Source organism: Scleropages formosus, chromosome 5, assembly GCF_900964775.1.
Source record: "Scleropages formosus chromosome 5, fSclFor1.1, whole genome shotgun sequence".
Taxonomy (NCBI): Eukaryota; Metazoa; Chordata; class Actinopteri; order Osteoglossiformes; family Osteoglossidae; genus Scleropages; species Scleropages formosus.
Genome location: NC_041810.1, coordinates 5,891,135 through 6,035,313, shown reverse-complemented (window position 1 = coordinate 6,035,313; position 144,179 = coordinate 5,891,135). Strand labels below are relative to the sequence as shown.

Here is a 144,179-nt window from a genome sequence, read left to right as displayed (position 1 = left end):
GTTGTATTTTTATTGACTATACCGAGACCTTGCCATACATTTTACACTTTAACTGGATTCCTTTGTGTATACTGTGAAAGCCACTACCTTGATTGAAAACTGACCATTTTAATAGGGCTGTAGAATTTAAAACCAGTGCATTTGCCAACTCATAAAATTTTTAAAGCATATCACAATCATGGAGTGTTTTCATAATGGACTTCACTTATAGGTAATTAAATTACCATAGTATGTCATCCAAATGAACAACCTATAAATGATTTCTGATGTATAACTGCGAAAAATGATGACATGTTTTTGAATTAATATTGGTCAGGTACATTTAACATAAACGTTTGCTGTACCTAGGGTGATAAAATTATTTAAACATAATGATTATTTCTTTGCGATCATTTTTTTATATTCTTCATTTCTCTGTATTCTTCATTTCTTTGCCCTTTTGCCTTTGTTCAGTGCTCCGTGTCACAGTGTGAGAAAAGCGCTCTATAAGAATGAATTGAGTTGAATTGAATAATGGAGCATCTATAATAAACAAAGCAGAACTGATTCGAAGAGATCCAAAAGTGTGGTGCTCAATATCAGTCTCTCCAGTATGAGTAATATCTCTGTGAGGCCCTCATATTCTCTGATGAAGTCTTCATGCAGCGCCACTAACGACTGCAGAAAGAGATGCATCCAGAAATGATGGCCTAAATCTGCCATAATAAATAGGAGGTGTCGGTGCTGCAGCCGGTACAACGTTTCATCTCCCCCTTTGTAATGACAGGCTGACATGTCTCTTATGACTTATTAATAGCTAGAAATAAAATGTTCAAAAATGCTGTATGCTTCAAAGATGGTTGCTACTCAAAGTGCCTGTAGGGGATAGCTCTTTGGGCCATTTACTCTTAAAAAAAAGAACGTTTCTCTAAACTCATGTTTACATCACTCCCAAAGTTGCTATCTTTTTTATGTGTTCCAGAATTAGTTTACGGAAAAAGGCAAAATGTTGTCGGGACGAAAGAAACCACATGTATTTGTTCGAAACAAAAGCACTTTCCAGTGTATTTTAATGAAACTATGCAATTTTTTATTTTCCATTCCCTTGCTATTTTTTCAAAGGAAGATGCCATAATGACAGGAATGAAAAGTAACGCATAAGTCGTGTTTTTTGACAAATCAAAAAGGACGTTGTTCTAAAATGGATTTGAATTGTAGAGACTGAATTTTCCCTGTAGGTTTAAGCTATTTTAACAAGAAGACTTTTTTATGATGAAAAAAATATCCACACCTTACTTTAGATGGTACTTAATAATTCTTCAGTGCTTTAAACTATATTTACACCTTGGGTACAAAAGGATCATTGTCCAATGATCAAAATACAGAGTAGATTTTGATATCATATAAAAAGTACTAAGACAAATTCCGTTTGGGTATTTGGAAGACACACACAGCTGTTATCCATAGTGGCAACACTAGTTTTGTTTAGTGAAACTGTATACTATTTATACCCTTTTCTTATCACTGTTAACTCTTTCACATAGTAAATTACACATTTCACATGGTTAAAAAAAAAAAATCATGCAGTAAGTTAGCTGGTCTTTGTTACTAGTGTTTGTATTTACTTGAACTTATGTCCAGCTGTATGTCAAAATGAATGTAATAGAAATAATGACCATTTCAAATCCATAACACTGTAATGTCTAAACAAAATTAGAATGTTGTGTCATTTTCTGCAACAGGAAATATAATATATTTCCCTCTGATTTATTTGTTCAGATGATGCTTTTCCCCAAAGCACCTTATTTACCCATTTAAAGAGCTGGGTAATTTTACTGGAGCAATTTAGGGTAAGTACTTTGCTCAGAGGTACTATACCTGGAGGTTTAAGTCTAAAAACAGCAGCTCTAAGCATTATGCTACTAGATACTTCTGGATCCAAATCATCAGTAGTGTTAAAAAAGTGATAAGTTCCTTTTAACAATTTTTTTCTCACACACACACATTTTCCGAACCGCTTGTCCCCATACGGGGTCATTTTTTTCTCATTTTATAAATTCTTTCTGAAAGGGTTAGAGCTGCTGCCTTTGGACCCAAAGGTCGCAGGTTAGAGCTGCATCTTCGGCTGTAGTACCCTTGAGCAAGGTACTTACCCTAAATTGCTCCAGTAGAATTACCCAGCTGTATAAATGGGTAAATAACTGTTGGCACCTTAACATTCTAAGTCGCTTTGGAGAAAAGTGTCAGCTAGAGGAATAAATGTAAATATTATAGGAAATTAAAATTTAAATTATCTTCTCAAAGGATTTTTTTTTTTTTTTTAAATTGGCAGGTTGGTAGGGGAACATTTGAAAATCAATTTGACTTTACAGCAGTGTCAAACAGGACAGGATAGAAACTTTAATAATCCCTGCAGGGAAACTCACACACACCATCTTAACACTCTGACATGTAACAATGAGGAGCACATAACAGGAGGGAAAACCCAGGTATATCAAAACAAAACAGAGAATTACAAATTGCAGTTACACTACATATTTAAACAAGGGCAATGACTTTAAGGTTGCAAGATATTTCCCTGCTCTCTGTGTGGAAGAGCCAATAGGTTTTTGGGAAGCATTAAGGAGGTGAATGGTTGTCGGTAAGAAGGACCCCAAAAGTCCTTCTTTGGTCACTATAGCTAAAAATTCTGGTGACTAAAGGAACTTTTAGGGATCATTTTATATGAGTCATTGTCCATAATGGACTCTAACTTCCTCCTCATCCTGGCTTCTGCTACTGCTTCCACTGAGTCTACGTGGTAGACTCCAAGTTCTTTACAGTTGTTACATCTGTTGGTCTCATCTGATAAAATATTTCACCAGCACACAACAGCATAAAAGATAACACTAGCAATTACAGTCTGGCAAAGCATGAAAAATTTTGCTACACACGTTAAAGGACTTAAGTATTCTAAGTACAGAATCTTCTGTTTTTTATACAGTAGACCATGAGACCAGGCCAGTTTGTTGTTGATATGGACCCCTTCAGGAAGCCTCTGCAAGTGACACAACCCAGACTTGTACTTCAAGTCAGAGGTGAAGAGGGTGATCAGGAATGGAGACGATTTTGTTCCTTGAGGGATGCTTGTGTTGCTCACCACTACATCAGAGACACAGTCCCAAAGCCTACCTGTGGTCTGCATGTTAGATACTTCAAAATCCAGGACACCACATCTGTGATCACAGACATTTGGATTAGTTTGTCCTTTAACTGATATGGCTGGATGATATTGAAGGAACTGGAAAAGTCAAAAAACAACCTCACTGTGCTGCCGGCTTCCTCCAGGTGGGAATAAGTCCCATGGAGCATGTAGAGGATGATAAAAATAGTGCTGATATGAAAACTGCAGGGGGTCCAGGGGGTTCCCTCACAAGAGGTCTGATGTAATCAAGCACCAACCTTTCAAGTGTCTCCATGCTATGGATGTGAAAGCCATTAGTCTCAAGTCGTTGAGACCACAGGCATCCCTTTTCTTTTGAACTGGGATGGGGCAGGATGTATTTCAAAGTAGTGCACTCTCTGCAGGCTGAAAGACAGGTTGAAAAGGTACATAAGGACACCAGACAGTTTGTTGGCACACGTTTTGAACAGCCTCAGACTGAATCCGTCAGGACCGTGCAGCTTTGCCAATGTGCAGTCTCCTCAGCCTTTCCTTCCCCTGGTCCTTAATGATGGTCAGTGATGGTTGGACAAGAGCAGACATCTCAATGTTGCCATCAGAAGCAAGAGTTGTGTTGGAGTGACATGAAGGGTGTTCATGAATGGGCTTGTTATCCTGCAAAAGAGGTGGTGGTCAACACTGATAGTGCTTTGGAGAGGAAGGAATGCAGAGGTTGGATGGGCACCAACTGAATCAAAACTGCTGTGAAAGCGGTTCACCTTATTGGCCCTATCCAGAATTCCTGCTATCACCTCCCCATTGACTGCTTCTGGCCCATGTTCTTCACTAACACACTCCATACCTCCTTCAAGTCATTGTGCTGGATCTTATATTCTAGCTGCTTCCTATAGGAACACTATCCCCCCGAATCCATCTCATCTTACTTATTTGCTTTTTTCCTTCTTATTCAGATTTTTGGTTTTCATGCTTTGTCTCTGCAGCAACTTACAGTGTTAATCTACCTACAGTTATTTACCAGTTTGTACAGCTGGGCAATTTAGAGTAAGTTTCTTGCTCAAGCTACACCCGGAGATAAAGTTTGAATCTGCAACCTTTGAGTCCAAAGGAAGTAGCTCTTACCACACGACCAGCTGTCATAGCTCTACAGCCCTATCCTCTCTCCAGATTTAAATTCCTCTTTCTTCATTTTCAAGAGATCCTTAAAGTCTTTCATGATCCATGGTTTATTATTGGGAAAGCAGCACACTGTTTTTGTTGAGACAGTGTTATGTCAGTATTATATTGGACACGACAAATCTGTAAACACCAGTTTGGACGCACATCATACAAACAAGGCCTTATTGGTGCAGCAACTCGTCGTAAGGAAAGGATAGAATATGATATCACTTTTATTGAGTAGTGCTCTACTGTGGTAGCTGGGACATGTTCAAGGGCATGATAAGTTTACCGTAATGGAAATGGATTTTGTTATAATAAGTTCTTAATGATAAGGATATGAGTCAATATTTAATACGTCTCTGAGTTATAATACAAATGTGAAGGACATTAACAAGCAACATCTTCGAGATTTTTATTAGCTGTATTGGAATCTTTTGATTGCGCACTTGCTTTATGTCTGAAAATTTCCAGTAACGGGATCACCTGCAGGTTCATCGATTTCACGCTCTCACTGGCTGATAATTGCAATATATGATTCTGGTCTAACTGCATTATATTAATCTCATGTAATGTATCTAATTCTGGATGACACCATAGTATAAGCTCGATAAGTTTAAAAATGAATAAATGTTGGTACCTCTTCTGTCCTCTAGGGTGCAGAGATCCAGGAATACAAACATATTCAGGAATTGCTAGGAGCATGTCCTTATTGCATATCACAAAGAATATCTCATCCACGACTTTTACTGGCAAACAAACTCTTCATTGATCTGAGGGTGTTGTTAACACTTCTCTCCTTGCACTAATTTGGCTTTTTAGCACAAAATTGTGTTTCCGCTGGCTAAGAGTCAGCTGGAATTTAAATATTTTTTTAACTGTCTTTTTTTCCTGGGGGGGGGGGGGGGGGGGGTACGGTGGCGCGGCAGGTTTGGCCGGGTCCTGCTCTCTGGCGGGTCTGGGGTTTGAGTCCTGCTTGGGGTGTCTTGCGACGGACTAGTGTTCCATCCTGGGTGTGTTCCCTACACCCCATGATGCCGAGCTAGGCTTTGGTTCACCGTGACCTCCTGCTTGGGACAAGCAGTTTCAGACAGTGTGTGTGTGTGTGTGTGTGTGTGTGTGTGTGTGTGTGTGTGTGTGTGGCATAGGATTGCTACAACATATAGGCAGAAAAGGTCCTCTGAAAAATTAGAAATACGTCCACGTACATAGAGCAAGGTGTTCAGTCATCCACATATTTTGTAGACCACTGCATTAACATAAACATTAACATTTCCGTTCCAAGTATGGAAGGTTAATCAGCCTGTGTTCAATGACAAGAAAATAGATAGGTAGCTCAAATCAAACTTTTCTGCATGTGCTAAAGTCTTCCCTACCTGCACCTCCTTATGCATCCAGTCACAAAATTTCATGCTCATTCACAGAATCTCTCTTCCTCCAGTGTGTCTTCATAGAATGCTGCCGTGACATCTCAGCTGTGCTTTAAATGCAAAGCTTTTTTTTTTTCTGAATGGCTGAGTGAGCCCCATTACTGTAAGCTTGTATCCTATCACATTCCTAGAATAAATGCATCAAAGTGCCTGGAAAGGCTTTGCATTTAAAACACAGCTGAGATGCCTTTCACACCTTGTGTTAACAGTATAGGGAAACGCTGAGACCCTGCATTTTATGAGCTATGATGAAAACACACTATACAATTTCATATTAATTATAAAATTTAAACATATACATATACACACACACACACACACACACATATATATATATATATTTTTTTTAATCCAAACCTGGCCAGTGACTAAATCGTGGGATTCAGCTGCACTATTAAGTTTTTCTTGAGTGTGACACAGTGGTTGGACCTATGAACAATACCAAGTTATGAACTGACTTCAGATCCCAATTTTGTTTTTAAGTTCAAGTAAAAGCATAATTTTTGAAGCTCAGAAAAATATTGACATTAACAGGGTTCAGTTCACATTGCCACTGACGTTGTGTTTATGGAGAGTATAGACTGGCAATGAAGGAGTATTTCCTGTGTTCAGTTTAGGTCGGTGTTGGTTTTTCGCCACCGCGGTCAAATCAGTGCCGTATGAAATTTGTCTGAACTGAATTCAAATGGAACAGAATCGATTTGCTTCCAGTGTTTTGGGAAAGTGTAGCTGGAATGGGCACTACCCATGTAAATGTGGAGGACAGCTGTTGCAACATAGCATAATTTCCCTTTGCATTATGTACTTTCAATTCAATGTAGAATATTGCTGTGTCACCACTGACCCACTTCTTGTCTCTTTCATGTTCTACATGAAATTTGTGTCATTGTTCTCTTGTTAACATGGAGGCTGGGTTTTCTGGAATAAGTTTTAAGAATGATTATGCTGATCTCTGCACTAGTGTTGAAGCTTATAGAATATCGTAAATGCTGAATAAACTGAAATTACACACAGTTGTTTATTACCAGGAAGAAATGAATGCAGTTGTGAATAGGCAACACCGGTTTACCGCTCCGCGAAACCCATCGTAAGTCAAAAATATCGTAAGTCGAAAATGCATTTAATACACCTAACCTACTGAACATCATCGCCTAGCTGCGATGGCCATTATGGGCTTGCCACCTTCATGCTGGGCAATTAGCTTGAGTTTCTCCTCAAGAGTAACTACCCTCTTCTTTTTTTTCCCAACAGTAGCAGGAGATATATATGGGTGTTTCTCTGACATTATGGATGCACGAAACACAACATAGATATGGGGGGTATCTGTATAGCGACTACGTGACAGACTGGGAGATGCAGATCGCTGCTGCTGCCCAGCATCGTGAGAGAGTATCGCTCCGCATATCGCTTGCCCGGGAAAAAAAATCAAATTTCAAAATCTGAAGTACGGTATCTGCTGAATGTCCATTGCCAGCTCACCATCGTAAAGTCGAAAAATTGTTAGTCGAACAATCCTAAGTCGAGGAGCATCTGTATACAAGCTACATTTTTGGTGTTGCCAGAAAGACATCTGATGATGTTCTGGAAAGCTGTGGAACATTTAAGGCTGGAAGGGCAGGTGGTTTTGGGGAGGGGCTCTTTTTGTTTTCACGCAAAATTCCCCATGTAGTCACCTGAGGCAACAACAGGAACCACTATCACCAGAGTTTAAACTCCAAGGGATTTTATTTGTATCTATCAACGTCTGTGTGTCTCTTTATTTATGCAGTGATTTGTCATTTGAACATGGTTGCAGTGCTCCATATATTCTAAATAGAAGGCTTAACGCTGACAGCAGGGGATTTTATTTCATCTTCATGTCAGTTTTCTTTTGCTCTAAACGGTCACTTAGTCACAATATGGCACTTCTGCTCAACGAGGACCATGCTAGTTTCTCTTCAGCCTGAATTCCTTACCTGGTGTCTCATTTGTAGTCATTTGCTAATTTAAAAAGCGAGGCTCAGAGAACTGCAGGGCCGCCTGCAGCCGCCTTTGGTGTTTTAGAGCAGTACATTTTTTTCCAGGCAGATTTTTCCTTCTCTAGTCTGTGTGCTGTTCTTCCGCTCACCAGGGAAGCCCTGCTTTTAAAAGAAAATGGGTTCTTGCAATTGCTGCACACTAACCAGAATGTGGTCCACCAATCCGTTGCCTTTCAGGGTTAATTTGTTTCATGAAATCACCCTGTTGGCTGAATTTCTGTTGTGAGACTGTTGATTTATGATTATTTCTTCTGGGAAAAGAGTTCCTGGACAGTAAAAAAAAAAAATATCACCATTCCAGGATAAAAGAGGAGCCCCTAAAATACATTTGTTCATTTAGCTGATGCTTTTCTCTAAAGTGACTTACAATGTTAAGGTTATAATTAACACAACAATTATTTACGCATTTATACAGCTGGGTCATTTTACTGGAGCAGTTCAGGGTAAGTACCTTGCTAAAGGGTACTACAGCTAGAGTGGGGATCCAGCCTGCAACCTTTGGATCCAAAGGGGGCAACTCACACACACTCACACACTGTTTTGTTAGAGGCGCTGCATAGTGTTACTAGCAAAAGTTTGATGCTAGATGATTTTCATTTGATCATCACACTAAAGTCATATATACATTACTGTGAAGGTATTCATGCTGTTAAAGTTGCTTTTAAATGTCGTGGTGCACATGCGCATGGATGTGCGATGGGTGGAGGGAGGAGGGAAGCGGGTGAATACCCCATCATCCTTTGTTTCAACCTTCGCTGGCAGGAGGAGGGGATACAACCTTGAGAAGGAGACCAACGAGCATCTCCACCTTCTAGACTGTTGGAATTTTTTATTTTTTTTTTTTAATTTTTAATTCCTAATTTTTCTTAAGACTCAATGATGAAGCACAATTAAACTTAAAAAAGGTTTTAAGGTATCCGCTCTGCAAAATTTAACCAGGTATTTTCCGTCAGTAATGCACACACAAAGTAACACTTCCAACAAACACACTTATAACTAGTTGCTTAATTGTAAGTGTCATTGTAAGGTGCTTTACAGAAAGGCATCAGCTAAGAAAATAACTAAAACAATGATGTGGTGAGAATACTCTTCAAAATTGTGAAAAAGAAAATATGATCTTTGGCTAAATGTGCGATATTATTCATAATCATTTGACACATCTTTGTCATGAGACAATTAATCTAACTCTTGTCCTTCGTGCTACATACAAGAACCTCATGACATCACTGAGAAGAGCAGACCTTCATCACAGTTTCAGGATGCCAAAAATATCACATATTAAGTAGTTCATATCTGGACTGAGAAATTGCTTTTCCTGCCTGTGATGAGATCCAGTGAATTGATGGATGTCTGGGGCCCCATAACCCTGTTCATGCTGAAGGAAGCTATTCACTCACTTTCGTTAACCGCTTGTCCTTGTCAGGGTCACGGCAGTCCAGAGCCTATCCTGGAATAACTGGGTGGTAGGCTAGGAGGGGCACACACACACACACACACACACACACACACGCACGTTCACGCATTTAGCTGATGCTTTTCTCCAAAGCGACTTCCAGTGAACTCTATGTAGTGTTATCAGCCCACACACCTTATTCACCGCGGTGACTTACACTGCTATATACACTACTTACACTGGGTCACTCATCCATACATCAGTGGAACACACACAAACACTCTCTGTGTCACTCACACACTACGGATGAACCTCAACAGCGTGCCTTTGGTGTGTGGGAGGAAATCAGAGCACCCCGAGGAAACCCACACAGACACAGGGAGAACATGTAAACTCCAGAGAGACTGCGTTGGAGTCAAGGAGCACAGGCACCACGAGGCGGTGGAGCCACCTGCTGTGCCACCCTAAAGCAGGCAACTGAGCCGTTGAAATGCCTCGCTGGCTGTGATGGCTCCTTGGTGGTTTCCTCTCCCATTTCATTTGCCTGGTGCACATGCAACCGTTTTGGCTGGAACAAACTCTCAGAAGAAGGAACACGATTGAATGAAAAGGAGCTGGAGACATACAGATTGAGTGGGCCTGGAACGAGGAAATTTATTTGGAGACTGAGATGGCAGTTTCTCCACAGCGAGAGGCGGGCTTTGGGGTGCTTTGAAACAGCATGTGGATATGTGATAGTTCTCAACCATCTCTAGCATGTGAGATTCAAATAAATAGCTCGTAAAGATATGGTTTGGGACAAACTGACCTATGCATTTAAATTTATTTAGGAGACACTTTTCTCCGAAGCAACTTCCAATGAACTCTATATGTAGTGTTATCAGCCCACACACCTTATTCACCGTGGTGACTTCCACTGCTAGATACGCTACTTACACTGGCTCACTCATCCATACATCAGTGGAACACGCACAAACACTCTCTGTCACTCACACTATGGGGAACCTGAACAGCAGGTCTTTGGAGTATGGGAGGAAACCAGAGCACCCAGAGGAAACCCACAGAGACACAGGGAGAGCATGCAAACTCCACACAGACCGAGCAGGGATCGAACCCACGTCCTCTCACACCACCCAGGTGCTGCGAGACAGCAGAGCTCCTTGCTGTGCCACCGTCCTGGTAAAAATGTGCTCTGTGTCCCGGGTCCCTCCGTCTCTGTCTCTTCGTTTACTTTCTCAGTCTTATCCATGTACTGCTAAATCAGCAACAAATTGTACCTCCAGGGGGGTTTTGCAAATGTGATTAAGTTACTGACCTATTGTGTAAAAGACCACATAGACGACTTCCACTACCTTGTACTCATACATTTAAAGTATCTGAAGGGAGTTGTCCTGACCGAGTCATTAGTGGAATAAAGGGAAATCTTTGAATTCTATATACAGAGCAACGCTGATGGACCACACATTCCTTCACTGCAAGAATCCTGCCTTGAGGTGTAAAAAAGGCTGTTTTTGTGCCAAGGGATTTCCTCTGATTCCAGTGAGCAGAATTATCTTGAGTGTTGCGTGTTCTATCTCTCACCTTGAGCAGCTGTAAAACTGGGTAGACAGGAAAGACTCAATTATTATGCATTATAATCCTGCTTCCAGAAATCCCCCAAAGTTGTTTTGAACCTAAGCCTCGAGGCGCTAATCACAGGGTAGGCATGAGTGAGCCGCCAAATGACTTTGTTTGATTCATTGTCTTTGTTCATATATTTCGATGATGTAATAATCTATTCCCTTGAGTTTGAAAGACACCTGTGACATTTAGAGAAAGTCTTTCAGAAGCTGCAAAAATACACACGATAATATACTTGTACGTTGTGTTACGAACGTTAGTTAAATTTCGAAATCCATACAGACTGGGCCTGTTAAATTTCGAAATTAGTTAAAATTTGAAATTGGCTCATTTTCGAACATCCAGATATTTCCCAGTTTATTTATTTTAAATTTCATTTTTTTCACCCTTGTGTGTTGTAAAACTGCTCTCTTCTGGAGCAAAAATGGACTGCGTTTCCATTAACTGGCAGCAAAACACATTGAGACAGAGTAGAAAAGGGGGTTGTGTGGGACAGATTTCACTCATTGCATTTTTTTATTTATTGTATTTACAGTGACAGCTAAAATATTGGCACCCTTGCATTTTTTTTTTTACATATAACTAACAATTTTCTCGAAAAATAAGATGAAAATGACAAAACTATTTGGATTCCACATTTCTTTATTTCACTGTTAATATTACAGACACTTTGCTTTCGATTCAAAACTTGAAATATCCCTTTCAATCAGAAAATAAGAAAATAAAAAGAAATGGCTTTGATTCGCTGTTTCGGTGTTAGGAAGGTTTTCTCATCTTTCAAGGCTTCACTTTATTTTCTGGAGAAATAAAGGTGGTGTTTTTACCAAAAATACCTATTCTGCTCTCATCTGTCCACAGGACATTTATCTCAAGGATTTTGGGATGTTCAGGTGTGTTTTTGTAAATTGCAATTGCATGTTCTTATGTTTCTCTCAGCAGTGAGGTTCTGCTGTGCCTACATTACAATTATTTCTCTAGCAGACATTTTCTCCGAAGTGACTTCCAACAAACTCTATGTAGTGTTATGAGCCCACGCACCTTATTCACCGTGGTGACTTACACTGCTAGATACACTACTCACACAGGGTCACTCATCCATACATTAGTGGAACACACACTCACACACTATGGGTGAACTTGAGCAGCATGCCTTTGGACTGCGGGAGGAAACCAGAGCACCTGAAGGAAAGCCACACAGACACGGGGAGAACATGCAAACTCCACACAGACTGAGCTGGGCTCGAACCCATGTCCTCTCACACCGTCCAGGCACTGTGACACCATGCCGCCCAATTTAAAAATGTCAAAATGTAAAATGTCGGTTTAATATTAGCGTTAAATTGTTTATATCTGGCTTCTGTCCGGAACACCAGATAGTTCAGAGAGCTCAGAGGGTTTTGCAGAAAGCACTGTATCCTCCAAGTGATGGATGTGAGTGCTCGGGGGGGGGGGGGGCGACCAGGGTTACGTTACCTCGAGACGACTCCAGAGATTATTGTAAAGACTATCCTTTGTTTTTTTAAGGAAAAGATATTCCTGAGAAAGTTGAGCACCTTCAACTTTAACGGTCGCTGGACGAAAGAGGCAGGATTCCAGCAGGGCGTTCGGAAAGCGCTTTCAGAAAAGGAGAGGCAAAAACGTGCGGCAGGATTAAATGCGGGGGGCGATTGCAGGGAACACGGTACGTGCAGCGGTGAAGTGGAGGCCCACCGTGGAGCAGCACCTGTCACGGCAGTCTGTTCAGGGACCCTAGCCTCAAACCCCGAGTTCCTCGTGCTCACCCCGGGACATCAGCCGCTAGGTGCGTACGGCGGAGTCGCCACAGTTCCCTCTTCTGCTCCGTATCGCTCTTCAACACTGAAAATACAGTGTTGCCGGGGTATTTTTTTAAATTACACTTCCGTTTCTCAAGAGGCAATTTTATTTAATTAAATACCAACAAACCAATCAATCTCTGCAACCGCTTGTCCCGAGCATGAAATAAATAATTAAATGAATTTAATTTAATTTAATTTAATTTCAAAGCCACTCAGCAATTTGATCATCTGTCCATTCATCTATTTTCAGCAACTGGTTGTCCAGCGTGGGGTCACGATACACCCTAGATGAGAACATCAGACCACAGGGGCACAAATTTACAATCGGTGATAAATGACATAGTCATTCATGTTATGTCACGTTACGTGTGGGGGCCTTCAGTTTACAAGCTCCGTACCCTTAACCACCATGATTTCTGTCAAGTCAATAGCAAACCTGCCACGTTAACTAGAACCAGTAAACAAATAAATTATGTCAAAAACTGAAGGAGTCATTCCGCAGAAATATTTATGAAGGGTCCTTACCAGCGATGACGCCGCCGAAGAATTTCAACGAGGATTTCAAGGACGACATAATTTAAGCCGTAATGCTGTAGCGGCGCAGAGCAGAAGTGCAATAACAATGTGTGATTGCTTTTGCCCACTGGCCCCTCCAAGAACATTTATATTAACCTCAGGTGCATCTGAGCATAGCGAAAGCCATGGCCAAGTACAACGTGGGTCGAGAAATAGGTCAAGAAAAAGAGAACAGATAAATTTGAACGTCCTTCTCTCATATGGCTCAAGTCTTTTTTTGTTTTTTTGCTCAAGCCCAGAAAACAACACGGCACTTTTTATAGTTGCAGGTATATAAAAAGCGATGAGGTCAAACTGTTCTTCTGACGGAGCTCTTGGTTTCATATTAAATCACCTAAAATACATCAGTCAGAGTCACAGAAACTCAACAGAGGTGTTATTTGAATGATGCCGCTCCCTCGTGGTCCCTCGGCTCCCTAATCACGCAGAGAACATCTAATGTATAGAAATCAACGGGAAGAGGGAAGCCCAGAGGCAACGCTGATGAACAGAAGACATCACAGACAGGATGACAGATCAAAAGGGAATGCATATATGAATCATACCTTTTTAGACATTTTTTGGTCCTCTGATGAGAACAGGAAGTAATAGGTCCCTGCATTTTTTGATTAAGCACATACTTTTCTCCAAAGCACCTTCCAAAGAACACCATGTACCGGTCTCAGCCTTAGGTGACTTACACTGCTCGATACACTACTTACCTTATGGGTCACTCATCCATATAACAGTGGGACACACACACACTCTCACACACTATGGGTGAACCTGAACAGCATTTGTTTGGACTGTGGGAGGAAACCAGAGCACCCGGAGGAAATCCCCGGAGACAAGGAGAGAACATACAAACTCTACACAGACTGAGTGAGAATCAAACCCAGGCCCTTTTGAACCGCCCAGGCACTGCACCACCAAGCTGTCCTTCCCATGCAGTGCAGAAATGAGTCCTTTTGAGAACTGCGGCAACAAGGTATTATTCAGTTTTTAATTTAAAGCTTCTTCATTATAAATTGCATTGCTGCCCTAATTCTTTTACGCAAATCTTCTTTTTTCACAGCAGAAATGATGGTGGATTCTTGAGTGCACGTTTGAGTCCAGCTCAGCGTGTGTGGAGTTTGCACGTTCCCCTGTTGCCTGGACAAGTTTTCTCCGGGTGCTCTGGTTTCCTCCCACACTCTGAAGATATGCCTTTCATGTGAATTTGCAAGTCAAAATAGCCTGTAGCGCATGTGTGTGGCTCCTCTGTGATAGAACGGCGCCGCAAACAGAGCGTACTCCTCTTAGCCTCATGCCAAGTGATTCCGGGAGAGGCTCCAAACTGCTGAGACCCCGACAAGGAGAATCGGATAACAACATTATGTGTGCGTTATGTCAGTACGAGCCTTGTATACCATTTTAAAATAGGTACGGCTTGATAGAAACACTTAAAGATATCTGAGATTCATGAGATGTCCTACTTCGACACAAGAAAGTTTAAAGTAATTTTCTAAACAAATATCTGCATTGCTCAGTAAAAATACTCCCAAGCCGCACATGAAATAGCTTTGTGTTGGCTGAAGGTGAGAAAAATGAATTTCCCAAAATTTAAACCTCGGTGCACAATCCTTCAGTAGCATTCGCAAATCGAAGGAATTTTGGTTGCTGTTACTGGGGGTGATCAATCAAATAATTGCTGAGAAGCATAGTAAATAACACTCACACACACACATACACACACACACAGAAAAAAAAAATAGCAAGTGAACTGTACTCCATATATGTTTGAAAAACAAATACATTTTAACTTTCTGTCCATACTTTCTATAATTTTGTTTACATGTTTAAATATACATATGTTTGCCCACTTTATGTACTTTATATACTTTCCCTGTGTTCTAGTTTTGCTCCTGCCAGTGTGATCTCGCTCTGCCGTCAGCGTCAGGTGATGTGGGATTAGCGCCATGTCCATCAATAAATGATGGGCTGCCCGGCTGCTGCCCGGTGGGGGCGCTGTGTCGGGGCCTCTTGAAAACCATACGCCGGCATGCTTCTCCTCCGAAGGATATCACACACTCTGCGGCAGGTCTCCCCTCGCCGCGCACGTTAATCTGAACCCTGGTCAAAGGGTCGGAACATTAAAACAAATTAAATTTAATTAAGTATCAGGGGTATGCCATCCAGCCTGGATGTCTTTTAATATTAAGAAACTTTAAATGTGCTTGCTTTACAGGAGAAGAGCTATTGTTTCATTAATTAAGAAAAACAAAAAGAAAGGAAATACAATGTCAAAACACGGCCTGTACAGGAATCGCTGGATGTCAGTTAGAAAGCAGTTATAATAACGTCCATAACTGCTGCCTTGTAAACATGGTGGCCTTACGTTCATTTCTGGGTCGTAGGGATCTCTGTACAGACTCGCTGAATGCCGCCCTCTTGGAAAATAAGCTGGATTGATAATTAAAATCTTTTTTTTTTTTTCTTCATTGTAACTGGGAGGGTTTGATTTATGTGCAGCCTTAAGCTTTTACAAACCCATCATGACAAATAAAAAAAAACAAAAAATTTTTAAAAAAATCATCAATCAAGACATACAGTAATAGTAGTGTAATCATAAAGAAATTAGTAAAATTTGGATTTGCAAGATTAGTAAAATCCTAAAGAAATTACACTGAACTCCCAAAGATGAATCTTTAGAGTTTGTGCAGCATAAAGGATGTATTTGTGCAAGTACGAAGTTATATCTATTGCAAAACATTATAACTGTTTTTATTTATTTATTTTATTAAAATAATAATTATCATTATTATTATTGTTGTTGTTAGGAAAATTGCAAACCATTTTGCTACTCATGTATCTGCATGTGTGTGTATGTTATAATGAAAAGTTTTAAAATTAAAATTTTGACTGAGAGAAACATTTAGACACAAGAACAGATTTATCGAAGATTATGTTTTGTAATACAGCAAATCGGAAGCAGTAAAATGTATCTTCTTGCATCGAAGGTATAACTTCAACGCATTTTCCTTGTTAAAGGGATGTGATTTTTAATTACTCTGAAACGTGTAAATTTATAGTAATGTATACAAACAGAAGTATGATTGTGGCTGTACATAAAATGTCAAGTAGAGTCCAATTTAAATTCTCATTTCCTGCATTAAATTGGAAACACTAATGTGAAATATTCAGTCAGAAGCAGGCTGGCAGAATTTGAATAAGAAGGACATAAATCTGCATATCGCAGATATTTCAATTACAGGTAACGTGCTGATTCATTGTGTGTTTCTGAATATGCGGGATCTCATTTTCTTGGAATAAATCCGGCTCCTCAAGACCCATTTGCAGAGCTGTCAAAGCGTTCGGCGAAGGATCAGAGGGCAGCTGCAGACAGGAACGCAAACACACAACACGCATGAGTGAACCGTGTGCGTAACGGCGCACTTTGAACGAAACACTCTGCTTTTGAGCCTAATATCACCTGTCGTCCCTTGGGAGACGCGGGAATGGGCAAAAACGTCAAGGTGTGCGTGTCTGTTAGAGCATCGTTCTGTGCCTTTAGATTTAGTTCTCATTTGTATTTTGTGTCAGTGTCAGAAAAATGATTGTTTGGTTACGTTTGCGTCTCGTCTCAAATAAAATGATATCACATTATGTTCTTCCTTTCAGTGAACCATGTGACAGGTTTGTTTTATTGAAAATAGTCCTCAGGGTAGTGGCAGTCTATAATATATATATATATGTGTGTGTGTGTGTGTGTGTGTATTAATTTGTTGTTATTATTATTATTATTATTGTTATTATTATCATTATTCACATACGCATACATGCAGACACATGAGTAACAAAATAACACATATATGTATATATACAGTATATATGTTGATAAGCATTAAATATTATATTGGCATTACACATCTCTATGTTCATAAAAGTTGCAACCCAGCTGAATAATACGAATTAGAGCAAAACACCAAGGGTTTCATGAATTCCCAGGTTAAGTGTGAAAACTGGTCTTAAAATTATCATTTTAAATCCAGTTTTCACACTTAACCTAGCATTTCACAAAGCCTTTAGTGTTTTGTTCTAATTCATATTCGGGTTCACCTTTCACCTGTGTTAATATTAAAATATGAAAATGTATTGCAGTGACACTCCCGCGCTGCAAACGAATGGATGGCTTTGGCCTAAGGGGCGGAGATGTCATATACATCATGATGCACAAGCTAAAAACACTTCGCACTGCCTCAAGGGTAAATTTGTAATGCTGATCAAGAGAGGTAAAGACAGGAAGCGGATTGTTCAACGCGAAGATCCTTCCTAAGGAACAGTTCCGGAAACATGGTGTCAGTAAGCAGTCGTTATTCAGGTAATACACTGAATTTGTGTATCTCTTCTCAGCTGGATGGGTTATGATTCCTCAAGTAGACCACAGTTTCACTGTATAAAAGGTTACCCCTTGTAGTCAGATATTGCCCAAGTCTCCTTACTGTCACTCACTACAGGTGTGATACTTCACTGGGCAGTGATGTTAAGGCTGAGATGCACTTGGATCATCTACAACTCAATCTCCTTTTTTGTAGTCCATCACTTCTTGCATTTATTCATCTAGCTGATGCTTTTGTCCAAAGCATCTTACAATGTTAAGGTTACAAGAGTTATTAATACAGTTACAAGCTTACAACTATCTACTCATTTATACAGCTGGTTTTTTTTTTTTTTTCCACTGGAGCTGTTCAGGGTAAGTACCTTACTCAAGGATATTACAGTCCAAGGTGGGGAAGGAACCTGCAACCTTTAGATCCCAAGGCAGTAGCGCTAAACACTATGCTACCAGCTGTCCCTTCTTCCTCTTATGCCTTCCACCCCTCCTGGGGCATCGGCCACCAGCAAGGGTTCTCCGGGCGTCTCTAAGAGCTGAGATGTCATGAAGTTTGCTTGCTGGCGTTTCTATGGCTGGCAAGGTTTTTATGGGGTGGGGTAGCTACCCGTTTGCCCAACCCTCCTTTCTCAGCTGGACTTGGAACCATCCATGGCAGAGTTAGTCTACCACTTGTAAGTTAAAATATTAAAAGCAAAATCATGGTTTAGCATAAACAAATGGACGTCATTTTACTCTGGAATCTGTAGAACGATTTAGCTCCTCTTTACGTCAAAGAGTCTTTATTGTATATATTTTAAGAATTGTCTTCGGGGCTCAGAAGTAATTTTGATTTCAACTACATTTGTGCCTTTTTCATCTTTTTCCAAATTCTAGGACAGGACCCATGAGTATTGTTAAGGCCAGTCTCCATTACATCTAAAAATACAGCCTTACCCTGTGGCTCAGACAGTTTTTACAGCTGATGAAAGGTGTAGCATTCATGGCTGGCCTTCCAAAACAGTACATTAGGATAATAAAGGAGTCAATGAAATTGATGTTCCTTGCTCAAGTGCACCGAGCTGCTGATTACATGATAAAACAAACAATAGACTTCAACTTTTTTGTAGCTGTGACAAATGATACAGTTTTGGGCTTAAATAAATTTGGCTTCTGACATAAATGACTCATATTTCACATTAATGATCAGAATATAAATTACATTACAGCAGCTGGGAGAGTTTAGTCAATGTTACCAGGTAAACAGCACCTTCCTCACTTTTTAGCAACTTGTCTTTATTTGTGTATTTTAACGCATTCATTTGACATTTATTTACCAGACGCTTTTCTCCAGAGTGACTTCCAATGAACTCTATGTAGTGTTACTATCAGCCCACACACCTTATTCACCGCGGTGACTTACACTGCTAGAAACACTTATTTACACTGGCTCACTCATCCATACATCAGTGGAACACACTCTCTCTGACTCACGCACTATGGGTGAACCTGAGCAGCACATCTTTGGAGTGTGGGAGGAAACCAGAGCACCCAGAGGAAACCCACACAGACATGGGGAGAACATGCAAACTCCACACAGACTGAATGGGGATCAAACCCACGCCCTCTCATACCACCCAGGTGCTGTGAGCCAGCAGCACCACTCGCTGTGCCACCGGTGTATTCAACAAAAATTCAGATATTTTCATGTCTGAATTGTACCACAGCACCGTTTCAATTATGTCACTTTAACGTATGAAATTTCTCATTTGCTGTTATCATTCCTTTCCTTCTCTGTGAGTCTGTTTACGCAAAGACTGGGAAATAAATATGTTTGTCTGCATTTGTACAGTATACTGCCGCAGGATGTAAGCGTAGCGTGTTTAGTAATTTCTGGTTTGTATTAAAGTTGATCAGAGTTTTCACTTATTGTACTTGTATTTCTGTTGTAAGATCCATTTTGTGCTACAATAAGACTACGACGTCAGTTTGACCTCAGAACTATATCCTATATTGACCTTGTCAGGAGTTACACATTATGGACTTACCTTGGGACAGAATGCCATGATTATTATTTATGACTTTCCTTGTTTGGCAGGGACACCTATTGTTTATCTCCTTAGAGAATTGGTTTTCTATCATTTTCATACAATTTGGACCGTGGAACCAACAACTGTGGTTGTGTAAACTGGAACACATTTATCCAATGCTTTTCTGGAAATATTTCTGTGGAACAGTTTAGGGTTCACGCCTTGCTCAACACCATGACTGTTAGAGGTTTGAGTTTAACCTGCAACCTTTGGATCCAAAGGCAACACCTCTAAGCCCTATGTTACCTGCTGCCCCGATAAGTTGGACCTGCAAGTTGCATTTCCACCTTGTTCTTTTCTTTACCTTTTCAAGTAAATGATCTTTTTTTTATGTTAAGCAGTGTTCAAAGATTGGGGGGGTAATACAAAGAATAAAATGAGAATTAGATATAAAATCGATGAAATTAAATATGGTAAAAAGATTCAGAGTCCACGTCAGATGCTCTGTAGACCTTGGATATGTATCTCCAGCGTACCAATTCGCTGGACTTTTCATTGGCATAATTACGTAAGAAATACAATATGCGGGCGGTTCATTTCAGGTTCAGTTCTGCAGTATAATATGTGCATGGTTTAAAATTATTTTCAAGTAATGTCTTAGGGTATAATGGAAATGCGACGATAAATTAATATTTAATCTGCGTAAAAATTAGAAAAAAGAAACAAACTGAATAGGCCAGAAATTAAACTGTCAATGAGAGAGATTGAGAAAATTGTCACGGGTGAGTTTTTACCCCACAATATATATCACTTTTGTCATTAATGAAATTTGCATAAAATCCTGTATCACGCTATTGTCAGAAGTCCATCAACTCGGTACTATTTGCGCAGATCATAGACACACTGGGTTCAGTAACCTGAGATGATCTGAGATCCTCACTTCAATTTATCGTATAAGGCAGTGAATAAAATATCAATTATTTTCCCTGTGCGGACACTCTATGCTCTCGCTGTGTGGTGAAACTCTGAGGGGTTCCTGAAAAAGTGCTGTACGGCTTGGATCCTGTAGAGAATTAACCAGTATGTCCCCCAAGATCTGAATTTGCTTCTCATGCAGAAAATGTCTTATGAAGAAGGACATATTCTGGTCTTTGAAAAGTTTTAACTGAGAGAGACTCCTTGAAGTGAAATTAGACCAATGTCTGCAACCCTTTTTTTGGGTGTGTGAGAAACTCTATTGTGATGTGCCAAGAAAAGGAAAGGAAAATGAAAGAGTGTCTGCTGAGTCTGGACGTACCGATGACCTCTTAGTCCCAGTTACCCTTAGGTTAAGGTGCCCAAGTTGGCGTCGGTCATTTTATTATGTTGCTTAGCCAGTGTTCAGGACCAGAGTGACTTGCAATTTCACATCACATTTATGTATTTAGCAAACACTTTTCTCCAGAGTGACTTCCAATGAACTCTATGTAGCGTTATCAGCCCAGACACCTTATTCACCGCAGTGACTTACACTGCTAAATACACTACTTACACTGGGTCACTCATCCATACATCAGTGGAACACACACACTCTCTCTGTCACTCACTCACACAGTATGGTTGGACCTGAACAGCATGTCTTTGGAGTGTGGGAGGAAACCAGAGCACCCAGAGGAAACCCACACAGACATGGTGAGAACATGCAAACTCCACACAAACCGAGCAGGGATCGAACCCACATCCTCTCTCACCACCCAGGCGCTGCGAGACAGCAGAGCTAGCTTACAGCACTTTTTACTTTGGTTTTCTGCAATTATGATAAATGAAGGTGGAGGTAATATTTTATAAATAACTGTAGAGATAACTTAAGCATGTGCAGGGGTATAGAGGAAATGGTATTAAAAAGAAACTGAAAAAGAGCAGCAATCACTGATTGTAATGCAAGACCCTCACAATATTCATTTCATATGCTTTTGCTTCATTCAACAAGTTCTTATTATAAAGTTCTTATGAAGTCTTACTCTATTCAAAAAAGAAAAAAAATAAATAAATACACATTGTCAGAACCGCTTGTCCCATACGGGGTCACGGGGAACCGGAGCCTACCCGGTAACACAGGGCGTAAGGCCAGAGGGGGAGGGGACACACCCAGGACGGGACGCCAGTCCGTCGCAAGGCACCCCAAGCGGGACTTGAACCCCAGACCCACCGGACAGCAGGACTGAGGTCCAACCCACTGCGCCACCGCACCCCCTAATAAATAAATAAAAAGAGGAAAATAAATGCTCTGTTATTTTCCTAGTGTTCCACTTGTTTCAGCTGGGAGTCTTTGGTAAATCTATACCAAGGACCATTAGTTGACACCAGTCTTTTCTGATGCTCTCTATTTCTGCACGTCTTCCCTCACGTTGCACATTCCCGTCATGAAGAAGTGACATAAATCCAAGGACGGGCATTAAAAAAGCTTTATTCAGGTGTACCGTTGCCATCAAATTACCCGCTGGACCATAATGTTACTATGTGGTCCTCAGACTGACACTCGACACTTTACCGCAATTGATTCACGTAGAAATCTGTCCAGCTGTCATCAGTAGTCAGGGCTGCAGTAATTTGGATCCTATCCTTCACACATAGGGCACGAGGCAAGGTACACACTGGATGGGACACCAGTCTGTCGCAGAGCAAAACCTACCTGCCGTACCTTGAAATCAGGGTCACAATAGTGCAGAAACACAGGGTACAGCGCACACCCTGGACAGGAAACCAGCACATTGCAGGGTAACAGCTCATACGCTGTCACTAGTTCAGAGTCACAAATCCACCCCAAACACATATTTGAACTGTGTGAGGAACCCCACTTGAGAACATCAGACTCCGCACAGACACAGCCAGGTTTGAACCTATGCCTTGGGAGCCCAACTGCCCTCATCAGAGAGCACAGTAAGTGTTGTTACTGTTTCACAGCACCCGGGTGGTGCAAGAGGATGTCGGATCAATCCTTGCTCATTCTTTGGGGAGCTTGCATGTTCTCACTGGGTCTGTGTGGGTTTGCTTTGGGTGCTCTGGTTTCCTCCCACACTCCAAAGTCATGCTGTTCAGGTTCACCCATAGTGTGTGAGTGACAGAAAGAGTGTGTTCCACTGGTGTATGGATGAGTGACCCAGTGTAAGTAGTGCATCTAGCAGTGTAAGTCACCACGGTGAATAAGGTGTGTGGGCTGCTAACACTACATGCAGTTCATTGGAAGTCACTTTGGATTAAAGTGTCTGCTAAACAAATAAACAAATGAAAAAAAGGCAGCTGGAAGATAATGTCCATTTTGCCATAGCGGCAGAATGGCATACAGCTCTATTTCAAATCCCTGGAATTACGCCATGTTCACGGGAATGTCTGGAAACATCCCAGTTTCCTGTTAATCGAATGCAGTGTCAGATCCTCGGTGTCTCAGAAGAATTATCACCTAGATTTTCCAGCCCTGTTGTACGTGGTCTAGGAAACTGCATCACTTCCAACTATAAATAAACCTCTGCGCCGTTGTTATGGAGACAAAAAAAAAAAAGATGTGCTACTGGGAGCAATGTAGCTTTCACACATACATCTTCCACTGCAGTATAAGGGTCGCATACACACACGCGCAGAATACACCTTATGCAAAAGACGCCATCAACTCGCTCTACAGATCGTTTAGATAAAATAAATTGCAGCGAGCTTGTAAGGAAATAGTTTAATAATTTACAGACTTGTCGTGGTATTTGTATATCTACATCTATTCTCACATTTTGAACGACTGCTATACCCTTCAGGGTAACAGAAAATGTGTGCTTGAAAGGCAATTTTAGACTGCCTTATGGAGGTTACATGAATATTTTAGCATGCATTCATAATGTGCAATAAAATATATTCAGAGCCGTTGTTTGGAGCTCTCGATACGAGAGAAAGACATTCTGCGGGACCTGCAAATGTGCTTCGAGAGGACGGCCTTGAAGGGTTGCTGCATGCGTACATGCATGTGTTTTAATTCTTTCATGCTTGGCCTCCCTGTTCTTGCGTAATTTCCTCTCATTCTAACACTTTCAATTCAACAGCGGCGAAAAAGAGGAATATATGGAACTGCAGTGGATTAGTCTACGACCGCCCACGCGTCTCCTTGAGAGCGATTCGAGATGTGGGAGGAGTAGGACCAGATGCCTCTGCAATAGTGCTGGTGTTCGCCATTCGTTCGTTGGGCTTTGTGGGGGGTCGGCATGGCACGGCTCCCTCTCCGTGGCCGGAGAGCAGACCTACTGGGTTGCCGTCAGTGGCAGGTGAGTCGTCGATGAGAACCTGGGGACTTTGAGGCCCGTCTGCCACTCTTCTGGCTTGCAGACTGGAAACGCTCCTCTGATCTCAGTCACAGCAGAGGGCGGTTGCCAGAGCCGTCTCCTTCGCATCTGCCGCCGCTTTCCGGAAGATGAGCGCCAGCTTTTATTTCCGTTGGCGAACCGGTCACGTTATGCAAACCGCTCCTAAATTGGAGGCTCTTCTGCGATTTCCTCCTTCCTCTAGTTAAAACTATATTCGAAAAAACACATAAGGAACACAGAAATAATTGTCAATAGGTCAGTAATACACCTTTTATAATACACTTAAAATAGTAAAAACAAAAATACACCATTTTGTTATTTTTCTAATACAGTTATGGTACACTTGATACTACTTTACTCTGAGAATGGTCATAAACTCATATGAAGAACATTTTGGAAGATGAACGCATGTGTCATAGTTTATTCCAGACTGCTGTGTACTGGAATAGCGGTAATAACGGTGACAGCTGGAACAGTAGTGGTTAGAGCCGCTGTCTTTGGATCCAAAGGTTGCAGCTTTGATTCCCACTGCTGGCTGCAGTACCCTTGAGCAAGATAATAACTGTAAATTGCTCCAGTAAAATTACCCAGCTGTCTGTATAGGTAAATAATTGTAAATAGATTAACAGCGTAAGTTGCTTTGCGGAAAAGCGTCGGCCAATTGAACAAATGCAGTGCTGTAGAAGAGACTATTCCTCCCAATAGTCAAAATATGATGTTATGAAGGTCTAAAGTTACCTTGAACCTGGGAGGTAGAGCAGTTTGTTGCTGCGTTTGACAGTTTGACAAAATTGGCTCACGATACGAGGCACACCGATTCAAATATTTGTGCACAGGTGCCAAGCGCTGATACACCGTGGGATCATCGTTGCAAATGAAGCCGCCTCTCAGAGGACTCGGCGAGAGCACCCAAACTCTAATTCCTCTACATGCCACATCAACGCCATTTTTATCCCATGTTTCCCTCAGCAATTATTCAGATCTCCACACAAAATGCAAATCCCACGGCTGCGATCTTTCACCTGTTCCGTCTGCCACGGAGTCGGGCGGAAAGGTGACGCCAGCGCCACGCCGGGTGCCCTCCCGGTTGCTTTTCTCCAAACACGCCCCATTTTTTTCATGTTTACAAGTCAACGTCGGACCAGATGCACACCTCGTTGCGAACAGAAAATGTATTAAAAGGGCAGCACAATGCAGTTAACAAAGCCTTTCTTTTCCCGCTTTGCCTCCCAGTTTAGTTCTCTCCGTTTTCATGTCATGCCCAGCAGCTGCCAGCATCCCCTGTGGGATCCAGGCGGCAGGGACCGATGGTAACGCGCTTGCTTCGCGCTCCCGACAACTCGTACTGTGGCTCCCGCGCTGCGAGTTGCGGGCCCTTCTCTCCCCGCTGGCATCCGGCCCCCCGCAAACACACGAAAACGTCGGTGCGAGGCGCTCGCAAGGCTCGGCTGCGCAGGCCAGGAGCGTTCACGTTCCGCCAGCGTGGGGCTGCTCCGCCGCCGTCACTGTCGGCATAAATCAAGCATTGTTCTGCATGATTTTTCTGCATAATCACATTTACATTTATTCTTCTGGGAACCTCCGCAAACCACACTATTGTACAGTTGTATTTACTTGAAGGCTGAAGCCAATTATTCACACAGAAACCCCTTTTGCCTCATACTTTTGAGTAACAACGTTCATATTTAACAAATGTCGAAGTATGAGCTTTGGCAGCTTATAGATAAGGTATACAGTAAAAACCATACTTTAGACATTGTAATATTGTAAAATTGGGGCAGTAATGTTAAAAAAAAGAAAAATAACTGCATTACCGAGCTTTCACAATATAAAAGATGCATTATAATGAGTTTCCAATTATAATGTTCAATGGCATGTGTACTTATACCTCGTGTTACTAACATACAAGCATGAATTTTTGTTGATTCCTTTTTCAGCTGGTTTTCTCACCGCCCTTTTTTTAAAAAAAAAAATTCTCTCCCGCGACACAACCTGCGTTTCCATTAACGGCCTTTAGATGGCAGCAAAACGCACCGGGAGAGGGGGCGCGATGCGGAGAAAGGGAGTGTTGCGAAGTCGTGCGAGAGCAATTTCATCCGGCGAATTTTTATTTAATTATGCTTGTAACTAGAATTTTAGAGAAAAATCTCTGCGAGTAAACGGAGGTGTGTGTCTGTTATTACGCTTTTGATAACTGAAATGTAACCAGGAAATATTTAATATGTATAATGTTTATGCCACTTATGATATGGCATAACTTAAGTCAGTTCCCATCCTCATGGCCGGTAAAGTAATACGCATTTTAAGTGTAAGAACGAAGTAAGTGAAACAAGTCAACGACTTTTATTAGTAACTGAGCATTCATGCTACATTTAGGATTTTGAAAAAACTAAAAAAAAAAAATAATAATAATTTTACTGACAAAAAGCAGTAGCCTATTACAAAAGTCAGGGTCATAAAGAAACCATGTCCAGATCCAAATGTTAGAACAAACAACAATGCCACACGGAATAAACAAAGAAAAGAACATTTATTAATTAATTAATAACTACACAAAAGAAATATATTAATTAAAAAGAAATATAAAAATACTAATGTACAGAAAAAGTAATAAAGACTTCATCACCAGTTGGGTAAGACGTCAGTAGAAGCACAGTTCTCACACCTTTGGGGTTTTTAGAAAGTAGAATAATGTTCTAATAATGTTTGACTTCTATTACAAATGGGGGAAAAACTAACTAAAACTCCCCCTGTCCAAGTGGGTCAGCCCTATTCCATTACCGTATTCCCCCATATATCACAACCACAAAAAAAAATGAGAAAAACCCGCCACAAAGCAAGCAATCGTTGGAGAAACCGAACACGGTGAAAAGTGATGACAATATTGACAATATTGAAACGGAGAGTACATTACTTCCTGACAAAAACTGCTCTAAATGTGGGCACCGCAAAATGGATCTCACATATAAAATATATGGGATTATGGCTGTATGCAAAAAATAAGGCCGTTTTAAAAACTGGCCACCAGGCTTTTGGCTTAAAGAACAAGGGGGAGCTGGTATCTCCAGGAAGGAAGGCAGTGGAGCGGGAATGTGGAACACATGCTCAGTAAACCCCTTGGTATCTTCATGAGATACATCAGCTGGCATATATCATGATCCATTATTCCATTCATTCATTAAAAAGTGTGAGCGAGGCTTCATATTCTTGGCTAAATACACAAATAACTAAGAATTTTTTTTTAGATCACTTAGATCCATCATCTTAGACCAAAGTAAGCCATCTGTCCATCTTGGAAGATCTCCATTTTAAGAATTTAATCCCATTATGAGTGTAAAACTTGGCAAGTGTTCTCGGAAACTACACCGCAAAATATTGCCGGTCCATAAAGGAGAAGACGACAATTCATCCGAGCAGCGAAACTAAATTCTGTCATTCAGGTGTCCATTTTGAAATACCTCCAAGAAATCCATGGCTCTAAACATCAGGAGATTATCGCTGATATAATAACTGCATTTTTTCTGTACATCCCAAATGAGATTACGGCGGCCAGAGCCATCACTTTTATTCCCCCTCTCCTTTTGTGTGCGAGAAGGACCATAGTTCTAAATCTCACAAAGCAAAGATCACAGGATTTATGTGCAGAAGGAAAATCCGCTGATATGTGAGGCAGGGTTTTGTATTGAGTTCCACTAAAAAAGAGGTCAGGATACAAAAAAAGTATCTGGGGGCTCCATCCCAAGGATAACAAAATGTGCCAGGATCATCCGCTGCCTCTGGCCTCGGCAAAGGGGGTAAGTCCGCTGATTGGAGAGGAATTACCCATCGGATCGGTTTCCTGCAAGCGTTGGCTGTTTGCATCTGCCGAGCTTATTAACCGGGCCTCCTGACCCGTTAGCAGCCCATTCTCGGTTCCTGCCTCTCTGTAGGATTGGGCCACAAATAAGGGAATTTAATCAGCACTATGTTCAAAGACTGTGGCTAAATCCATACTGACCTCTGTCCAGGGAGCCTTGGATTTGTGTGGACCCCAGAGCACCCCGGGAGACCTCAGTAGCTATTGCTCTTCATCAGTTCCACCACCCACCCCCCCTTTCCTAGTCGAGTGCCCGTGAAACCACCAGCCCACTGCCGGGCAAACTGGAGGAGCACTGACAACTAAAGACCAACCGAACCTGCGATTTTTACGCCTTCTCGGAACACCGGTAATTACCACTGCAAAGTTATGTAATCTTCACCTTATTTTGACAGCTCTTCATTTGTGTTAAGGGATAAACGCGGCAGTGAATTATCCTGACATGGTCGCTTTGGGCTGCTGTTCTTAACAGGTATGATTAAACACCTTTTTTTATTTTTTGATATTTTTACCCCAGCCTCCTTGGATTTACAGCTTAGTTTCTTCCGTGAGTAAACTGGGTTGTCTTTCAGAAATCACTGCACCTCCCTCAGCGTAATGAGTTTGTTTGTGTAACGTTAAGGTGTCCTTTCTTCTAGTCACACAGAACAAACTTACCCTTTGCGATTCAATGGATTATTTAAATACGGTCTTCGGTTTGGAAACATCTAGCAGCAAGCCGAATTGGGACTCTGTATCAAGCATTTTTCTCAGCCATTGATCAGAAATGTCAGAACCACACTCAGTGTAGCTAGAACCTCAGAATATACATGTACAGAATTCCTTTGTTTTCGCTCAGGAATAATGTTTTTTTTTTTTTTTTTTTTACTTTGTGTATTTTTAGGGAGATAGTTGTGTCTCACAGTGCCTGGGTGGTGCAACAGAACATGGGTTCAATTTCTACTGTGTCTGTGTTGAGTTTGCATGTTCTCCCCTTGTGTGCATGGGTTTCCTCCTACAGCCCAAAGACGTACAGTTTGGTAACACAAAATTGCCCTTGATGTCTTTGCCTGTAATGTGTGTGTGTGTGTGTGTGTGTGTGTGTGTGTGTGTGTGGATACCCAGTGATGGACTGGCATCCCATCCAGGCTATACCCCCCCGTCAGCCTTGAGCCCAATACTTCTGGTAAAGGCTCTGGATGACCACGACCTTGCTCAGGGACAAGTGGTTATTGAAATTGGATGGATGGACAAATGAATGGATGGATGGAGTGGTTCTGCTGGTTTTCAGTGATTCCTTATGTGAATTCTTGTTTCTGAGACCATTTTCCTGAACGATTTTTTTTTTTTTTCATATTCATCAGGAAATGATGGTAGTCACACTGCAACATGATTAAAAATTAAACTTTGTTACCACACATCTAACTCTTAATGTATACCATTAAAATCCTCAATTTTAAGATAATTTGCTCTCTTTTGTCTACAGTGGCAACATAATGATTTTGTGAACATGCATTGGTGTTTAATATCTTCTCATCAGTGAAACACAAACTCTTATACAAGGAATGTAAACAATTTAAGGGGTCTCGTCAGGCTGGCAGTTGTCCTGTACACCCCCATATACTGCTGTTCATTTACATTTGTTTAGCAGACGCTTTTCTCCAAAGCAACTTCCAATGAACTCTACGTAGTGTTATGAGCCCACACACCTTATTCACCGTGGTGACTTACACTACTAGATACGCTACTTACACTGGGTCACTCATCCATACATCAGTGGAACACACACATTCTCTCTGTCACTCACACGCTATGGTGGAACCTGAGCAGCATGTCTTTGGAGTGTGGGAGGAAACCAGAGCACCCAGAGGAAACCCACACAGACACAGGGAGAACATGCAAAATCCACACACGCTGAGCGGGGCTCGAACCCACATCCTCTCGCACCACCCAGGCGCTGGGAGACAGCAGCACTACTAGCTACGTTTCGCCAGCAACGAACGTAACCCTGTATATAACCATGCTGTCCTGAGATGCCAGCAATGATTTTAGGGCTGCATTCACACCATACACAATTTCATTGCATAGTGCTTCAAAGGAAGTATGCGTGGGTTGCACAAGGCCTTGGCATATCTCGTCATGGTGATGTCTTCATTCCACCTTGCCTTTTTCGTCTCCTGTACGTGTTAATCAGGGTATCTCTGATGACAGACACTCCACGTTAAGGAGGCTCTCTCCATGTTTCATGCCAAGTATATGAGCCCAGCGACCGAAAGGAGTGTGTATCACGTGTGGAACAACACTGTCCCCAAGTGGCAGAGTCCGAAACTCAACCCCCGGATGCATATTTACACATAAAAGGAACGTCTTGGATTTCCAGAGGAATTTATACAGGTGTGAAATTTGTCAGTTTGGAGTTTTGTTTGTTTATAACCTGTATATGAACTGACACCTGTGGCTATTAACACTAAATTTCAGCATTTTTTTTAGCTTGGCTGTTTTCAGGTAGGGTTGTGGTTTAAGTTGCTGCCTTTGGACTTTGCAGGTTTTCCCCGTGTCTGTGTGGGTTTCCTCCGGGTGCTCTGGTTTCCTCCCACAGTCCAAAGATGTGCTGTTCAGGTTCCCCCATAGTGTGTGAGTGACAGAGAGAGAGTGTGTGTGTTCCATTGATGTATGAATGAGTGACAAATTGTAAGTAGTGTATCTAGCAGTGTAAGTCACCGCGGTGAATAAGGTGTGTGGGCTGATAACACTACATAGAGCTCATTGGAAGTCGCTTTCGAGAAAAACGTCTGCTAAATATGTAATTGTAAATGTAGTAGTTCATATGGCTCATATTTACATCCTGGACATGGAAGCAAACATTACTGGTGAATGTAGAAGAAAAAGCACCAAAATTACCAGTGTTTAAAGGGACCATTTTAAGAAGTTACTCGGCAATAAGTGGGGCCAGCAGGTCGTATTCTAGTTACGGCTCTTCGTATTCAAACGACCCAGGTTTGAACGTCCACTCCTACTGCTGTACCCTTGACCAAAGTACTTACCCTACCCTACTTACCCCAGGTACTTGCTCATGTAAAAATTACCCTTCTGCATCAATAGGTACCGCTTGGGACAGCTGGTAGCATAGCGGTTTGCACTCTCACTCCCTGCTGTAGTACCTCTGAGCCATCTACTTTACCCTGAATTATTCCAGTAAGATTACCTAGACGTATGAATGGGTGAGTAACTGTAAGTCATTTTGGAGGAAAGCAGCAGCTTTATATGCAAATCCAACAGGATAGCATGTCTTTGACAACAGCACTGCTTAACTGATGGTTAATAATAAATCCACCTTAATCTTTCCACCACGCGTAGAATGTGTGCGTTTCGGGATTTTTGCCATTCAATTGAGACAAGGTCCTTCTCTCGCAAGGTCGTGTGAAAGTCAGCGCCTGGAGTGCGCCGGCGCCCCGAGGGCTGCGTCTCCCTGAAGCGGAGCGTTTTTGCAAGCAAAGCATCAGGCAGAATGAAGGAGGAAATTGTGGGCTGCCGTTGCTGTGCGAGCTCTGCTGAGCTGCTTCAAAGGGTGCAATTAAGAAGATCGGCTTTTTGCACGCAGGACGGAGAGGTTCTCCGAGCTCCTGTGCAACGGCAGTCATGCGCCAGTTCCCTCACGGGGCCGAAGGGCGCCTTCGTTCCGGAACAGGGGATAATCTGGCAAATCTCCTAATAAATCTGTTTTGAAAAAAATCTTGACTTTGGAAGTCGCTTATAGTGCCTGTTTCTGCAGCGTGAAAAGCAGCATTTTTATTCTTATGGACTTTTTTCTCATCAATTTGGAAAAGCATCTGCTATCCAAATATGACTAATTATAATTCATTATAACGATGCATATATTTTTTATTGTAAGAATGAGAGGTTGGCAGCAGCTGGCGATGTAATGTGGTGTTTAGAGCAGCTGCCTTCGGCCCCAAAGGTCACGGGTTCAAGTCTCACCTCCGGCTGTAATACTCTCGAGTAAAGTGTTTACCCTGAATTTGCTCCAGTAAAAATTACCCAGCTGTATAAATGGGTAAATAATTGTTAGTAGCTAAACACTGTAAGTCATTTTGGAGAAAAGCATCAATTAAATGAATAAATGAAATGTAAGATGAAGTGTCTTATCTGAGCATCCATAAGGCAATTTTGATGACTGTATATGACACTTGGTGGTGCCTGTGGAACAGGGTTGTCGCTAAACTGGTGTTAGTTACTAAAACGTACCCATTTATTCCCCTGTAGGGATATCCTGCCAGTAGGATTTTTGTTCCACTTAAATCCTCACTTCAGGCCAATACAGCTGTAATTGTACCAACCGAAGCTTCCTTTGCTTACACTCGTAGATATATATAGAGCTGGAAAATCCAAACCGTGGGCCTCCCAGATCCTGACTGGATGCCCTGGATTTTCAGGAAATGTGTTGAAACACACTGGGGTGTGGTGTAATAGTCACTTTACCGCCACTAGATTCTCCCTGCAGTTCCTTTCGCTCTCAGTATTTTTCTACATATGTTTTCTTTACATTTATATTTACGTGTATTCATTTATCAGACACTTTTCTCCGTGTCCATCTCAGCGAAAATACAACGTGTTCATTACATTAACAGAAGGAGACACTTACATACAGATGCGTGATTCTTAAGTGCAGTTAGTTACTTTCCACCATATGAACTAATGTTCATTACATTTACGTTTATTCACTTCGCAGATGCTTTTCTCCAATGTGACTTATAATAGATACTATGTAGCGTTAGTAGCCCACACACACCTTATTCACCAAGGTGACTTACACTGCTGGATAGATTAGATCACTCATCCATACATCAGTGGAACACACACACTATGTCTTCAGACCATGGGAGGAAACCAGAGCACACAGAAGAAACCCACAAAGACTGAGCAGGGATCAAACCCACACCCTCTCACACCACCCAGGTACTGTGAGACAGAAGCACTACTCACTGTACCACCATGCCACCCAAGTAGCTGTATAAAACTTTATCGGAATATCCATCTTCCTAGTTATAAACATTTCCGTTACATTAGAGGAGTAGCTGCGTAAAGGTTTATCCTACATGATCTTAAATTTATAGTGCATGAACATTTACTCCTTACATGAATTTAAGAGGTGATGGGCGAAGTGAGTCTGGAAGAGATGAGTTTTAAGAGCCTTTTTAAATGTGGACAGGGATTCAGCAGTTCTGAGTGAGAGGGGGAGGTCGTTCCACCGCAACGGAGCCAGAACCGAGAACCTCCGTGCTTTACCTTTCGTGCGTGGGATCAACCAGCGAGATTTTATATTTCATATCATATTCATTTTATATTTCAAATTATGAGAATGAATTAAACACAAGGGAAAAAATATCTTTAGTTTGCAAGATGGACCAATACACAAATATCATGCATATTAAGAATATGGAGAGAGATTGTTCACTTCTATCACACTGAATGTTGGGCTTGCGGAGGAGCTTAAAACCCTTGTAAAGTTGTGCCGTTGATGACAAAAGTCAGCGCAGTTATTCCGCGTATCCCCAAAGGTTGAGACGGTTTGTAACCTACTTTGCGCGGTCGAAATATTATTTCAACATATTTATCAGTGCAGACCGTTCAGCTGAGAAAATAAAGTGGACGGGTGGGGGGGCATGGCCGGACAGTGTAATTTTACTGGCTTTATCTGAAATTATTTCAGCCTTAAGTTACCTGGTTAAAAAAGCACCCAGGAAAATGAATGCACTTTCAATCCATGATTTTTAGAAGCCCTCCAAATACAAAGTGGCAATTTTAAATTAACCAAACAAACTGGGCAGTTTTGCATCCAAGAAAGCAAAGGGGAGAACTTTGGCGGTAAGGTTCGCTACGGCAGTTTTTAAGACCTTCAAGCCCCGAGCCAGAACGGAAAATTAATCAGAGGATGACGTTGGGGGCTATCGATCGAACCGGGGGTCATGCCGCGTGGAGGAGAGCGCCAGCCGGCAGTTTCTTCAACATTCATACAACTAAACGTTCCCAGCACATAGAATAAGGACAAATTGTACCAGCACATTCAATTAATGTGAAATATTCTCACGTATCACCAGTAACCAATGAAATAACATCATTACCAGCACTGTGTGTGCACTTCTGTCACACGTCCTTATAATGCTGGGATTATATTCAGCGTTAATTCATTTAGCGGACACTTTTCTCCAAAGTGACTTGCGGTGTTAAGGTTACAATTATTTACCCATTTATACAGCTGGGTCATTTTACTGGAGCAATTTAGGGTAAGTACCTTGCTCAAGGGTACTACAGCCGGAGGTGAGACTGGAACCTGCAACCTTTGGGTCGCTACCAGCTGTCCAGTGTTGTAATTTGGTGCACGTGCACTTTAATAATAAATCTGTTGAAAGTTTTGTTTATCTGTCACTGGAATCTTTAAACGATGCGTCAAAAAAGAACGCAGTTCACTTGTTTGGTTTCATCAACAAACACATTTTATAACTGGAAAACATGAGTCAGACTTTAAATCTTGGATTTAAAAGCAATATGCATTTGAAAGAAAGAATATTTATCTTGTCAGTTTGTCATTATTTTTTAATTCATTCTTTAAAGAATTAGATTTTCCTGAAAAATCACAGATGGACCTGATAGAGAAGATACATTGAACGCTTTTACTTTATTGTAGGTAAATAAACCTCCAAATTAATATAGAGTAAGCACCTTCGGGCTAAATTTCAATTCCACATATTTTGTTTTCTCTAAACCTTGCATCCTGAGCTAACCGGCAAACATACTGCGCTGAGCCGCTGTGATGACATCACCCCCTCACATCTCGGCGGTTGCCATAGAAACAGTCCCACAAGTGAAAGTGCCCTACCACTAAGAAGATTTACACTTGACAGGAGAGCTGAAAACAAGCTCCTTTTCTATTTTTATTCTCAATACATGAGCCTCTTTTTGCTGATGTATCACAGCAATAAAACACAAAATTAATAGTAAATATTTACAGCCAAACAACCAGATTTGAATTGCATACTTTTTAAAATGGACAGGAATAAGATGAAAGCAGATTGTTACTTGGAATGATAATATAATATGGGTGACACGGTGAGTAGTGCTGCTGTCTCACAGCACCTGGGTGGTGCGAGAGGACGGGGGTTCGATTCCCGCTCAGTCTATGTGGCGTTTGTATGTTCTCCTTGTGTCTGTGTGGATTTCCTCTGGGTGCTCTGGTTTCCTCCCACGGTCCAAACACATGCTGTTCAGGTTCCTCCATAGTGTGTGAGTGACAGAGAGAGAGAGAGTGTGTGTGTGTTCCACTGATGCATGGATGAGTGACCCAGTGTAAGTAGTGTATCCAGCAGTGTATATCTTCCAGTGCTCTGGTTTCCTCCCACAGTCCAAAGACATGTTGTTCAGGTTCACCCATAGTGTGTGAGTGACGGAGAGAGAGAGAGAGTGTGTTCCACTGATGTATGGATGAGTGACAAATTGTAAGTAGTGTATCTAGCAGTGTAAGTCTTTGGGTGCTCTGGTTTCCTCCCACACTCCAAAGGCATGCTGCTCAGGTTCACCCATAGTGTGTGAGTGACAGACAGAGTGTGTGTGTTCCACTGATGTGTGGATGAGTGACCCAGTGTAAGTAGTGTACCTAGCAGTGTAAGTCACCGCGTTGAATAAGGTGTGTGGGCTGATAGTAACACTACATAGAGTTCATTGGAAGTCGCTTTGGAGAAAAGTGTCAGCTGAATACACACACACACACACACACACACACACACACACACACACACACACACACACACACACACACACATTTTCAGAACCGCTTGTCCCATACAGGGTCACGGGGAACCGGAGCCTACCCGGCAACACAGGGCGTAAGGCCGGAGGGGGAAGGGGACACACCCAGGACGGGACGCCAGTCCGTCACAAGGTACCCCAAGCGGGACTCGAACCCCAGACCCACCGGACAGCAGGACTGCAGTCCAACCCACTGCGCCACCGCACCCCCCTGTTTGTCAGCTGAATAAATAAATGGAAATCTAATTTAATCTGGTGAGTTAAATGCCTGTAAACAACTATTGACAAATTGCTTTATTAGTTTTAAACCTTTTTTTATTCCTTTATTGTAGGTAACTAAATATGCATTGTTTTACATTGAATCTTTTTTGGGCAACTACTTTAAAGTCTGACAATTAGCGTAAATAATGAAATGGGAGTGGAATAACAGTGCCAGAATTCCAAAAAATTTGGCCTTCTTCCCTGCTGACACACCCAGTGTGTTGTAGAAAACCCAGTAAGGGGGGGCGACCGTTTCAAACACGCTGTCTATTTGTGTCGCATGCTGTTTATATGTCTGCGGAGTCACAGAGTAAAACTTTTTATCCTGGTGATTATGAAAAGCTCTGAATGAGGGCAACGCGTATTGTTGCTCTGTTGCTGTACTTTTTTAGGCAGACCGCAGCCTGCAGCCTCCAGCCTGCTTCCCGTCCGGGGCTCCCATTACGAAGGGCTCTTGGAATGGCGCTTGTTCTCGGCCAGCCTCGCTCATTTCCTCTTGCCCACTTGCCTATTTTGGCTCACCAGTCATTCCTGTTTATATTTCTCTAGGGAGAGGACATTCATGATGGGGAACAAAGTTTTCCTGGAAAAATGCCTGGGTTGCTGTTTTCGTCAGAATATTCATTTGATTTCTGAGGATGCATGAGAGCACGTTGCGTAAATGAACAAAATACGAAATGAAACGGAAAACGCGAAACGGTGACCTGTGTTTACCAATATTTTGCGGTTAAGAAAGTTATTTTAAAACATTGAAAGCTATTAATTGCATTCTATTTTAAGACTCTTGTTTGATGTGTGTGTGTGTGTGTGGGGGGGGTGCGGTGGTGCAGCGGGTTTGGCCTGTGCCTGTTTTCTGGCTGGTCTGGGGTTCGAGTCCCACTTGGGGTGTTTTGCAATGGACCGGCGTCCCATCCTGGGTGTGTCCTCCACCGCCCCCCCAGCCTTGCGCCCTGCGTTGCCGGCTTAGGCTCCGGCTCACCGCAACCCTGCCCGGGATGAGCGGATTCAGGCAGCGTGTGTGTTTATGCTGCGCTTCCTCTGTTTTGTGGAACCTTTTGGCTACATCTGTTTATTATATAACAAGCTCAGGATTTACTTTTCTTTCCTTCCATGGTTATTGAAAGACATTTTGCACACTAAACTTCTTTTTTTTTATATGAGCCAAGGGGTAGTGTACCCAGCAATTTGATCTCTTTGCATACTTTAAAAGTTTTCTAAATTTTTTGACATGACACTTTGCGCACAATAAATAAACACCTGACATGCTCTCCTTCTACATCTCTATAAATGCTACGCATCCTATCCTCCGGATGTTGTTATTTGTTTGTAGCCTTTTTTTTTCCTGCAGAAACTGTTTTACTGTTCACTTTTAATGGCTCCTGTCAGCCATAACTGTGCTCTAGAAATAAATTGTAGCCTTTAGGTTTGCATGCTGAACAAAAGCAGCAAAGGCTTTCCTTTATGAGCTGCTCTCTCGGCTGAAATAGCCGCGGCGTCTCTAGTGTCAAGGCTGCCCGTGAGTGCAGCTTTGTGCCGATGCAGGTTTAAAAAAGGAGGCGCTATTTTGATGAGCTCCATTATTCTGCCAGTTTCTTTGTTACCACTGCTACTGTGGTACAGAGGTGTGTAAAAATGAGTCCCGTTTACTGCGCTACCTGTACTCAAGTACATTTCTGGGGTAACTCGAGAACATTTGAAAAGGAAATTTCCCTCCCATTAAATTTAATTTTTGTCCGCATTTTTGTTAGTTACATATGCTGTATATATAAGGACAGTAAACAGAACGTCAATCTCCCTTAAACTAATTCAGACAGGATATATGTACACACACATTTTCTGAACCGCTTGTCCTATACGGGGTCACGGGGGGAGCCAAGCCTATGCCGGCAACACAGGGCATGAGGAGGAGGGGACACACCCTGGACGGGACACCAGTCCATCGCAAGGCACCCCAGGCGGGACTTGAACCCCAGACCCACCGGAGAGCAGGACCCGGTCCAACCCACTGCGCCACCGTGCCCCCCGTACACCTACATATATATATGTATGGGGTGTGCGGGGGGTTCAGCCATTGCCCACCGTGTGGCGGGTCTGGGACAAGCCCTACTTGTGGTGCCTTGTGATGGAATGGTGTCCCATCTTGGTTGTGTCCCCTCCCCCTTCTGCCTTGCACCCTGTGTTGCTGGTTAAGGCTCTGGCTCGCCGCGACCCCACTCGGGACAAGCGTCTGTTGCCGATGGATGGATATGTGGTATATATATATATATATATATATACAGGTGGTCTCCAATTTATGATGATTCGACTCACGATTTTTTCAACTTTACGATGGTGAGCTGGTGATAGACATTCGATAGAAACCGTACTTCTGAGTTTTCCCGGACAAGCGATACGCAGTTCAATACTCTCTCGCGATGCTGGGCAGCTGCAGCGATCCGCATCTCCCAGTCTGTCACGCAGAGGTGTCTATTAGGTGTATTAAATGCATTTTTGACTTATAATATTTTTCACTTGTGTTGGGTTTCGCGGAACCTAATCCCATCATAAATCAGGGACCATCTGTATTTATACTGCACATTTTGCAATGTCCCTGGATACATCATCGGTGATGTCATTGGGGTTATTGGGTGTTTCGGTCTTTCAACATTAGACACCCTCGCTTAGGCGGTGCAGTCACAGCGCAATGCTAACTTTAACCCACATAGCACCTCTGAGGAGTAACTTTCAGAGCCTTACATCTTCGGCCACTTGTGACACCCAACATGCTACAGGTTCTATCCAATAACACCCCTAGAAAACCCCTACAGCATACGTCAGTGGAGCACACCTTGCCCTCCAGCCTTCTGAGTAGCATTGCTCTATGCTCTACCAGTTGCTCATCCCTCCACATACATTTTTCAGCATCCTCTACCATCCAGTCTTCCCAAGGAGCTGCAAGCTCCTCCAAGATGATCTTCGCAGAAGCTTCAGACCGCACCACAATGTCTGACCCCAGCGACGTCTCCGCGATAGTGGCTGGAAACCTGAGCTGCCTTCCTCACTCAGCCATCAGTCGACAGTCTCACGCCACCACCAGGAGCCCTGCCGTGACTCATGTCGTGTATAATAAGAACTGAATTGAACCTGTCAGCTCCTCTTTGTTGATACTGCTGCCATCTTTAATTTAGAGCTTTTCTCTCTCCTGTCACAGGAGGGAGTATTTTTAGACAGTGACATAATAGCAGCGCAACTGTCCATTTGCCCTATATATCCCTGAGCAGATGTTTCAGATGCCTTTCAATGCCATAAACCCTTCATGCCTCTTTTATGGCCGGCCAAGCAAGATGCGTAAAGTTAATCCCTTAATGTGTGTCGCGCCTACGGCGCTCTGTGGTGGAGTTTAAAAAAAAAAAAAAAAAAGCAAAAAAACCAAATGAAGCACTGAACTCAGCCCCTGTTGCTTTATTTGACTTGTGATAATTCCAATAAACATACACGAGAGGCTAATTTTAGCCTTTTTTTTTTTTGCTTACATTCTGACCTGATGACCAAACGTGGTCCACTTTCCTTCAGCATAAACAGGATCTGTCAGTCTTGCTACCGCAAGGCCTGAGTCACTTATTCCTACTTGTTTTCATGTCTTCGCAATACCCCCAGGGTACTGAAAGGCAGAAAGACAACTCCATTGCTCTTAATCAGTGTACACAGTAAGTTCCTTTAACTTTAAGGGACGTGCGTTTGAGCTATTTTCCTTCTTGTGTGAAATGCCATTTATTGTGTCATTCTCTCCGGCTGCGCTGACAAGATGGTAAAAATTTATTTATAGTATATAACGCAAGGAGGGTGCAGTGGGTTGGACCGGGTCCTGCTCTCCTGTGGGTCTGCGGTTCGAGTCCCGCTTGGGGTGTCTTGCGATGGATTGGCGTCCCATCCTGGGTGTATCCCCCCACAACCTGTGTTACCGGGTTAGGCTCTGGCTCCCCGTGACCCCATATGGGACAAGCGGTTCAGACAGTGTGTGTGTGTGTGTGTGTGTGTGTGTGTGTGTGTGTGTGTGTGTGTGTGTGTGTGTGTGTGTGTGTGTGTGTGTGTGTGTGTGAAATGCAAGGGGGGGGGCATGGTGGTGCAGCGGGTTTGGCCAGGTCCTACTCGCTGCTGGATCTGGGGTTCGAGTCCTGCTTGAGGTGTCCTGTATTGCCAGGATACGCTCCGGCTCGCTGCGACCCCCCCCCCCCCCCCCCCCCGGCACATTCAGTTTCAGCCTGTGTGTGTGTAACACCGTATCTCTCAGCAGTGAATCTGGTAGTTGTGAGTCCAAAGTTTTTATACATAAATGACTTACAGTATATATTTGTTATCATTTTTTGTTGCTTTTAAATTATACTCAGTTAATGTTTTAACTTTGTCTTCCTAAAACCAATAAAGGCAGGATTTTTCTATATATATATATATATATATATATATATATGTATATAGGACAGCTGCTTTTAATCCATTTGGAGCAATTGTTGCATCAAAGATGTGAAATAAGAGAGAAAGGTCATCTGGCCTTGTGCCCAAGAAAGTTTCCAGATTTCTTTTTTCTTGTGCAAAACCAGCAATCTTCCCTTGTTTTCAGGCTCCATGTGATTCTTTTTATTCACTGTTGACATTAAGATGAGCAGCACAGCTTAATTATGCAACTGCACTCGGTGCTGAAAATGACATTTTGAAAATATTATAACCAATATGAAAGACTTCATTCCGGTTGTGGTTGTTCTTTCTTTCTTGACCTAAGAACGTCTTTTCAAATGTTTCTATGTGTTTTGAAATGCTTCATTTTTCAATCAGAAATAACCGGGTTCCCCTTTTCCCGTCTTTATCCCGAAACGAAGTCGGTTTGCTGTGCCCACTGCTGCCTGCAGTCCAATCATTTCGTCTTCTCCCATTTCCGAACGGATGTCACCCAGATGCGATCTTGTCGGGACGCTGCAGTGGGGAGCCTTGGTGACACGGAGGAATTCCGTCTATTCCATCTCGCTTCACTGCCAAGTGATGAGAACTGAGAGGCTACTGTGTAGCACCTCACTTGTTTTTCAGAGTGTTAGCAATGCACTTCCTGTGCTTACTGACCCAACAGCAACACCCATCGCAGCTCCGTCTCGGCATCTGCAGAAAGGATTTTGCACTTGGATACGAATCCGATTTTTATGTGTGGTAATGTTCCATAATATGAGCAACCGCTCACTGGCACTGCATTGCACTCAAACGTGCACAAAATAAGTTGCTGTTCCTAGGAAGATGAGGGCTGGTTAAGTATAGTCCCACACCCCAAATCGTGGCTAAAACGAAGGATCCCTTAGAGTGCAATTTACACTTTGTCCATAGAGGAGTGTGGGGGTCCAGAGTTCTGACAGTCAAGATCAAGATCCGAATCTTAAACTCCAACGTAAAGTCAGTCCTACTTTACGGAGCAGAGACCTGGAGGACCACCGTCACCACCACAAAAGAAGATACAGACATTCATCAACAACTGTTTGCGACAGATTCTCAGGATCCACTGGCCCGTGATCATCAGCAACCAAGAGCTATGGCGGAGATCAGGACAACAACCAGTAGAAGAAGATATCCTGCAAAGATGCCGGCGATGGATCGGCCATACCCTGCGGAAGCTAGCTTCAAACACTACAAGAGGAGCCCTCACGTGGAACCCCCAAGGCAAGAGGAAGCGAGGCCGGCCAAAAAACACATGGCGACGCTAAATGAGTAAATGAATGTGGTAATGTGATCTATATACCATGTGCTGCCCAATGCAGTGGGAACACGTGCAGCAAAAAACGCAAGGTCTTCGAAAGAAATTCTACATTTACGTGAGTAAAACCTCAGTACTGCAGAGCCAGTGTGTGGAACTTCCAAACTGCAGTGTCAGATTGATAATGTCAAAACCACCAATGGGAAGAGGGAGCTTCCATTCACCAAAAACACACAGTGTTTAGAAAAGAAGCTATTATGATACAAAAAAGACTAGTAATCCATCAACAAAGATCATCGCTACATATTTTGGAACATTGTGCTCATCACAGAACATATGTTCTATTAAAGTGACCATAAGAATTTGGAGCAATCGGATTAGTTTAAAGCTTCGGTATAAAGTCAGCATAAAGTCATTCTTTTTCCTAACTTGCCAAGGAACTAAACTTCACAGTCATTCACAGAATCTGCCTTTTTCTAGTGTGTTCATTCGACGTTCCCAAAGACATCTCTGCTTTTAAATGTAAGACCATTCTTGGCAAATCTACTCATACATTTATTTTGGGAATGTGACAGGATACAGATTTACAGGAATGGGGTTCAGTCAACCATTCAAAAAATGTTCATTAAAAAAAACTCGCCCATACTTGGCAAGGAAATGCATTTTAATGCTGTGGTCTACAACCAAAGTTTGCACAGTAAATATGTGGATGACCAAAATGTTTAATTTTTCTCTGCTTCAGAAACGAACAGAACATAACAATTCAAAGGAATTCTGGAATGTCGGAACACCCTTCTGGAACTTACTAGATAGCGCTACTCGATCATAATTGTGACATTTCAATCTTTTGACTTGCTCATGTTTTACATACATTGACATATTTTCAACTTCTGGTGTTCTGGTTTTGCCTCTATTTTACTGTCACCCACTACCATTCATAAAACTAATTTAAAAGTAATTCCTTGTATTTCCTTTCCTAGGTCCTCATTCTTCTCAACCTCGCTGCAGTTTCTGAGGTGCCACCCCAAGGACTTGCTGAATCTCTCACAGTCAGCATGGCTTTCCAAGAATTTCTATCCCTCCCGACTGTGACCAAGTTCTTGACCTTGGCTCCAAACTTCAGCTTCGTCCAGGAGCTCAGTTCTTTTCAACGACCAAAATCTCGACCTCGGCTCGAAACCTCAACCACAGTCACAACCTCAGTTCGGCTCAGCTCTTTGACTACGACCTTGACTTTGGTTTGGCTCCACGATCCCAGCTCGGCTCTTCAACCGCCTACAGCCGTGGCTCTGCTCCACGGCCACAACATCGGCCCCTACCTTGTCTGTATTTCCAGAAAACCCCAGATCAGCTCCTGGTGCACATCAAGCCCACTTGCACTTGCATTCAGGTCATAAGCCATTTCCAGGTAAAATGACAAATGTTTTCAAAAATTCTTGTTCTGACATGTCTTTCCTAATTGTATGTACCAACTAAATCAGAAGAATCACACAACTATTATATTGCACATCGAATTTTCACTTGAGCAAACAGGAATATTACAGCACATAAACATTGAATTCTATTAATATATGACCTTACAAAATCATCTTCGAGGTACTGAAAAAAACACTTAACCTTTACGTTAATCCCATACTCAGAAAAAAAATGTATTTTACTTAATAATTCAGACTGCTGCATTAAACATGACATTTTAATTCTTGTTGTAATCTCATCGAATTGATCTGAAAGACTTGAAACATCATCTCCGTGATTTTGCTTCAAGGAACATTTGGCCACATGTTGCTTTACATCACAAGCAACAAAAAACACATTAGCTGGATGTGGGCTTTCCAACATGTCAAGAATTCATTGGAACAATTTTAATACCGTGTGCATTGGTATATGTGAGGAGAACCTTGGCTCTCCTCTCAATGACATCTATGAGCTTCTCTATTCCCTGCCGACCTCCTTGGCTCTCCCAGTACACCCGGTCCAAGAAGAGTGACTGGAGGAGTCTTTCCCGAAGATGATGGCTTCTCAATATGCTCATCGCCTGCTCAGGTAACCTTGTGGAGAGAGACAGTGTTAGTGTGACAGTGCGAAAGAACAACAGAAAAGTGGGTGCCGCCTTTCATAATTCTTTACTAAACGATTCGTCATTTTGCAAATTTGCGTCTGAGTACGTCACGTGTGACGTGAGACGCTCTGCATTGTGAGAGTCAAAGAAAGCGGTAATTTGGAGATGAAACAAATAACGAATAAACATGATACAATAAAGCTGACAGTCTAACAGCAGAGTTGAAGCCAAAGCACTGTATATTTTGGTGAAAAACTTCAGCAACTATTGTGGCTCTCAAATGTGAGTATTAAATCCATCCTCCTTAAAAAGTCACTAAACTACTTACCCAGATTAAACAGAGACAGTTTGAGTTCAGGGATAAACCCCAAAAATTTCGAGCATAGCTTTTAAGCAAAGCCTTAGCATCCCAGGCCAAACATCGAATCTGCACTGAAACAGGAGAAAAGGTCTTTATGTATCAGAAAGCAATAAAATGCTTTGCTGACTTTTACAAAAATGTGTGCGGATCACAAGAAAATGCCGACCTTAATGCAACTGATACATTTTAATCACGTTTAAATTTTCCCATGTTGCACAGTGACGGAGTTGAGATATTAACAGCTGAAATCAGCGAAGGAAAAACAGAAGGTTACATCTCACCTACCCAAAAAGGCAGTCGTTCCTGACAACTTTAGTGCAGAATTCGACAGGAAGTTCAATAATTCACTTCGTCCTTTGATCTTTTAAACGATAACATGTTTGCGCCCTTTAGCTAAATGGTAGTGTAGTAGTTAGAGCTGCTGCCTTTAGACCCAGTGGTTGCAGATTCAATCCCCTTTATTTTTTAAATATTTAGCAGACACTTTTCTAAAACAACTTCTAATGAACTCTATGTAGTGTTATCAGCCCACATACATTGTTCAACATGGTGACCTACACTGCATCACTCATCCCATCCCTACATCAGTGGAACACACACACTCTTTCTGTCACTCAGACACTATGGGTGAACCTGAACAGCATATCTTTGGGAGGAAACCAGAGCACCCAGAGAAAACCCACAGAGACATGGGGAGAACACGCAAACCCCAAACAGACTAAGCAGGGATTGAACCCACATCCTCCCACGCTACCAGGCACTGGGAGACACCAGAACTACGCGCTGTGACACCAGGCCACTTGCCATAGCCCTGGGGCAACACATCAAGTGCACCTGGTAACATCCTGAGATACTGCAGCTGAGTAAAAGTTTCGAGAAGGCATGGAGACAGGGACACACGTGTATTAGACAAAGAGGCATGGTACATTCACGCATAAAATACATTACGCACAAATGGTCTAAACAAAGACGTGTCCATACAAGTATCCCTTTTTCCAATCCTGTCCATTTTTTAGTTTTTTGCCCCAGTATTACTTTCATCTACTAACATGCTCTCATTTTACTCAGTTTTGTCTTGTTATTTTGTTATTTGTACTATTTTTCTCATTATTTTCAATCTATATTAGATTTGCTGAGATTTTGTTTTTCATTTGGTTCTATGCACTGGAATGAATTGTTCAGTCATCCTGTTGCATGTTTTTCTGGTGGCTGTCATTTTAGCCGTCTTCGTGCCGCTTCCACAATTTTGTTATTGGCATTTTACATCGTTGGTCCATTGACGATGACATCATTTCCTACTTTATGACCTCAGAACTGTATTCCGTATCTGTCATCGTTTTCCCAACATACGTGGACGCTGTTGAAGGCTTCTTGTCAAAATGCTGAACGATAAAGGTATTTTGGCAAACTCATGCTTGCTCTCCCATCTTTGCATTGGTCTGCATAAATTGAGGGGTTCTGAGCAGCCAAGAACTTCCTTAATTATACCAAGTTCAGTGTCTTATTTTTTCTGTGTTTCCTTCTTTACCATTTTACAGTACACTATTAATTTCCTTTAAACTATTCACCTTTTTTCATAAAAACAGACTGAGACAGTTGGTAATGTAGTGGTTAGCGCTGCTGCCATTGGCCCTAAAGGTTGGGGGTTGGAATCTCATTTGTGGCTGTAGTACCATTGAGCAAGGTGCTTACCCTAAATTGCTCCAGTAGAATTACCCAGCTGTATAAATGGGTAAATATCTTCAGATTCTAAGTTCCTCTGGAGAGAAGTGTCAGATAAAGATGAAGTAGGTCTTTCTTTCAAAGTGCTTATTTATGGTTTTTTTAACATCATTGTTTAATGTTGTTTTCTTTAGTATAATTTACATATGTGTCCTGTATGCAAAAAACGTTTTAAAAAATTTGTTATATTTATTTTTTTTCTTATTTTAATTATATGGTGAAATGTAGAGGTTACCACATGTGAGAAAACGTAAGTGAAACCTTAGTAGAAGTAGAAACATAGAAAATGTGCATTATCCCACCTGTGGTGTATGCAGGAAAATGTTACATCTTTTCGAGGCAATTCAAATGGCATTCATGGTTGGGTTTTATTACAATTATTTGATTCATCTGCTCAAACACACAAAAAAAAAACCCAAGTGTGAGAAATATTTTGTGTGGTTATTGAGAAATGATACACACCGCAGGCTGAATTAATTATGAGTAGCATGAGAGGGCAGACAGATGGCACCACAGACATATGAAGACGGGCAGCAGATCGCCCTGACTTGGGCAGGGTGTGTTTCTATGAATAATTAACATTCCTGGGGTCATTTTTCCACAGCGAAAACCTCACTGACTTATTGTTCACTAGATCATAGACAGAATGTTGTTGTCATCTGCGACATGTTATATAACACATCATAATGAGCTCCCCAACTGAACGCTTGAAAAGTTGAGCAACCATAAAGTAAATAATATATTCTTATCATTATATTTTCTAATAATATATTTGTTCTAGGGGGGTGCGATGGCGCAGTGTATTGGACCAGGTCCTGCTCTCCAGTAGGTCTGGGGTTCGAGTCCCGCTTGGGGTGCCTTGCGACGGACTGGCGTCCCGTCCTGGGTGTGTCCCCTCCCCCTCCGGAAATCTCATGCACACACACACACACACTACGGTAATTCAGAGTCACCAATTTTCCCGAAACACGTTTTCACTGCCCAGAGCAACCTGAGGGAATCCACTGAAACGCGGGAAGAACATGCAAACTCTGCATAGAATTAGACGGATTCAAATGCAAAATCCTAGGGGCCCACAGCGCTATGGCCCCGCCCTCAAAATCCATATGTACCCACTACACATAAAGTTGTACTCACTCTTTTATTCCCTGCAGAAGTTTAAAATCCAGATTGTCTTCATCTCGGTCGAAGTATCCTTTGTTGTCTATAAACACCAAACGCCTTGGGTCGTGCTTCCGGTGCACTATATGGACCAGGCCAACGCTGTCCTGGTCCTCACACTCAAGGTGTTGTCCCAGTTTCACACAGATATCCTCTTTTCGGGGCTTGAACCCGCAGCAGTTTCTGTCCAGCCGATTATAGACCTAGTGGCAGCAATATTCATTTAAGGACCTTATTATTCAGACATTCACATTTTATAAGTAACACATGGTACAGCTGTTAGGGTTATACAGGTAGTCCTCAACCTACGATAGTTTGACTTACGATTTTTTCGACTTTATGATGGTGAGCTGGCGGTAGACATTCAGTAAAAACTGTACTTCGAATTTTGAATTTTTCCCGGGCAAGGGATATGCGGAGCGATACTCTCTTGCGATGCTGGGCAGCGGCAGAGATCCGCACCTCCCAGTCTGTCACGCAGAGGTGTGTATCAGGTGTATTAAATGCATTTTTGACTTTCGATATTTTCGATTTACGATGGGTTTCATGGAACGTAACCCCATCGTAAATCGGGAACCACTTGAATTAATACATTTGGTTTAATCCAATCAATTTTTGCAAAATGCAACTCAAATTTCATGACGCAAAGTCTCTGATAGCCTCCTTTGTTTATCATTTGTTGTCACCCACTGTCCCTTTAGGATTGCGGGGGAGCAGAAATAAAGATCAATCACTGTCATGCACTCACACATCTCCCGGAATTGAAAGGAAGCAAGGTGAGAGCGGACTAAGAATGTGCCAAGATCATTCCTATCTTTTTATGCATGTTTGATTTCTAAATGGCCTCAGCTGACCCCCTCACCAGACTCCGTGTGAGTTCACCTGCAGCAGGAAGTCAAAGAGCGCAAGCTTGCTCCACTCATAGTGGTGAATACTGGAGCACCCCCATTCTGGCCTGGGAGCGACTCCTTTGTGCCAACACTTGTGTTTGAGTGAGCGCTGGTAGGAGCCCCAGGTCAACTGGATGGAGGACTGAAGGTTGCTGTCAGCTGAAGCCAAGGACGAGTCCCACAGAACTGCTGGGTTGGGCTGGCTATCTGGAAGTCAAGTCAACCACACATGTGTGTCACTGGAATAGGGTCAGTATATTGAACAGAAAAAGAGAAATCCAGGGCATCCATAACTGATTCACACCACCTTCATAGTCCCAAAAACTTATACAGACACCCCTCTACTTACGTGAATTCGATTGACGTAAATCCGGATTTACGTAAAAAAATTCCCAACGTACACATTATTTAAAAATAGAGCTTTTATTTTACACAAAACATCTGAAATACAGACATCCCCCTACTTATGTAAATTTGACTTGCGTAAATCCGGTTTTACGTAAAAAAATTCCCGGCATAAACATTATTTACGGATAGCACTTTTATTTTACGGGAAAACACGTGAAATACGTTAAGCGCAAGTCGGCGTAAACAGACAAGACAGGAAGCCTCATCTTCCCAGTTCCTGTGTGTTTTGAGCCGTGAACCCATCTCCTTTCCTCAGTGTAGTGCTTTTTCCCCATATTTTCTACCCTTTTCACTATTCCCAATGCCTGGTGGTAAACGTGCACTTGAAGGAAAACGAGAACCGTCTCGCAAGCGTCCAGCAATCGATTTGGAGATGAAGCTGAAAATAAAAAAAAAGTATGAATGTGGAAAAAGATGATCGTCTATAGCACGGGAACCACGTTTAACCGTATCAACTATAAATACCATATTGAAGGATGCTGGACATATAAAGGAGCATTGAAAGGAACAGCTAGCATGAAAACAACAATATATAATATCGAAGAAATGTCAAGGCGCAATAAGACACACGCACACATTGTCTAAAGCCGCTGACCCCGGCGAATCGGAGCCTAACCCGGCAACACAGGACATAAGGCTGTAGGGGGAGGGGAAACACCAAGGACAGGACACCAGTCCGTCGCAAGGCGACCCAAGCGGGATTGGAACCCCAGACCCACTGGAGAGCAGGAACCAGACAAACCCATCACGCCACCTAGTGCAACAACTGAGATGAAAAAATCGCTAATGTTATTATGTTGAATGGTGGGGGAGGAGGGGGAATCTGACATACGAAACTTTCGACTAACGTAAGGGGTTGAAGAACGGTCTATTTGCGTAAGTAGAGGGGTGTCTGTATGACAAAAGATTGCATCTGAAACCCCTGAAACCCTGCTGTGTATGATGTCCAGATACAATTTGCCTGCTAAGGCCTTAAACTAAAAGAACAACTGAGGTTACATCTCTTTTAACAGCGTGCTGGTTTCGGCTTCATCCTCCCTGACACACTTCAGCCCAAAACACCCGACACTAACAAATAAGTTACACAAAAACATTAAATATCCCCCCTCTCACAGCATCAACATAACTACTGACCCAAACACAGAAATAAACGTACACTCTAAACAGCTAACCTGACCTCAGTCTCAGTTTTTTCTTGTGTCCCATTCCCCACCTATCATTTGTAAAAATATTAACATCATCATTTAATCAAACCTATGAGCATAATTCTTCACATTGTAACGAATCACTTCCTTGGATGGCTGGAAAACGCGGATTAAAATTCCCATCGTTCCTTAAATGTATCCATTATTTGATACAGCGATTGAGGAAGATGAAGTCATCAATGCACCCCAGCATCGTGTCCTGGGTAGGCAAAGATGAATTAGGCTTTTCCTCCATGACAAATCATTTACTTACCCATTTGTACAGGTGGGTAATTTTATTGGAGCAATTTAGGGTAAGTACCATGCTCAAGGGTACCACAACGGGCAGCGAGAATTATACCTGTGGGAGCAAAGGTAGTAGCTATAACCACTATGCCACCAGCTGTCCAAGGACAGTAGTGATCACTAGAAATCAGTGTAGAAGGCTAACTAGCAAAGCCAGTGATGCTGTTCAGCATCATAATAGTTATGGGCAGCCATGCGATCAAATACACGTATCCATTAACCGCTGAACATAGCAGCGCCTCGTGGGCAGGGATACCTCTGAGGAAGGTGAATTTCCTGCAGACTGCTGGGAGGCTCCTGTTGAGCCCCAGGATCCTGTCCAAATGAAAGGCGAACACTTCGCTCGTGTCCACGTGCCTTTTGATGATGCCGCAGCGTCCCGGACACGTGCGATCGCCCGCAATCGGGCCGCTTTCACCTCGGGCCTTTCGGGCCTCAGCTGTCACGCTCTCAAAGAGCAGTAAACGGCGGTTCGGGGAGGCGGACACGTGTCTGACAGCGGCGATGGAGCAGTCGGCCAGGAAGCGCAGCGCCTCCACATCCGCCGCGCTCAACCACGGCGGGGCCTCCGGGCTGTAAATCCTAATGGCGCTATAACTGCCAGCGGCGCCACCTCGCCCCTTTGGACTAACCGTCCAGCTCTGCTCCGTATCTCTGCCCCATATCCGGCCTGTCTCCTTATAAAACGCAGTTATCTGTCTCCACTCCTCTGTTTCCATTTGCTCAATGCCATGTGTCGCATTCCCGCCAATACGCGCGTTTTTGCGCGCCACGGGTTTCTTCCTAGATTTGGGTCTCACGGTTCCCCGCATTATTGCGGGCTTCTGCCGCTTGGACCTGAGCGTGATGTAGACCACGTTGTACTTGCTCGAGGCTCTTAAAGACCCTCTTTGCGCCGAATCATGTCCAATGTGCGCCGCGGGAGGGCCGTGCCGCGGGTCCTCGTGCAGCCCGGGACTCTTGAACCCGCCGCCGGTGCCGCTGGACTTGTTGTCCCGGGGCAGAACGCGTCCCGCGTGGAAAACAACAGAAAACAAGTACAGCAGACACGCGGAGGCGACCAGCAAAGCCCTCCTCGAAAGGGCCGATCTCGTGTTCTTGCGTATTCGCGCACAAGAGCGCGCGCAAAAGAAGGGAGCGCTGCTGACTTTTCCCGCTCCGAAAAAACGCATCGCGGTTCCACTTTACATTCCAGCGCGATGGAGTCAAAAGTCGCAGCTTCTGTCGCGGGAGGGCTTGTGTGTCTCCTTTCCATGCAGGGGACAGCCGGCAGGGACACCTCTTCACCGGTTCATCATGGAAAGGCAGGAGAGTCTCTGCCGTCATGCAGAATAAGTGTGTGTGTGTGTGTCGATCTGACACGAACTTCTCAGATCGGGACACATACAGAGAAGAGAGAGAGAGAGAGAGAGAGAGTGTGAGTATGATTATATTGGGACACACACAGACAGAGAGAAAATGGGACAGAGAGAGACTATGATTGTATTGGGACACACACACACACTACGATTGTATAGTCTCTGACATACCATTTTGTATGATATGTCAGATTAGGAGACACACAGACAAACTGTAGAGTATGATAGAAAATGTTGTCCATGTTTTATCTACACACATAGTATATATACCGCATTATTCTATTCTATGCTCATGTAGAATAAACAGTGTCGTTTCATCATAAACACTTTTTCGCCAAGTCTGACATCTGTTACAAAAATGTGTTAACACGGCAGGGAACCGCTGTTCTGAGATCTGTAAGATCTAGAAAGTTGAGATCTACATTTGCGTTTTTTTTGCGCCCCCTGCAGTCAGTGGTTGGTTACTGCAAGTGTAAAGTGTGTATTAGTGAGCAGTAGCGTGAATGTGTCCAAATGTGGTGAAGGAATGTAAAATAGAGCGCTGTGGCCGTTGTTGCTTTTGTTGCTGTGAATTGTGCCCGCGAATTTTTGTTCTTGCTCTTTTTTGTTCAATCCATTTTAGATACTGATGAGGGCAGAAATTAAAGACACAACCCCATGAGAAAAGATGTATGGAGACTGATGAATTCAACAAAATAAATCTGCAAAAAGGCTATGGAGGCCAGAAACAAAACAAAAAAATCCACAGGATTAGCATGTTCAATGTAGGACATAAGGAGAAAAAAAAAAAACCCAAGATGCCACCACAACTGACAGGATGCACCAGCCCTGCAGATTAAGTGAAAAGATCGGGCCTGGCAGCAGTGTACACATCCATTCAGGATGTCCTGGCAGGCACAGCTGGGGAATCCATCAGCAACGCTTCCTGCCAAGGTGTTTCGCCCTCCTTGCGCTTAAAAGACATTTTTCTCTTTGAGTCATCCGAAAGATTGTTGACACAAGGTGTGTTTGTGGTAAAGGACTGTATTATTCACATTGTCAGCAACCCCCCCCCCCATGCAAACGTACACAAACACTCATTTACTGGCATTGCTGATGACGGCACGGCACACTTAAAGCTGCTCAACAACTGACATTTTCATCCACTTTCAAAAGCTACAAAATACAAAACAATGAAATAATTTTGAAGTTTGATATGTAACAATCACATTTATTTCTCATATTGTTAATAATGAACATCAAACTTGGAAAGATTAAATATTTTGTCTCTAAGACCTGTGTGTTACACTCACTGGCTACTTTCTTAGGAAAACCTGTCAGTCATGTGGTAGCAGCGCAGTGCATAAAAATGTGCACATAGGTCAAGAGCTTAAGTTATTGTTCAGATCAAACATCAGAATGGGGAACAATTGTGATCTAAGTGACTTTCACAACAGATTGGTCGTTGATGCTAGATTGGGTTGTTTGAGTAGCTCAGAAACTGCAGACCTCCTGGCATTGCACAACAGCCTCCAGAGTTTGCGCAGAATGGTGCAAGCAAAAAAAAAAAAAAAAACATCCACTGAGGGGCACTTCTGTGGGTGGACATGCCTGGTTGATGAGAGAGGTCAGAGGACAACGGCCAGACTGGTTCAAGCCCTGCAGAAAAGCATCCCTGAATGCACAACATGTTCAGCCTTGATGTGGATAATCTACAATAGCAGAAGACCACATTGGGTTCCACTGGTTCCATGAAAATGAAGACCATCTTTTGGATGTGATAGAACAGAAGGTTCTAAACATGAATGTGCATCTGACAAATCTGCAGAAATTACATGATGTTATGTCAACATGGACCAGAATGTCTAAGGAATGCTTCCAGCACTTTGCTGAATCTGTTTCTTGAAAAATTCAGGCTGTTGAGAACAAAGAAGGGTCCTACTCACTATGAGACTGGTGTTCCTAATAAAGTGGCAAGTGAATGTATTTCGCTGTTTTTTTTTTTTATTAAACACTATAAAGCTCAGTTATGTTAAAACCAGATACAGAGGATAACAGTTTCTACAGCTATAATGCATGATTCAGTTTGATTAGTTAAATTTGATAATTTTGTTTTTCCACAAGTGGGGGGGGAAGAAAAAAAAAAAAAAAAAAGACAATTTCAGAAAACGAATGAAATTTCCCCCTCCAAGCAAAGATGTTCGGTTTTGCCCAGAAGGATCAGAGTCATTTTTAGCGGGTGGGTCAAATTACAGCCGGATATGAAACAACCTCCAACGTCTCACTTGTCTCATTATAAGAGGAGGAATGGCGTAGGAGAGAATGGTGCATTGTGTACGGAGAATGGAGGGAGACACTTGGACAATGGGGATGTCAACACTGAAAGGCTATTGTCTCAGGTCTGTCATCCCATGTGTTTTCGCTGCACAAACGGCTGCAGTCAGTTCAGCTGGGGACTCTCAACAGTTCATTACAAATATTTCACAACGAGATCTCTTCTGTGCAGCAGGGGAAATTGACACAGATATAGTGCACATTATATTCCAAGCGGTAATGAAAGCCCATGAGTTAAATAAGATAAAATGAGCCATTTCATAACATCAGTTATGAATTCCAATTTCTTGTTAATGAACAAACGCATATCTCTGGAGAGTGAAACATTTGCACCAGGCTGTGAAGGACTCAGATCTATAAAGTTCTATAGTATAATTCTGGAATGCATGCTTTCATTATTATTACAAAAATTGGGGACTGTAGCAGTACTCAAGGTTAATAAACTTATTTAATTAAAAAAAATGAAACAAAATAAAAGGCAAGACAGCAGCCACCACACTGTGCAGCACCTGTGAGGAGCAATCTAACTTAAAAGAACAAATTCAGACTCAGTCAGTCAAATAAAACTTACCGAAATTCAAAAGATGAGGATCGTTGTTACTTCGCGTAAAGGGGTCTTTGTGAGCACGGGTCAAAACTTCATTGTCACATATGCAAATTGTTACTTGAAAACAATCTGGATTCCATGGTGGAGAATGAAAGCTTTCATTTTAAACATGGTTCTTCTGACAATACCTGTTGTCATGTAAGAGAATGGAAGAGATTTAAGCTTGAATCCATAAGAAGTGTGAGGAATTATTATAATCAAGACAGCTGGTAGCATAGTGGCTCCAGCTACTGCCTTTAGATCCAAAGGGTGCAGGTTTGATCCCCACCTCCAGCTGTGGTACCCTTGAGCAAGGTACTTGCCCTCAATTGCTCCAATAAAAAAAATTACCCAGCTGTACAAAAGGGTAAATAATAGTAGCCTTAACACTCTAAGCTGCTTTGGAGAAAAGCATCAGCTAAATGAATAAATACAAATTATTGCAACACAAGCCTGGATATATTATGAATGCTGACTTTTACTTCCGATTTCAATGAGTTTATCTAGTTGCTTCCATTGGTACCACTTGTGATACAGAGAAAAACACACACACATTTTCGGAACCGCGGGTCCCATACGGGGTCACGGGAAACCAGAGCCTAACCTGGCAACTCAGGGCGTAAGGCTGGAGGGGTGGGGACACACCCAGGACGGGACGCTAGTCCATCGCAAGGCACTCCAAGCGGGACTCGAACCCCAGACCCACCAGAGAGCAGGACCGTGGTCCAACCCACTGCGCCACCGCACCCCCGCCAGAGAAAAACAAACATATGCAAAGTGACTGAACATGTATCAGGTTCAATTTTATACGTACAGCCAATCATAGCATTGAAATAACCTTGATTAATGTCTAGATAGTGAACTGAACTAATGAGTTCTACATAGTCCACCGTTTCATTAATTTAAAAAGTTTATACAAATATAAAGGAACAAAGGAATTTACAAAGCAATTAAACTGATATTTTTAATGTTTACTCACATTGTCTGTATAATAATTGCTATTATATGTATATAATTATATTGCATTTTATAATTTTAATTACATAATTATTGTAAGATTATTATTCAATGTCATATTGCCTGGATTCCAATCTCGAATTTTTTTTCCCTACAATCATTTGCTAAATTTAGAGGTCTGATTTGATTAGTTTAATCTATTGTTTATGATGAATGGCAGAAAGAAAGAGACACTGTTTCGGGACGGATTCATTCATTGTAGAAAAGTACGTTGTTGCTGGAATCGCCTTGGTGAGCTGTAGGCGAGCAGAACCAGGTGAAGGAAACCCACCCGAACTACACACAGACTGAGCTGGTTTCGGAAATATGCCAGAAAAAAGGCCAAAAAAGCGTTCAGAAGCAGCCGCTCCAGCTACACAGCGAACGTGAAATTAGCGTCATCCGAGCCTCCTAATGGTGTCGTTCCTCGGTTCGTACAGCAGGTGGCGCCAAACGCTGTTTGGCATTGAGTTGCGTAGCGTGCATGTATAATTTTTAATATATACTGTATATATGATTATTATTATATAACATATATACACACTGGGTGAAGCTGCTTGTGCCGAGCGGGGTCGCGGCGAACCGGAGACCGCAGGGCCTAGGGGGCACAACCAGGACGGGACGCCAGTTGCATCGCAGAGCACCTCAAGCGGGACTCGAACCCCAAGTAAGATAAAGAAATGTTTTTTTTTTTTTTAAAAAAAAAAAAAAAAAAAAAAAAAGTAGCGAAAACACACACAAACACCACACCTGCGGATCCGCATTCGAACCCACTCCCGCACAGCCTAGGCGTTGTTGCGAAGTAACAGCACTATCCTCGGTACCGCCTTACATTAAACGAAAGTCCAATAGAATAAAAAAAGCAAATAAATAAAGTCCTTTCTGGCGCCGTCCTGCTCTTTGGCGGATCTGGGGTTCGAGTCCCGCTTGGGGTGCCTTGTGACGGACTGGTGTCCCGTCCTGGGTGTGTCCCCTTCCCCCTCCGGCCTTACGCCCTGTGTTGCCGGGTTAGGCTCCGGCTCGCCGCGACCCAGCTCGGGAGCAGCGGCTTCGGCCAACGTGTGTGTGTGAGACGCCTTCTGTCATTTCGTGTCCATTGCCGCAATCTCGGCCTTCGTTTCCTGTCGTTCCCAGCTCCGTGCAGCAGGTGGCGCCAAACGCAGTTTCCCCGCTGCACCGTGCTGCCCTCGGTTGTGTGAAATGACACGGGGCGCCGAAGCTTCCCCCCCCAGTCACCATGGTGGTGGAGCGCCGCGAGCCTCGCTGACGTCCCCGGCAGCGTCCCATGGACAAGAAGCGCGTACCGGCCTTTCACCCCTCCCCATCCTCCCCGCGAAGAGAAGCGGACTTTCACACACCTTCATGGGAGTGTTTGTGGGCGCTGGATTTTAACCTGCGACCAGTGATTTCTCCTCCCGACCGAAACCTGGAACACGACGACTTTCCAATGGCCGGGATGGGGAGTAGATTTAGCTAGCGAAGCTAACTAGCTACATAAGCAGCCCTCCCCCCTGCAGCGGGGGCCATTTTTTACCGCAATTTAACTTGTTGGGCGCGAAGATAAAGTTTTAGCTGCACTTTCTCTGAGGAGAAGCGCTGCCTTCGCTTCGGCAGGACTCAGGAGCGGAGAACTCGGCGGCGGCTGTGGGACGAGGATCCCCGGGGGAGGAGGGAAGGAAGGTGGCGAAGGGGCTGAGCGTTGTTGGCTCGGCTCGGCTCGGCTCGGCCTGGACACACACCGCCGCGAGACGTCGAGAGCACGCGAGGGCACGAGACGGGCGGCGGGAGGGGGCCGCTTTGTCGTTGGGACCCCGCGTGAGCGGGAACGGTTTTTTTTTTTTTTTTTTTTTTTTCCTCTTCCCTTCTCCGCCTCGAGCTTCGGCCTCGCGCTTAGTTGTGTCACCGAGCGGCCGGAATGGCGTCCTACGTGGACAACCGCTTTCGACAGGCGGTCATGAAGAACCCGGCGGAGAGAACGCAACAGGTCGGTGGGCCAGCGCCGTTCAGCTTCGTTCTATCACTTAAATAATATATTCATATTTTAGAAAGCGAATGTAATCGTTGAGGCGTGGAAGAACTGTCGTTGAAACTGCACGGTCAGGTTCCAGGTGAGGTGTGACATGAGCGCCTCAGCGGATTTACCTCACCACGTCACGCGTACGACTTCTTCAGCACAGTTGATAGTTATTTCAAACTTAGAATTATTTGCCCATTTTTTCCACCTGGGTAATGTTACTAGAGCAATTAGAGTAAGTACGTTGCTTAGGTACAGCTGGAGGTGGGATTCGAACCTGCGACTTCAAGTTCTAGTCCCGAGCCAAGGCCGGACCTCTAACTACTACACCGCAGCTGTTCCATGATGTTATTAAAAAGGACACCTGGACTGAACTACTTAGTGTTCAGAACAGTCGTCTCATTCCAAATCAAATGTTACCTGTGGGGTTTGGTTGGGGGAAGATGAAAAGAAAAAAACAAAACAATCAACGTATCCATATCGGTGTAACTTCACTTCGTTGGCCCTAGTAGTATTACTAGATTCAGGTTAATTTCAGGACTACTCAGTACTGACTACAAACTGTAAACTCGACCGGTGAACGTTGATTAATGACTTGTCATTTTTCACTAACACTGTCATCGTGTCCTTGTGGTGTGTTGCACACAAAGTCCTCTTAGACTTAGTGGAATATAAACAGTTAATGATCAGTTTTCCCTCGATGGAGGTTTACATTTACATTTATTCACTTAGCAGACAGTTTTCTCCAAAGCGACTTTACAACGGATACTATAGTATGTAGAGTTAGCCCACACACTTTATTCACTGTGGTGACTATACTGCTAGATACACTACTTACAATGGGTCACTCATCCATACATCAGTGAAACACACACTCCCTCTGTGACACTCACACACAGGTTTATAGCAGGTAAGGTGATCAGGATTGATGGCGGGGGATGCGGAATGAGTTCTGAATCCTTGGCGTTTGGCAGCGGCTGTCGGACAGTGACGCTGCATTGACTGCTTCAAAGTAGCAAGAACAGAATGACTATAGTAAATGAATCAGCTGTCTGTATGTGCTGAAGTGGTCAGTTTGGGTAAAACAGTCAGCTAATGCTAATAACAGTAACTTAGCATGAGCTGTAACTTAATTCACGTTATAAATATGAACTTGTGTCCGCTGCAGTAGTGCTGACCTCAGCAATACAATGACAGCAGTGTCTTTAATATTGATGGTGTACAGACCACTGTACAGTATGTGAGTTGGTGGAGGAGTGAGGTGTCCCAGGTGGTTTCATGTTGCTCCTGTGTATAACTGTAACTGCATTCCTTTCTTGAAGATTCTTGAAAATGCTGTGGGACAGTTTCAGTGTTGTCATCATAGGTTTCCTTCATTCAAATGTCATGTTAAAACTTAATGATAGTTTGTGAATGGATTAGTTATTTACTCACTGCAGAGTACATTTACGTTACTTAATGTAGCAGACGCTTTTCTCCGAAGCAACTTCCAATGAACTCTATGCAGTGTTATCAGCCCACACACCTTATTCACCGTGGTGACTTACACTGCTAGATACCCTACTTACAATGGGTCACTCATCCATACGACAGTGGAACACACTCTCACTGTCACTCACACACCATGGGTGGTGACTTAGTCACCGATCCACCTGAACACCATGTCTTTGGATTGTGGGAGGAAACCAGAGCACCCAGAGGAAACTCACACAGACATAGGGAGATGTATACATATCAGGTATATTTCTGTTAGTGCTTGACATGTCACTTTGTCCACAGTAAGTTTAATGTTGATTAACAAGACATTGAAATCAGTCTCTCCATTGAGGGATCCCTGTGTTGTATTAGTGACTCCATTTATGTGGATTAAAAAAAGTGTGTGAGAAGTACAGTGACTGCAAAAATTGTAGATAATTGTGAAAAGTACCAGTCAAGTTCGATGTTTGTGTACAGATTTTTCCTTAAACTAGGAGGACACTCGTATTTTCATATCTTATGGTGGAGTATTCTTTTTTTTTTTTTTTTTCAATAAATGGTGGGCAGGGTGGTGGTGGTAATGGAAGTGCTCCAGAAAGAACTGCCGAACATGGAGGATGGCCCTGTGGTTTGCCCACATGCTGGTCTAAAAATCCTGCTGTTCCAGGTGGTGTAGCCCCACATCTACAGGGTAGAAGGATTCGGACCCTATCATCGCCCGACGTGGTAATGTGCTACGGGAGCGGTGCTTACTCTGGTGACTCGCACCGCTTTCCAACGGGGTGCTGCCGTTTCTCTTGCACCTCTTTTGTGTGGCAGATTATTGCTGAATGTGGTTTTGCTGTAAACAGCTTTTACCCAGTCACACCTGACACTTGCGTTCTGTTTGTTTCGCCTTTAGCTGTGATTAGCAACCAGAAATAGCTTTGACGTCTTTGCTCTACCGCTTTGCTGCGTGTGCAAAGTAAGCCTGGCATAGCACCGTGGGTGGAAAATGGTTTTATGGAATTGTCCTCTAACTGCTCCGGTGACGTCACCTACATAGTTGTAATGGGCTTTCTTTTTTTTGTTTTGTTTCTCTGGTTTTGAATTGAGGACCTTAAAATACTATGCAATACACAGACAAATGTCTTTCATTGCCTTTTATAATCAGTTGTATGCTGGTCACTCTATTACTCGTAATTTTTATGTATATACATATAGTTTTCTTTTCCCGAGGAGTGTTCTCATTAGATGAGAGGAATGACTGACGTGGTCACTATGACAATTGACCTTCTTATATTTGCATTGTGATACGTTCCTTATGTGTTTTGTTCCTTACCAAATAGCTGTGGTATTTAAGCCAGCTGACAGCATTCTCGGTCACCTTGAAGGCACCTGCGTATCCTTTCTGCAATCAGAATCGTGTCATATTTCTAGTTCCTTCTCTCAGGCTGACGGCAATGGTGCAGCATTTTCTTCGTAACAAAGCCTTAAAATGCCACCTGTTCTCCAATGCTGTGTCATTGTAGATCACTCTTTTGATTAAGATCAATGATGGGCTGCCCAGTCATTCCACTCGTGTAACGCTGTTACATGAAAGGTAAAATGGTAAGGCATATTAATACATTTGCTACCTTGGAGGTAGCAGTTGGTTAGTGGTTAAGGAAGTGACATTTTAACCTGGAGACTCCTCATTTGAGTCTCACTTTTACAACTAAGCAAAGTTCTTGCTCTGAATTGCACTCGTAAAATAGTTTACTCATAAATTTACTTATATAAGTTTACTCTGTTTTTCAAAGCAACTAATAAACGGTTTGCAATTGGAATAAGAATAATCTGTGGAATTTCGGAATAATTTCTGCAAAAGCCAGTTGTTTAGCTTGTAACTAGAATGTGTGAGAATTTAATGCAAATTTTTAAGAGATTTTTTTCCCCCCCTCGCGTTGCTTCGTTTGACTTACAAACTGAATTTGAGGAGAGTTTCTACCTCTGCTGAATGCTATCTGGATGCTTTGTAATGTGGCTTTTTGTCACCTGTGACTGGTTGTGGTTGCCGGGACCGCTCAAAGCGCTTGTCAGCAGAAAATGGTCATCATAGCCCTGCTTTCTACTGGTTGCGCAGTGCGAGTTGCTGTCAACATTTCCGCTAACTCAGCCCGTCGTCCCAAAGCTACGAAGATGCATATCCAGAGATCTGCCACTGATATTCAAATATTTGTTACGCTGCTGAACTCACTGGGGCTGCAGTGTCATTTTCGATCCTTGCACCGCTTCCCTCGAGCGTGAACTCCATCTCTTGAAGCACCTCAGTGGCCCTTTAATCCATGCTGAAATTGGCTCTGTAGGAAGTACCGATGTTTACTAACGGAATTTCTGCCGCACTTTGCACTGTGCCGATACAGTAGAGATGTGAATTCTTGGGGAAATTGCCACTTTTTAAGAATAGTTGCGAAACAGTGCTGTAGTCACACCGTTTGGTGAAATGTTTGTGCTTAGCTAGTGCAAAGTGCGCTCTTTTCTTAATTGGTGCTGTGTCTGTTTCAGTCAACAGATTTGTAGCGTTAGGGGCTAAACTGTGACCGATGATGTCTATGCATCTTTCCCGTCTGCTGTCCACTGAATCTTCAGATGCAGTTTTCCTTGGCTTTGTACTCTTGTGCATCTCGAACTGTGCCACTGTGTTGGGCTTTTTTACCTGGGATTTCATTTATTTTTTAATTTATTTATTTAACTTACAAGCTGCATACGTTTTAAAATGTGGCAGTTGTAGTTCTGTTTTGCCGAATAACATCTAAATCCCACATGACAACATACCTTATAAAGAACCAATTTCTTTGCCATTATGGGTGTAGTGCAGTAAATGTAAGTTATAGCGAGACCTCAACAAACACTTTCAGTTCAGTGTGTTTTCAGTTATTTATTTGTTGAACGGTTGCAGAAAGGCTAATTAGTTATTTTGAACAGAAACAGTCAAATGTTATTGTTAAAGCAATAACATTTCCGTATTTTATTCCTTGTGGGTTTCCATTAAAATTGAGAAATAAAATTCTCTGGTACATGTAATGACCCTGTAAGACTAGCAGTAAATATAGAAAAGATTTCTGCAGTTTCAGTGAAACGAGGAACTAACTCAAAAACACAAGCTGCAAGTCAGGAAAGGATGTGACTTAGATGTTTGTAAGGAGTTGAAATAGGAGGAAAGAAGATGCAGTTGTAAATGTGAGGGGCAAAGCGTGACATGGGCATTTTAAGGTGATGGTGTTGCTTTCAGGAACAGCCTGCCTGTTTCATACTTAGTCCAAAATGTAGTATTTTCTTTGTGGCGACCTTGTAGTCAGTGTGACGTGGACTGTGCATGTTGTTTCTGCTTTTACCACTTTATGCTGTTTTTCTGTGTTTGCAACTGGCTTCATGAAGATGTGACCGTGGCCGTGCACTGACACTCATAAAGTCTAGTTTGGCATACGGACACTCCTCGACTTGTGACGGGGGTCTGTTCCAACAACTTTGTAAGTCAAAAACCTCCTTATGCTGTATTGTTTAACAAAAAGGGTAAAGACACACAAATTCTGCATTGCATAATAATGCCGTGCTATATTTATCTGCTTGTTTGACACATTATTCATGTTAAAATAATACACAGTGCGCTATTGCAATTATGTTGTAATTCTGCCCTATTGTGCTTTCATTTCTAAATGTTTTCACTCAGTTTTCTTATATGCGACACCAGAATACTCAAGTTTTTTGTTTGCTAGCCGTTGTTTAAAAATAACGGAACTTGAATTGAATCAAAAAAGAAATGTCCTTTAAATTCTTAAATGAAACACGATTTCTAATACATTTACATATTTAGCAGACCCTTTAGTCCAAGAAAAGCGGCTTCCAATGAACTCTACGTAGTGTTATCAGCCTACACACCTTATTCACCATGGTGACTTACACTGCTAGATACACTACTTACATTGGGTCTCTCATCCATACATCAGTGGAACACACACTCTGTCTGTCACTCACACACTATGGGTGAACCTGACCAGCATGTCTTTGGACTGTGGGAGGAAACCCACACAGACACGGGGAGAACATGCAAACTCCACACAGACTGAGCGGGGATCGAACCCACGTTCTCTCGCACCACCCAGGCGCTGTGAGACAGCAGAGCTACTCGCTGTGCTGCCATGCTGCCCGTGGTATGTTTTGTTTACCAGTCGAGTGCTATTTTTGGTTTTACATTTTATATTTACAGCACATGTATTCATTTGAGAGGGGTGCGCTGGCACAGTAAGCTTGGCCAGGTCCCACTCTCTGGTGGGTCTGGGGTTCAAATCTTGCTTGGGGAGCTGCTACCCCGCTTGGGACAAGCGGTTTCAGACTGTGTGTGTGTATGTGTGTCTTCATTTAGCAGACACTTTTTTCCAAAGCGACGTATATCTCGTAGAAAATACAGTGTGTTCATTACATTAGCAGAAAGAAATACTTAGATGCAGATGCGTGATTCTATAGTGCAGCTAGTTTACTTTCCACCGTATGAACCAACGTACATCACATGAGTAGCTGCATAAAGGTTTATCCAGAGTTTTATGCTTTTCGGCATTATTTTCCTTTCAGTATTTTTGGCTGGCACTTTTGTCTGTAGTGATTACAGTTAATTTTTAATACCCATTGTGAAATACATGTGTGTGGCCACCATGTGATGGTGAATTACTGTAAAAGAAGGTGATAAAATATAAAATCAGCTTCCCTCTTCCCAGCATCACTTGATTGTCTTTCAGCTCTGCATCACAGAGGCACAAGAATGATGTGGCTCATTATTCGTTGATGTGGGATTTGGAAGTATTTTCAGCTAGGGGTGTGCAAGGAGTCCGTTTGGAATTCTTAGTGCATTTAAAAAGATTGAGTTATGATGCGTGTGCATGTGTGCATTATGGCTCTATAGAAGTTGCGGTGAAAAGGGCTTCGGATAATGAGCAGTTTCCGTTGGATCATCGGCCCGCATTGCATGGTGCTTCCATCGAGCAGCCTGCATCTCATTTGCATAATGATTGGCTTGCTGCCTGGTGACCCACATAACACTTTTCGTTATTATCGACCTTGTGAATGCATTCTGTGTATTTTCTTTAAACCCCTCTGCTGCCCATGATGTCATGTTCTGTTCCAGTGGAGAGCTTGGGTCTTCTTAGTTGCAGTGTGGGGTATTTACCAGTGCACCAGCCTACTGATTGCTAACCGTTGGGATGTGGGGTAGTATTTCAGGGCCAGCAAATGGCATTGCAGTTAGAGCAATTGTCTTGGAGGTGAAGGCCCTCGCTTCATCCTCGCTCCTTCTGTACCAGCCCCTGAATTAAATAAAAATGACCCAGTTTGTAGATTTCAAAGAAAGTCATCAAAAAAACAATAAAAGACAAATGGAGCACAATTAAGTGTCTCTGTGTCTCCAAGCCTTCAGAAACAGTGCACTTAGTATGGAGCATGATGTAGTTCATGGTGTGACAGAGTACCGAGGGGGAGGGTAAATCACTGTGTCGTCTGTGCCAAGGTGACATTGGGAGTACAGAAAAGCTGGCTGGCTGCACACGGAGTGGGGTGGAGGAATCGGAAAGACACAGACGAGAACAGTGGGGGCCACAAATATGTCGCTATGACAGGAATGTCCTTGGGTAGCCCCCACCCCACTCCACTTCACTTTGCTCTGCCACTGCATTTTGGCTACCCAGTTGAAACTATCCAAGCAGAAAACGGCAGAAACACAAACGATTAGTGGTGCTGGTCAGATGGGGGATAGCGTTACTCAGTTTGAGAGGTGGCAGTCATTTGTGTTTGGGGGGGGGGGGGCTGGTTTTACATTCATCAGTCAGATTGCATTTACATTTGTTCTTTTAGTTGACACTTTTCTCCAAAGTGACTAACAGTGTTAATTTACTTATTTATCCATTTATACATCTGTGTAGTTTTTTGGGTAAATACCTTGCTCAAGGGTACTACAGCTGGCAGTGGGATTCAAACTTGTGACCTTTGGGTCCAAATGCAGCAGCTCTAAACACCACGCTAGCAGCTGCCCCCTCTTAAAATGACAAATGTTTTGTGATATTAAGACAACTTTAAAGTTTAGGTATATGTCAGTCGATGAAAGATAAATCACCTCCCTTGCAGAAGCTGCACAGTTGGCCTCGCTGCTGGAGAGCCGCATGCGAAGGCACGGCAGGCGGTAATGGAGCAAGAAGGAATGCTGATCCCGAAGATTCCTAATGGTGCTCTGGCGGCTCCTGACAGCTGCCTCTATTGATTTTGCTCTAGTGCTGGGGGTGTTTCGGTTGGGCAAGGGACCGCAGAGGCTGGGCATCTCATCGCTTTAACAAAGGATGGCTTGAATCAGCATTTTGCCTGCTGTCTTTTTGACAGCTAGGATGTTTAGTCTCTTTCTGCTGCAGGCTCTCAATCGTTGGGGTTCAATCAGTTACGCAACGTTCAGAGCTGATGATGTGGCCAATAAATGAGCTAATTATTCATCGCTTTTGGTCCCCCCTGTGTGTCCAGGTTTTCGGTTGTAAATTGTATTTATTTATTTATTTATTTTTTTAATTGTGGCTTTCAATCAAAAACTGCTGTACTCCCTGGTTTTTGCACCAGAGGCTTAATTTTATATGATTAGTTTTGGTATGAGCTTAAGTATATGGTACATTTTAAGTGTAATTCTTTGCGCGCTGCTGTTATATAATTTCACTTTCGTGGAGCTGCACCACACTATGTTTTTCAGACATAAGAATATGTGTAAGTTTGAGGCATCTGTTTGTAATGTAATCAATATGGAAAACAAACTGAACAACTGTCTGCATGTCTTTTTTACAATTCCATCTTAGGTTGAGCGCATGAAAATTTGTGTTACTCATGACAATTTTTAGCGCAGTGCACAATGAATCTTACTCCGGTGTGCATCTGTCACTCACGTGATTGACAGTTTTTTAATAGATTATGCATTTCGTAATTCAAATTAGTGTTATTTCATTGAATGGATTGCAGTAACAAACTTTAATTTTCTGTTTTTCTTGAGTAGATAACCCAATTCAGGAAAGAAATAGAACGTCTACAATACAGTTGTTGCACATGCAGAATTCAGTTTTCTCAGTGTTGTAGGAATAAGATAAGACTTTGATGTAAGTATGTGAATGTGTTTGTGTTCATGTCTTTTTTTTTTTTTTTTTTATGTGATGTGGCATTTAGTCCTCAGATAATTTGTTGCGAATGCATGCCACAAAGTGGTTTAACATTGATGTGTTGTCTGTTTATGTAGCTCTTATTTGCTCGCAGAGAGACAAAGTGAATTTTCCATGGATGTAGCTTTTTCTTCAGTATGTTTTCCATGTGCTTTCACACCAGAGACTAACTGTATTGATGGGGGATCATTTGATTCCTGGCCAAAAGACAAAAAGAATCGGGCCTGTTTGAAGAAAGGGTTTTTTTCAGGTTGCCCCTTGCAGCAAGGCAGGATCAACTCATGTGTTGAGACCCAAGTGATTTACGTTTATTCATTTAGCTGATGCTTTTCTCCAAAGCGACTTAGTGTTAAAGTTACTATTATTACAGTTATAAGCTTACAGTCATTTACGCATTCATACAGCTGGGTAACATTACTGGAGCAATTTAGGGTAAGCCTCTTGCTCAAGGGTACTACAGCCAGAGGTGGGGATGGAACCTGCAGCCTTTGGAGCCAAAGGCAGTAACTAACTACTACCCTACCAGCTGTCGCTCGTTTGAAGAGGACTGACAGGGAGAAGCGGTAAATCACTGCGTTTCAGAAATGCTTTACAGCAGCATTGTGCTCTCTCTTGGGTGAACTCCTGGCTTTGGACTTGAATACCTTGTTTGACTCCACAGCTGTACCAGAGGTACGGGTTTTGGTCCAGCTCTGCAGTGCCAGGCAGTTCGAGATATCGCTGACCTTTCACAAGTACATTTTTATCCTGCTGGATTGAGATTAATCTTTGCGAACTGGGGAACTGGCCCCCGAAGAGCAGCCAGCAATGTTTTTAAAAGCATTTTATGACTTGTCAGTTTGCCGTCTGTAATTAAGGGAAGATTTTTATGACATTATACACACAGTTCTTGCCTTTTTTTTATTAAAAAAAAAAAATTTCCTGTTCAGAGTTATGAAACTGAATCTTGGTCATCTGACAACTTCTCAAGTGCCAGCAGCTGCAGTTTTAAGGACGGTGGATTCATCGCCTACCGGCCAAGACCTCTCTGCTATATGTAAATTCATCTGTGTTTTAAGAGCAATATTTGCTACTGACACTGATAATACACTAAAAAATTGCTTATTTAGGGGAAAATGGCCTCTGAAACAGTGATGCATGTTTTGTCCTCTTCTCCTCTCATTCACTTTCTTAGGGTCTAAAATACTGGTGGTTAGAAAAGCCAAAAGTTTTGAGGATGTAGGCTTGCATACTCAAGACAAGCAGGGGAGGCAAAGTGTTGTGAGAATTTTTGTACTGAGCAAATTCCACCATCTGGCTGAAATATGTTCCCTGAAGTACAAATATCAACATTTCTCAGGTTCTGCTTGCATCTGCTTTAATCCTGCTGCTTGATGCTCAGAAAGGCTGTCTTTATTTTCCTTTCATGAATATTACATTTAAGCGTGTTTGTAGAAACTGGCTGAATTTAATTTTAAGCGTTACAACATGGTTTAAGATGAGCTTGTTTTTTGTCCGTTCCCCCCCCAAGAATTTTAAAACGGCACACTAAATACTTCAGCGTATCCTCCGCTTTATAGTGTAATGCAGATATTTGTGAATTAATTTGTAGTGCAGGATTGTGGAGAGAGGTTTCATTTCTGACACCAGCTCCTTTGAGTGTTTGAGTGGGCAGAGCCTGGGCTGTAGTTTCTTTCTTTGAATACACTACTGTACATTTGATATGAGTTGAATATGTATAAGAGGGGGGGTGTGGTGGCGCAGCGGGTTTGGCCGGGTCCTGCTCTCTGGCGGGTCTGGAGTTCAAGTCCTGCTTGGGGTGCCTTGCGACGGACTGCCATCCCGTCCTGGGTGTGTCCCCCTCCAGCCCTACACCCTGTGCGGCTGGGCTAGGCTGTGGCTCGCTGCGGCTAGCCGCGACCCCACTCGGGACAAGTGGCTTCAGATTCTGTGTGTGTGTGTGTGTGTGTGTGTGTGTGTGTGTTTGAATATGTATATGCTTGTAAATGCTTGTTGGCTTCCCTGTACCCTCAGCAAGAGAGAGACATAGAAAGTATCATCACATAATATAAATGAGGAAATAAGACTAGCTTATGCTCAGAAGGAGTATTTGTGAGCCCCTCCCCCAGTGTTAAGAAACGTGTGCACACACACACACACACATTATGTTGTCAAATGCTGTAGGGAAACCATGGCCACCCACCACCCCCAACCCTGTTCACTTATCTGGAACGGAAGTTCTAGCCATGAAATCTGTAGACATCTGTGTACAGCATATTACACCAGAGGACAGCTGGTGGCATAGTCGTCAGAGCTGCTGCCTTTGGCCCCAAAGGTTCGAATCCCATCTCTGGCTACAGTACCCTTGAGCAAGGTACTTTCCCAGAACTGCTCCAGTAAAATGGCCCAGCTATACAAATGGTGAATAGTTGTTGATAGTTTAATATTGTAAGTCGCTCTGGAGAAAAGCTGAGTGAGAAAATGTGCTCTATATCACAGAATTATGTGAAATGTTTGGTCTCTGCTTGACACAGTTTTTGGCGGCAGTTAATCAGGTGTACATGTATTTATCAGTTACAATTACCTTTTATAGGAATAAGTTATTTGGGTATTATTTTAACAATTTAATGATTCTCAGTGTTAGGCACCTAGGAAAATGGTTGGTGGCGCAGAACATTGCTTCACGTTGCTGTTGAATGTACCTGACATCTGAATTAAAAGAATACAGAATGGTGTTGAATTTCCACAGTGAAGTCTTCGCCATTGCTCCTGTTCCTGGGAAACTGCGTGCATGCAGTTTACCTAATGTTTGGTGGACTCTGGGAAATCAGATGGCATGCAAAACCGGTTTAATTGAGGTGGGGATTACTGGAATCAGGTGACTCGGTATGGGGCTGGAACAGACGTAGGCAAGTACCATAGGCCCTCTGGGAAAAGTTAAACTGCGCTATAGATCTCCAGCTTCAGGTCATTCGTTACCTTAGTTACATGTTGGCACGGCTGAAGGATTCTCCATGCAGATTCTATGGTGGTGGTCAGAATGCTGCAGAGACCTGCTGTGATTCAATAAAAAGTCAGTCAACTTTTTTGTCATTCCCACAAATCTGTAGGACACACATGGGAGTGAAAGAGCGTTTCTCCTGGACCACAGTGTGAAAGTAGAATACAACAAATACTGTAACTACTACTGTAAATTACAAAAACAAGCTACAAAACTAAAAATACTCTGGGATAAAGTGCAGTGGTGTGTTCAGTTCAATAAATTGAAATATAAAGGGATTTTACTGGGGATAGTGCAAAAGTCCCCCCCTTGTGCAATAATTGTTTGTGGAAGTGAGCAGTAGTGTGACCTAATGTAGGTTGATGGGATGCATTTATATTTATTCACTTAGCAGATGCTTTTCTCCAAAGCAACTTACAATGGATACTATGTAGTGTTACTAGCCCACACACCTTATTCACCAAGGTGACTTCCACTGCTAGATACACTACTTACAATGGGTCACTCATCCATACATCAGTGAAACACACGCTCTCTGTGACACTCACACTCTAGGGGGGATCCTGACCAGCATGTGTTTGGAGTGTGGGAGGAAACAGAGCACCCAGAGGAAACCCACGCAGACATGGGAGAACATGCAAACTCCACACAGACTGAGCGGGGATTGAACCCACGTTCTCTCACACCACCCAGGCGCTGTGAGACAGCAGCACTACTTGCTGTGCCACCATGCCACAGCGAGTAGATAAGAAATACAGCAGTTGTACTTGGGATGGAGCTCAATTTAAGTGAGGTTTCGGCAGAAGCACTCGATGGCATTAAAGGAACATTCTGTACAGTCTGTATTGTAGTGGCTAGTGTCATTCTGGATGGGGAGTGTGGGTGTGAGGGTCAGAGTTCAAAAGTCAGGTATGGTAAAGGTGGTAGAGAGTGTTGAAGATACTTGCAGCTTGTGGGGGAAAAGCTGTTGCACAGGCTGGTGGAGCCAGCTCTTATGCTCCTGTATCTCTTCCTAGACAGCAGAGGGTCGGAGAGGCTGTGGGAGGGGTACATGGGGTCGCCCACAAGTTTGAAGACTTTGCGGACGCAGTGGGCATGGTAGATGTCCTGTAGGGAGGGGAGTGCATTCCTGGAGTCCAGTCTCCTGAGCTCTTCATTGGTAGAACCACCACTGACAGCAAGGCTAAGATGGGACACTACATTTTGCTTTAGGTGTTTATTTGGGGACAGTTATTAAGTACTGATCTTCATCATGTGCCTGTTAACAACACACATGCGTGACAGAGGTGCGCACAGAGGTAGCACAGGTGTGGTCACACAGGTCCAGTTGTAGATCTGAGCTTTGACGAATATGTTCTTGTGAGCGGTAACCTTTGCGCAGAATACTCCACCTGGCACTTTTGACACCAGCACCAAGAGCTAAGGTCACACACTTGGATGTACGCGCAGCTCTCTGAAGCTTGACTGAAGGTCGCGCAACTGACCAATGAGCTCATCTCCTCTTCAGTGCAGGCGTGTCTGTTGAACCTTTTGTCGTGTTGAGAGAATGCATGCATTGTTGACATGGAGTGCTTAGGAATGTGTGTTCTCACACAGACCCCTCTCTGTCTGTCTGACACACACAGACAGTGTGCACACACACGATCTAGCTGGCGATGATCTTGCATTTTTATGTATTTAATTGGATGCTTTTCTCCAAATCTACGCAGTGTTAAGCAGATACTTTTATCCAAGGTGACTTGTGCTGCTGGACATAGAATGGTAAATTTGTCATCTAACGTCAGATGTTGACAGATGCCCGTTCCACCTGAGCTTTGTGTGCATTTGTTTGATGCTTTTCCTGCCACCAGTTTGGTGGATCTGTTTGGCTGATTTTAGCGAATAAAATGTTATTCCAAGTTAAGTCAAGTTGTTCCAAGCCAGTGTTGAATGTTGTGATGGTGTCGTGTGTTGCTGGTTGCAGTGTCGTGCTCCAGTAAACATGCTAGTTTGTGCAGACAGAGTTATCAGTCCCACAATGTTGGATTGTAGGGTAGATGTGGTATTTATTTACAATACTGCAACGTGCTGTCATGTCTGTATTCATGCATGCACGTTTTGGCGCTTGAAACCATTAAGCTGGAATTTTCCATACATCTATGGCTTTAAGATCGTAAGGCTTATTCCGAAGCCAGAGGAAATGGCACTTAACATTACTGATTCTGCAAGCAGCGAGCACATAGCGTATGCAGGCTAGGTCCAGTTTTTTCCTTGCAAATGAATTTGACCTCATTGCTTAATCCCTGTGCTGAAAGATCATGTCTTGGATCCTCGGTTTCACTCAAACCCACGTGCAAACATGCACGTGTGGTGAGCCTCTTAGAGAAGAGTGTGAATTAATGCCACTGATTTTGTGTCATGCAGTTTATACTTTTAACGTGACTAAAGGTTGCAGTTAGAACTTTCGCCCCTGCTTATGGCTTTGGCTGCTTGCAGGCCCTTGTTCGGTTCTGTGGTGCGTCTACAAATCTGGAGCAGGTCACCTCACTTACACTGTGTGGTGAGGAATTAACTGGTCTGCAACTTTAAATTTATGATATTTATAGGTCTACTTTTTCCAGTATCCACTTGTTCCTCAGACTGTTTTGGATACCATTTTTTGCATAATGCATCCAGCTATCTGTAGAGTTCCGCCCGCATATTGTACTAATACCTCATACTGTGCAACAGTGCATGTTTCCAAGCTGGGAACCTTTCTGTATTCACGTGCTGAAGTCATGACTGTTTTTCTCTTCTCAAAATCCGTGATTGTGGCCAGTTTCCAGATCAGTAGTGCTCTTCTCTGCTGAGTGGTGCAGTGTTGCTTTTGAGTGCCGGTGACACATGAAGTATGAAAAGAAAACCAAAAGACGAAGATAAGTTTGCAGAGTGACAAAGCAAACCGACTGGCAGCAGAGGAGAGGAAAACAACTCCCAACCCAAAGGCAAGGGGCGGGCAATAAATCTCGGGGGTCTAAGCAGCAGCTGCTTCCCATCCCGATGGGCATTGTAGTGCGATACAATGGGCCTGTGTGGGATGTGTACTTAAGATGAGGAGCCATAATCGTTACTACAGAAATGAAACTAAAAACATGAGCACATATAACAGAAATGTCAAAGGCAGCCATATATGCCCAAAAAAAAAAAAACAGAAGTGCCGTTGTAGGTGCTCGTAATGCCTGGAGGTGCCTTGTATGTTGTCACACCCCCTCAACTGCTTTCGACTACTTTCAACTGCATTTGAATACTCATGGCTATATGCTATACTTAGGATTTTCAGATGTGTTTTGTAAAAGTTAATTACAGGATATTTATTTGGAGCGGCATGTAGGATGCACATTTAAATCCGACTCGGACTGTGTGGAATTTTGCGTCTTTTTCTTTTCCCATCTCTGGGTGCTTTGGTTTCCACCTGCAACCTAAAGACATGTCTTCAGAAATTTGACAATTCAGAATGATCTGTAGCAGGTGAATGTTTGTGTGTGTTTGCTGTATGATGACCTGGCATCCTATGTAGGACATGCCCTGCCCCGCTACCTATGCTTCTGAGGTTGGCTCCGGGGCACCGTGACTGTCTGAGATGAGTGATTGGTGAAACTGGAAAATGACATTTGTGGTAGGGCCACGTGGCAAGCAAATTGTCAGATAAAGAAATGTGAGATAGAGAGGATCCACTGTATGTACTTGACATGCAGTTGAGGATTAGTGGTTAGTGGTGGAAAGTGAGCAGTTGGAGATCTTTTTCCCTCCAGATTATGTAACTTTCCCAGTATCAGTTTATAAAATTTTTATCCTACTTCTACGTACCTTCTATACATGTCCACCTGAACATTTTACTTAGGTCATTGAGATATATCTCATGTCACAAATACTCCTTTCAGGGGACACAATATACAGGCATGTGCACGAGGTGTCCCGGCCCACCAGAGGTGATGTGCTCACTGGGAGAGAGTCTGCTGCTCTGTTCTTGTCCCAAAAAAAAAAAAAAAAAATTGCTCTGTTGCTTCCCTCCCCACAGAGCTGGCAGAGGGCAGAGTTGCTGACATTTACATTTATTCATTTAGCAGATGACATTCAACTTTTTTTCAGAAGTGGATTAACCAGCAGACGAGGAGATACAGATGGAGACACACGATTCCTGTAGCAGAGTCAGTTTGTCTCATATCACCATTTCTGCTGGCACACAACATGACCAGCTCCATGTAGAATAAATAAAAAAACCCCTGGCCTGCTACTGGTTACATTTGATAAACAAACCTTTTGAGTAGAAAACTGTATCAGTGCCAGTTAAGTTCATAAGCAGGGGACCAGCTATATCTCTTTAGACGTATTCTCATTTTTATACCAGAATTGGTACATCTTGGCTGCGCAGATATTCCGATGACCAGTGCAGATGAATGCAGTGGGACAAATGTGTGTGGTTGTGAACTGTTATAATCTCTAAAGCCTAACTATTGCTCAAAGACAACACCGAGCTTGTACAGGAATACCTTGACTGGGGATTAAAGGTATATACTTTAAACCGGGGCTTTAAATCTTTGTATGTGGCCGACTGTACAATCTGCAAAAGAACTTGGAATTATTAGTGTTGAGGCTAACCGCAAAGCAATAACGCCACACCTTCATACAACTGCCAGCTACAGGTGACCTGTGGGAATAGGCACGAAACAAAGCATACGATGGGATGAAGCCAGTGTTCTTTGCAGTGCGCTGGAAGCTCCAGAGGCCTGTGGAGAACTTAAAATGGGATGGAGGAGCTGAAAGAGGAGGGCATATCAGGTTACAGCAGAAATGTTTGAGAGCGCGATGACCGTGATAACAGCTTGTTAAAGTTGTTGTGCAATGTTTTTGAAGCATGGTACAATACGGACAGTGTTACTCGAGTGTAGGGCTCTAGCAGGTAGACACCGTGAAGACGTCATCAAAGTGGGAAGCTGACTAATTCATGACAGCTTTGGACAAACTATGACCTGATTAACATAAGCAAAGAGGCGGCACGATTATTGCGAAACCGCCCCCAAGTCACATGTTGCTCACGAAATGATCGGATCTCTGAACAGAAATGAACAATGTGCTTCAGCTGAATTTGTTCCTCCGAAGCATGCTGCAGTGGGACATTGGATGTGATTGCGTGTTGCTTTAGGAATGAAAAAATGTCACGTATAAAGCGGAAATAAAACTGGCTGATTAGAATGAGATGTGTAGCGGCTGCTAGTGTTGGGGCAGAAGTGGGGTGTGTAGTGTGCAGAAGTGGAGGGGTGCTTCAATGAGCAGCAGGCAGCAGTGGTTTTGCTTTACATGAGCTTGAAAGAAAATGCCAGAAGCAGTCTTTGTACATGTGCTCTGTTTCATGAGACCTCTAATTTCCAAGCTGTAACAGGCAAATTGCATTTATGCTCTGTAATTGATTGAAAACACACAGCACACACAGCTGCTCTGAACATGACATGGGTGTTTTCCCGGTTTTCTGCTCACGTTTAGTCCCCCACCCCCCCGAAAATCTGAGCTTTAACCTTTCTAGTCAGTCACATTTTTGCTCTTGATACAAGTTAAGTTTTCAACAGCATCTCAAAAGTATAACTGTGGGGGGGGGGATTGGACAACTGGTAGCATAGTGGTTAGAGCCACTGCCTTTGGGTCCAAAAGGCGCACATTAGATTCTCACCTCTGCTGTAATAACCTTAAGCAAGGTACTTACCCTAAATTGCTCCAGTAAAATGACCTAGCTGTATAAATGGGTAAATGATTGTAAAGTAACTTAACACTGTAAGCTGCTTTAGAGAAAAACATCAGCGAAATGAATAAATGTTTTAAAAAAAAAAAAAAAACACACACACACAGGACAGGTTCCCCGGGTATATTTCCATCGGATGTTGCTTTGTTTCCTTTGAGCGTTGCACTCCTACAGTGGTGTGTCACTTGTTCTTTTGGGAGATGATTGCTCATGGTAGTGGCGCTGGGAACGGGCCACCCTTCTACTCCTGCACGTTACCTCACTTGGGATGATGATGATGCCATTGGTATTTGACCTTCATATCTGATGTAAATTCCTCACCTAGTTTGACACGTCAATTTGTTAAAAGTGGCTGGAGCCACTCAAAAGTAAACAGGCGCTGTCAATAATCAGTTTGGCTTTTCACATTATTGTAAATGTAATGTAGTGAAGTGCATGACTTCTCCCGCAGTGAAAAGCAATGGTTCACGTATTATTTTTGTGGCAACGAGTATCCACATCAGATATGCAGAAAAGTATTTTTCAGAAGGCCAAGGAGACTGTGTCAGATGAAAAATGAGGGTTCCTTACATTCTTTCCGTGCTGAACACAGAGCCAGTTGAAATAACTGCATCTGAGAGGAAAATGGACATATTTCTGGTTTACGTAATGCAGACTTTGTCAGGCTAGGGCTGTGGCTGGGAACGGGCTGCTGGGAACGGGCTGCTGCCAAGACCCTCCCTGTACTCTTATCCCACACATGAAAGGGACCAAAGGGACATCTGGTGGTCAGTAGATTCACTGCAACAATTGCTGCTTTTGCTTTGTTTTAGTCATTTTTTGTTACTTCATATAGCAGAGGTTTTTCTCCAAAGTGACTTCCAACAAACTCTCTTGTTACTATCAGCCCACACCTTATTCACCAAGGTCACTTACCCTGCTAGATACACTGCTTACAATGGCTCACTCATCCATACATCAGTGGAACACAATTTCTCTGTCACTCATACTCTATGGGTGAACCTGAACCATATCTTTGGACTGTGGGAGGAAATCAAAGCACCCAGAGGAAACTTGTGTAGTCATGGGGCGAACATGCAAACTCCACAAGGTCTGATCTGGGGTTGTCCTCTTGCGTCATGTAGTAGTAGTATTTTAGTATTTGTGTGGTTCAGAGTGAATAAAAATGTTAAAATGAAAAGTATAGCAATATCCAAAATTTTTACATGATCCTGTCTGATTGATGGGTGTTGTTAAGCCTATATTCAGTATCAATAACAAAGATAAACTTGCCCAAGGGTGATAAACATTGGACAATCTTATGTGATGAATTGGTAAGAAATCTCTGCTGAATGGAAGGCTGTGAAAATGAGTTTCCCCCCCCTCAGTAACTGTAAACAATTTTAATGTAGTTTCAAGTTAATGAAAGATACAATTTGTTATGTTGCAGTGGACTAATGGATAAAAGTGCTGCGGTACTTTTTGTTGTGGCTTTGCCTGGCGTCTTAACAGAACCTTTTTCTTAAGTGGGGGGACTTATTTTATACTCAGCTTTTATCGAAAGGTGACATTGGGCCGACTTGACTGTTTTAAATCCAGTTATGAGCAAGCTTTCGATCCCACTTCTTCGGCGTTTTAAGACTCAGTACATGCATGTGGTGAAAGGGCTGTACCAAGCAAAAATATTGTACTGGGCAATAATCCTGTTGTACTTAAACAGAATACAGTCTCCCCTCAACTTACAAAGGTAATTTCTTCCTGAAATACATTTACATTTATTCATTTAGGTGACCCTCTTTTCCAACTTGACTTAGTACGTTAAGGTACTTACACTTATTTACCCATTTATACAACTGGGTAATTTTACCAGAGCAATTTAGCGTAAGTACCTTGCTCAAGGATACTACAGCCGGAGGTGAGATGCAAACCTGCGGCCTTTTTCCATGAACACCATGACTTACTGTGCTACAGAATGTCTGCCATTCCGAATCCCCAGTCCCTTGCTGTCAGACGCGACACACTCAGTGCCTCCAGCTTGTGCCATTTTGCTCCAACATAGCTCTTCTACTGGTGTGCTGTCACTCATTCAGTACTTCTGTGTTTACAACTTTTTTAAAATATACCAACAGCGGGGGACAAGGTAGTCCAGGGTATGACATACATAGTATGGCGTGTCACAGCACATTATAGGACAAGGTGAGCTGTAGAGACTAAAATGGCAAAACTGCACATGATTTTGGTGGTTTCTTACATGTGTTTATCGCACGCGACCTAGTGATGACCTCCTTACAGCAATTTACCCATTTTACACAGCTGGGTCACTTTCACTTTGTTGCACTTCAGGGCGAGTACCATACTCAAGGGTGCCACAGCAGGATGTGGGATCTGATCCTGGGAAGTTAAAGTGCAGAGTATCGGCAATAATCACTGTACCACCTGCTGTCCCTCATAGAATGGTACAAGTAAAAGCTATGGTAAATTAAGAGGGCAGAAGATGGTCAGCGCTATGCCATGTTTTCTTTGAGGGTCAAATAGTGTAGCTCCTGGTAGCAGTAAGCTGCTGTTGGATGTTTTTGCAACATTAGAGTGCCGGTTTGAGAGGGAACAGAGGCTCTTCAGGAGCATGTTCTCATGTTATGTTTTTTCCCCTTCTTTCCTCTAGCTGGCAGCCTTTCACACGTTATCGAGCTTCAAAGTTGTACCTGTTTGTTCGAATGTGTTTTCTGAAATGACACGCGCACACACACACACAGTGTGCTGTGGATCTTTTCGAACCGATGAACTGCACTGCTATTAATAGTAAACACGGGAACAATGTAACAGTGCATTACACTAGTAGGAGATAGGTTTGGATACAGACACATGATTCTTGAGTTCAGATTATTTCATGCAACCATGTAGACCAGTGTGCATTACATAAGTAGCTGCATATAGTTTTTTATTTATTAAACGGATGACATGCACGTTTATCGAGCACATAGGTGATCAGAGGAAAAGTGGGTCCAAAAGATTCAAGTTCCACTTTTTTGGACCTCGTGTCCAAGTGGGCAGAGGTGGAGCATAGCAGTCTGGTTAGGGTGTAGCGAGTTTACCTTTATGTCCACTGCAGTAATACTGACCTCAGCAATGCAATGATAGCAGTGTCTTTTAATATTGACAGTGTAAAGACCACGGTATGGTATGTGACCTGGTAGAGGAGCAAGGTGTCCCAGGTGGTTTCATGTTGCTCCTGCGTGTAACTGTAACAGCATTCCATTCCTGAAGATTCTTGAAAATACTGTGAGACAGTTTGTGTTGACGTCATCAGAGGCTTCCTTCACCTGGATGTCACGTTAAAACTTAGTAAAAGTTTGTGAATGGATTAGTTATTTACTCACTACAGAGTACATTTACGTTACTTCATGTAGCAAACGCTTTTCTCCGAAGCAACATCCAATGAACTCTATGTAGTGTTATCAGCCCACACACCTTATTCACCGTGGTGACTTACACTGCTAGATACACTACTTACAATGGGTCACTCATCCATACATCAGTGGAACACACACACTCTCTCTGTCACTCACACGCTATGGGGGAACCTGAACAGCATGTCTTTGGACTGTGGTAGGAAACCAGAGCACCTAGAGGAACCCCATGCAGACACAGGGAGAACATACAAACTCCACACAGACTGAGTGGGGATTGAACCCACATCTTCTCCTGTGCCACGGAGTGATCAGGTCTTGTAGATATCAGGGAGCCGATCCACTGATGGTTTTGTTGGCTACTAGACTTTTGAATTTGGTCTGGGCAGCTATAGGAAGTGATGGGGATAGATCAGGGGTGGGGTACTACTACTTTGGTAGGTGAAACTCAGCTTGTGCAGCAGTATTCTGTATCAGCTGGGAGGGTATAAGCTAATAAAAAAAAAAAAAAAATGTAGAATTTGCGCACAAATGTTTAGTTGCATGAGAAATGGCAAACTTATAAAATGGGATTTTTAAAGTACATTTTCTGGTGTAAAGGTTGCCCTGAAATGCATCTTGCATTCATTCTTGGAGGATCGTCGTAGTAAAAAACCTTCACACTGAGAGGGACTTGTCTGCTGCTGACTGTGGCTCTCTGTAGAGGGAGAGTGGGCCTCGCTATGTGGGCCGGAGCCACGTCACGTGACCTTGGGCAGCTTTGGCGCCACTTGGAGTACAGAGTTGCCCTTGTCCCTGGCACACGTGTCCATGCCTTGCAGTACAGAACACCCCCCCGTAGGCATTCAGTCCATTCAGTCTTTAATTTTGATGTCTTTATTGGCATGAAAAATTATACACACTTGTGTTGCTAAAGCATTGGTTGAACAATTTTAGGAAACAATACTTTGTAATGACATTTATATTTATTCATTTAACTCACACTTTTTCCCTAAAAGGGCTTACCTACTTACAGTTTTACCCATTTATACAGCTAGGTTATTTTACTGGAGTAATTCAGGGTCGGTACCTTGCTCAGCAGATCTACAGCTGGAGGTGAGATTCACACCTGCAACCTTTGGGTCCAAAGGCAGCAGCTCTGACCACTACACTATTAGCTGTACTGTTGAAAAGTAATCAGTAAATTATTAAATGGGGGGGGGTCAAAACTTACTTTCTTGAAGGTGTGAGCTCACCCTGTTGTGTGTGTTCGTTTGGAGTGTGTGCTTCGTCACAGCTGATGTGCTCCATGTTTTCTTGGCACGCAGCTCCTTTCTTTCACCTTGACTCTCTTGTTTCCTTCTCTGCTTCGACTCGTTTAGGTTGTGTTTCACAAGGACTGAAGAGTTCGTTGCACATGTGAATCGCCGCACACCAATGTTACGTCTTTGACTGCACAATGCGCCCTAAGTTGTCTGTCTTTTGTTTTTTTTTTTTTTTTTTTTTTTTTTTCTTTTAGGACCTGGAGATTGTGTATTCTTACCTCCACGGAATGGAGGCCCTGTCCAACTTACGAGAGCACCAGTTGAGGTGAGAGTCAAACTTTTGGGTAGTTGGCATAGAATCCATTTACTAACAGTGAGTTTCTTATCAGCGTCTCACTGCTTAATGTTACCCTGTGGTATCTGATTCACTCTACGCTTATTGGCAGACAGCTGTAATTAGTGTTGAATTCATGTACTATGCTACTATGATCAACAACATGCAGGTAATTGCCCTTAATTCCGAAAATTGATTTTATAACATTCCACTGGTTCTGTTCTGTTGGAGTGGTGGATTTCCAAAATCTATTCGACCTCTCCAAAGACTGCACAATAAATGTGTGTGTGTGTGTGTGTGTGTGTGTGTGTGTGTGTGTGTGTGTGTGTGTGTGTGTGTGTGTATATATATATATATATATATATATATATATATATGTATATGTATATGTATATATATATATATATGTATATATCAGTCCAGGCAACTGAAATAGTGCCCAATATGAAATACTTTGGCAATTTGGTTTAAGTTATGCATTAATCTAGGTATCAGTTAGTGTGTCTGGAAGGCCTGTTTCAAAGGTATGGTGGACATGGACCATATTTGAAGAGCTTTAATGGGCTGTGAAACTCTTGCTCAGGCTGTTCTGAGTTGATTGGGCGCCACATACCCAGCTCTGCACTCCAAAGTCCACGTGAGTTCCATGCTCCTACCCACAGGAAACCCGATTCCTCAGGTTGTGCATAGAGAACTCCATCCTGTTGGACCCAGTGCTGTTCCTAGACCCAGTAGAGCAGCAGAGATGCCATGTTTAGCGTTCATTCATTCATTCATTCATTCATTCGAGATCTTCTGAGACTAAATGCCTTTGTCCAGAGGCCAACGAAGACCGCTGTTCTGGCGCTTTACAGGACACACTTCATTACTCTGGGGAAAGTGGGTGTAGAGCTCCTAATTTGACAGCTGGTAGCGTTAGGGTTGGAGCTGCTGCCTTTGGACCCAAAGGTTGCAGGTTTGAGCCTCACCTCCTGTTGTAGTACCCTTGAGCAAGGTACTTGTCCTAAACAGCTCCAATAAAATTATCGAGCTGTATAAATGGAGAAATAGTTGTGAAGTACCTTAATATTGTAAGTTGCTTTGGAAAAAAGCATCAAACGTAAACTTATTCTTGCTTACACTCCTCCGAACAATGAACTGACCCAGGATGTTTTTTTTTTTTTTTTCTTCTTCCTTCCTTCCTTCAATAAACTGGACAGTTTAATTTTGCTGCCTGAAGGCTGCTGCATTCTGAGAAGGTCGGGTGCGCTGTCTCTGGGAATGCCTACGCACTGGCTGCACAATGCGTTCGTTTTCCTTGTCCCTCAGGCCATGGGACAGCCGTCCGGCCTCTATAAACTGTTTACTCTGGAGTCTGTTCCCAGCACACCGCATGTGAATGCATGTAGATTTGAGCAGAGGAAAGCATGGGATCACATGACCTTTGAGTCTAGAACATTCCTTTGCCTGACCTTTCCTGGGCCTTTCTTTTCCACTCAATTATGTAAGAATGTTGGTGGAAGGAACAGTTTCAGCCTCTTAAAATGCAGCCATCCAAACAAAATTTGAAGGGCGTCACTGGTTTTCAACTGATTTTGTAACTGTTTAAAGTGATTTACCGTATTCAACTTTGAGTTTTCATGCTGTAATTATTAAGTGGCAACAATGTTGCAAAGCTGTCTTTTAATAAGAATTGGCTGTGAGATATGAAAATGGGTGGAAATGTGGTGTTAAAATTTTCAGCTGGGGAGCTGATTGCAGTGGAATTGTACGGGATGTATGAGAATATGAAGCAGCACAATTTCAAGAATGAGAATAGAAGCGTAGCACAAAAAAGCTGTGTTCCATTGCACCTCTTTAGATTGTTTGTCTTCAGAGATTTATAAAGTTACTTTTAGAAATTGGGGACAGCTGGTAGTGTAATGGTTAGAGCTGCTACCTTTGACCCCAAAGGATCCAGGTTTGAATCCCACCTCTAGCTGTAGTACCCTTGAGCAAGGTACTTATCCTAAATTGCTCCACTGAAAATAGTCAGCTGTATAAATGAATAAATAATTGTAAATAGATTAATGTTGTAAGTCTCTTTGGGGGGTTGGAGTGTCAAATAATTAAATGTGAAGTTAGCTTCCTATTTCTCAGTTATTAGCAACATATTGTACAGGACAAACTGCTGGATATTCATGGCAAATATGTTGCTGAAATCTTTTTTTTGCCCTTTGTAGGTTGATGTGCGAAACAGTGCGGTATGAGAGGCATGAGGCGAATGAAGTGTTATACTAGTAAGTATGCCTTTTCCATGGTATCTTTTTATGATTATCACTGGAGGAAGCATTAATTTAATGTGCACAGTTTGACTTTTCTTCGTCCTAACAGCTGTCCTGAGAACATAATCGAGAAATGTGCACCACTTGTAAATGCTGAAGATGTGCTTTTAAATCCTTCGAGCCTTAGATCTAAATCATTCATCGTGATTCATCACCTCAGTGAAAATCTAATAAGGTGACCTCAAACACTCCAGCTGAACAAGTGCAGATGATGGTGTTGAAAGGTGGTATTTGCATAGTAAATTAACAGATGTGAGGGTGATTCACACTGACTCATGTTGTTGAAGTTGAGATTTGTATGCATTCCATGTCATCTCAGCTGGAGCGTTTGTTTACTTTTAAATCCTTTGTATACTTCAGTGACTGTAGCACAATACAAATATGGTAAATTCAGTATTAAATGATAGATTACATAATGTAAATTGACAGTGCACTTCAGTTTCCTGGTCATGTTGCAGCCTGGTGGTTACTTTTGATTCCCTTGACTGAGGCTGGTGGTAACAGTCTATAAAGGAATATTATACCATAATTTAAGCAAATACTATGTGGGCCTCTCTTTTTAGAGATGCCATGATATGCCTGAGATTGTTGCTTCTGAATTAAAGTATTTAATTTATTAATTTAACTGACACTTTTCTCCAAAGCAACTTAAGGTTAAGGTATTTACAACTATTTACTCGTTTATATAGCTAGATAATTTTACTGGAGCAATTTAGGATCAGTTCCTTGCTCAAGGATACTACAGCCAGAGGTGAGATTCAAACCTGTGACTTTTGGGTCCAAAGGCACTAATGCTAATTGCTGCACTGCAAGCTGTATCTCTTTGTCTATTATGTTTGAACGTCTTCCATGTGTCTGCACTGCAGTGACTCTTCAATGTGTCCCCACTACTGTAACCCACCCCCGCAGCTTGTACCCTCCAGGGCTGTCCCACCATTGTTCAGCATGGGACTTTCTGTTATCACTAGCGGGCTTGCTGTGCCCCCCCCCCCTTTTTCACTCCAGGCTCTCTAGATGGAATGTGGCACCTTGGCCATTGTGTCACACCCAATCATAGTCACGTTCATTTCACACTGTGATCGCGTACTAAAAACATGCAGATATGTTGTGGGTACAGAGCTCCTTGCGTCTATATACATATGAAAAACGAAACCTGCTATCACTTCTGTTATTGTGTATGAAGAAGGTGATGAGACTTTTTTGCGGCCCCCCTAGCCAGTATGAAGGACTAGTAGCAAAAATGTGCAACAAAAAAATTACTTGGGTTTGTCTGCTAATGTATTGATTGACTGCTGTTAGTGATGTGGGGTAATTGTGACAGGATAGAGAAGCACTGTGCAAAACTTAAGTTTATATCTATGTGTTGTGTATATGTGACTTCACACTGTGAATTGCACCATTTAGCAGAAGTATGAAATACGCTGTTGTTTTTGGCACATTGACTTGCTCTAGCAACTTCCCCATGTTGGTATTCAGAGTCATTAACCATAGATGTGATCTGTTGGATTTCTTTTTATTTTCATTCCTTTTTTTAATGCAGGCTAAGAGTGCATGAGATCCTGTTCCACTGACCGACCCCCCCCCCACCCCACCACCACCTCCCTAGCACTACACACAAAGAGAAATGCAGATTAAAGACCCTTCATGGGACATTCCCCCAGGGCACAGCATCTGCGAGGGTCACGAGGAGGAGCCCCCAGGGCCAAATGGTGGCACATACAACCTTGCTTGTTGGTGGACTGCAGCAGACAGAGAAGATCAGCCACACGGTTTCTTGGAGGCCCTTTCTGTTTGACATACTGCGTTTAACTGTTCATTTTCCACCTTTGTAAAATATTGTCATTTAGCTCTATGTTTCGCCGTGGATTCTAAAAACCCAAAGACAGAACTGATGTTCAAACAACGGAAACCATATGGGCATTCGCAACCCCCATGCTAAACAGGCAGTATCATATAGGCTACTGTTAATTTTCATAACTTAAGGGTAGTAATAATACGCAATGTTACATGGGACAGGAAAGCGATATATTGGAAACGTTGCACGTTTAGACTCCAAAAATGAGTGTGTTCTGAAGGAGTCTGAGAATGAATCTAGAGCTTGTCAATTTCCCAGCACATCCATTTGGGGTATTATTCCCATTTGAAAGTCTTTGCAAATCCAAATCAAGTCCAGGTCTTTCTCTGAGATGTACGTTGCTTTGGAGAGAAGCATCTGCTAAATGAATAAATGTAAATGTAAGTGATGTTGCAGTGTTACTGTAACCAATATGAATTGGGTAGGAAAGAGGAAATACACGGAAAACGACACAGTCAAGGGTTTTCAGACATCTTTTTTAAAAAATTTTTAATCCTCTGTCCACAGTAAGAACATCATGGGGAAAATGGTGTTGGCATTTTGTAGGGGGAGGATTTCACAGTTTCAGAACATGAGGGAATGAGAGGCACCTCCCCTTCTTACATCTTCTCCCGTCACCTTAGTGTGTCCACCATTACTGTGACACCCTTCGCCCTCTTCGTGTTCCTTCGCCTTTCTCGAACATTATGGCCTTGTCAAGAGAATGCTCACACACTCGCAATCCCTAAAAACCGAATAACAAGTGATGTCACTGATATTTGACAGTGTTTTTGATTACAGCTGTATCATCTGAGTGCTGCTTTTGTGAAGCCCCACATGGAGTCAAATGAGGTCTCCAGCATCTCACCGCTTCCAGTTCCCAATTTCTGTCGCTGTGTGAGAGCAAGTAGACGTAATGGTGTGATCTGGTGTGTTCTGCATACTGGGTCAAACTGGATTCATGTTTCCCTCTGGCATGTTGCAGTTTAGCAAATGACACATGAAATGGATTTTCAAAGCAATGCCCGTTTTAAGATTCCATTGGTTTCACCAGTGTTGGTGTTTTGAGTTGTCTCAGTAAAAGCAACCAATTTTGAATAATCATGGTTCGTACTTCTTGCTTAGTTGTTCTGTTTATGAACCTACGTATCTCCGAGCCGACATTCTTCTCAATAGCCTTTCGCATTTTTTTGATAAATAGTAGTTAACGGGAACACTAGGAAAGGGGGTTATTCATTATCCAGTACCCTTTCTTCTGCCTTCGTGTTGCCGTGCTCACACACATTCGTGCTGTGCCTTTGCTCTTATTGCCGGGCCTTGTCTCACGAGGCCCCAAGCTGCTGCACAAAGTCTGAGAAAAATTTTGAAAGGTTGTTGGAAGGCGAATGACCCAGTTCAGTCAAAGCTGCAACGAACGAGGGAACGTGGTGTTCCCCCCTCGTAAACCCCTCCCCAGCCCTTCATCTGAGCCGACGCTATGGAGGCAAGGCGCAAGAACGGCACAGCGGACGCTACAGAAGCACGCACTCCCATGGGCGTGCCGGCACAGGGAAGAGAGGAGCTTGCCTCATCAAGGCTTTGTCGCATTCAGCTTCACACACTCAGCTGAATCGCGTAAATGTTGAGCCACATAAAGGACTTTGGAGGTCACAGAACCATAGGAAGCTATAACGTTAACTTGTAAAAATGATTCTGTAGGCCGTTTACATTCATTTGGCTGATGCTTTTCTCCAAAACAACTTAGTGTTCAGGGAGTTACACTGATTTACTCATTTATAGAGCAGGGTAATTTTTATTTATTTTTTTTAACTGGAGCAATTCGGGGTAAGAACCTTGCTCAAGGCTACTGCCACTGGAGAAATTTCAGCCTTTTGATTCCAAAGTCTCAGCTCTAACCATGGTGCAACCTACTGCCCCATTGCTTTCATGAATTAATGTGCTTTTCTGTTGCTTTACCCTTAAAGTATTTGCCCTCAGCTGCTCAAGTAAAAAATACTGCGTAGATGGATATTTTAAGTTTTGAAACCAAACACTTTAAGTCACTGTGGAGAAGGAACAGAGCAAAATTATGTTAAAAATAGGGATGGGTTAGACCACTCAAAACAACATGTTTAACCATAGCTTTACTAAATGTGATAGCAATGCTGGTTTAGCCTAAATACATGACAAATACTATAGTAAGTTTAGGACTTTGACATTCATTTAGCAGAGACTTCTGTCCAAGTGACATCCAATGAACTCTGTGTAGTGTTATCAGCCCACACACCTCATTCAGCAAGTTGACTTACACTGCTAGATACACTTCTTACATTGGGTCACTCATCCATACATCAGTGAAATGCACTCTATGTCCCTCACACAATATGGGTGATTTTTGGAGTCACCAGTCCACCTGAACAGATTGTCTGTGGACTGTGGGAGGAAACCCACGCAGACTGAACAGGGATTGAACCCATGTCTTCCCGCACCAACCAGGTGCTGTGAGAGAGCAGTGGAATTCGCTGCGCTGCCAACTTCTCTCCAAAAGAAGTAACGACAACTTGAATGTCTCTAAACTTTACATAACGCTCACACTTTTAATCCGGTCGCATGTAAAATGTTGCCTTTTATTTTGTTCAGAATGCGTTGTAACATCAAGCTTTTCTTTAAGCATCAAAGCTTTTCTTATAGGTTCAAGCTTTTATCACCGGCGTTCTTCTTCGACACCATCACTTTACCCACATACAGAACATTCAGTGAAAAAAGCGCAAAATTTGCAGAAAATGCCAGTTAGCACTTGCGCAACAAAGGACATGGGATAACTGAATGTCGCATGCATTCCTCCATGGACCGCTGTGTTTCGAGTCAAAATGTCCACATATTAGGGATGAGTTTGCTTATAAAGGCAGTGGGTGTGGTGGCGCAGTGGGTTGGACCAGGGCCTGCTTTCCGGTGGGTCTGGGGTTCGAGTCCCGCTTGGGGTGCCTTGCGATGGACTGGCATCCCGTCCTGGGTGTGTCCCTTGTGCCCTGAGCTGTCGGGTAGACTCTGGTTCCCCGCGACCCTGTATGGGACAAGTGGCTCAGATGGCGTGTGTGTTGCTTATAAAGCAACACATATTTTACATTGTATAGATGTCTTCCCCTACTCACTGGTTCTGTTTGCCAGTTCTTCTGCTCATCAGTTCCCACTTTGGAAACTGGCATAATATAGAGATTATTCTACCATAATTTGCCTGCACAAAGTTAAAAATGTGCAGGGTTATGTAAGGGGTGTCTTAGCGATGGAGTCCACAGTGCCTTAGTCACTTTGAACTGATTGAAGTTAGAGAGCCTGGCACATACCTCACTCCTCAGAAGCTGCCGTTGCAAGTGGTTTCTGTGGCCTAAAAGAGATGATACTCTCATTCTTTTACTTTTTCTCTTACGTGGAAGCAGTGACAGTGCAACCTCTCATAATCCAGATTTGATTGATATGACTTATTACTGTAACCAGAAATAAAAAGGTTTTAAACTGCCATGACATACACCTCATCTTGTGGTTGTGACTTTCTTTTTTTAAATATTTCTCATTGCGTCATTTGCTCTGTTTACTTTTCAGAAGGTGTGAACGTGGGGGACTTTACATGGAAATTTACATTTTCCCTATGTTTGCAGTTGACGTACAGTACATGTGTACTTAAAACCAACGTTTGTTTCATAGCTCTTGTCATTCTGTTTTTCAGCCCCGACAACATCGGTACCTGCTGGTACATCCTCCTGTCTGGCTCTGTGTTCATCAAAGAGTCTATGTTCTTACCAAGAAGCAGGTACGTCAAAATAGCAAAGCATTCGTTGAACATATCAACAATGAGAACTGAACCTGAGCAATTGCACCTAGATGAAATTATCAGTATTAAGTTATTTACTGTCTAATGGAACTGGAGTGTAATCTGTGTGTTTCAGTTTCTGTTTTCTGAACATTCCATACAAGATTTATTATTATTATTTATTTATTGTTGCACCATTGTGTCAGATGCATTGGGTTCCTTGCAAAGTTAAAGATCTCTGGTCCTGCTTAAGGCACCAGCTACTTCCCAGAAGTTCGTATTTACGGGCATGATTAAACTCTGAATTAAGGAATGCCAAGCTGGGACCTCCAGTTGGACTTCTCCTTCCTGGCTACAATCCTTGAGAACCCTGTTCCTCACCTGGTTCCCTGTTTACACCTTTGAAAGGGTCGGAGGACTGAGGTTTTGACCATACATTCAGATCTGGCTCAGTGAAAAAGGAGTGTGCGTGTCTCCCCCCCCCGGGTTCCAATGGAACGTTCGTTTCAGCTGAATGGGCGGCTATAGAAATTGCCCTCCATGTGCACATGTGTGTTACTCTGCTCTATCAAGGGTTGAGTTAATGTACAGAGTCAGCGTAGTGAGTCCGGTAAATACGAAGTAATAATGGTTCATCACGAGGGGGGCGCAGTGGTTTGGACCGGGTCCTGCTCTCCGGTGGGTCTGGGGTTCGAGTCCCGCTTGGGGTGCCTTGTGGCGGACTGGCATCCCGTCCTGGGTGTGTCCCCTCCCCCTCCGGCCTTACGCCCTGTGTTACCGGGTAGGCTCCGGTTCCCCGTGACCCCGTATGGGACAAGCGGTTCCGAGAGAGAGTGTGTGTGTGTGTGTGTGTGTGTGTGTGTGTGTGTGTGTGTGTGTAAAATGGTTCATCACTTTGGAGAAAAGCATCTGCTGAATTAGTAAGTGTAAATGTAAAAAGGTGGTGTAAAGTTGAATGATGAAGTGACTGACCTTCCTTGTACTGAGGGGAGGAAGAGCGGATCCTTCCCTGCAGCAGCATGAGGACAGGAGACTTTTGAACACTGCAGCTAGGAAATTGGTTTTGACACGGAGGCTCGGGGGACCCTGGTGGGAGTAACTGGAGCTCATAAATGCACCACAGTGGCAACGGTTCTGCATTTCGGGAGCCATTGCTGTAGGCAAACCTCATATTCTGCTGCTCTGTATAAATCAGGTAGATACTGGTTTCGAGGAAGGACGACTTGGGAGGTAATTAAATAAAGAGTCATAAGAGAGCACTCTTCTATTTAGAAGCTTGCCGTGCAACTGGGAACACACGAACCCGTGAGTTTGTAAAAATTGCACAGAGCAACTGTGCAGCGATTGTACACGCACTGTCTTTTATTGCACTGTCTTCCAAAATATGATGAGCCGATTTTAAAAAAAAAAAAAAAAAAAAAAAAGGCGATGAGCTATGAAAGGGTGTCCTGTTCAGAGAGGGGCCAGCACTTGGGCTTGAGTGGTCTGCCTTTTATCTGCGTTACTGGGCTGCCAGCGTCAATGTTCTGTTAATGAAAAATTGTAAGGAAATCTCCTTCTGTACTCTGCCTCTCACATAAAATGAATATCGATCGCTCGTTTATAAATATTGCGCTTCCTCGTGGGAGCAGCTGACACTTCCTGGAGCTGTGTCCTTGCGTACAGCTTCGCTGGTGGGCTCCGTCTTGGCCTGCACCCAGTGATAACACAAGAATTTATGGTCTTGGTTTGATTCTGTGGGGCTCTAAACCCACAGCCATCTGGTGTAGACAGAGAAGCTCTTTGTTGAGCACATTTTGATCCCAGTCTGTTTAAACTGTAGGGTTTATTCCACAGGTTTCAGGATACAATGTAAATCATTCGTAAACCCGGTCAGATTAATGGCATTTATTTAGCTGAAGCTTTCCTCCAAAGTGACTAAGACTGTTTGGCTACTTAGGATGTTTTTTCCTATTTATACCACAGGGTAATTTTTGCGAGAGAAATTCGTAATAAGTACCTTGCACAAGGAGGTGAGATTTGAACCTGGGTCCTTCAAGTTCCAGGCAGTAGCTGTAACTACCTGTGGTACCCAGTGGCCCCTGTTTTGCTTTAGTAATTTTAATTGACTTTCCTATTGTGGCATTCATAATCAAGATAATTTGCTCAAACAGCAATTACTATATAGATGGGTAAATCATTGCAAGCAGTCATGCATCCAAACTCCACTTTGTAAGTCACTTTAGAGGCGGGCATCAGCTTAAAAGATGACAAATTAATAAACCGTAATCACTTTTCCTGCATTTCAATATTGGCAGAAGAAAGCCGAGTCCTTGCAGAAAGTTACAGTTTCCACAAAAAGCAGCTCCATTCTGTCAAAAACCAATTCCTGATGGCATGCAGCCACGCTTAGTTTTGGCATTCTTACCCATAATTCCTTTCATATGAAGGTTTAGAAGAGCATTGTTAGCCTTTTTCTGTCTGTAGTACATTTATTTATTCATTTGGCTGACACTTTTCTCCAATGCGACTTAGAATTATTTACCCATTTATACTGGTGGGTAATTTTACTGGAGCAATTTAGGGTAGATACCATGGTAACGTCCCTGAACTTCAAGGGTACTACAGCTCTAACCACTACGCTACTTGCTGCCTGTACAGTAGTAAAGTTTCTGGTTTTGTGTGGACCAATTTGTGTTTGGAATCCTTAACAAAAACTTCTGGGAAGAGATGTGTATGTGGTGTCGATGGGGGAGGTGGCTGTTTACTCTCCAGCTGGGGGCTCACGCGAAGGCTTGGCACACAATTAAGAGCTGGTGGGAGGGGAAACGGGGTGGGGAACAGCACACTGTACACATAGCGGACTGTCACAGTGGCCAAGTCTCTGCACGGGAAAGCACATTGTTCAAGGACTGCCAACATCAGCCCCCCCCAGGGCGAACGGCAAGCCAGTGGAGAGCAGAGCGGCTTAGATCTTAATCTCTGAGTTGTGCGTGGAGTAGCAGGAAGCTGGCGGTGAGTTCACGGTGGGCTGGGGCCGTGGGAGGGGCACACTGTTATTGTACGCGCTGGAAGCTAACTTTCCGATTTGAAAGCAGATTTGCTGCAGGTGAACTTTGTTCATGACTCTCTCTATACGTATATGCAAGAGGGAGGCTGCCCATCGCTGCCTTAAGAGTTAATGCTTTCCATGCTTCTAGTGCTTTAAGGGTGAACACTGCAGCGTAGCAGGACCTCTTTGAGACACTGTACGTCCTCCTTTAGTTTGTCGATAAATGGCGGCCTCAAACATTTCAACAACTCAAGTTGGTCTTGATCAGTAGCCTCGAACCAACGTGTCCATGTGCGACAGTGTCGTTGGGTTTGGACCCTGCTCTGTGCTCCTCTGCGCTGCTGACACCAGGCAATGTGGAGGCTACAGCTGTCACCTTGCATTTCAACCCAGGTTTGAATTCAGCTTGTGGTCTGCTGTCCTTGAGCATGGTAACGTCCCTGAACTTCTCCAGTCGAAATGGCTTGGATGTAAAAATAGACAAGTTTTTTTGGAGGGAAGCACCGGCAAACATATAGCGGTATATGTGAATCTGTAGGTTGTTCACAGGTGAAGGTGCAAGAGCTTGGAAAGTTTGCATGGCTTTAGACATTTACTTCTGCTCACATGTAAGAATTTTGAGTTATTAGCATCTTCACTTTTGTAGTTTTTTTTTTTTTTTTTTAATTTATTGTGTCAATGTTGAGAGGGGGCGCAGTGGGTTTAGCCGGGTCCCGCTCTCTGATGAGTCTGAGGTCTTGCTTGGGGTGCCTTGCAACAAACTGGTGCCCCCTCCAGCCCTGCGCCCTGTGTTGCTGGGTTAGGCTCCAGTTTGCTGCGACTCTGCTCAGGACAAGCGATTTCAGACAGTGCGTGTCAGTGTTTAATTAACATAAAATCATTTTTTAGCATTAACATTTCCATTGTTATCTAGCACATTCTATCATGTCACATTAACTTTTTTAAAAAAAAGGAATGTTGTTTTTATGTTTTTTTTTTTTTATATATATATATATATATATATATATATATATATATATAGGGGATGCGGTGGCGCAGTGGGTTGGACCGCAGTCCTGCTCTCCGGTGGGTCTGGGGTTCAAGTCCCGCTTGGGGTGCCTTGCGGCGGACTGGCGTCCCGTCCTGGGTGTGTCCCCTTCCCCCTCCGGCCTTACGCCCTGTGTTGCCGGGTAGGCTCCGGTTCCCCGTGACCCCGTATGGGACAAGCGGTTCCGAGAGAGTGTGTGTGTGTATGTATGTATGTATGTATGTATGTGTGCGTGTGTGTAATATAATATATATGTATCCAGCACGTGGCTCTCCATTTCACAAAGTACGCAGGAAAACTTGTCAATTATATACCTACTATAAATTCTCTTGAATCACACGATGAGAGTTACACACAGACACACGCACTTGAATACACAGCGTGCCTTGGCTGATGGCAGCGAGTGACAAAACAGCAGACAGAGAGAAGGGTGGACTTGATGTCCCTGTTCAGCTGGCGTCTTTGTGTCTCTTGTCCGGTGACTGTTTTGTTTTGTGCTGTTGGTTCTCTGGAGCTTTTTTGCAATTTCTTTGTTACAATACTTACATTCACTCCAATTTGAGTACTGCACCTTGCTTCTGAATTGAGCATCCATCCATCCATCCATCTTCCTCCGCTTTTATCCGGGGCCGGGTCGCGGGGGCAGGAGTCCGAGCAGAGTACTCCAGACTTCCCTCTCCCCGCACACCTCCTCCAGTTCCTCTGGGGGAACCCCAAGGCGTTCCCAGGCCAGCCGGGAGACATAGTCTCTCCAACGTGTCCTGGGTCTGCCCCGAGGCCTCCTCCCAGTGGGACAAGCCCGGAGCACCTCCCCAGGGAGGCGTCCAGGAGGCATCCGGAACAGATGCCCGAGCCACCTCAACTGGCTCCTCTCAATGCGGAGGAGCAGCGGCTCTACTCCGAGCTCCTCCCGGGTGACTGAGCTCCTCACCCTATCCCTAAGGGTGCGCCCAGCCACTCTGCGGAGGAAACTCATTTCTGCCGCTTGTATCCGCGATCTCATTCTTTCGGTCATGATCCAGAGTTCATGACCATAGGTGAGGGTAGGAACGTAGATCGACCGGTAAATTGAGAGCTTCGCCTTACGACTCAGCTCCCTCTTCACCACAACAGACCGGTACAATGACCGCATTACTGCGGACGCCGCACCGATCCGCCTGTCAACCTGCCGCTCCATTTTTCCCTCACTCGTGAACAAGACCCCGAGATACTTAAACTCCTCCACTTGAGGGAGCAACTCCCCCCTAACCCGAAGGGAGCAATCCACCTTTTTCCGACTGAGAACCATGGCCTCGGATTTGGAGGTGCTGATTCTCATCCCCGCCGCTTCGCACTCGGCTGCAAACCTCCCCAGTGCACGCTGCAAGTCTTGACTTGATGAAGCCAACAGGACCACATCGTCCGCAAAAAGCAGAGACGAGATCTCGCGGCCACCAAAACAGACACCCTCCGTTCCCTGACTGCGCCTAGAAATTCTGTCCATAAAGATAATGAACAGAATCGGTGACAAAGGGCAGCCCTGGCGGAGTCCAACATGCACCGGGAACAGGTCTGACTTACTACCGGCAATGCGAACCAAGCTCCTGCTCCGGTCATACAGGGAACGAACAGCCCGTAGCAACGAGCCCCGAACCCCATAATCCCGAAGTACCCCCCACAGGATGCCACGAGGGACACGGTCGAATGCCTTCTCCAGGTCCACAAAACACATATGGACTGGTTGGGCAAACTCCCACGAACCCTCCAGCACCCTAGTGAGGGTATAGAGCTGGTCCAGTGTTCCACGGCCAGGGCGAAAACCGCATTGCTCCTCCTGAATCCGAGGTTCGACTATCGGTCGGATTCTCCTCTCCAGTACCCTGGCATAGACTTTCCCAGGGAGGCTAAGGAGTGTGATCCCCCTGTAGTTGGAACACAATCTCCGGTCCCCCTTCTTAAAAAGAGGGACCACCACCCCGGTCTGCCAGTCCAGAGGCACCGTTCCCGAACTCCACGCGATGCTGCAGAGGCGTGTCAGCCAAGACAGCCCCACAACATCCAGAGACTTGAGAAACTCGGGGCGGATCTCATCCACCCCCGGAGCCTTGCCACCGAGGAGTTTTTTGACTACCTCAGCAACTTCAGCCAGGGTAATGGACGAGTCCCCCTCCGAGTCCCCAGCCTCAGCTTCCTCTACGGAAGGCGTGTCGGAGGGATTGAGGAGATCCTCAAAGTACTCCTTCCACCACCCGAGAACATCCTCAGCTGAGGTCAGCAGCGCACCACTTCCACTGTAAACAGTGTTCGTGGAACACCGCTTCCCCCCTCTGAGTCGCCGGACGGTTTGCCAGAATCTCTTTGAGGCCGACCGAAAGTCTTCCTCCATGGCCTCACCGAACTCCTCCCAAGCCCGAGTTTTTGCCGCGGCGACTGCCAGAGCCGCGCTCCGTTTGGCCCGTCGGTACCTGTCAGCTGCTTCAGGAGTCCCATGAGCCAGCCAGGCCCGATAGAACTCCTTCTTCAACTTGACGGCATCCCTTACTTCCGGTGTCCACCACCGTGTTCGGGGATTGCCGCCGCGACAGGCACCGGAGACCTTATGGCCGCAGCTCCGAACCGCCGCACCGACAATGGAGGAGCGGAACATAGTCCATTCGGACTCAATGTCCCCCACCTCCCTCGGGACCTGGTTGAAGCTCTGTCGGAGGTGGGAGTTGAAGACCTCTCTGACAGGGGCCTCCGCCAAACGTTCCCAACAGACCCTCACTATGCGTTTGGGCCTGCCAGGTCTGTCCAGCTTTTTCCCCCGCCATCGAATCCAACTCACCACCAGGTGGTGATCAGTTGACAGCTCAGCCCCTCTCTTCACCCGAGTGTCCAAGACATATGGCCGAAGGTCAGAAGAAACGACTACAAAGTCGATCATCGACCTCCGACCTAGGGTGTCCTGGTGCCAAGTGCACTGGTGGACACCCTTATGCATGAACATGGTGTTCGTTATGGATAAACCGCGACTAGCACAGAAATCCAATAACAACTCACCGCTCGGGTTCAGATCAAGGAGGCCGTTCCTCCCAATCACGCCCCTCCAGGTATCACTGTCGCTGCCCACGTGGGCGTTAAAGTCCCCCAGTAGAACGACAGAGTCCCCAGTAGGAGCGCTTTCCAGCACGCCCCCCAGGGACTCTAAAAAGTCCGGGTACTCTACACTGCCGCTAGGCGCATAAGCACAAACGACAGTGAGAGACCGTTCCCTGACCCGAAGGCGTAGGGAGATGACCCTCTCATTCACCGGGGTAGACTCCAACACATGGCGGCTGAACTGGGGGGCTATTAATAAGCCCACACCAGCCCGCCGCCTCTCACCTTGGGCAACGCCAGAATAGTGGAGAGTCCACCCTCGATCGAGTAGAGTGGTTCCAGAACCCAAGCTGTGAGTGGAAGTGAGCCCGACTATATCTAGACGGTATCTCTCAACTTCCCGCACCAGCTCAGGCTCCTTCCCCGCCAGTGAGGTGACATTCCAAGTCCCAAAAACCAGAGTTGGCGCCCAAGGTTTGGGTCGGCCGGGCACTCGGCCCCGACCACCGCCCAAATCACAACGCACCGGCCCCTTACGGTTTCTCCGGCAGGTGGTGAGCCCACCGAAGAGCGGCTCCACGTCATGGCTTCGGGCTGAGCCCGGCCAGGCCCCGTGGGCATAGACCTGGCCACCAGGCGCTCGCATGCGAGCCCCCCCCCCCCAGGCCTGGCTCCAGGGTGGGGCCCCGGTGACCCCATACCGGGCGGGGTAAACGGACGCCTTGCTTTTTCCTTCATAAGGGGTTTTTGAACTGAGCAGGAAAAAAAAAATCTGAAATGAATGTAGGACAGCCGAAATGGTGGAATCTGTACTACTTGATCGGAATGAAAAATAAGCTCATTTATGTGATGCACAATGTAGTGCTTTCAGTTTTTAAAGAATATAACATTAAATGGCATTAAGACACACAGGACGCGCGTCTATAACACATTTCAAGGTCAATCTCGGGAGGACAGGGTATCTGAACCAAGAAGTAAATTTTCATCAGAAAATCAAAATATTTTTCTTACAGCAAATTTAAGGAATATTTTTGAGCAAGTCGCTGACATAATATGTCCTGAAGGGGGGGAAAACAATGCATTTTACTAAAAGAAGCTAATACCATAGCCCTTACTGTTGAGAACACTTTTAAAAAAAAAAAACTTGGCATTTCAAGTGGTCTTCCGTCACATTTAATGAAAGCACAGATGTCGATGACACAGCACATTTACAAATATTTATAGGTGGTGTTGGCGAAGGTTATAATATTACTGAAGAAAAGTAACCTTAATCGTACTTAAACTACCAAAACCATTGATTTATTTGAGGGTGTAACTGAAACGCTGAAGTGACTTGGCTTGCATGCGACTAATAGACCCGGTTAAAAACTGAGTCAAGAGGCAAATGAAGTTGGAAATAACACTTTTGTAGTAAAATTGGGGCGCACAGTGGTACAGCGAATAGTGTTACAGTCTCACAGCACCTGGGTGGTGCAAGAGGACATAGGTTCGATCCCCACTTAGTCTGTGTAGAGTTTGCATGTTCTTCCTGTGTCTGCGTGGGTGCTCTGGTTTCCTCCCACACTACAAAGACATGCTGTCCAGGTTCCCCCATAGTGTGTGAGTGACAGAGAGAGTGTGTTCCACTGGTGTATGGATGAGTGACCCAGTGTAAGTAGTGCATCTAGCAGTGTAAGTCACCACGGTGAATAAGATGTGTGGGCTGATAACACTACGTAGTATCCATTGGAAGTCACTTTGGAGAAAAGTGTCTGCTAAGTAAATAAATGTAAATGTAATGGCTCTTGGTTTATTGAAACCAGCTTTGGTTCTGAAGTATATTTACCTGGGGTGGTGCGGTGCATCTTTTTGTTAACGTCCACTTTCTCTCTTGCAGCTTTGGCAAGCGTTCGGCGGGCAGCCTGAGACGTGGGTGCGAGTGCATCGTGTTGGAGCCCTCAGAGATGATTGTGGTAAGTAGGGATGGGTATCGAGAACCGGTACTAAATTGGTACTGGTTCTTGACTGGTCAGTACCGAAATATTGATCAGCTCCTGGAAAAACGGTGCTGCTATCTGTATTTATGTAACGTTAATTCATTACCTTCTACACACGACCATAAAGCAGTCCTTTTCAAATTCCTGACCATCCCCTAATGATGACGAAGCTGTCAGTGTCAGGTGATTACTTTTGATGTTGCGTAATGCATGTTCACATTGTGTGCTCTCCAGTCATGTTTGACACAGCAAAACATTTTAGAGTGTGGGCTCACTTTACTAAATCTAATTCAAATGCAGCTAAATGCAATATATGTGAAAAGGTAGTTGCGTGTGAAGAGGGTAACACCAGCGACCTCATGAAACACTTAGAAATACATTCTATAAATCTGAAGCAGTGCAGCAGGTTTGCTTTTTTAGCAAAGCAGCTGCTGCACCTAAGTCCTCGACTCGGTGCAGCCTCCTGGCTCCGATGCTGATGGGATTTTCCAAACTAAAAATGCGAGTGTCTCGACCTCGTCGACTCAAGGTAACACTCGTTCTCGTTGTAAAACTAGGTTTGTAGTTAACTCAGTCAGGACACAGTTGGCATCAGTTTTAAACACTCCTTCTCTATATAATTTCTGTATAATCTCTATATTGTATTGTTCTGTTTACATATCTTTACTCTTCACGAACGTTAATTTCTTTTTCTTTTTTTTTTTTTTTCTGTTAGCTTCTTAGAACCTCAAGGACTATAGTTCTCTGGTAATTGTAATATTGTTTGTTTAGCTTCTGGTAGTGAAGCAGTATTAAAGCACATCACCACCAGACATTTGTTGACCAGACATTTGTAGCAGTTGCTACTTCCTCATATTGAAACTCAGGAAACAATTCAACTTATTTCTGCAAAAAAAAATAATAATAAAGTAACTGCTGAATCTTCTCATACCTTTTTATATCATCATGTCTTTATTTTTTACACCAAATTATGGAGAGTAGTATCAATAAGAGTATAAACAAGCAGTATTGGGGTATCGATCGGTATCGATAAAATCCTAACGATACCCATCCCTAGTGGTAAGTGTTCGTTCAGTATGAAACCCTGCTTCAACATCAGCACTCAGGGATTAAATGTTAGTTTATGTTTGTATTATGCAGGTTATAGGAAAGAGGCTGGGGGCTAAGAGAACGGGGGCAGCATGTACTGTGTGCTGTACTGGTTAGAGTCATTGCCTTGGAATCATAGGACCCTGGTTTTTGAATCTCACCCCTTTCTGTAGTACTGTTGGTTGATAGATACACTGAATTGAAAAGACGAGAAGACTCTCCTGTGTAAATGGTTGAATAACTGTAAAATTATGTATCTAATAAATCACTTTTGACAAAGGCATCAACAAAGTAAAACAAATATTTGATTGACACTTCTCTCCAAGTGTTAAGTTGCATGCAGTTATTTGCCCATGTATACAGCTAACTAATTTTTACTCTGGAGCAATTCAGGATGGGTACCTTGCTAAAGGCTACAACTGGAGGAGATGGGATTTAAACCTTTATCTTTTGATTGCAAGGCCTTGGCTCTAGCTGCCAGTACTGTGGCCTTATTAAATAATGTTTATGGAGTATTGACATTTGAGATTAAATTAATAGCATTTCATATGTTTAAATTTCAGGGTTTTTCATTCCCTTGTAAGTTATTATTTTCCTTAAATATCAGTATATTTGATACGTTGTGCTATAGACTGTACAGTAGGCTAGAGTAACATTCCCTTTTCCTAGTTTTTGTTGGCCATGGTTTCCATGGAAACAGTGTATTTTGTCCTGTGAAATGTGCACAGGTTGTTGTCTAACCTCCTGAATCTTCATGTAATTTAGGCAGTTATACAGGCTGCTGTACAGCTACAGTTGTAATGCAGGGTGTTGGACAAGCTCTGGACTGTTTTCTGGTCCCCACTGGTTGCCATAGCAGCTGATGCTGTTAAATGACTTGCTGCTCTACAGGGAGGAAAGATATGGAAATGCAAGCAATCTGATCAGCCTGAAACAGTCTGAATTTTGTTATCACAGAATATCATTTTTTTTATCCATCTCCCCAAATAGGTACCTAGTGATTAAGGTTAAAAAATAAAAAAAAAAAAAAATAAATAAAAATAATAATAATTCTCGTCCTCGACTTCGGTGCTGTTCCCTCTAAATCAGCTTTGTTGTAAGTCATAAACCCTTATACTGTATTATAGAAATATTTAATATGCAGGAATGCTACTATGGGGGGGCGCGGTGGCACAGTGGCGCAGTGGGTTGGACCACGGTCCTGCTCTCTGGTGGGTCTGGGGTTCGAGTCCCGCTTGGGGTGCCTTGCGACGGACTGGCGTCCCGTCCTGGGTGTGTCCCCTCCCCCTCCGGCCTTACGCCCTGTGTTACCGGGTAGGCTCCGGTTCCCTGCGACCCCGTATGGGACAAGTGGTTCTGAAAATGTGTGTGTGCGCGCTACTATACTAATTTAACACAATGTTAAAATAATGCTAATAAAGAAAAATAATAGTATTCAGTTTTCATTCTGCTATTGTAATGTTGCGTGCTAACCATTGTAAAAAGTAGCGAATTGATTGCAAACGGTCTGTCTGTAAAGGACTCGAGTATAATAAAGTTGACAGCTATCGAAAGTATTGGTCGTCGTAAGTCATGTATGTCATAAGTCAAGGACTACAAGTACGAGCATAACCCCATTAATATGTAGCAGTGAAGGGTACTTTATTTTCCCAGTGTCTCCCCTCAAGCCTTTTCCGTATCATAACTGTGCAGTTATCTAGGAATATACTCACCACTTGGGACACTTAAGGCCGTCGCACTGAGGAATATCACTCAACTTTACGTGCAAGGGCTGATGCATCTACAGTGGTAATTTTTCTTGCTGGAAGATACTGTGTTGAGACTTTCCTGAAACCCTCATCACAAAATCTAAGAACATTCATTGCTTCATCCACTATGTGTTTAGCGGCTTTCCGTGCATTTGATGAGAGCAGGGCTGTTTTTTAGCTTCGCTGACAGCTGATTTTTAAGGTGCTGGGCAATGCTGTGTGCGCACAAGAAATTTGCAAATTGGATACCATCGCTCTTGAGAGTGCATTCTTATCTTCTGCCAGTTTCTTAATTAAATGTACTAATGGATCAGTAAAAGTGAATGATAGGTCCTGTTCAGCATTGAATGTACAAATGCATGTCTTTTGATCACACACTTGATTGGTCATTAATATTTTTTACTGCAGTGGTGGCTGAGGCTCCAGGGAGCACTGGGGTGTGTTGCAAGGCACAAACAGCGCTTTTTTTTTTTTTTTTTCTCTTCTTTTTTCCTGCCTTGTGTCCACACTGTGTTGAAGGAGTGCCTACATGCCATTACTTCCATATACTAACTTTTTGCAAGCTGTACAAAAGAATATGCATGGCCTCTTTCAACTTTTAGCACAACAGGCTAAAAGGGTTTCTGTCGGCATCTTTCTCTTTAACCCAAGCTCACCTGCATCTGTTTTTACTGAATTTTGAAGAAACATTACATCCATCCTGGGTTTAGTGGATGATGTCTACATTTTCCGTCTAGGAAAATTAGCTAACTGTTATATTATTCATCTGGTTATATCCTAACAGAAGACTGTGTGGCCGTGCTGTGAACATATAAGTTGAGTTAGCTACTTAAGAACGTATAAACTTATGGCTACTTAACAATAATTAATAACTACTTACTACTTATATTGCTACTTAATAATAATAACTAATGTTATACTATTCATCTAGTTACATCCTAACACAATCCTGCCTACCCGAGCTAGTTACTTAAGAACATAAACGTATAGCTAGTTAAAGTATACATTTTGGTTAATTGTACAGGTTTTCCCCATTTCCTGTGCACTGTGGCATCAGAAACCACTTCCACTTCAAGACTGAAAACTGGTAGGACAGAAAACTGGTAGCACATAAAAAGCCTTAAGTCACATGGCAGAACAATATGATCAGCAAATGGTGTGAGCAGTTACCTATTGTAATTATCCATTTTCGATATTGCTGTAATGTGAATTGACATTAATAAGTGACCTAAAATCCATAGGCTCCATCACTAACTGTGGAAAATTGAGGGCACTGGAGAAGTAGCCATTTCTCCGATTTCACTAAATTTTCTTTCTTCAATCATTTCTCCAAATCCCACTTCTATTAGTGGCTTCATATCACCAACTTCCCATGTTACGACCCTCAAAGGAAAAAGTTTCAGAACAGTTTCACTTGAGAAATTTTTAGAACTGCAGACAGTTTCACTAGTAAGTATAATTTAACTGAAGTCACACATAGTACCTTGTAGCTAGGTGTCACATTGCTAGTCCGGCCCATTGCCGCCCAGTGTTGTTATTTGTAACTGTGGAAACCACTGCGCTATGGATAGTATTCACTGTCACCTTGTACCTGTGCACAAAAAACATTGCCCTATGGACATACGGGAGATGGCTGGACTTACGGACTGTTAGCCACTGATCTCCCACTCACAAATCCAAAAATTAATTTTTGCAAAATACACATTACAAGTAAACATTGATCTCAAAAATGGCCTCTTTCCACTGTGTTGATGGAAAACTTTAATCATGGATAATATAACATGCTGTTAGTATGTCTGATTAACAGACTTTCTTTTTTTTCTTCATAATGCCATTTACTGATGGTGACCATGTGAACTTTATTTGCTTGCAGGGTTGTTCTGTGCTTCTGCTGATTGGGATCTTCATCCTTGTCATTCAAGCAAAATGGAAAATGATGAATTTCCTGTCTTGCTTGTTAATTCTGCCCACTTTGACAAACCTGAAATGTTTGTTACATGAATCCGTTTGTGCTTCATAACATGTTTTGGAAAGATGCTTTCGGAAACGTTACAAGAAAATGAGTCAAAACAGGCACGTGATGTTTGAAATTTAGACAGTAAATCGCGATGGCACCTGACAGTCAATGCCATCGGTTTGTTCTTTATGTTTGTTTCACTCTTCATCGAGCTGTGAGCTCGGTTGACGTAAACGTCTGTAGTACAGCCCACGCAAGTGCTATTTTGATTCTAGGAGGAAAAAGGGAAGAAGGGAGGGGAGAAACCTCACCCTGATATTTGTGTTTAGGTTGACTATATGGATGAAAATGAAGAGTACTTCCAGCGGCAAGTGTCATATCGCCAATCTCGAAGGAGGTTCCGCCGAATCAACCAGAAAGGGGAGCGGCAGACAATCATTGACACTGTGGAGCCCTACCCAGTAGGGAAGCCACCATTATCCAGAGGATACCATACGGTGAGTCAGATCTAGGGGGTGTAAAAGCCTCTTTTCTCTTCCTTTCTTGTTAAGTAAAGTGGATGACTAAGCGGAATTTAGCAGCGGGGTGTGTAGAGCTGCATTTATTTCTCACTGGTTGATGTTTATGTTGGTGGTTATGTCTTGTCAAACCCCATAGCCTCTGCACTGGGGGGCTCGTGGAGTCTGGAGCTCCGGAAGCTGTACTGGAGTCTGAGCGTCATTCTTAGCATGATCACAAAGAAGCAAGGGCCAATGGGGGGGGGGGGGGGGGGGGGGGGGTCATTGGCTTTTTTTAGAGAAGAGAATGGTGAACTTTCTCATGATCTACAATTGCTGCCTCTAGGCATCTGCTTGTGTGCACACGTTTGAACACATGCATATATGTTTGTTTGCTCAATAAAAATGGTTTTGCTGGGCTTAGGCCTGTGTGTGAAACAGTGGAACAGCAGCGGTACTCTTCCTATGAATGTGGAGAAATAGACGTTAGCTTCTTTTCACAGCACTTATGCTTGTAAAATACTCATGCATGTAATTCACACACTTTTGTGCTATTGCCTCTGAGCTGTTTAATAATTACAGCCTTCACATGTTTCCAGCACATGTACCTGATTAATAAGATATTTTCAAATGCTGCTGGTATCACAGGTCCAGTATATATTGATCAGAACTGATTTATCACCAGATATGTAATTTCCCAAAATCACATTACTGACGGTCTATTATAGACTAACTCTACATCTGTTGTTTAGCACTCTGTGTGTCTGCTGAGGGGAGTGCCCTGTAAAAATGAAGATACTGTAACGGTGCTGAGGGAGGCTGTGCGGATTAATGTAAATATTTAGCATTTGTCCACGGTACAGTTGTTTGTTGAAGGTACTTTCTTTGCTACAGCAAGATTTGTGATTAACCTGCCAAAGCTTTCCCATGTATCTCCTGCTCTCATTCCTCTCCGTTGGCTTCCTGTAGCTGCCCATATCAATTTTTTGCCTACAAGACAGTCTGTACCCCAATACCTTCAGGGCACGATCACTTCCTACAGCCCAGCAAGACTCTTACACTCCCCCACTTTTGGCTACCTGGCCCAGTATCAGAATAGACCCATAATCAAAAGTATGCTGGTTTTCAGTTTTGGATATGTTGTGGTGGAATGCGTTCCCCCTCTTTCCCTCTCTTCCTCTGAACTGCTGAGTCTCTCAACTTTCAAGGATCTCAATAGTCACCTCTTTATGATTCACTTCTCTCGTGATTCTGTAACAGCTACAAAAAATGCATCACTTCATCTCACAATCACCTTTGTACTTCTAGTGAATTCTGTAGGCAACTTCTTGTCCAATGCGTGTCTTCAGAAACCTTGGGTATTGGGCAAACTCTTATTTGATGTCATGTCAGCACCTAAAGGTCTTTGTTTATTGTGAAATGGACCTTTGTTTACGATGAGTTGTACATTGCATTGGAGAAAAGCACTTGCTAAATGAATAAATGTAAGTGTGAGGCCCTGTTGATGGGTTTCCAGTTCTAGTCTTTCTCCTGTAGGCTTGTACTGCCCGTGTCGATGCTCCCCAGATATCCTTTGCAGACATTCGTTATTAAGCAGTAAGCATCCAAAATATGAAACTGTACATTTTCATGGGATATTTTTCCCAGATGTCCCATGCTTCTACTCATTGGGTTCAAAAGATTTATTTATGTACCAGTCCATATGCTGCACAGCACTTATTTTCATGCACTGTGCATATTGCGCAACTGGCAAAAATTCAGGTTATGTGACATAGATGCAGTAATTTCCCCAAACAAATAATGATAGCTGCGCTTATTTGCCTATCACAGACTTGAGTGAAATGTTGCCTGTGTTAATTGTCTTAGCTTCCTTCTTTTTTGTATGGCAACTTTCTGTCCTTGTGTGCCCTGTGACCACAGTCCTTGGGTTTTCATGGTCTGATGAGCATTGCTGCTGTATCTTCTTGCCTGTGTCGTAGCAATGTTTCTTTCAGCATTCAGGTTTACATTATCAGATGTAAGAATTAAATGTTTCATAGAAGAGTAAAGACTAAAAACTGTACAACTTACTGAACGTAAGATACTAATCAAAACTTTGAGTAAATCTGGGTAATGTGCGAAGATGTGCTAAAGGAGTGTATGCTGATACTGTTTGCCCTTATCAAATCACTTGGTACCACATTCAGCTGCAGCTGCAGCTTTTCTGATGATGGCTTTACGGAAGTGCCTCTATTAACGTTTTCAGATCTCCCCCTTTTATTTTTGGCAACAGATGCACTGGCACATACATAATCAGACACTCAAAGGCATATTAGCATCTTGCTGTGACCGGACTCCGGTGCAATTAGAGTTGCTGAAACTTTGTTTTGAGGCCTGTCTGTTCCTTACTTCCTCTTTTACTCTTCTGCTTCCTTTCCTATTTTTGTGAAGGGCACAGACCTTGATCTTTGTAAGGAAATCCTTTTCCTGCCATCCTGTTTAAACGGGGAACTCGAAATTTGAAGTGGGCCAACTTTGCTTCCTCTTTGGAGTTCCGGAGGCCGTGAGGGAATTTCACCACCAGAAAGTTTAAAGCAGCTCTTCTGTGAGATTCAGCCAGTGAGGGAATTTGGGCCTTATTAATAAGTTGGCATCTTGCCCTTATTGATATGCACTGAGGCTGACTAGCCCCCCAACCCTGCTTATTAATTATTGGGTGGGTAAGAATTTGTGCGTGTTCTTCAGCAGCATATGATCAGACTGAATGCAGTACACACGCATACTCCTTATTAGATTGAAGTACATATTTTTTTAACTGCATGGAAGCTGTTTACACTTTTAAACCATCAATTCGATCCCTGTGATCATTTGTAATTATTTTACATCCCCCCCCCCAAAAAAAACAAAGTAACATTCAAAATGAGGCTTGCATTTGCATACTTTTTTTTTTGAAGAACTTGTGTGCTCAGTTTTCACATCTGCTCATTTCTAAAGCTCTTGACCAAGCAATAGGGTGAGATGGCTGTCAGTCAACAGGTAGGAGATAGGTGTGAGTCAGCGTCTGCTCATCCTCCTCAGACAGAAGTGAGAAGGTAGCAGGGATGCAGCTGGCCTCCTATGGCAATGTGCCTTTAGCACTCACTGCCAGCGTGTGGAGGGGTGGCCATCTGCCGTCCTTGTCCTCGGCAGCACATCTCTGGGAGGCTGGCATGTTTGTCATCTCTGTGCTCAAAAGCTTCAAAAGCTGTGAAGAAAAAGCTCTGCTGGACTGAGGTTGGAATGCAAAGTCCCCAACTGAACATATCATTTATTTTCTTTCGCTTCTTAAGGATACAGTCCAGTGGTCACTACTTCAGCTTATTCATATGAAAGAAAGGTATGGATTCTCCAGTTAAAAATCCCTTTTCCCCTGGACCTTGTATCACTTTCCCACTATGAATCAAACAGTGCAGTAAAAGAAGGGTGAGTTGTGGTCTAATGGTGAATCGCATAGGGAGAATTTATTAGTGTTTCACTTACAATCCCAAGCTTCTCTCGAGCAACGCACATCTCAGGGTGCATTACATCAAGAGGAAAGATTTAGATGCAGATACCTGATTCTTGAGTACAGTCGATTTCTCACATTCCACCGTATGATACAGTATATGTAACACGAGCAGCTGCATAAAGGGTTTTTCATTATTAAACAGATTGTTGTTAAAAATTATTAAACATAAATCCCTCCACATTTATCATGCACTTACAAGATCGGGGGAGATGAATCCAAAAGAGGTGAGTTTTGAGAGCTTCCTTAAATGTAGAGAGAGATTCAGCAGTTCTGTGTGAGAGAGGGAGGTTGTTCCACCACATCGGAGCCAGAACCGAGAATTTCTGTGCTTTTGACTTTGGACCTCTTGTGCATGACACTATCAAGTGGGCAGAGGTGAAGGAGTGTAGCAGTCATGCATGTTTGCCAGCATCTGCTTAATCTATTTGCTGTCAATATATTGTAATAATAGAAACGTATCTGTTTGTTCACTGTGTGATCACTGCACAACTCCTTGATACAGCAATAATGAAAAATGTGCTCACTGTGTGTGCTTTTTGAATCTCCTCCCCCTCCACAGCTGTAGTTTCTATTCAGTATTTCAGTGTATTTTGCTGCCTCTTATGATGGTAAGTGGAAGTGTAGGCCATTTTTGCTCTGCAAAAGAAAAAAAATTGAAAATAGACTGGTGAAATAATTAATTTAATAATTAAAATAATTAAGTCTGAAAATGTATGTATCTTGGAATATTCATAAGTTGGATGTTCCTAACACAAGGTACCAGTGTACCGAGATACAGAAAGCGTATGAATGATGTTGAGGAGTCGTGATGGACGTAAAGAAAAGACATTGTTTTTAGTCTCGACTCTTGTGACAGTCTATTTATAGATCGTTTATGTTCTATGTTTATGAACTCATGACATCCAAGGCCCTGTTTTGCCAAGTGCGGAAATTAGGAACGAGGATTCTTTCAGTACCCGACACACATCATTCCACCAGCGAGGCTTTACAGAAGAAGGAAGAAAGATACATTCTTGTGGTCTGCATTCTTTATGAATAAAGGTTACAGGCTGGATGACTAAATGGTTGTAGCTTATTACTAATGAGGCACCGTCTATCAAGATGGTGAAAGGCATAGCACGTGCCCCCATCTGTCAGCCTTCTTTGCCACAAGGAGTGTCTCCTAGATACACTAAATTACTGTTCTGATGATCCAGTCAGCAGCACTGATCTCGGTTCACAAGACATATTAATTTCAAGTTCTTTGGTAGGATGATGTAATTGCATATTCTGATCCCCATGGGGAAATGGGCAATTTAGAAATGCAATGAAGGCCCAGTTTATACATGGTGGCAGGCTGCAGGAATGCTTAATACAAACTTTGCAGTTGAGCACACATAAGGATCACTATGGTTTATTCCATTTAGATTTTCAGACCACAAATAGAACTGTCATTGGTCTTGGAGCCGGTGGACAAGTAGTCAGGGACAAGCTGTAATGATCAAAGCCTGGTATGCAATGTGTGGCCAGTGTGAGCTGAAACCAAACAGGTTTATCCCCTTGTGTTCTGTAATGGCAAAAAAAAAAAAACAGTGCAAATTGCTGTCTGTCTCCATTCTCATTTTGCTTTTCAGGTTGCGCTGACACCGTTAACACAAATAAGGCCCATTCCTTTGATTTGTGAGTTGTCCTCAGGAAACTTTGTAATCAAATCATGTTGGAACGGGCAAACGCAGTGCTGTGTTCTTGGTGGCACCGGTGCCTCACGGCTACTGAGCTGTCAGTTCCGACACAGGTTTGAATCCAGCTCCAAGTCTTGTAGAGCTGAAATGTTCTGTTCGGTTCACGTGTGTTTCTTCTGAGTGCGCTGGTTTCCTCCTGTCCAGGTAATGTTTCAGTTTCATCGGTAGTGGTTAGAGCTAGTGCCTTTGGGGACGTGGGTTTGATTCCTTCCTCTAGCTATAGTACCTTTGAGCAAAGTACTTACCCTAAATTGCTCCAGTAAAAGTTGCCCAACTATATAAATGGGTAAATAATTTACAAAAGTTGCCTTGGAGAAAAGTTTCAGCTAAATGAGTAAGCGTGTGTGGCCTGCAACCCTGCACTGGATTATGGGTGGATGTTTTTGTTTTTTGTTTTTTGTTTCCCCCCCCCCCCACACAGAAAGACAGAGTATATTTTTGTTTTAATTTGTACTATACAATTTGATGGCAGAATTTCTTTTCCATTTAAAAGGAGTGTTGAGTGATTGCCATTTAAATTACAGTAACTGCCAGAGCTGCATTCTCCCACAGTAGAAGTGAATTTGTGTCCTTTGTGTTTCCATGTGAAGTAAGTGGGACGAGTGTTTTGAGTGTCTGCCATCAGTTGGCATGTGTGAAGCGGTCAGGGGTTGTTGGCAAGGGCTCTGTTCAATAAACCCAACGCATCTATTGTTACAGCACCAGTGCTGATAACTGATGGAAATTATACCCCAGGGAGTTATAACCCAGCAGCACAGATGCAGGCTGTGACTTCACCATAGGTCCCCCACCCCATCCGAACAGTGTAGGCGAGAGCCGGATCGCGTCGCGATTACATCACCTGCTCTGGTTGCTGGCTGAGTTTGGACCCTTGATTGCTGGGAAGATGTGCCCAGCTATCATCTTGCACCCCCCCCACACGCACGCACACACACACACACACACACACACATTTAAACCTTGCTGATGCCTCCTGCCGTCACTCAGGAAATGGCTTTCCTGCTTGGTTGCTATGCCAACTGCCTGCACCCCTAGCCCTCCCTTACAGTAAGGATGTTAATGATCTTACTTTCACATGGCTTGTTGTGCAGAGGGATTTTGGGGGGTTACTCGCTCCTCACTGCTCTCCCCTGTTACTACGTTCAGTGGTGCTTGTAGCTGCGCAGCACCGAGCAGCAGCTGAAGATGGAAGTATTGGGTGCTCTATTGGCTTGGCAAACCATCAATCAGCGTCGGGACGAATGGCGGCGGCAACAGAGCCAGGGTGAGCGGAGCATACCGGCAACTAAGGGAGGCGGTCCCTCTTTACGGCAGGCTCTCCCTCCCTCCTCTCGCAAAGGAACAATGCATGTCTGAGTGCCGAAGGCTGCCTCCCAGTACCAGCCTCGTCAGAGACTGTGTGTGCGTGCGTGTGTGTGTGTGTGTGTGTGCGCGTGTGTGTGTCTGTGCGCGCACGCGTGTATCATAGAGGGGGAAGAGAGCATGAGAGAGAACGTGCGCGTGATAGAACGACTGTCAATGAGGTGTCAGCCATTTTAGCCTTTTATTATTCTTTTAATTCTGAAATAATTTTGCATATCTTCGCTACATCATCCTGGTTGTCCAGTGTCATCGGTGCAGGGCTTTAAATGGGTCCCAGTACATACACGGGCTGAGAGGCGTGTGCATCGTGTCAGCGGACAGCGGTATCTGCAGGAAGAGGCTGACATTCACCTCGGCTGTGCGAGGCTCTGAGCAGCGGCTCCCCTTCCTGCTGAAGGCACCGGCTCCAGCCAGACAGCTGCGGAGGAAGGCACGGTGGGGAAGCAAGAGCGAGCAAGCGAGAGGCACACCAGGATGTTAAAATTCTGTACGACATACATTGGTTCATTATGAAACCATTAGCAACCACTGCCAGCCATGGAGTCCTGGTCCAGCAAGATAAGAATCTCGTAAGTATGTGAACGCCACTGAAAGGTGTAATGAGGGGCTGTAAATCTCCCCGCGACGCCTGGGAATCGATCCCTCTGCTCAGGCGTGCAGATTAGCGAGGGACGGCAGATCAGGAGATGTGTGGCGCATGCATGGCTGCCTTGGCAAGTGTTGGCTGTTTCGCTGCTTTTGCAGTGTGTTTGCGGAATGGTTTGTGCTGTGAACCACAGCCGTGTGTGGAAATATCTATCGGAAGGCTGGGTGACTCTCCCTCACATACGGGTGATGCACACCTGCTAGTTGGTGTTCTACTGTCAAGTATAATCAGTTTAGCCACCTGGTTCATTTGTAATTTTGGGCTTCACTAAGATCTTAAGACTGTCATAGCCAATGTCCACAATGGTGAAAAACGGTTTAATTTCATACCTATCCCTGTGTGTGTCTGTGTGTGTGTGTGTGTGTGTGTGTGTGTGTGTATAAATACATATAAATACATATGATCTTGTTAAATATGTACATCTGATGGTGCGCTTATGAACCAGGCACTTCAAAGCCGGAGTGTAAAGTGTTTAGTCACTCATGTGCGTCCTCCGTCTGCCCCAATGGAAATCTCCCAGCTCTGCAATAACACTTCAGCTCTAAACCATTGCATTTCTTGATGATGGTTACACCCACAGCGGAGACCTCACATCACTAGTGCTTGCAATCTCCGCTTCTCACCGACGAATCTGCTAATGTTGAAAGTCTGATTATAATTCATTCATAGGCCTCCGTTTTCTTCCACTTTGGAAAAAATGGAAAATGGAGGCTTTCAGTAGCAACAAAGCTTCTTCTACTACACGGTGACGTTAAGGGCACCCAGATAGCGAAGCGCTTAGACCCAACACCTTCCATTAACAACATACTCAGGACTGAATTTCCATGCATGCAGCATCCTCTGACATTTCACTTTGGATTTTTCATTTTATTTGCCCAACAGTCTTTGGCGGTAACTGCAGAACTGTAAAGTGGAGTCAGTCTTTTGCAAAGCCTTTGCAAATGTCAATTTCTTTAACAGGGTTGCTGTTAATCCTTTGGTCCCTCAATGCCGAAATCCCTGAAGGGGCCAAAGTGCTCTCAGTATTGTCAAGTAGCCACACCATCAACAGCCTCTCCTGAGCACTGTCCAGTCAAGCATCTTATTCCCTTGGTTCCAGGTGACAATTACATTTTTTATGTAACTTCTCACCAAAGGAATGGTTGGCCCCCCCCTTTTTTTTTTTTTTAAAAAAAAAAAAAACATCTTTTCTGCACCACTGGAATACTTACTTTTTGCTTGCCAGCCTTTTAAAAGTTATAATAGAAAAGATTAATTTGACTGGAATCACAAAACATTGTGTAAATGAAACGATATTTGTTTTATGTATTAAAACCCAATTGCTGATAGATGCACTGAGTCAATAAGAAATATGGTTCTTTGGCCTTGTGGCATAGAGGCCACCTGATGTTATTGCACAGCGGATAGAGTGATCGTTATTACAATTTACAGTCAAACATCAGGACTCCAAAATAATACAGTAAGGTTCATGGGACAACTGTCATAAATATACCAGACAAACACCCATTCCTTCGTATATACACCATGGCAATACTCACACACGCAAAGTGCAATTCCAAAAGTGTTTGGACTGCGGGAGGAAGGAAGACACAGAGGGAGCATGCAAACTCCACTTAGAGTTGGTGTGGTGGTAAAACTGTAGTAACAAAAATATCTTACTTAAATATGCAGGTTTGGTGCGATCTTCCAGCGTGGTAACACGGTCATTAGTAAGTTTGCTCTTGTGTGGTTGGTTAAGTGGCTAAATAAAACCCAGTTGTTTAAAATAGATCTACTAACAATAATAATAATAATAAATATTATACCTTCAGCCTTTAATTTGCATGCATTTTTCATGGTTTGTTTTCAAAGTTGCATTACATCATGAGGATATTAGCATACATGCTAATTAGCTGTGGCGCTCCTGTCTCACAAGCTGTCAGCTGACCTGATTGGGAATTGAACGTTTGTAAGAGCAGGCATACGAAAATGTCAGAAAGCTACGGAGATGGAACGGTGATGAACAGAGCAAGACTAGAAATAACAGTTGACATTTTCTTTCTGATCCCTTTCAAGCCCCCTTTTTTCTACAAATCCCGTTTCCCATTTTTGACAGGTTAGCCTCACGGCTACATATTGGTGTTTTTTCGTTTTGCTGTCGAGTTACTTTCTGCTGGAGGTATTATGCAAAGCTGTCAGTGATCATGTGTGTTGTGTTTCAGTGTTGGGCAACAAGTAGTATCAACCCTATTTGAATTAGCCAGGTTTGAGTCCCACCTTCTGACCAAGAGACTTAACCCTTAATTGATACAGTAAAAGTTGCTCGGCTGTATAAATGGGTAAATCGTTGTAAGTAGCTTTAGTACTGTAAATCACCTTGGAGAAAAGTATCAGATGAATAAATGGAAATGTGATGTTGGTATAATAAAAAGCTAACACCTTTTCACAGCAGATCTTATTCTGAATTATTAGCATTCTGTTCTGAATTTGTTTTTTTTAATTTCTTTGTGCTTTATCTTGGTTTCTCCTCACACTCATTTGCTCTAAATTAGTTCAGTATGGATCTTATATTGTATTTTCGTATATCAAAATATCTTTCTCAAATATACATGGATTGGGGAATGACTTCACTGGAGTCACAGTGGGGTAGCAGCATTTTCTGTATGCAGCGACAGACACATGGTTTGGATAAAATACCTTTTTTAATTTAAAAAAGAAAAAAAAAAAAAATCATGTTGCATAGCGCTGCAAATGAAGTAATTACAAGTGTGAAAATTATTCTCAGAACCCTCTGCCCCGCCCTCCCCACACCTAGTTGTGTAAATGAGATCCTCTTCACGTCGAACATGGTGTCTACTTCAGAGGGAGCTTTTTATGCAAATGACCCAGAATATATTCACGTGAAAATGGATTCAATCATTCTTCCAAAAGCAACGGCCTCTGCAGTACCTGAGTGCTTCCTGGGCATTTCCGGAACGCCGCAGTCACGCGGCGCCGTCTGTGGCAATTAGTGTGCGATCACATTTCCCTGTCCTTTGAACCCTGAAATGAATGTGTACCGAATTGAATTTTGAAAATGGCCAGTAACAGCCTTGTACGGCAGCTATTGCTGTCATTACCTTTTAGACGGATATGTACATTGTGAATGAGAGCAGCACTGGGATAATGCATTTTAAGGACTCCTGTTTTTCTCGCTGCTATTTCATTAAACACAGTATAATTAATCAGTTTGTGCAAGAGATCTAAAACGCAGTGTGTGGCGTGGTCTATTTTTCTCCCCGGTGCCGTGATGGGACAAGGTGCACTTAGCGAATGGTGGGGGCGGGGGTACTTGACGTAACCGACGTCCCATCTCGCCCTTCACAGCTTCCCGCCGACTTCTCCAAGCACCACCTCCCCGATGGCCTTCACCCACAACTGAGCCAGGTGTCCACCAGCCACTCAGGATGTAGCATCACCAGTGACTCTGGAAGCAGCAGCCTGTCTGACATTTACCAGGTAAGCAGCATATATATACCATATTGTATTCATCCAGCAAGGTCATCAACAACCATAACTATATTATGTTTACAGTATCCAGGTTCTTTTTTTACTCCTCCTGTACCACCCGTGATCAAGGCACTTTATCCCTGTATTGCTCCAGCAAAACGTACCCAGCTGTGTAAATGGCAGTTCATGCACACTTAAGACCGCATGTCATTTTGGACAACATCAGTGGATACTGATTAATGACTCGTGCATTGTTTACTGTACATGGATAACAAGTTTAATGACACACACTAACTGCAAAGTGTTCCTAAGACGACTCAAAAGTCGTGTGTCTGCATCGAAATCTCTCTGTTGGCATAACACACATTTTGCAATTTTAGCAGAGATGTACGTTACTTTGGAAAGAATAAATATAAATGTGAACCCATGTTTTGGCCAAAAAACTCAAATGTTCTGCTGATTTAAAGGCACCATGCTGCGCTTTCATAGATTGATAGCCTTTTTGGGGATACTGTCACTGAGTAGTAATAGTAGTAGTTTGGAAAATAACTTGCAGCTTAATTGGCTGTAGTCCTTTCATACATTTTATGTGATCATTTAGAAATGAGGCCTACAGCTTCAGTTGTTCTTCTTATGTTCTGGACATTTGTTATAATTCCTGGGCACAAAATAAAGGTGATCAGACAAGATGGCACGAAAATCCATTTTGCCTTTCTAAACCAGTAAAAGGGAATCTTTCCGTGGTGAAAATGTTGGTTACTGTAGTCCTACATTACATGCAGTCTCAATTGCAGAATCACATGCCACCCCTAATCGTTTTTTTTTTTTTTGAAGAGTAAAAATACATTTTAAAAAAAGATAGATTATAGATAGATTAGGCATAAGAGATTGTATATGTATATTATAGATAGATTAGGTAAAATAGATGAGACAGCTCCCCAGCAGAGTTCACTAGAGAGCTATGCCAACCCCCTTATTCACTTCATTGACAGAAAGTGTAAAAGGGGGGGAAAAAAAAAGTATAAATGTATAATTTTTACATATGAAACTGTATAATGTGTACACTGGCTCCGCAATTTGTCAACATGGAAGCGTGTTCTTAACTTGATTTGTTTGTAACTCCGTCACTTTTACCACTATCACAATCAATAAAAGCTATAAATAAATACAAATACATATATTGGACCGCTTCTTAATGGGTTATGTTAAGTAAAATCCGCAGGCAGGGCTAGAAATTAAAACTCTACCATTGCTATCCATCCACTATCAATGATTGCTTGTCCAGTTCAGGCTCGCTGTGTTTTGCAATATATTGGGAAAAAGTTTGAGACAGGATACACTGTGAATCTTAAGATGCTACATTCCAGTGTTACACTTTTATTATTTTTCATTAACTTAAAACAACATTATAACTACTTTTAAAATTACTGAAAATGAAAAAAATCTGTAATTTGCATAAGCTTTTATTCAATGCCAGTAACCAGTACATCATATAAGCATGTCCATTGTTCATCAGCTTTGGCCTGCTTTTAACTACTTCCACACATTTACACTAATAGTGTAACAGATTTTTTTTTTTTTTTTTTTTTCCTATGGATACGGTAATGTAGAAGTCTTGGATATATCTATAGCAAATACAAAATAGTTTTTTTTTTTTTGTTTTTTTTTTTTGTTTTTTTTTAAAAAAAAAAAAACATTGACAACTGAAGCTAACATTAGCTATGGTAAAATTAAATGAATTTAAAATGACCAGAAACAAGGGAAATTCCCTCCATGGGCATGAGCTGTAAGCACTGGAAATATTTTTTTTCTCTCTTAGTGCATTTGTCTTCCTGCAACTTTTTTTTTTTTTTTTTTAGTTTTTGTTTAATGCTAAATAATCATGGTGCTTAATCTCTCAGCAAGTGCTTTATATAGCTGCAACCTCATCTTCTGTGTTTCATTCATCTCTTTCTGTTTAGTAATTCTTTTTCTCAGTAGCTATGTCGTCTTTCTGCGTTAAATCACTGCACACAATTGTCTTTGAATGTCCACATTTATTGTATGATTTCCAGATAGGATGAGAATGTGTGGCTTCCCACCTCACACAGACTGGCGAGCGCCATTTCCCATGGCCTTCCCAAGAGTGAATTTCCTTTGCTGTGCGCTTCTAGCCGGTCGGCTCATGCGAATGCTCCACGGCTCCGCCCCAAGCGGGTGATTGACTGCATCCTTGCCACATCTGCTGACGATGAAAATACAAAGGACCTTTCTGTCTCTAAATAAATCCTGATATTTGTTTCTTTAGATGGATTAAAGCATAAACTACAAGTAGGTGGATTAGAAAGGAAATAATGCTTCTCAGGCCTGGAAAGTCGATGCAGTATTATTGATAGAGGAGATGCTGGTTTCACTGTTAAGCCTAGATGTTGTGATGATATTTGGTGTTTTTAATTAAGTGAAATGATACTGCTTGTTTGGTGCCCCAGGATTTCATTTATCTGGAGGAGAGGGGTCTGGTCATGTGATTCCAAATATATCATTTAGAAATCATTTTGACCTGACAGTGGTCCTGTAATTATGTCACTGCAATAGCTTGTTATGTCAGTAAGTTTTTGACAGTTTTTAATACTAATAACACTGTGTTGTGTATTTAGAGTTTTATACGTATAGTTTGAAATATTAAAAATTTAATGATGTAACAAACTTTCATATTCCCTATTAACCTACCACTATGGAAAACATTAGACAATCTCAATGAGAGGGTGGTGGCTGGCTCAAGAATACTGGGATTCCTTCCAATTTTGTCATCCCCCCCCCCCCCCCCCAAAAAAAAAAAAAAGGAAATTATTCTTGTATGCTTGAAAATCACTTAAAAAATGTTTAAATTTACGATTTGGCTTTTGTTTAGTTGATTAACCAACTGTTTTCCTTTTTCAATATTTTAAATTCTATAAAATATGTTTGGACTGCAGTCATACCAGTATCCTGTCATCCGATGTCTGGTCATGCACAGATAAACTGAGTGAATAAAGGATGAAGTCTGTGTGTGCGCAAAGGAATTTAGGCAGTATCACTTTTTGTAGTCTTTAGTAGGTAGTAGAATCAGAATGAGGTTTTTAGTAATGGGACTATAATAATTGTGTCCCTTTTTCTCCTCATTTTCTGTAATATGCACAACTTTTTTTCATTAATTTGCATTTACGTTTATTCATTTAGCAGGTGCTTTTCTCCAAGGCGACATACATCTCGGGGTGTGGTGGCGCAGTGGGTTTGGCCGGTTCCTGCTCTCTGGTGGGTCTGGGGTTCAAGTCCTGCTTAGGATGCCTTGTGACAGATTGGCGCCCCGTCCTGGGTGTGTCCCCCTCCAGCCTTTTGCCCTGTGTTGCCTGATTAGGCTCCGGTTTGCCACGACCCCACTTGGGACAAGCGGTTTCAGTCAATGTGTGATGTGTGTGACATACATCTCAGTGAAATTCACTGTTTAAAAATTCCCAAAGCCCTACCCATGCTTGGTAGCTGTGTACAAGATCTAGTACTGGAACCTCCTGTTTAATTCAGTTTATGTTAATATAATGCTCTTCTCACTAGACTGACAGAGTGCTGATCAGCGTTCTAGTAAATAGTCCAAAATCACAGTTATGATAGATATAGCAATGTACTAAGCCAGGAAAACAAACAAAAAAACTCCCAATCTACAAAGATAAGGAGGGGAAGAAACTCTTGGAGTCCAAGTACCAGTTGTGGAGTACTCCTCTTGGGTATTCTACTGTAGTGACAGGGGACCTCTGTGGATTTGTATAATACAAAAAGACCAGTGTGTCAGTTGTGGCACAGCTGTAGTCTATGAATTTTAAAATTTGTTTTCCAGGCACAAGGTTACTGGTCGCATCAGCCAGGTTATGCATTCATTAGTTTTTCACGGCAGTGTTCATCAAGAATGCTGCATCTGCGGTGGCTCTCGAAGGATACCACAAAGATAGAAAAAGGGGGAAAGCAACTGCCAAAGTATAATAAATACAGAGTAATTTTACTGGTAACTAACAAAAAAAGAGTGCAGAATGAATAGATGAACAATTATTCTACAGCAGCTACACAAAAGAGAAAAGGATGTCTTAAGCCTGGATTTAAAGGCTAAGACAGAATGGTCATTCCTGCTACTACCAGTCTGACAGAGCCCTGAAACATTTATGATTTGTGCAGCAGTTACTTAAAAAGAAAGGACATGTATTTCTGTGAGCCTGGCTGCATCGGTTAAAAATTAAACATGGCAGACGGGCGGAGCTAGGGACATGTCTGGGACAAGGTTCTGTAGTCAGCAAGCTGCAGTATAGCCTCCAGTTCTGCATTCTAGAGCATTTTGTCATTGTTTTAGACAGCATTCACAGGTAAGAGGAACTTTCGCTAAGCCTTTTATAAGCTTGTTCTTATGTAGTTGAAGCTGGTGTGTTGTATTGAAATTTATTGGTTAATTTTTTTGTCACGCAGCCTTGCGAGGCATATCTGACATCTAGTTTCGGTTAAATGCAATAAAACTGTAGACTGCAGAAATAGGAATAAATATAACACCGAAGAACGGTGTATTTACTAGAATGATTATATACATTATAAATGTGAATATCGGGTGTGTTGTGGGTCAGCAGGTGTCATACTAATTATAGCTGCACCCTTGCACTCAAAGGACCCAGGTTCAAATCCCACCTCCTGTTGTAGTAACCTTGATAAAGGAAGGTAATTATCAAGTTCAGTTCAAGTTTTTTATTGTCATTCCTCCATACAGCTTGTATACAGTGGAAAGAAATGTTGTTTCTCCGCAAACCATGGTGCAACACAGAACATAGCAGAAGACAGTAAATAAATACTCAGGACAGGACGTGGATGCGGGTATGGTTACGAGCTGTAAGCAGTTGTGGTGTAGTGTAGTGCTGGGTTAGCTGTACATGTATTATGTTGAATTGGTGCAGTAAAATTTACCCTGGCGTATGAATGAGTTGCTTTGGCGAAAAATCTCAGCGAAATAAATGTATATGTTTTATTCTGTACGGATTCTCATGGGTGTTTCCTGTAGTCAGACGCTTTTGCCCGAACACCTGTATCAGCAGTGCTGGCTGCTTAGGTTACATTCCTACATAAGTAGGTTAACTCAAGGTAAACCCATAGACGCTGTGTACCTCTCCTCAGTCCGCTGTCAGCATCAGGGGGGGCAGTAAAGTGGCCCTTTTAGAGGGACCAGAGGGCCGAGACAGTATGCAGTATAGTAACTTGGCGCTGCTTCTTCCTCTGACCTGCTTTCTGCTTACTGGGATAATAAATGTTTCTGGATCTCTGTACATGCAATTTCTTTCTGGTTTTATAATTCTTTTTTTATTGTGTAACAGTTCTGCTTTTCCGCTCTGCTCAGGTCTAAGACATTAAATCTGCTCATGATATTTGGTCTTAAATTTTCCAGCGCCTTACTATACTCTTCGATCTGCTTGCTTTTTCATCTGTCTTTAATAGTCTGTGAAGAGAGATCATTCATGTATTTATTTGCAGCTATATATTTAAAGTTGTTAATCCAGTGACTTTCCTGCCCTGCAGGCCACCGAAAGCGAACCCGGAGACATGGATCTGAGCGGCCTGCCAGAAACAGCTGTCGATTCAGAAGAGGACGATGATGAGGAAGACATCGAGAGAGCCTCGGACCCGCTGATGAGCCGGGACATTGTGCGGGACTGCCTGGAGAAGGACCCCATGGACAGGACAGACGATGACATTGGTGCGTCAATATGACAGGAACTAAAGTGCTATCAGGGACTGTGTAGTCATGGTGGACACCAGGAAACACAATGCTGGTGGTCCTTTACTGATGATGGGTTTCTCTTCTGATGACCACAAATCCTTGCTTGACATTATGACTGAATGCTGGGGCTCAAAAATATTGTCAAACAGTTTATGGGATGGCCGTTATAAGTCTGGTTTTTTTTTTAAGTTACATATGTCGTTTAAGTTGAGGAATTCCTGTATTGAAGTGCAGGAAAGAAATCAATTTAAAAAAAAAAAAAAAAAAATCAGTGCAAATAACATGTGCTTATGCTATTGAGATTATTTGGTAAATTATTTGAAATTAGTGCTTCTGTAGACCTGTTGATTAATTGCAACATTTTGTTGCATGTTTTCCCTTGTAGTGTTTCACCTGCTTTTATGGCTCACATGATCTGACTAGGGGGCACGGTGGCTCAGTGGACTTGGCTGGGTCCTGTTTTTTGGTGGGTGTGGGGTTCAACTCCCACTTGGGTTGCCTTGTGATGGACTGGCCTCACGCCCTGTGTTGCCGGGTTAGACTCCGGCTCGTCGCAATCCCGCTTGGGACAAGTGGCTTCAACCAATGTGTGTGTGATGATCTGACTACATTAATTTGAGTTGTTTCTGCGCAGTGTCGTGTCTGACTTTATTGATCTGTGTTCATTGGTTTTTTCATCCTAACTTGTAGTTTAAAACCTTGTGATGTATTTTGTCTTGTACAAATTGTGTTTCATATCTCTTTCTGCAGGACTATCTTATTGCTTTGATACCCCCCAGCACACAAGATGATAATACAAGATGGGATGTACAGATGTGGACATAGTGTTCCATCTTTGTCAGAGTTTAGAAGCTCCTTAAATGCTCTTTAGTTTACCTATCTCGTAGTTCTGGGTGCCATGGTTTTTTTCTTGGATACAAGTGATGATATATACTGAAATTGAAAAATTATTGGAGTATATGGTCTGCATTTTTCACCCTTTTTCCTGATGGTTCATGGTGAGAGAAAACATAGTGTGCCCTGGAAAGGAAGCCCTTCAGCATCACCGTATGTGTTAAGAGAACTTCAGCAAAGCAGGTTTCAGACTGTGACACTGAACATTATTCACACTTTGTGCTTTGGCAGTGTTGTCCTTAGATGATATGCACTGCAAACACCACATGACCCCGAGTGGCACTGCTGCAGTTGTGGCTGCTAGGCTGTAAGGTGAATGGGGTGTACGGTCTTGTGGGTGTCTTCATGGGTCATTGTTGTGCTTGAGTAAATCAGAACCTAGTCCAACACATGGTATGAGTATTGCTTTCTGTCCCAACTGTCTCCTTAAGGGATACAGTTGACAGGTGTTAAACGTATAAAGGTTTAAGTCCAAAGGAGAGAACTTTATAAAGCAATAGCCAGATTTTTAATGATCAAACACTTATTCCTTCTAGGGACCTTTCACTTGATCATTATTTACTGGGCTTTAAGTAAATTCTTCTGTGATGCACGATAAGAATAATTTTTTTCTGTATAATTTGGTCCAGTTCTGATGGAATCCCGTAGCAGGAATGGTGTTGTGGTCGCTGGTGCCGAAAGGAAGGAGAGCACAGTGAGGATGAGGTGGCCAGCATTTCTTCCTCATCCCTCCTCGAGCCCCAGTGCTGAATTTTTTAACACCAGCCTTGTGCTGCTCCTCCCTCCAGAACAACTGTTGGAATTTATGCATCAGCTACCAGCCTTTGCCAACATGACCATGTCTGTCAGGCGTGAGTTGTGTGCTGTCATGGTGTTCGCCGTGGTGGAGCGTGCCGGGACCGTAGTCCTCAACGACGGGGAAGAGGTCAGTCCAGTTAATTCACCAGATTACAGCTTAATGAAGCGATACCGATAGTAGAATAGTCCAGATAGAATAAAAGTCCATGTCCTTAACTGCTATGCTACAAAATTACATGATGCCAGTATTTTGCCCGTTCTTGTACCTGAAAACATGGTCCTGCACATGTTCCAGCTGGACTCCTGGTCCGTGATTTTGAATGGGTCTGTTGAGGTGACCCACCCCGATGGACGAACTGAGATCCTTTGCATGGGCAACAGCTTTGGGGTCTCTCCAACCATGGAGAAGGAGTTCATGAAAGGCGTGATGAAGACCAAGGTGGACGACTGCCAGGTGGGGTTGTTGTGCAGACAGACAATTTGAGAGGGGATTCCCCTGCAGGCAATAATTTTAAAAGCTAAAATATCTCACCTTGCCTGGTTTTCTTTTGCCTTTAGTTTTAAAATGCGTTTCAGGCTGTGGGTATTGGACTCATACTGATCACTAAATCAGGCTTTTCTTTTTTCTTTAGTTTGTGTGCATAGCCCAGCAGGATTATTGCTGCATCCTGAACCAAGTGGAGAAGAACATGCAGAAGGTAGAAGAGGAGGGGGAGATAGTGATGGTGAAGGAACACAGAGAGCTGGATCGCACTGGTACCAGGAAGGGCCATATAGTAATCAAGGTTTGCCACATCTCTTGAAGTGTACTTGAAACCGTGGCTTTTCTCCGAAAGTAATGCAGTTAAACCTTTCAGACTTCTAGATCATTAAACCAGCATTTCCCAGAATTTGAGACCTGGTGTCCTGACACTATTGTTTGTTAGCATGTTTGTTCTAGTGGTGAATAATGGTATTGCCTGCATGTTGTCGTTGAGTCTAATCGGTCTGTAACATCGTGCTCTTAGGGGACCACAGACCGTCTAACCATGCACCTTGTGGAGGAGCACTCTGTGGTGGATCCCACATACATCGAGGACTTCCTGCTAACCTACAGGACCTTCCTTTCCAGTCCCATGATTGTGGGAAGGAAGCTTCTGGAGTGGTTCAATGATCCTAGCTTAAGGGACAAGGTACCTTAACACCTCGATATTGTCCTGCCTACATAAGCACAGTGGACAGTTTTGCAGTTATTTTTAATTTATAAATTATTCCAATCTGTAGTGCATTTGCTGGAAAATGTTTTTTGCTGAATATTATGCTAATACGTTTGAAATGAGGCAGTGTGTGGGTTGGTTTGCTTTCAGTATTCTGTCCTATTTGTCCCTTAGAAATATTGCCCCGGTTGCTCACGTGCCTTCACACTTTTCACTGGTGCTGTACATCAGTCTTAATCATTGAGTAAAAGAAAACAAAAATGTATGTAAAATGTGCATACAGTACAATAGCAACAAAGCTATTTTATTTGAAAGCAATGTCAAGTGCGTACAATATTTTGGATAAAAAAATGTAGAAATGTACCTGGGAACCTGAAATTAAACCATTATGTTGTGTTTGTTTCCATATGTAACCACCCCACCCCACCCAAGGTGACACGGGTCGTTTTGCTGTGGGTAAACAATCATTTCAATGACTTTGAAGGAGAGCCTGCAATGACACGCTTTCTGGAGGAGTTTGAGAACAATCTGGAAAGAGAGGTTTGTCATGTACTGTGTTAGTAAATCACCGCATGCGGCTGAGCACTATTGTGTCTGCGCTTTCTTTCTCCTTTTCAAAGCCGGGGGGAAGAAACAATCTGCTTTTTCGTCAAGTGTCTGCTCCCTTGTTTTGGACAGAAAATGTGTGGGCATTTGAGACTGCTAAACATCGCTTGCGCTGCTAAAGCCAAACTGAGACTTGTGACCTTAACAAAGCCCTCGAGGGACACCCCCCTGCCCTTCACGCTACTCGGAGGTTCGGAGCAGGGCTTCCGGATCTTCATCGATAGCGTGGAGGCAGACAGCAAGGCTGCTGAGGCTGGCCTCAAGCGTGGAGACCAGGTGAGGAGAAGCAGAGCCGTTAGGTATGCTGCCATTTCATTGGTTGGATCCTTTTCACCTAGTCAGACTTATCGTGGGATTGCACAATTTTAGAACAGAAAATCACAAAGCCATTTAAAAAAACTGAATAATAATTGCAGGTTATGTAATGAAGGGACTTTTTCTGCATGTTAAGTAATTTCCTTTCTATTATCTTGTACATTTATTTATTTTTATTTTTATAGACCGCTCTTCTCACGCAGTGACACAGAGCACTTTAACACAGGCATAAAGCAAGAAAAATGGATACAAACAAAGAAGACAGTCAACTAATGGCTACCATAGTGAAGAACTTATTATAGAGCTATAAGTATACCTACTGGCCACCGGGGAAAGGAACAAAAACTCCCAACTGAAGGTTGAGGGAGAAAAAATCCTCTGGGGGTCCACTGGCCATTGGTTGCCCACCCCTCCTGTGCATTCTAGAAAGTAACAATTTGTAAGCCGGTGTGTAACAAATAATAATGATAATGTCAAAATAACATTTCATTTATAATTATAATTTCATTTCATAACGAAATACAATTTCCCCCAACAATATTTTTAACAGTGACACATTTTCGTTAGAATTAGTGTAATGGCTGTCTTTTGGAGTCTGACATAATATATTTTAACCCGCACCCCATACAGAAAATGCCACAACACACACACACACACATTTTCAGAACCGCTTGTCCCATATGGGGTCACGGGGGAACCGGAGCCTACCCGGCAACACAGGGCGTAAGGCCGGAGGGGGAGGGGACACACCCAGGACGGGACGCCAGTCCGTCGCAAGGCACCCCAAGCGGGACTTGAACCCCAGACCCACCAGAGAGCAGGACTGTGGTCCAACCCACTGCGCCACCGCGCCCCACTCATGCCACAACATATAATTCAAAAACATGTCCCTGCTGCAAGTCTCATAGGAAATTTTACGCTGTTTCTGACAGTCCCGTCTGTCCAAATTGCACTGTCATTATCGGAGGGCTGTCGCTGTGGAAGAGCTGTATTGTAAGAAGCACTGTTCCAGGCACACTGTTCCCAGCATGGCTACATTGAAGGCCGTGCCGTCGAATTCTGGACCATCAAAGGCCATGGTCTCTTCCTCGAGGAGAACAAACTCTTAAAGCTTTCTTCCAGGTTCTCCTTTAGCTCCCTTGAAAGACATTTTTATCATGCTTTGATTTTGTTTTCCCCTTGCTTACAGATACTGGAGGTTAATGGGCAAAATTTTGAGAACGTTCCTCTGTCCAAAGCCACTGAGATCCTCAAGAACAACACTCATTTGTCCATCACTGTGAAAACAAACCTGTTAGGTAAGAAGGAATCAGAACAAATAAATTCTTGGATTTCAATGAATAAAGCAAGTACTAGCCAGGTCCTGTGGGGCAATTGCAGAATTCAAGATTAGCTCTGTTTATTCTGTCACAGCATTGCCTAATTTGGCAGATGGCAAAGACAGGGTCAAGAATTGAATATTTGGGAAGCTTTCAGCAGTTGTTTCATTGTTCATTTCTGCTTGTTATATAACTTGAGTTTCGTTATTTTTCAGGACTGAAAACCTTTCATGTGTTTCTCGATAATAATGTCTGATCAGTGATAACAAAGTAGGATATCCCTAAATTCACTGCTGTTTCATAACTGTGTTTCCTGCACAGTGTTCAAAGAGTTACTGGCCACACCCCCTGAGGAGAAGAGCAATGCTCCTCACCTTCCTAAAATTGGGGACATCAAGAAGGGCAGCCGCTACTCCATTCCCGACCTGGCTATGGATGTAGAGCAGGTTATGGGTCTGGAGAAGGGCAACAAGAAGGGCAAGGCAAACACTGTGGGCAGCCGAAACAAGCTGAAGAAGATACTTGACAAAACACGCATCAGCATTCTACCCCAAAAGCCGTACAAGTAAGTGCATTCATGAATTAACATTATCATGGGATTCACTATATTTTTTTCATTAACTTCACACATATCACATTAAGATATTAATGTAGAATAGTATAAATACAGTTTTTTTTTTTTAATATTTTTGTGTGATTATTTTCACTTTTGTTTCTAAATGTGTCTCATGCTTTTTCTTTTCACCACCACCAAAACACTAATTTTTGCTTGCTAGCAATTTTAAATAAAAAATAACAAAGGGAATCACAAATGAAAAATTTTATAATCTGTAGGATTCTCAAACACTAAGATGCAAATAACAGATATGGATGGCTGGAGAGGGCACAACCAGCTAGCATTGTCATACAGCAAATGAAGCAATTGTCATTAGATGTTATGACCAAACTTTGGGACTTACCAATAATATAATAGGACTACTGAGATGGCTGGGTAATCGTAAGTCGCATGTACCGTAACTTGAGGACTACCTATACCTCATTTTGATAATGCTGTATACTCTATAGCGAGACATGTCACGGCTGTGTGGTGCAGAAGACATTGCTTGTGCAGTTCTAATCCATGTCTCTCCAACTGTCCAGCGATGTTGCTTTAGGCCTGTCTCAGGACGACAGCATTGTGGGTATGAAGCAGTCAAAACAGATCCCACCGGCCCTCCCTGTTAGTGGGAACCTCTCCTCCAGCAACCCAGACCTGCTGCAATCCCACCACCGCATCCTGGACTTCGGCAGTTCGCCTGGTGAGAAATCTCTCAGCCTCCTAACAAAGCTTCAGCCCTCCACACCCAGAATCTACACTGACACACATTTGCACAAACTGTTATGTGGTATGTCTGTTATGCATGTTTAGAGGAAAAAAATGTTAATGAAATACTACACGCAAACTGGTGGTTATGGGTGTTAGATTTATTTAAAGATTTATATCTGTCTTCCAGCCCCAGCTGTGTGTAGTAAGTATTTAATTGTTTTTTTCTTGGGTTTTCCTCGGGTATAGGGGCTTGGGTATAGCCATCATGTATTGCTCAGCTAAACCGCATTGATGGGGCTTTGTGTACTTTCTGTTAGGGGTGTAATGGAAACTATCTGTTACAGTTTCTGTGGGTTAAGTCCATACAATTATCAGTCTGTCTGGGAAGGCAGTAAAAAGGGGGGAAATGAGATAATATCAAGCTGTTTTCAGGAAACCAGACTGATGTGTAAGGAAATTCACAAGATTCTGCAGGACAGACCTGCTCTTCTCCCCCTCAGTTGACTCCAGAGGTGGATAGACACACTGCAAAGTCATGAAAAAAGAATTCCTTGAGAAATATACTCTTTAACTGATATACAGATACTGTTCTGGTGACACCCCTACTTTAACTGTGTGCTAATCCAATCAGAATTTACCCCTTTTTTATTTTTAAATGGTGACTCTGACAAAGGAGCACAAATTGTGTTAGGTCCTGGGAGTTTTTTTTTTTTTTGATATTCATCTTTTCAGTTTTTTTCACTTCTTGACATTCAGGCAAGTTTCTTACCCTGCATTACATTGCTCTATTAAGATTTTTTTCTTCTTTTCAACACCACTTTGTTGACTCTACCTGGAAATCAGCATGTACTGCAAGCATTTGTGCACATCTGTGGGGAGTGTTTTTATCTTAAGGCTCACACGTGTTGCTTTACGCAAGAGGCGAGTGACATTGCAGTGATCCCTTAACCATATGACCCAGTGCTGCTTAAAACTGACAAATGGGATTGTGTGCCATTGAGTTGGATTGAGGATTTAAGTGGGATTGTTCAATCCCAGAGTGATTATGTGAGAAATGCACAATAAGAAGTAAATACCTTCTTTGTTGCACTACTCACAATACTGTCACCTTAATGGGCTCAGCTTTGTTGCCTCATTTTCATCAAGTTGATTTTATCCTAATAACTAAAACGATGTATCCCTTGTAATGAATATAAATTCGTTGCAAGACTATCAAGGACAACATTTTAAATCTATCCTTGTCCGACAAACCCAGTGTCCTGATATACACTTCTACCTCACTTTATGAGTGCTATTGGATTGTAAGTCCGTCCGTAACTTGGAATCGTTCTTAAGTCCTACTGCCACATCACGATCAGTAAAAGTTTAATAATACAGCTTTTTCCCTTGATTGGACAAGTTAGGCTCTGTTAAAACATCAAATAAAGCTATAATGGATTAAAAATTCACTGTAAGACTTTGCTTTCATCAACAGTTCATACAACACAGGGTCTCAGTGTCCATCTACTCTGGAAGCCCAAGTTGGGATACAGGATACAATGTGTACTGGTTGCCAGTTTGTCTTTTTTTTTTTTTTTTTTTAATAACATAGATCAGCATTAAAGTTGTCCACTTTAAAAGGAACTGAAAATACAAAAAAAAAAAAAAAAAAGTTAATCATCTCCTACTCAGTTTCCTGTGTTTCTCCTGCACGCAAGAGAGGGAAAAAAACACTGGAGTGCAGAAAGGAGAGTGAGTTGGACATCATTAAGGTGTCTCACTTTGAAATCCCAAATTTATTTTTAGTCCACTAGAGTGGGACAGATTAATAACATAAAAATGTTTGTCAGCATCTGGTCAGCTAACCCAAACCATCAGAAAAGCACAATCACAATATTTTTGCTCTGCAGCAGAGAATTTTTCAAAAATAGAACTGTGGAAAATTGCATTTAAACCATGACATGTACATTTGCATCTTCAAAACTTGGATATTATGGTACAAAAGTATATAATTTTTCTGGCTGGACTCGATTTTTGGTTGCCGGTCTGCTCCAGGTTTTTAATTTTCTCTATTTAAAAAACTGGGGTTATTAACTGCTGTCTATTTCCTCAAAAGATTTACCAGATCAAGTGCTGAAAGTTTTCAAGGCAGACCAGCAGAGCCGTTACATCATGATCAGCAGGGACACCACAGCGAAGGAGGTGGTGGTCCAGGCCATCCGGGAATTTGGGCTGACAGCCACACCGGAGTCGTACTCCCTATGCGAGGTGTCCGTCACACCTGAGGGTGTCATCAAACAGCGGCGCCTCCCAGAACAGCTCTCTAAGCTGGCCGACAGGATCCAGCTGAGTGGCAGGTTGGAACACGAGGACGAAAAGCTTATGCTTTTGTACATGCTCGAAACATGCTTAACATGTTAAATTTCTCTTTTGGTAACAGCAACCAGGAACATAATGCATATATCGGATTTCTCTTTGTTGTCTTTGATCACTTGCAAAGTGAACCCAAACTTGCATTACCTATTGGCTCTAATTCTGTGTTATGCTCTGCAATGCAGGTACTACCTGAAAAACAACATGGAGACAGAGACTCTTTGTTCAGATGAGGATGCCCAGGACCTCCTGAGGGAGAGTCAGATCTCTCTGTTGCACCTTAGCACAGTGGAGGTGGCTACACAGCTCTCCATGAGGAACTTTGAGCTCTTCTGTAGCATTGAGCCCACAGAATACATTGATGACCTGTTTAAGCTGAAGTCCAAGACAGGCTCTGTAAATCTCAAGAAGTTTGAAGAGCTCATCAACCAGGAGACCTTCTGGGTGGCCTGGGAGATTGTGCGTGAGCCAAATCAGCTGAAGAGGATGAAGACCATCAAGCATTTCATCAAGATTGCTCTGCATTGTCGTGAATGCAAGAATTTCAACTCCATGTTCTCGATCATTAGGTAGCATACCAGTGCACATGCTCAGTGTCTTGTGCTTCCTTTTCTTTAATTTCCTTGTTAGCCCTGTATCTGTGAAGTTGTTGGGTGAAATGGAAGTCTTACATGTACACGTATTCATTTAGCAGATGCTTTTCTTGAAAGCAATGTACATCTCATAGAAAATATGTTCATTACATTAGCAGAAAGAGACACATAGATGCAGACGTGTGATTCTTAACTGCACTTAGTTTCTTTCCACCATGTGAACCAATGTTCATCATGCGAGTAGCTGCATAAAATTTTAACCGAATATCCACAAGTCTTTTTGCCTGTTGATTGTCACAATGATTGTTTCCAGTTGTTGGCCAGTGCTGTTCTGCAGCTGGGCTAGGACTCTTTTTTTTTTTTTTTTTTTTTTTTTGTGCAGTGTTACGTATTGAAGTATAAGTAAAATTGTCCTTAGTGTGGTAAAATTGTTCTTGTTCCCCAGTGGTTTGAATCTGGCTCCAGTGTCGAGGCTAAGGGGAACATGGGAGAAGCTTCCCAGCAAGTATGAAAAACTGTTCCAGGACCTCCAAGACCTCTTTGATCCATCCAGGAACATGGCCAAATACCGCAATGTACTGAACAATCAAAACCTTCAGCCTCCCATAATCCCTCTCTTCCCTGTCATCAAGAAGGATCTCACATTCTTGCATGAAGGTGACCAGGACTTGTGGATGACCATCCCACTGCTTAATTTGTCATTGCTTTTTCTTATCATTAATATCGCATTTTCAAACAACAATGTCATATTTTCATGTTCAGGCAATGACTCAAAAGTGGACGGTTTGGTTAATTTCGAGAAGTTGAGGATGATAGCCAGAGAAATCCGACACGTCGGGCGCATGGCTTCCGTTAACATGGACCCTGCTCTGATGTTCAGAACGAGGTATGTGGAACAGCAGATTTCAGACAAGGGACAGAACCTGTCATGCTTTGAAATGTTGTTTTGGATATGTCTGCTCTGTTTTTTATTGGCTCCGTCATATGTAAGAAACCTTTTTCTCCCCTTGTACCGCCAAAGGAGCAGTATATAGGAGTAATATGTGTGTGACTCATTTCTCACTATGCTTTAAGCCACATTTTTTTCACCTTCAGCATTGGGCAGTTTTCCTTAAGTCTCTTGTTTCTTTTCAGCTGTCCTCATGTTTACTCCTTTTTTTTTTTTTTTTGGGGGGTGGTTGGTGGCAAAAACTGCTGCGGTCCTGTGCGCTCCAGTGTCATGGCACGTCCGTTTTATACATGTTCGTGGGCCGGTGTTATGCCGTATCCTGGTTCTCTCATCCTTCCTAAGCCGGTGTCCCTCTCTCTCTCCTCTCCGCCTTCCCTCCTTTCCCCTTACTGCACTGCTCATGGTTCTCGCTTACAGGAAAAAGAAGTGGAGAAGCCTAGGGTAAGTTTGCTGACCTCTGACCTGTCTGACAAGACCTCTTCCTCTGTCCGTCTGCCTCCTCTTCTCTGTTTCAGTTTATCTTTAACGCTGCGGTCCTGCAGACTTGGCCCTGCAGACCCTAAAAAAACAATCACTTCTGCTACTAAAAGTATCATACAACAGTTATTTGTAAAATTACAGTTCAGTCACTGACTAAGGAATTAAGGGATTTTTCTGTAGTATTGACAAAAAAAAATCCCCCTCCTCCCATATTGGTTTCAGTCATAGCATTTATTTAATTCATTTAGATTACATTTTTCTCCAAATTATTTACCCATTTAAACAGCTGGGTAATTTTTACTGGAGTAATTAAATGTAAGTACCTTGACCTACAGCAGGAGGTGAGGATTTGAACCGAGGTCCTATGAGTGCAAGACAGCAAAACCATCATGTCACCTACTGCCCCCTTTTTTGAGTGGTTAACAAAGCCTTTATATATTAAAGAATTCTGTTAACATTTATTTGTGTAAAGTAGCAAAAGTGGTGGGTTTTTGAATGGTTTTCGTGTGCAGCTCTAAGATGCTGATACTTACCCATAAAGCATGTTCCTCACCAGTGCAGTTTTGTTTTAACAGTTTTATGGCAGATTGTCTTCCTAGCTGAAATACTCGTGTACCACAATTTGACTACGTTCTAACTGTACGAATAAACATTTGTGAGCATCCCCAACTGCATGAGCTTTTTTTTTTTTTTTTTTTAAGTTCTGCTTCAGTGAGTTTGTTCTCCTAAGACGAGAGCAGCAGGCTGTTGTCGTGACAAGTGTAAATGCATGTAAGGCTCTGGCATCTGGACAAGTACTGTGGTAAAGCCCCTCACACAAAGGACTGGTTACTCACTTCCCATGTAACTTCACCTTCATTTTGGAATGCAGCACGGAGCATGTCGTGAGCTGGAAAACATGTTACAGTTAGCCCCTTTGCTTTTGATAGCTGCACTTCTCTCCAGACGTGCCCTAACACTGCCTCTCCCATGCACAAGCAGCTCACTAAGCCAGGGCAGCGCGAGTACAGCCATGCTGGACGTGGCACAGGCTGGTGGGCACAAGAAGCGGGCGAGGCGTAGTTCCTTCCTCAACGCCAAGAAGCTGTACGAAGATGCTCAGATGGCCCGCCGTGTCAGACAGTACCTATCCAACCTGACACTGGACGCCAGCGAGGAGACCCTACAGATCTTCTCTTTGCAATGCGAGCCATCCAGCAGCACTCGTGAGTCTTTGGCATCGCCAGCTGCCGCTAACACCTCGTACGCTGTTGAATGCAGGTTATGTTGAACAGGCTGAGCCAAAACACAGATCACATGGTCATATCTTTACGTTAAGGAAATTACCCTTACTTACCCTAAAATTGCTCCAGTAAAATCCCAGCTGTATAAATAGGTAGATAATTGAAAGTCGCTTTGGAGAAAAGCGTCAGATGAATGTTTGGTGTAATTATTTTACTGATGTGTTTCCTCAAAGCATTTTATAACATCAGGCTCTTCTCAATGATTTACCTGCCTGTACAGCTTGGTAATTATTAATGGATCGATTTACTGTTAGCACCTTGGTGAAGGGTACTGCAGCAGGAAGCACTAACTCCCCCTCCTCACCTACTGAACATCATAAATCATACACCAATGTGTTACAAATGCTCCACTGTCATGTCTCCCAGCATATCTGCTCCTTGTTTGACAGTGCCCAAGGTTGCCGGTGACAGGCGAAGGCCAGATACGTCCCCTGTCGTCCCGCGAGCAGCAAACCAGCAGAGGGCAGCACAGCAGAAGGCAAGCCCAGGATTGCAGCCGGCTGCAGGGTCCCTTGGCGGCCCTCTAAAGAAGGGTGCTGCCAAGGACTTGCCAGCCTTTGGTAAGACTTCACCACTGCCCCTCTTTCTGGGACAACAGTTTATTGCACCTTTTACTCATGGTGTTCCAGCACAGCGCTTTAGAATGGCACTGCAAGGCCACAGGATAGCATATAGTGTTGAAGTATAATGCCCAGTGTTGGTTGAGCTCTTGGAGCTGTGGTGCCATCTAGTGGTTTGTACCATGTACATGTTATAGTGCTATTTGCATTTACTCTGTTTGCAGTACCAGTCAACAGGGCGAGTCCCCTTGCAGCAATGTAGTCTTTGCTCACAAAGCATTCTGTGAATTAGTTTGTGTGGTAAATGAGCTGAAATGCCTTCCCAGTTCTTCTGCAACAGTTCTAGGACAGTCACGAGTTGCTTTGCTTATATTATACTCTTCTTTCCAGTTTGACCTTTGCTCACACTTGGTGCTTCTTTTTTTTTCCTTCTCTTTTTTTTTTCTCCAAAGAGACATGAATCTCAGAGTATACATTCATGTAAACAACTCGAAGCATGTATTAATCTCTTTTGTGGGAGTACAGTGAAAATCTGGCTCCTTCAAACCTAATTCTGCTGCCATTGTGTACGAATGTGGATCCATTTCAAGGTGCAAGCTCCCCTCAGTCCATGAAGAAGATTTTGTCAGAAGAAACAAGTGAACGATACAGAAGGCAGACAGAAGATACCATTTCCAACGCCTCGTCCCACCTCTCATCTCCACCCACCTCTCCCCAGTGCTCCCCCAGGAAAGGTAAGGTGTGGAATACCCCTTAGTGGAGATCCGTATACTGTCCTGTCTGCTGTTACACAGAACGCTGCCCCATTTTCTCGAACCGTTATCTCCTGTACAATACTGGTCCCCCATTGGAGAACATCCCTATTCCACTGCACTTACATTTTCTCCAGAGTGACGCATGTTGCTGAGAACAACACAAAATGTGCATCACATCAACAGGAGGAGAGATTTTGGATGCACGGCAGAGCACAGTCCAGTTGTCACACGATGCCACATGAACCAGTGTAACTTTACACAAGTAGGTTTTCCATTATCAAAACAACTTGTTATAAAAGGAGTCATAAAACATAACAAACACATACACATTTTTGGAGCACTTAGGAGATCAGGGGAGAACAAAGTCAAAAAGAGACAAGTTTTGAAAGCCTTCTTAAATGTACAGAGATTCAGCAGCTGTGAGTGAGAAGGAGAGATTGCTGCACCATATCGGAGCGAAAAATGGAAACCTTTGAGTTTCGTGCACTTAGACTAAACCATAACTAATCCATATACTGCCAAAGATGCACGTGTGCCTGCAGTTCTGGAGCACTAAGAACTGAGTGCTTCCACTCCTCTTCTTCCCCAGCAAAGAGGCAGTGCATCAGCACTCAGCTCTGTGGCCACACTTTGCTGGGATGGTGCCAATGGAGCTGTAGGAATCACAGAACAGTCTAGGCATCTGCATGATTTACTGCACATCAGTGCTTATAACACACACTGGTCCCTGAATAGCTGCCAGGCCTTTCTGACGAGAGTGAATTTATTGGCACGCCTGGAATTTTATTTATACTTTCTTGGTAAATTTTTGAGTGCATAGCTTTTAAAAACAGCTGGGCATGGTGGGTGTGTGATATCGTTTACGTTATAAGTCATTGCGTTTGTCCAGAGTTTCCTCATCTCTAAGCAACAGTAATATTTTTCATTTAGGTGACTGATGTTCTGAAGGGAGAAACGATCACAATAATAAAATTTACAGAGTCCCATATGCTGCAGTACCTTTATGCAGGGTTTTTGAATAGTTGAAGATGCTTGATTTGGAACCAACCAACCAGTAAATATTGCTCAATATGTCTTTATTAATAATCATTGTTGCCATTGTTATTATTAATATTATTAGTACTGTCACACTGTATTGTATATGTGTTATGTGTATGAATTTATTATAAGCATCAGTGTTTTAATTTGGAGAGTCAGTGTTGAAAATCAGAAGGTTATTGGACTGTCTGAACTTCTATTGAACCTCCTTCACAGCTTGGTATCAACTAGTACTTAGACTCTGCGTAGCCATAACAACGCTTTGTGTGCAGTAGCATGAAAAGTAATTTTAGCATCACAGTCATCACACCCCATCTGCATTGTAAAAACAAATAAATGAACAGGGAGATGCACCGCGTGTTCACCAGCAATCTCTTGTCTCACGCAGGCTATCCTCGTGCTGCGGACAACTTCTCCGACTCAGGGCACAGCGAGCGGTCCTCGCGCTCCAGCCTCATCAGCAATTCCTCGTTGGACCTCCTGCAGGAGGAGCGCAGGCAGAGGCACTCCATCAGTGCCATGGAGGCCAGCGTAAGCGGAGCCAGAATGGAACGCAGAGCCACACTGGAGCCTGACCAGTACAGCCTTGGGTGAGAAAAGGACATAAATGTCTCTCTGACCCTCAGTTGGTTTCATTGTGAGGTGGTGGAGTAGTGGTTAGTTACTTTGTATCCAAAGGTCTCAGGTTCGATCCACAGCTCCAGCTGTAGTACCCTTGAGCAAGGTACTTGCCCTAAAATTGCTCCAGTAAAAATTACCCAGCCCTATAAATGGGTAGATAATTGTAACCTGAACATTGTAAGTAGCTTTGAGGAAAAGTATCAGCTAAATGTGAAATTAGGTCTTGCACATATTGCCAGACAGCAAAGCACACAGAGTTTCAGCCACTAAATTGTTGGGCCAGTGGGTGGCGTGCTGGTTAGAGCAACTCCCTTCCAGTCAGAAGGACCTGGTTTGAAATTCCCACTCAGATCTGCTGTTCAAAGAACTTACTTTGAAATGATACAGTAAATGTTACTCAGCTGTATAGAAACCTAACATTGTAAATTATCTTGATGAGCAACATAAGCGTTTGAATTCAGAAGTGGGCAAACCTGGTTTTTTATTAAGAAGCTGCCACATTTAATAAGTCCTCCATTTGCTTTAGCTCCTACTCCTCAGTGGGCGAAGGCCGGGGCCTGTATGCCTGCTCCACCGTTCTCTCCTCACCAAGCTTGGAGGAGCTCACGCAGGATCAAGGAGACCGGGCTTCCCTAGATGCTGCGGACAGCGGCCGCGGGAGCTGGACTTCATGTTCCAGCGGTTCTCATGACAACATTCAGACCATTCCGCACCAGCGCAGCCCACTCACCTTCGGACACGCTCACCACGATAGTCCCGCAGAAGCAGGCGGTCTGTGGGATTCCCTGCCCGGCTCTGAACATGGCACCAGGGTGGGCCAAGGCACCACAGAGCCGGGCCAGGTCAGGGGTCGCTGTTGGGGCGAAGACTCGGAGGGAGACACGGGGACCATCAAGCGCCGTGGGGGAAAAGATGTGAACCTCGAGGCAGAAAGTAGCCTTACTCCCGTGACCTCTGAGGAGTCCAAGCAGCATGGCCGACTGTCTCACGTAGCCCCTCCATCCAACACACCTAAAGGGCTTATTGGTAAAGACTCTTCTAGCGTTATTGTTGTTGACTATGGTGAAGAGCAATACAGCTAGCACCCTGGTTAGAGCCCTTGCCTGAATTCTGAAGGCCTGGGTTCGAATCCCACCACCTTCCCTAGTACCTACATTTACATTTATATTTCTGTAGCTGACGCTTTTTTCCAAAGCAACTTAGTGTTAAGCTGTTTTATAATTATTTACCCATTTATACAGCTGAGAAATTTTAGGAGAAATACCTTCCTCAAGGGCACTATAGCTGGAGGTAGGATTCAAACCTGCAGCCTTTGGGTGCAAAGGCAGTAGCGCTAACCACAACGCTACCAGCTGTACCTTTGAACAATGTCTTTACTCTCAATTGATAACAGTAAAAACGAACCATTTGTATGAATGGTTTTAAGTACCATAGTGTACAAACCTCATTTTGTGAGTTGCTTTAGACAAAATTGTCAGCTCCTTTTTTATTTTAGATTGGGAAATTGTTGCAGTTGTTGAGCTCCTTACCTGTTGCAGTGTTGTAATAATGTTCTTTGTCTTGGCTGTTTCACAGTGCGTAAGGATGGTAGGTTTCGAGAGCCACCCCCGACGCCACCAGGCTACACAGCTCTGACCGTTTCAGACTTTGTCGAGGGTCAGTCCCATGTGGGGCGGAAGCCTCCTGACTATAACGTAGCGCTGCAGCGATCGCGGATGGTGGCGCATACGTGTGACCCCCCGCTGCCACCCCCGCAGCCTGGCCCAAGGCCCGGTGCCCAGCCGTCACGGAGTAGGTCCTCCGACACAGACCCCCACCACAGGGTCCTGCCGGCAGAAGAAGAGGGTGAGTCCTTGTCCCCAAAACTAGTCCCTCTGAGGAAGACAGTGGCTTATACCCCTGAGACTCCCAGACCATGAGTTACCCGCAGGCCTAAAGTAGGTACAACTCTGCACTCTTTGAACCTGTGCATGTGCAGCACGCAGTGTGAGGTCCTCAGCACCCAGGACCCGTGTGCAGGCTCATGCATGTTAGTGCCACCTGCCCGCTGCTCCTCGACCTCATTATGGGCACTTTTACATCGTCATTATTTGCCTTCATGTTTATGGTTTTGTACATCCATTATCGAAGATTGCCTGTAAACGTGTGATAGTGTCACTATACTTTTTTAATTCTTTCCATCATTCAGTGCTCATAATTGAGAAATGTAGTTGTTTTTTTTTTTGCCCCCCCACCCCCCCATGGTTGTGTTTGTTATATATTTTTTGCCCTATATATGTGTTTTATTGTAATGTAAACTTTAAATGACCTGTGCTGGACTTTATTGTTCCAATCTACACCAATCCTCCATTATTTGGTTTCCCAATATCCAGTTTTTCATATACCCACTCAACAATTATTAATGCCCCTTATCATTAGTCAGTCTGGATTGTCTACCACATATGGTCCAGGCTTGCAGCATTTAGCCTGAGACCCTCTTGATAACATGAGACCATATTAGAAAATTGTGTTGAGCAGCTGTGTAGAAGTCTGAGACACAGGGGGTTCTTGGAGATATGTACCCACTCTGTCAGCTTCCATCTTAACCAGTCCACACATACTGTTACGCTATATTTATTAGCATTCATTTTAAAAAATGTTTTTTATACGGTGCTTCCTTCACGAATGACATTTCCTCGAATAGCTGCTCCTCGCATCTTTTTCTACAAAGAGTTTTTATTTGCTTAGATGTAGAATTCTGTGGAAGTTTTTTACATGCAGGCCCATGTCGGCTACTGTAACCGTATGTGATTCCAAAAAAGCTTGCTGGACACACACATTATTCAAAGGTGCTTAGCAGAGCTGATGGAATAAAAAAATTTAGGAAGAAACTGGGGGAAAAAAAAAACTGCATAGCATTTTACTGCTACACTACTTTTTCCTTATGTTAGGCATCGTTAAGGTAATTCTTGAGATGAACTTTGGAACAAAATCCTATTTTGCCCCATAAAAATTGGAATAAATATATATATTATATATGTATTTTTAATGTGGTTATTTGATACTGGGTCCGTTTTCTGAAATGGATTAAGACCAGTTAATGGGGGATAAGTGTATTTTTAAGGTAAGTAATGAATAATGTGCTCTTACTTGATGGTGGAAGTTGTTCAAGGAGTGAAATTACTCATACACTTTCTCCTCTCCCCCAGAAGATGAACAAGTGTCTGCTGTCTGAGGAGGTTGAGCTGTACTGGATGTACTTTGCAGTGGCAGAAGGACCTTTTTGTTTTCATGTTTGAGTTACCAGGTCTTGGGCCCCTGTTCCTAAGACCACCTCCCATCTACCTCTCTGCTTCAAAGCACCAGGCAGGGGTGAGGTGGGGTTCGACATGACCTCACGCACCTGATTTTGTGGATCTGAGCAAATGGGCACCATCTTGGCACTTTGGAGAACTGCGACACAAAGAGTCTGGAAGCAGCGCTGCCACTTGCTTTCTGAACAAATAATCTGGTTCATGAATTCCCCCTTTCTGTTTACATAGGCTATCCTGACACTTTTTGGCTTTGGCTGCACTTTTTACACTTTCGGGCGACTGAAAAGTCCCCTCCCAGCTTCCTTAGATATTGTTGGAATTGCTGCGTTCTCAGAAAAAAAAAAAAGCAAAAACTGCAGATGAAGCAAGTCTGCTGCACTTTCACGTGTGCGGTCGGTCAGTCGTGCATGCTGTTGCGCTCAGAGAGCCCATCTCCTAACGCACATTCGCAATGACAGTATTATTTTCTTTGAACCCTGAGCTTTTTCGGATCAGGCCGTGTTTTTACGCACTGTCTTGGCAGCGGGATGCCCTGCTGATGCTGGCGATCCTTCATTGGCAGAACTCTGCATCTGAATCCATTTCTCACGTGGACTTTTGCAGCGCCTGCGTGCTTCTGACTCAACCATATTTGAACGACTGAAAAGCAGAATGTTATTTTTAAGACTCTGTGAAACAAATGATGATTGGACTGCATATTTTAATTTCTACTAAATATGGGGAACTGCTCCTATTTTGATATTTAGTAACTTTTTGGAGTACAGCTGATCATATTGATCAGTAGGTGACAATTACAGTATAAAAGTGACTGCAGTGTTTTTCCACTGTCGTGCAGCATCAGTGCTTTATTTAAATGTTTGGTTTTTCCCTTAATGAGATGACACAATGTTTTGAATGTCTATTTCAGTTGTCAATTATATGTTTGTAATTTAATGGTAATATGCATTAATCACAACCATTATAGTCTATGGAGATTGTGTGCATAGACAGGCAGGATCATAGCTATAAAACAAGTTGAACAGAAATGTATAATGAAATAGTAAATAGAACTGCTACTTCCAGTTCAGTGTGATAAGTGTAAAATGTACATTTTGTGATTCCCCCTTCCCCCCACATGCTTTTGATACTACTTGTTCCTGTATGTCTTTTAGAAAGACAGTTGGTGGAGTCTATCTTTTTTGTATTTTTAATACAATAATTGTAAATATTGGTTATATTTTTGTTGAAATTGTAGAAATGTACTGTTTATGCCTCAGCATCCAGTTGAAGTAAAGCTGGGAATCAATAAAACTGAAAAGTAAATGTTCGTGGACTGAGCTTGCGTTTCTGTTTGCTTGCTCTCCACCATTTAATGAACAACGTTGTTTTACTTCAAAGTTCCCCCGAGTGTTTGTTTACTTTGCTGAATGATTCTTCTGAACCGAAAAGCAGGTGTGGCAGTTGTCTTTGTGAGTCGTCTGTGGGATCGGCTATCCGGGTGTTCGGCTTCATTGTCTCCGGTGTCTTTGACAGGATCGCGTGAAGGACGTGTATGGAGGTATCATGACCATGTAATGGCCAAAAATGCTCACTATCAGCAACCGCTTGGCCTTGTCAGGATCGTGGGGTTCCAGAGCCTATCCCAGAATCACTGGGGACTGGGCCAGGAGGGGTACACGTAACACAAGATGGTAGTCCACACACTACAGGCAATTGAGAGACACCAGTTAATCTGGAACATGTCCTTGGACTGTGGGTGAAAACCCACGGTGATGTGGACAACATGCATACTCCGCACACACACACGGCTGGATTTTTAATAATCACTTACCCGCTGCCTTGCTATCCAGTTTGTGCAAAGCTACTTACGTTAATATGCTTGTTTATGTACCTGGGTATGGTTTACCACATCAAGTCAGGGTGGGTACTGTGATCAAGCCCTGTACAGTGGAATCACGCATTCAAACCCTGGTTCTTGGATCGCGTGGTGTATGTGATCTAACCACTGCACTGCCAGCCACCCCAGGATTCGTGCTCGCTTTGGAAACTGTGTTTTAACTGGCTAAGAAGAAAAAAGTTCAAAGGGGTGGACTGTTCAAAATGTGATATTAACGCAACTCAGGGATTAAAATGATATATAAAAATTAACAGTTCCTTACATGTCTTGGCTGGTTTTTTAAAGAAATTTTAAGGCATTTGAAGTCATGTCCAGTTTTGTGAATGGAGCTGAACTCGCGGCTCTGTGTATGAAAGTCACCCAGAACACACCCCTGCCTGCTGGGACTGTAGTCTGGCGCTGCTCCCTACTTGGAACCTCCTGCAACAGCTGATAAGCAAAGAAGTGGGACTGTTTTGGGAAGGACGCTGCGTGCCGTGGCTCTGCTGGTGTTCAGTGTCTGGCCATAGCCGCACCGTTGGACTTGGGCAGCGTTCCTGCTGGACTACAGGCACAATGGATTCATGCGTGTGGTGAGCTCTGCTGCTCGAGGGTACTAGCCATATTCGCCCGCGCCGTTTGATACAATGCGGGAGCAAAATGCTGCACTGCATCTTGATGCCGTTCCTCCAATGGTGTTGTCCAGCTTTTCAACTTTGAAGTTTATCCAGTTAAGCAGAACAAGCCAACAGTACTGTATTAAAGTTCACCCACTTGAGAAGAAACATGGTTAAGAAGTCCTATGGAAACCCAATGCCCTACCCTTGTGTTTTCAAGCTATGTACTGTAAGAAAACTGTGCTTGTGGTGGAATCCTACTCTGTAAACTCTATACATACTTGTAGTTGTACACAAATTGTGCATATATATATATATATATATATTAACTGTAAGTTTGTGATAATTGTAACATTGTAAGTTGCTTTGGAGAAAAGTGTCAGCTAAATGAATAAAAGCTAAATGAGGTGTGTATTAAATGCATTTTCGACTTATGATATTTTCGACTTACGATGGGTTTCGCAGAACATAACACCATTGTAAGTCGGGAACCACCTGCAGTCCTTGACAGCCCAAACTGCAGTTTGCACAACTATTTTACATTTCCCACCATTCTCACTATTACATTAGTACTTATTACAACTGTTTACAATAAACATCTGTTCCTGGTTGAAGCATGGGCACTGTTACATTTTATATATGTAATTATGTTTAATATTTAAAAAAAGTATGTGCAGCTACTCATATACTGTATGCTGTTTATGTGGTGGTATGTGACAAACTGACTGTACTTTACACTCATACATCTGCAACCAAGTCTTTCTTCCTGCTGATGAAATGCACTCTGTGTACATTGTTTTGGAGAAGAGCAGTTGCTAAATACATAAATGTAAAATGTAAGTGTAAATCCCACCGGACGATGGCGTCTCATGGCTGCCTGAATCTGTCCGTTTTGAAATTTGAACAGAAAATTGGTGGTGTTTTTTGAAAGTGCCGAAGTGCTGCCGTTGCTTCTGCACGTGTTTTAAAGGACACCTCAGGCCTGAGAGTCGTGTAATACGTTGGTGAATAATTGTAGAAAACATCAGCTAAGTGAAAACGCACCTAGGTGTGAATGATCCGAACTTGAGCTTCACAGTGAGTCGTCTCAACTCCCCTTTAACTCTTCCCTCCTCCTCATCGACCCTGACCTCTTCCGCAGAACCGGATGCTAATGAGTTCGGTGCCTTTTGAAGAGGTCCGGACTGTGGATGTGAAGGAGTAGATTGGAACGGTCTTCCATAAGCTGCCAAGTCACGACAATGCGGTTCCCGTTGACCGCTTCTTTTTAAAGAGAGAATCTGTCACTCCACTGGTCAGTTCTGCCACTCTTGGGAGGAAATGTCGTAATTGGCCGAACGCAGTTCGATAAGCACGGGACCAAATGAACGGCGAGGTTAGAGTCACGCAAGGCCTGCCTGCGGTTGAATAGGACCCGGTGGTGGCTTGTCAAGCTGACGTGTGAAGTGAAGCCGCTTGGCGGATGTAGGTTTGTTCCGAACACGGTTCAGCACTTTGGATCGAGCCCCAGGGACAAGTTCGCTCAGCAGCCGTCCTGACCAGCACGGTGGAGCAGCTGCACTGTGGGATTTGATCTCATTCGGTCTGCGTGGACTTTCGTGTTCACCCCGTGTTAATACGGATTTCCTCTAGGTGCTTTTTACAATATCTGGCCGTTTCCCACCATAATCTCCACCATGTGAAGTATACTAAAATATGGTAAAATTGTTTCTGTGGACTCACACACACAGGTATATCTGGGTCATAGCTTCAAAGTTGATTTTTTATGTATTTCGTTTCATCAGAACAAAGAAAAATATGTTGGTAAAACCTCGTTTTTACCCCCTGCCTCTTTACTACTTCCAACAATGGAAGCAGCTTTTATATGTGGGGTGGCACAGCGAGTAGCGCTGTTGTCTCACAGCACCTGCGTGGCATGAGACGACAGGGGTTCGATCCCCACTTGATCTGAGTGGAGTCCACGTGCTCTCTTTGTGTCTGTGTGGGTCTCCTCTGGGTGCTCTGGTTTCCTCCCACACTCCAAAGACAAGCTGTTCAGGTTCACTCCTAGTGTGTGTGTTCCACTGATGTATGGATGAGTGACCCATTGTAAGTAGTGTATCTCGCAGTGTAAGTCACCGTGGTGAATAAGGTGTATGAGCTGATAACACTACATAGAGTTCATGGGAAGCTGCTTTGGAGAAAAATCTCTGCTAAATAAATGTGCAAAAGTTTTGACGCAAGTGTAAAGTGTGTGCTCCGCCATACGTGTGAACAGCTTATTTAAACAACGGGGGGGGTAGGACATCACGCCACACCTGGACGCTCACGAAGCGGTTTGCAGCAGTCGTCTCCAGGTATTAAACGCTACGAGTGTGTAAGCAGAGTGGCACAGCACAGAAAGTGGGCACATATAAATGACAGGCCACTGGCGCAATGATGCAACTGTGTGGAAAGAGGTCCTATCAGGCTGTAATGCATGCCAAATCCCATAAGAAGGAAGACCATTTGAAAAACAAAAAGTAAATTTAGCGAGGGCAATAATGAGCGGCGCGGTGCAGTATTTGGGCTCATCAGCCCGTAGTTAATAGTTATTGATTATGGCTGGGAAACCAAATGATCTACAGTATATGGACGCTGACACTCGGAATCCGGTTTAATGAGGTCTTTTTCACTTCCTTAGTGACGATAATATAAACTCTAAAATTATTTTCGGATTCAACATGGGGACCCTTAGCCACATTTCTGCTGTTACCTGCAGCAAGAAGAAAACTGGAGAGAAAGAGCTGATGATGGAAGGAGGCCGGTCTCTGCAGGACACACCTGTCCCTCAATACAAACACATTCGGAATCATGAACCACCTCTGTTCCGGAAACAGACAGGTGCTCACACATCACACACAAAGCTCAGGAAAAATAATAAATATAATTTCAGGAACACCCCCACCCCCTTAATAAAACAAACATGAGACCGCAATCCCCAAAAGACCTTTTCTCTGGTTTGTGAATCAATCATAGTTAATATATTCCCCACTCGCACTGAGAAATCTTGAACATCCCCGCTTCGGGTCAAAAACATTTCCCATATCAGCAGCAATTTCGATGTCTGTCGCACCCTTGTGATGCAGGAGGGGCATATGAGTTATTTTCGAAGCTGTAATCATCCTCTAAATTGTTTCAAGATTAAATGCAGCACTGAAGTATACTTTATATTTGTGCAGTTATTCCTCATGGTTGTACCTTTTTCACTGCGTACCAAAGCATTCCCACAGACTGGTAATTTCTAATCTGCACAAATAATTTACACTGCCAGCTGTATAAATTTTCATTTTACATATATATATATATCTATATATATAGGGCACCCAAGATATGATAATGAGTTGGTGACTGGGGCCCAACACATTGATTTTACTCTTCCTCATCATCAGGTATGTTCTTAAACAGTGATAACAAATACCCCCCCCCCACACACACACACACACACCCAGCCCTGCTCACACACATTCACACACACCTCATCTTGCCGTCGGCAGCGCAACCCGAGGAGCAACACCACAGTGAGGTTAATAACATTTCAGACATGGTCAGTCGCCTTTTCCATGGCAGCCTCTGTGAGAGGATAATTGTTTTGCTTGGTTCTCTGCCTCGGAATTAACTGATTGTCAGCCCGATATGCCTGCATGAAATTATTTCCTGGTAAACAAATGTGGGCGACAGACAATCTCTTCCATCCATCCATCCTTCCCATTTGCAGGCTTGTTGTATCACCGCTCACACTTTATGGAGGACAACAGTCAGTTCCAGGGCTGTCCTGCAGGGGGCACTGCTTCCCAGCACAACTTTTCCTTCTGTGGTTTCCTGGTGATGTTTTTTGTAGCATTTTCTATTCTCTTTCTCCCTCTCCCTCTCCGCTGGGCATATCAAAGAGTAACAGATAGCCACATTGCACCGCTGAGACCTGCATATGGAGTGTGCGGTAAAGTGTAGCCGTTCAGGTTCTCCATTCTAAACGTATTAAAGGATCGGCGGTGTGCCGGAATGTGAGAAAGCCCTGCCCTCTCGCCGTGCCACCCTGGCTTCTGCTATAAGACCACAGATATGTGGATGGATGGATGCCGTCAGGGGCACGGTGCTCTCGCCCAGTCGGTTTAGCGAAGCGTAGAAGGAAACGGGGAATGGGAAACACAATGCGAACATTTTTTTCCTAATTGTGTGGCATGTGCACGCTCGGGGAGGGGTTTGGGGTCAGAAGGTTGGCCTTGCTTCCCCAAGGAGTAATGTTTCCCCTCCTCGGTTGCCTTGTGGGTTTTTTCCTGCGCATCGCTCTTATGTTTTCATACTCTTGCTTGCAAATCTCTGCCGTTTCGTGACGTCCTTTGGTAAACACCGTAAGGCTACCTGTTGGGAAAGGTGGCGTAGAATAAATAAACTGGGCTGAATAGAAGTGAATGGAATTAAAAATACATTTGTCGACTGGTTGGGGAGCCACGGTGGGATCAGCTTTATGTCACTTCCAGGTGTTTCAGGCTATTTACGGATTTAAAAGGGGGATGCAGTGGCACAGTAGGTTAAGCCGGTGTGTCGCTGCTCCTGAGCTGCTTGGTGGGTGTGGGGTTCAAGAGCTGCTCAGGATGTGTGGAGCTGAGGTGTTTTCCCCCCTCTGTTTGCACCCCTAGACATGCATGGAGGAAGGCACCGGTAAACCACCCCTATTTCTCCCTTCCCTTGAAAACCATGGGAGAGCTTGCTATGAGTTGGAGTTGATTTGGTGGCATGTCCATTGTCAAGAATCTAAAAAAACAAGAAGGACTCAAAAGTGTGATGTGAGGCTTAAAAATCCATGTGCATTGCATTCTGAAGTCAGATAGACCATGGAGATGGGGACAGTCTTGAACCCGGTGCACACAAATGAGATCCTCTCTTGTTGAGCGACCCAACCAAGAGGGTAACCCTTGGACAATGTCCTTCTCCTCAGCCCCCTGCACCGCCTCATGACCGGGTTCCCTGCTGTTCGCATTGCAGTCCTGAGAAATTAGGCCTCATTATTTTGGCCATTAGGAAATGAGGCCAAATCCTCAGCACTCATCTTTCAGAGCGCACGCTGGAGCTGCCGGAGCATTGCATCAGTATTTAGAGGGAGAGGAATGCCGCTGCCGGATCACTGCTCTACTCAGGCTACACCGAGGAAATATCAAAGGGAATTTCTAGGTCCGCTTTGATTCGCACCCAAAGATGTGAAGTATGAATAGTTATTGACAGGAGTGAAAAGCATTCTTCTCTTTCAGGTCGGATGTGGTCACTTCTTAGATTATTGCTTGCATGTCCAAAGGAAAAAAGGAAAGAAAAAGAGAATAAAAGCAACTCAATAGCTGCAGACTGCTGACTGGGTGACTGTGTGGCAGGTGTCAG

General features: G+C 43.1%; 2 protein-coding genes across 11 annotated transcripts; one reads left to right on the top strand and one right to left on the bottom strand.

The window, feature by feature from the left end:
* Window positions 1-43,122: 43,122 nt before the first annotated feature.
* On the bottom strand, window positions 43,123-50,726 carry gask1b (golgi associated kinase 1B). Its single transcript, XM_018746213.1, has 4 exons — window positions 49,790-50,726; window positions 47,628-47,842; window positions 46,722-46,948; window positions 43,123-43,490 (listed from the first exon to the last, which is right to left on the bottom strand). The coding sequence occupies exons 1-4, from the start codon at window positions 50,703-50,705 to the stop codon at window positions 43,283-43,285; spliced, it is 1,566 nt and encodes a 521-aa protein (XP_018601729.1). The 5' UTR covers window positions 50,706-50,726; the 3' UTR covers window positions 43,123-43,282.
* Window positions 50,727-56,501: 5,775 nt separating this feature from the next.
* On the top strand, window positions 56,502-137,622 carry LOC108930833 (rap guanine nucleotide exchange factor 2-like). Of its 10 annotated transcripts, none has more exons than XM_018746283.2 (30): window positions 56,502-56,770; window positions 79,086-79,156; window positions 81,367-81,423; window positions 87,006-87,089; window positions 96,084-96,159; window positions 101,307-101,474; window positions 112,075-112,206; window positions 117,757-117,934; window positions 119,641-119,777; window positions 119,946-120,104; window positions 120,283-120,435; window positions 120,658-120,822; window positions 121,279-121,386; window positions 121,525-121,728; window positions 122,957-123,065; window positions 123,408-123,651; window positions 124,227-124,384; window positions 124,580-124,594; window positions 126,488-126,728; window positions 126,930-127,313; window positions 127,783-127,994; window positions 128,100-128,223; window positions 128,704-128,727; window positions 129,748-129,971; window positions 130,439-130,609; window positions 131,200-131,343; window positions 132,791-132,992; window positions 133,550-134,049; window positions 134,599-134,868; window positions 136,215-137,622. In XM_018746283.2, exons 1-30 carry the CDS (start codon window positions 56,702-56,704, stop codon window positions 136,235-136,237), a joined length of 4,806 nt encoding a protein of 1,601 aa, XP_018601799.2. In that variant the 5' UTR covers window positions 56,502-56,701; the 3' UTR covers window positions 136,238-137,622. The 10 variants fall into 10 exon arrangements, with proteins under 10 accessions (XP_018601799.2, XP_018601798.2, XP_018601794.2 ...); XM_018746282.2 differs by having other exon boundaries at window positions 136,212-137,622; XM_018746278.2 differs by having other exon boundaries at window positions 134,599-137,622.
* The last annotated feature ends 6,557 nt before the right edge of the window (window positions 137,623-144,179 follow it).

Bases quoted from the DNA above. Each gene is read 5' to 3' on its own strand.
- gask1b (XM_018746213.1), bottom strand. From the start codon at position 50,705: ATGCGTTTTTTCGGAGCGGGAAAAGTCAGCAGCGCTCCCTTCTTTTGC. The intron at 46,949-47,627 runs GTGAACTCACAC...TGCTGCCACTAG, and splicing joins TCTTTGACTTCCTGCTGCAG to GTCTATAATCGGCTGGACAG. The intron at 43,491-46,721 runs GTGAGTACAACT...TCTCTCCACAAG, and splicing joins CTTCTGCAGGGAATAAAAGA to GTTACCTGAGCAGGCGATGA.
- LOC108930833 (XM_018746278.2), top strand. From the start codon at position 56,702: ATGGCGTCCTACGTGGACAACCGCTTTCGACAGGCGGTCATGAAGAAC. The intron at 56,771-79,085 runs GTCGGTGGGCCA...TTTTTCTTTTAG, and splicing joins CGGCGGAGAGAACGCAACAG to GACCTGGAGATTGTGTATTC. The intron at 81,424-87,005 runs GTAAGTATGCCT...TCTGTTTTTCAG, and splicing joins GCGAATGAAGTGTTATACTA to CCCCGACAACATCGGTACCT.